At 37.0% G+C, this 144,179-nt stretch overlaps 9 protein-coding genes across 10 annotated transcripts; 5 read left to right on the forward strand and 4 right to left on the reverse strand.

The window, feature by feature from the left end:
* Positions 1-18,240: 18,240 nt before the first annotated feature.
* On the reverse strand, positions 18,241-20,299 carry LOC145165770 (pentatricopeptide repeat-containing protein At5g13770, chloroplastic-like). The gene has a single exon (XM_079084655.1). The coding sequence runs from the start codon at positions 20,230-20,232 to the stop codon at positions 18,373-18,375; it is 1,860 nt and encodes a 619-aa protein (XP_078940781.1). The 5' UTR covers positions 20,233-20,299; the 3' UTR covers positions 18,241-18,372.
* Positions 20,300-23,955: 3,656 nt separating this feature from the next.
* On the reverse strand, positions 23,956-25,295 carry LOC145165771 (Protein prenylyltransferase superfamily protein). The gene has a single exon (XM_079084656.1). The coding sequence runs from the start codon at positions 25,164-25,166 to the stop codon at positions 24,183-24,185; it is 984 nt and encodes a 327-aa protein (XP_078940782.1). The 5' UTR covers positions 25,167-25,295; the 3' UTR covers positions 23,956-24,182.
* Positions 25,296-39,507: 14,212 nt separating this feature from the next.
* EMB2794 (Tetratricopeptide repeat (TPR)-like superfamily protein) lies at positions 39,508-43,199 on the forward strand. 2 transcript variants are annotated; one of them, XM_079084657.1, is made up of 4 exons: positions 39,508-42,095; positions 42,239-42,291; positions 42,380-42,447; positions 42,749-43,199. In XM_079084657.1, the coding sequence occupies exon 1, from the start codon at positions 39,680-39,682 to the stop codon at positions 41,960-41,962; it is 2,283 nt and encodes a 760-aa protein (XP_078940783.1). In that variant the 5' UTR covers positions 39,508-39,679; the 3' UTR covers positions 41,963-42,095; positions 42,239-42,291; positions 42,380-42,447; positions 42,749-43,199. The 2 variants fall into 2 exon arrangements, with proteins under 2 accessions (XP_078940783.1, XP_078940785.1); XM_079084659.1 differs by having other exon boundaries at positions 42,408-42,447.
* Positions 43,200-57,156: 13,957 nt separating this feature from the next.
* Positions 57,157-61,081, forward strand: LOC145163557 (uncharacterized). Its single transcript, XM_079082387.1, has 7 exons — positions 57,157-57,340; positions 57,443-57,698; positions 57,801-58,017; positions 58,436-58,794; positions 58,886-59,338; positions 59,518-60,697; positions 60,800-61,081. The coding sequence occupies exons 1-7, from the start codon at positions 57,157-57,159 to the stop codon at positions 61,079-61,081; spliced, it is 2,931 nt and encodes a 976-aa protein (XP_078938513.1).
* Positions 61,082-72,483: 11,402 nt separating this feature from the next.
* LOC145165773 (PPR containing protein) lies at positions 72,484-75,381 on the forward strand. Its single transcript, XM_079084660.1, has 9 exons — positions 72,484-72,590; positions 72,743-73,236; positions 73,407-73,530; positions 73,613-73,954; positions 74,063-74,225; positions 74,320-74,443; positions 74,547-74,612; positions 74,715-74,945; positions 75,063-75,381. Exons 2-9 carry the CDS (start codon positions 73,054-73,056, stop codon positions 75,162-75,164), a joined length of 1,335 nt encoding a protein of 444 aa, XP_078940786.1. The 5' UTR covers positions 72,484-72,590; positions 72,743-73,053; the 3' UTR covers positions 75,165-75,381.
* Positions 75,382-76,911: 1,530 nt separating this feature from the next.
* On the forward strand, positions 76,912-79,278 carry LOC145162335 (protein TOM THREE HOMOLOG 1-like). Its single transcript, XM_079081511.1, has 11 exons — positions 76,912-77,204; positions 77,481-77,571; positions 77,674-77,726; positions 77,823-77,915; positions 77,996-78,067; positions 78,182-78,254; positions 78,339-78,384; positions 78,484-78,547; positions 78,655-78,708; positions 78,801-78,878; positions 78,963-79,278. Exons 1-11 carry the CDS (start codon positions 77,040-77,042, stop codon positions 79,053-79,055), a joined length of 882 nt encoding a protein of 293 aa, XP_078937637.1. The 5' UTR covers positions 76,912-77,039; the 3' UTR covers positions 79,056-79,278.
* A 4,659-nt stretch (positions 79,279-83,937) lies between these two features.
* LOC145165774 (NADPH-dependent aldo-keto reductase, chloroplastic-like) lies at positions 83,938-85,797 on the forward strand. Its single transcript, XM_079084661.1, has 3 exons — positions 83,938-84,911; positions 85,003-85,251; positions 85,367-85,797. Exons 1-3 carry the CDS (start codon positions 84,345-84,347, stop codon positions 85,613-85,615), a joined length of 1,065 nt encoding a protein of 354 aa, XP_078940787.1. The 5' UTR covers positions 83,938-84,344; the 3' UTR covers positions 85,616-85,797.
* Positions 85,798-123,447: 37,650 nt separating this feature from the next.
* LOC145163558 (secreted RxLR effector protein 78-like) lies at positions 123,448-123,861 on the reverse strand. Its single transcript, XM_079082388.1, has one exon. The coding sequence runs from the start codon at positions 123,859-123,861 to the stop codon at positions 123,448-123,450; it is 414 nt and encodes a 137-aa protein (XP_078938514.1).
* Positions 123,862-128,575: 4,714 nt separating this feature from the next.
* On the reverse strand, positions 128,576-132,162 carry PSKR1 (phytosulfokin receptor 1). Its single transcript, XM_079084662.1, has one exon. It carries the CDS (start codon positions 131,700-131,702, stop codon positions 128,646-128,648), a length of 3,057 nt encoding a protein of 1,018 aa, XP_078940788.1. The 5' UTR covers positions 131,703-132,162; the 3' UTR covers positions 128,576-128,645.
* Between the last annotated feature and the right edge of the window lie 12,017 nt (positions 132,163-144,179).

Raw genomic sequence — 144,179 nt, forward strand, 5'->3', positions numbered from 1 at the left:
AATTCCATCATCTTGAACCATAAAAGGATATAATTTAGTAATAAAAGGTGTTCCTAAAATTAAAGGAGAAGTAAGATTTTTTACTAAAATTAAATGAGTTTTATAACAATAATCTTGATTGTTACAAATATGAACATCGGAAACTTTATAATTTATTTTTAAACTGGTTCCTTCAGCTCCAGTAAGCCTAGAAGAAGTTTTTTCATAAAATTGAGTGGGAAATATACCTTCTTGTATACAGTTCATATCAGCACCACTATCAATTAGAGCAGTAATATCCATTTTAAAATTATTCTTTACTAAAGTTATTTGAGTATTCCATTTTTGAGAAATTTGATCATTTATAATTCTTTCGATAACCTTTTCATCTTTATTATCATTATTTTGTGAATTAATAATATTTTTTCCCTTTTCAAGAGTTATAATTTTGCCTTTAATTTCTTTTATGTCTTGTTTAACTGATTTTAATTCTTCTTGAAGTTCTTGCATGGAAATGGGTTTTGTTTCAGAAAATCTTTCATATATGTCTTTTAAATTAAAAAATTTTGTATTATCAGAATTTTCATTCTTATTAAGCATTTGTTTTATCAACAATTCTTGGATATTTTTATCTTTAATGGAATCTAAATTTTTTAAAAGATCTTTGTCATTGTTTGTAAGGACATTAATTGAATAATTACAATTACATTTTTCAACACATTCGCATGTATCAGAATCTTCCGAACTTGAACTATTTTGCTCTAAAATGTTTAAATCATTTTCTTGAAAATCGGAAAAACTAGAATCAGAATCAGAATCAGAATTTAACATAATTTTTCTAATTTGTTCTTTTAATTATTCCGAAATATTTAATTCATTAATTTTTGTTTTTGCATAACAATTATTAGCATTATGACCATTACGACCACATTTATGGCAAATAATAATGTCTTTTGATTTTCTTTTAGATTTTTTATTAGATTGTTTATAAGGGTTTTTTGATGTTGAAAATTTATTTTTCTTATAATTCTTATAATTTTCCGATTTATTATATTTCTTTTTCTTGAAATATTTTGAAGATTTTTTATTATATTTTTTGGTTTTTGAAGTAGACGGACCTGTTAATGGTTGATAACCATATTGTTGACAAAAATTTCCTAATTCATTTTTACTATTAATTCTATCCTTTTTAAGTTTTTCTTTAAATCTAAGGTCAGCACAAATAGCTAATCCTTCTTTATTAATATAATTAATTAAATCTCCATAAGTTAGGTTTTGATAAGGAATTGTATTATTAAAATTTTCTCTTAATTTTTGTCTAATTCTTTCGGCAAAAAGTTTTGGAAGTCCAGCAATAAAACGTTTTTTCCAATAAGATTCTTTACAATCAGGTCTTGAAAAAACTTTAACGAGATAATTATCTTTGTACCATCTGAAATCAGTTAATTTTCTACAATGTAAGTTCATTAGAATTTCAGAAGTTCTTTCTTGAAAAGTAGTAGGATCTCCTACAAAGTTTTTGATTATAGCAAAAATTAAAGTATTAACCATATCATCCTCTTGAGTTTGAATAGGTAAATTATTTTCTTGTTTTATAACAGTTTTCTTGGCAGTCATAATAAAATTCTTTTCTTCTGGTGTAATATAGAAATCCCACCAACCTTTAAGAGTACCAGTAAACCCGGAAATAATAATATTAACAATTTGAAGTTGAGTATTATTGTGAGACTTGTAAGCATTAGCTGCCATGGTCATTTCTTGAACAATATTAAGAATTTGATGTTCAGAGTTACCATCGATATTCCATTCGTAAACAGAGGTACCATCGTAAGCTGAACGATCATATTGAAAAGCTCTTTCTTCAATTTGAACATCAGGAAGAGAAGGTCTATTCCAGAAATTTTTAATAGTTGGTTTTGGATTATTACCAAAAGAATTAATCTTATTTAATCTTGAAAAATCATTTGTAAGCTGATTTATATCATCATTATCATTTATGAATTGTTGAGTAAGATTATCTAAATTTAATTCACTTTCATTATTACTTTCGTCAGATTCGTCAAAAGAGTCATTATTTGTTTTTAACATATTTATAGATACGTTTTTTTGAAATACGAAAATTAGTAAGTCTTTTTTCTAATTCATCAATTAAATCTTTATTTCCAAGATTAAAATTTCCATTTATTTGATGAGGAATAAAGCTGACATTACTAGAGCTTGCTATATTATTATAAAAAAATTTTGTTTCAATTTTATTTTCTTTTGATAACTGTAAATTTATAGTATTTTCTTCAATCCTATTTAGTTGATCTGAAATAGTTAAAAGAGTTTCATTCGAATAATTATTTTGATAAATAATATTTTGAAACCATTTTTCATTTGTTATCTGACTTGGAACTTTAACTAAAGGAGTTGCAATAAAATTATTATCAATAATGATTTCCTTTTTTCGCGGATATTCAGAAATAATTTCTTGATTAGTAATAACATCCTTGTATGTTTTTGAAGAAACAGGAAAAACAGTTTGCATTTTAAAAGGATAATCTATATTATGTTTAGGAACATAAATCAATTCGAACCATTGAAAAAACGGAGAGTGAATTTGATTTGATAAAACATAATCTTCCCAAAGTCCAAAATGTAAAAATCTTATATAATATGAAAAGTTTTCTTCATGCCAAATTCTTTTTGTATTATTATAATCTTTATAATATTCTTCTTCTTTTAAATAATCAAAATTAACATATGAAGGTATTTTAGAAATATCTATATTATTATTCATTTTAACAAGTTGATTGATTTAATCTGAAAGATATATTTTTAATAATACTAAGTTGAGCACTAATAACAATATATTTATTTTTAATCATTTTTGATAAACAATATATTATTTCCTTTTGAATATTATAATTATATGTGTCCTTTTCAATATTAGATAATTTAATTTCTTCGTCTTCTTTAAGTTGTTTAATTCTATTTATTTCTTTAGAAACGCTTGCAATAATTTGTCATCTAGTCTTTAATAAATTATTCCAAAAAGTATTATTATTACAACAACTAATCTATCTTTTAGAACTCATTAACACGTATATTTAGATAAATTTGTTAAATAATTATCAAGATGTATATTAAAGGTTTTTAATACTACTTTTATGTTATTTATTTCTTGTTCTAATTTTAATAGTTCCTTATCATTAATTATTAAATTTATATTTTTTAATTCTAATACCTTTTCTTGTAAGAGTTTTTTAAATATTTTTATTGAATTTCTTAATCTTTTAATAGCAGTAACTTTATTTCTGTTTAAAGAATTACAATTTATTTGAACTTTATTACTCATAATTGTTGTCTATAATTTTGAAGTTCATTAATAAAATCAGATTTAGTAGGACTTGGTAAACTTGTATCACTAGTTTGATCTTCTTGATAAAGAGGTTTAGGAATAGAACTAGAATAGTCAACAGTTTTTAAATTTAAAGACTTTGATTTTGAAAACGAAGATTTAGAAGTACCAATTTCAGGAATAGAATTAGTAGAAAATCTAGATGATGAAAAATTTATAGAAGAAAATTTTATATCAACTGAGCCATCATTATGCTCAATTATATTTGAAATTTGTTTTGAAGAATCTAAAGATTTTGGTTCAATAACATTTTGTAAATTCCAATTACACGATTGAGTAATTTCTGACCATTTAAGTCGTTTAGGCATATGAACTTTTGTATGATTAGTATTTGCTTCGTAAATAATTGTTTCATTTCTTGGACTTGACAAACGGGTTTTTGGTTCTAAAGTAGTTGTCATGGTTTTATAACAAACACGATAAATGATTGCTAAAGGTTTAGAGTTATTTTTAAATTCTAAATTCTTTGTTTCAATAGTTAAAACCAAAGTGTCTAAAATATTTTTGTCAAATAATCCTACAGAAAAATTTGGATAACAATTAAAATAAATTGGTCCATTTGCGATATTTGTTTCTGCCATAGCTAAAATAGAATTTTGAAAATCTGTATGTCTTTTATCTCTTAATATTAAGAGAACAGGAGCATCAACACCAATTCTAAAAAGAGGTTTGATAGCAATTTGAACAAGACCTAAATGAAGAAATTTATATTTTTGTCTATGTTCAAAAATAGATCTTGATGATAATAAATTTATATTTTGTTGGTCTTGACCAATGGATAGGGTTTGTTCAGTCATTTTAATTGAGTAACTTTGAAAATAATCAAAAGTCCCTATTCTATAAATTGTATTTATATTTGTTTTAGGTATAGTCCAATCATTTAAATTTTGTTCTATATTATCAATAGTTTCTTCAATAGAGTTTATATGGTTATCATCATAATCTTGTTCTTTATTCATGATATTTTTACAAGTATCATATTTTTTAGATAATATGCGTGAAAATCTACTCATATTTAATTAATTTTAGTTTAAAGATTTTATAAGAAAACTTACTTGTTCTATTTAGGAAGAACAGAGAGGGCATCGGCCCAACGATGATTGTGGTCCGGCTCCGCGACTTACCATACTTGCACGTCTTACGCTAATCCAACCAATCACTGGTCTGGTCTCTGTATCATTCTTAACAAAACTCATAATTTTCTTAAAATTCTTCAAACAAAAATTAATTAAATAACAAACAGAAATATCATACATAACTATCAAAAATAGAACACGGCTCTGATACCAATAGTGCGGAACAAATTAACAAGTAGTTTCAGATATATATATATATATATATATATATATATATATATATATATATATATATATATATATATATATATATATATATATAACACAGTCAGTCTTACCGTTAGTAGGCCTCATTCATGAAGTTGGTCTATAAGGGGGGTATAAGGAAATTGCCTATAAAATGACGATTGAATGGGTGTCCACTCTCACCCACCGCTTCCTTGACTAGTGAAGGGTTGTTAGCCGAACGGGTAGGATAGGACATTAATTCTCATTAATAAGTATAATGATAATTATAAAAAGTAACTAAATGCTTTTCTAAATTCCCAATCTTAGTTACTTTAGGAAAAATGTGAAAATGGTGCTATTCCATGAAATTGCACTTTGCACCTTGCCAAGTCGTTAGTGGAGCGTGTGTGGTTAACCAACACACTAATCTGGACTAACAAGGGTTGCAAAGGGTTGCTCGATGTTTGTCATAGATTAATGGAGCGTGTGTGATTCATCGGCACATTGAAACATGCCATTGAAAGGTTCAATGAATCTCAAAGATCTAGGAATTTCATAAAACTTAATTCTTTTAAATTTTGGTTTTGGGTGGTGAAAATTGGTAAATCGTCATTTACCTTCCTTCAAATAATTTGCAATTAGATTACGACATCCCTTTTCTAAGTTGTGAATTATAGTGTTTGGGTCCTAGCCTTAATATTTCATTTGGGTGTTATATTAAGGAATTTCTATCTAATGAAACTTGTCTTTCTTTTTCATATGTCTACCTCAAACAACGCTTCAAACTCAAACTCTTCCGGCTCTTTCTCCCGCACGAACTTATGTGGGAAGGTCATTTTCGATGGGTCGAATTTCAACGATTGGATTCGAAACATTCGCATGGCCATTCGATACGAGGAAAAGGAATATGTCCTCTACAAAGAGCTAAAGGAGATTAATGAAGAAACTACTACTCCTGAGCAACTGGCTGAGTATAGGGCTCATGAGAAGGACACGACAAAGGTGTCGTGCATCATGCTAGCCACTATGACTTCTGAGCTTCAGAAGTCCTACGAGGAATTTTGGCCTTTCGAGATGCACCAAGAATTAATGGGAAGGTACCATCAGAGTGCTCGACAAGAAAGTTATGAAATCATTGCCTCCATGATAACAACAAAAATGAAGGATGGAGAGTCCATCACGGCCTACTTGCAAAAGATGCAAAGATATGTGGACCGCTTGCTAAAGTTAAATGTCAATTTTGACGAAGAGTTGGCTATCGACATTATCCTACACTCTTTACCTCCTTGTTATGATCTGTTCAGGATGACGTACCATATGAACAAGGAGTAAGTCACTCTAAGCAAGCTTCAAGGCCTTCTGAGAACTATTGAAAGTAGTTTAAAAGGCAAGTCTGTTGTACCCACTCCTACTGCTGCTACCCCAGTCCTGGCAATTGGACATGGGAAAGGGAAGAAAAGGAAAGTTCCTTCAAAGAATCACAAGGGAAAGTCTCATGATGGATCCTCTTCAAGTGGGTCCAAAGGTGGTTCTGCTACTCCCTCATCCAATCCAAAGGAAGTAGAGTGCTTCTATTGTCATGAAAAAGGGAATTGGAAACGAAGTTGCCCTAAATACTTGCAGGACATTAAGGATGGGAAGATAAATCCCACCTTCACAGGTATTTACACTATTCAATCTAAAAACTCATCACATATTAGTTCTTGGGTCCTTGATACAGGATGTGGTTTTCACATTTGTTCTGAATTGCAGGGTCTAAGAAGAAGTAGGGATGTGGAGCACGGGAAGATGAACTTGATCATGGGGAAGAGGAAAGTGTCGCCTGTCACCAAGATTGGAGTTTATTATTTATTTCTTAGTAATGGGTTAGGGTTAGATTTGAACGATTGTTGCTACTCGTCAGATATGGCGAGAAACATTATTTCTTTTCATGGTTTGTATAAATAAGGTTTTAGATTTTCAATTAACAATGAAATTGGTTCTATAAATGCTTTTTATAATGATAAATTTTATTTTGAAGCATTGCCTTGTAATGGTATATATGAATTAGTGATGGTTGTAGACAACTTAGGAAATAATGCATTGCATATTGATTCGTCCAATGGTTTGGACAAGGCATGCTTGTCGCATTGTCGTCTTGGACATGTCAACAAGAAGCGCATAGCCCAACTCCAAAAGGATGGAGTGTTGGAGTCATTTGACTTAAAGTCGTATGACACGAGTGAATCTTGTTTGCTTGGAAAGATGACCAAGTCACCTTTCACTGGTACTTGTTAAAGAGGTGAGGCTTGTTGGATCTCATACACACCGATGTGTGTGGACCCTTCAAATCCGCCACAAGGGATGCTAACCGCTTCTATGTAACTTTTACCGACGATTATAGTAGATATGGATATATCTACTTAATCAAGCACAAGTCGGAAACCTTTGAAAAGTTCAAAGATTAAGCAAGAAGTGGAGAATCAATTGGGAAGGAAGATAAAGATGCTCTGATCCGATCGAGGTGGTGAGTATCTTAGTATTGAGTTCCACGACTATCTTAAAGAATGTGGAATTGTTTCACAATTGACGCCACCTAGGACACCGCAGCTTAATGGTGTGGTTGAGAGGCGCAATCGAACCTTGTTGGACATGGTTCATTCCATGATGAGTCGAGCTTTGTTACCTATCTCATTATGGGGGTATTCCTTAGAGACTGTCGCCCATATCCTTAATCTAGTCCCAACTAAGAAGGTTGCCAAAACACCTCACGAAATGTGGAAAGGGAAGGTTCCCTCGTTAGCGTATATCAAGGTTTGAGGTTGCGAGGCTTTCGTAAGATGAGATACTCACGAAAAGATCGAACCTCGTAGTGAGCGTTGTATTTTCATCGGCTACCCACAAAAATCATTTGAATATTTGTTCTATAGACCTAGTGAGAACGTGGTGTTCGTAGCGCGAAGGGGTGTCTTTCGTGAAAGAGAACTCATATGCCAAGAGGATAGTGGGAGGAAAATTGAACTTGAAGAGCTTCAATATTTAAGCGATGAAGGAACCTCTAACACTAGCGCTCAACGTGAGGATGAGAGTCTTGTTGAACCATTTGACGAGTCCTTACCTCTGAGACGTTCCAATAGAGTTAGTGTTCTACCTGTGTTGTAGGGTTTTCATATAACAAGTGAAGGTGATACGTTTATCAGTGATAGCACACTGATAAATTTGGATGAACCTAACAACTACAAGGAAGCCATGGCAGGCCAAGATTCTGCAAAGTGGAAAGAGGCAATGGACAGCGAGATTTAGTCCATGTATGACAATCAAGTTTGGAACTTGGTTGACAATGTACTAGGTCGTAAGACGGTCGGGTGCAAGTGGATCTTCAAGAAGAAGACCGACATGGATGGGAAAGTACACACATATAAGGCGCGATTGGTTGCGAAGGGCTTTACTCAAAATCCTGGAGTTGACTATGACGAGACCTTCTCACCAGTAGCAAAGATCAAATATATAAGGGTTATGCTAGCCATAGCTGCGTTTCATGATTATGAAATATGGCAGATGGATGTCAAAACCGCTTTCCTTAATGAGAAGTTGGCTGAGGATGTTTACATGTGTCAGCCAGAGGGTTTTGTAGATGCGGAGTACCCTAATAGAGTGTGTAATCTTGAAAAATCCATTTATGGATTAAAGCAAGCGTCTCGCTGATGGAATCTTTGTTTTGATGAGAAAGTCAAAGAGTTTGGTTTTTCGAGAAGCGAGGATGAGTCCAGCGTATATGTCAAGGCTAGTGGGTGTATAGTTAGCTTTCTGCTATTGTATGTGGATGACATATTACTCATAGGAAACGATGTTCCAACCTTGTAGGAAGTTAATTCCTGGCTTGGGAAGTGTTTCGCTATGAAGGACCTCGGGGAAGCTGATTACATTCTAGGGATAAGGATATTGAGAAATAGGAGTAAAAGAATAATAGGACTTAGTCAAAGTACCTACTTGGACATGGTGTTGAAACGTTTCAACATGGAGAATTCCAAGAAAGGAGAATTTGCCTATCCAGAGCAATACCAAACTGAGTAAGACTCAGAGTCCGAGTACCGATGCCGAAATAGCAGAAATGAGTCGAGTACCATATGCTTCTGCCGTTGGCTCGATCATGTATGATATGATATGTACTCGCCCTGATGTGGCTTTTGCTTTGAGCATGGTTAGTCGATATCAAGGGAATCGTGGTAGAACTCACTGGATAGCAGTAAAGAACATTCTTAAGTACCTACGGAAGACTAAGGACTGGGTCCTTACCCTCGGTGGGAGTGATGACTTGAGAGTGACATGGTATAGTGACGCCAACTTTCATACCGACAGAGATAATTTCTGTTCTCAGTCGGGCTGGATATTTACCCTAAATGGAGGAGCAGTAACATGGAAAAGTTCCAAACAGGAGACTGTAGCTGATTCAATGTGCGAATCGGAGTATATAGCAGCAAGCGAAGCGTCGAAGGAGGCAATATGGCTAAAGAACTTCATCGGAGAACATGGAGTTGTACCAGATGCAAAGGAGCCTATGGAGATTTCCTGTGACAACGAGGGTGTGGTCGCCTTAACCAAGGAACCAAGGGATCATGGCAGATCCAGACACATCGACAGAAAATATCACTTCATAAGACATCGAGTAGAAGAGGGACTCCTCGTAGTGAATAAGGTATCGTCATAGGATAACCCAGCAGATCCCCTTACGAAGGGACTGAGTAGGGTTAAGCATTTGCAGCATGCTAAGAGCATTGGCCTAAGGGACGATATTAGTTTTAGTGATTAGATAGGCAGTTAGAAAATTGTAATAAATAAATGTAATTGACATTTGATGATTAAATAATAAGGGTTTTATTTATAAGTAAAGTTTACTGTCTTTTGTCAATTGTTTGTTTTATGTTTCACTTTTTGCATGTTTTGACTTCCAGAATAATATGATTATCCGGACTATCCACAGTCAATCATACTTTGGAAGTAGGTTATGAAGGTAGACTGTCATGAATTGGTTTATAGATTGTCTAAGGTGTTTAGACATAGCAAAAGTTTGCTACAACGTTCATGAGTGCTCCTGAAATAAGATTTGAGTATTGGATTAAACTCACGCTCACATGAATCACTTCATGGAATTTATCACGACTGATTGTGAGACGATAATATCGTATAGTCTTCAAACCAAGATATATGAGTTGTTGATTACGAAGTGGTTGTGCATTGATAGTACGAAAAAGCATCAGTAACTTGATGTTATAAAACGTGTTGTTGTGTATAATTTAACAAGTAATTAGTACAAGCATATAAGTCGAAGTTTATATGTTCCTTTTATCCTAAGAGGATTAAAAGCGATATCATGGGCCCCTCGATGATTTTGTTTTGACTTATGTGTCGGGCCCGTACAGGACTCAATTGATGTGTTCAATTAAATTCTATGTCAAACAAGTCACAAATTGGGAAACAAACTGTTGGACAATGAGTATGACTTTATTCCATGTCTTTGTGCACAAGATATCTTAAAGAACAGAGGATTATATGATCACTTATCTAAAGGACGAGTCACTGACTAGATCAGAGTTGGAAAGTGGCTTTTGAGAGCTACGATTGCTAATCGGATTTTGAAATTACATTGGTAGTTATAGTTATTAGACTTATCCAAGTGGGAGACTGTTGGATTAGGTGTCTAAGCCCATAACTATAATTGGTATGTACTTGACCCGATAGTAGCATGATCCTTTTGGGTTGCCTTCACCGGAGCAATTTGATAGGATGGATATTTGAGAAAGAGGTTATTTGTGATTTATTAATATATTATAAGAATAATATATTAATTGAGAAATCATATTATTTAATTGGTATTGATCGGGAATTAATTTGGAATTAGTTTAATGATCAAAATAGACTAATTAAATTAACGGGGACTGATTAGGTAAATCAGTAATACATATAGTTTGGGCTAGTGATCCATGTTGATTAGGGATGGACTAAATCTATGTGAGAGTCCATGGAGATTTAGTCCAAAGGGCCTATTAAATGAGTTATTGGATTGCTTAAAGGCCTAAGTAAATGAATTAGGGTTTACAAGTTAAAACCCTAGGAATTCCACACTATAAATGTAACCCCTAGCACTCCCAAAATCAGCCAAGACTTCCAAGAAGAAACCCTAGCCGATTTTTGATGCCTCCTAGCCTCTCTCTCATAATCCTCCATTGTCCTTGGTGTTTGTGACCTATTTGAGGTACTAAGCTCTTGAAAGGCCAAGTTCTACAAGCTACAACAAAGAGGTATTCATCTAACTTGTTTTATGTTGTAAATCTCAAAATTGTATGCTAGTTAGGGTTCATGCTTTGGATAAAAGAAAATTGCATGTATAAGTTGAGAAACCTTAGATCCAAAGCATTAGGGTTGTATATGCACCATAGGATTGTTATAGTGCTCAAAACCCATCAGATTTTGCTTGTGTTTGATACTTGAAACCTATCATGTTTTAGTTTTAGTTTTTATTGCTTATTAATCAAGTCATGTGTGATAGTTGATCATTCTAATTGCATGAACTTGTAACGTAATTGTTTATGATCATTAAATAATTAGAGCTAGGATTAATCACATCTTAGATAAAGTAATTAAAGATAGTAACTTTAACTGTGTTAGAGAGCATAATTAGTCTTAATTTGTGCTTGGTTGCTTAACCTGATCATAGGAAAGTAACTTTTATCATTCACTGTTCAATTTAAGCTTATTATCGATTTTGTGTTTAACTTGTGCTTGATCATTGCATGATAATTCATATTTTGGTATGTCTAGATATTTGATCATAATAGCTAGTTAACAAATTGGTAATCAATATATTCCATCCACTAGAAATCAACCATAGGAGAAGGTAAAATCGGAACTGAACAGAGGTACTCTTTAATCTTGAAGTAAAAAGGTTTTTATTTGCTTGCTTAGTTATTAATTTGGTAGTAATTTGAATTAAGTTTTTCTTATCTTGCAAAATCAATTAAAACCCCCAGATAAACTTTGTTTTCCAGTTTAATTAGAAGTAGTTATATTAATTAATTAATTTTCGTTTTCTGTGTTCGACACCCGACTTACCCAAGTCATTTTATAATTCAACTAGGTACACTACCTATAGGTGCATAAATTAGTTAAGTTAGTTAGCTTATAAATTTAAAGCTAGTGGTACTTTTGTGCACATCAGTTTTATAAACACTTATGGTTTTGGATTCGTTTCAAAAATGAAAAATTTTACCTTGATTTTTGGGATGTTACAGTCTAAACTTTATTCACTTGAAGCACAGGTCCTTTACTTGATCGAATTATGGTCCTCTATCCCGAAATTAAAAATTTCTCGAAACCGAATGTTACAAGCTCTCATGTCCAACATCACCACCACCTTATTATTGGATTCCTTAGCAACATTGGGCCATCGGCTCCCCCCCCCCCTCTCTCTCTCTCCAATGTTAATAATTATTTTGCATTTAATTTGCCAATTGATGGTTTTAAATAAAAAAAAAACTAAGATTGTATTTAGTTACGGAAAAATGAGCAATTTTCCAGAAATTTTTTCCAAGAAAAAAAAAGGATTTTGAGAACGCGTTTAGCTTATCAATTTTTCTAAATTTTTCATGGAAAATGAAAACTCTCTATTTTCCAAAATTACAAAAAACTTAGAAAATTTTAAAAGATTGATAATTATTGTTTCCATGATCATTGTGTGAGATTAGCTTTTCTAATTACTTATACACCAATTGTAACACCCCAAAAATTCAAGCCAATTTAAAACTTTTTAAAACATTTAAAACCGTTAAGTCATTACAATTTGTTTTCAAAATAGTTTAGACATCAGAGTATCCCCAGAATCAATCATGAAAATATAAGGAGGTGAACAATCACGCCTTCGCCTTCCCGCGATCATCAGAAATACCTGAAATAAAATCAACAACTGTAAGCCCGAAGCTTAGTGAGTTTCCCCAAAATACCAACGCCATACAAACATAACCATATCATATAACCAATACAGAACAGCATGCATAATGAGTCATCAGCCTGACTGGACCGCCTCACAGGCCTTCAGTCTATCTGGACTGCTCTTCGAGCCCTCGACACGTCTGGACCGCCACGCAAGGCCTACAGCCTACCCGGACCGCTCGTCGGATATGTTGGCCTACAGCACAAAGCAGGTTCGCCTCAACCCAACCCCCAATCAAACAAACATGTGCACATAAATATCATACGCTACCTCATTTCATATAACAGTCAAACCGATCTAACAGATCACCAATCATAGCAACATCCCAATAACCGGGATACAGACCTAACCGGTCACTAACATAGCATCATCCTATAACCAGGACAATCATGTGCACATAGACATCATATAACACTAGCATGTATATATATAACAGTCAGACCGATCTAACAGATCACAAAGCATAACAACAATCCTATAACTAGGATATCGACCTAACAGGTCACTAACATAGCATCATCCTATATACCAGGATACCGACCCAACCGGGTCACTAAAGCATAGCATATAAATCAGTAAGCATAACATGCAATAATCTGAATACAATCCATAAAGGGCCGGCCTTGGTGCCTTAGACCCTGTTGATATAGTGAGGAGAACTCACCTGGCACTGCTGAAGTTCCGCCGACTCAACCCCAACTGCTGGATGACAGATTCCCGAACTGTCAGCACCAAAATAACACCCAATTAATAATTGGGTCCCAACACATAACCATAAATGCATCCTTGGGGTTTATTCAAGCCCAAGGCCCAATCCATAGGCCCAAAGTCAACTGGGAATCAAAGCCCAACATATGGCCCAATTTTCCAAATTGGGCCCAAACCTATACATGGTCTTATTCTAAGGCCCAACATCATATAATCAATAAGGCCCAGACTATGGCCCTTCTATGGCCCAATTTTCCAAATTGGGCCCAAACCGCATACATGGGCCTTACCCCAAAACCCATTAATTATTCTAGTCCATTTGCTTAATCTTGGATGGCCCATTTAATAACCCAATCATCAAGGCCCAATAGAAAGGCCCAATAATAAAACCCAAGTGATAATAGGGTTTTCACATAAAATGACGAGTATGGTTAAGTGTTTCTCACTTAACCCATTAAAGACTTGATCCATTAAGGACTTAATCCATTAAGTCCATCATTCTTCTAAATAAGTCATATGGTGTGATTGGGCTTAATTACACAATTCCATTCCAATGGCTCAAAAGTGGGTCCCAATAAGTCCAAGCCCATAAATCTAATATTAGAGTTTTCTAAACCCTAATTAGGGTTTCCAACCCCATCTTAGCCCAATAGGCCCAATAGCTAGGTCCTTAAGCCCATTAGGGTTTCCTAAGGTCAATTAGGGTTCATTAGACCCATTAGACACATGTTTGGGCTTTAATGTCAATTATGGCTTCATTAGGCCCAATAGGGTTTCACTAAGCCCATTAAGGCTTCTTTGAGCCCATTAGGGTTTTAGTCCCTTGTCCAAACATCCAAACCAAATCACAGCATCAACGAGGCACACCGCCACCCGACACGGCGGCTGGTGGTGACAGGAGGCGGCAGCCACCACCACACGGTGGTGGTTAGGGTTTTCTTTTCCATTATCCTTTATCGATTACACCATACAACACAAACCCCAATTAACACACACAATAAGCTAAGTACACACACACAGTGGTGTATGGTGGCAGCCACCACCTAACGATGGTGGTGGTGGCTATCCTTGATCTTCAAGCCACACAAACCTAAGCCTACATCAACAATCAACACATACGCACTCTCTATGCTCAAAACAGCAACACAGCCACCCACCTGGTGGCGTTTTGGCGGCGGTAGCACCATAAGAAGGCAGCAGCAGCGGTGGCCACCATGGCTGGCGGCCATGGTGGTTGTCTTCCTTGACTTCCGGCATCAAAACTCGTTTACAACAACCCGTGATCAATCAGCAACCTATATCCATACTCGACGCAAGGCCACTGCTCCAATCCATCAACTAGGCAGCAGGTGGCGCTGGAATGAGTTGAGGTGGCGACCAAAAGCCGTTGTCGGCAACACCAGAGATCCTGACGTCAAACCCGTAGGGGAGAACAAAGAAATGAGATGTGGTTGGCACATCGAGAGCTTCCTGATCGTTCCTGGCCCGCGCGACAACGTCTTCCGCTTCAAACTTCGGTTTCTGCCAGCTCCTCCGGTTGCGCACAGCGTCATCTGCAGCAGGGGCGGTTGTCAGTGGCTCCGACGGCTGGCTTCGGTGGCCTTCCGACTTCACAGGTGAGGATACGGTGGCATAAGCGAAGGGAGGCATAAGGAGGGTGGCGGCTGCTTCAACGTTTAGGGTTAGGGTAATGTAACAGGAAGAAGAAGCCATCGGGTTTAAATCCCGCTTCAATCAAACCTTTGCCCATTTTTACAAGTTCGGCCCCTCCCCATTGGGATCTTTTCAAATCAGCTCCAATAATTACCATTTAGCCCCTGAGTTCATAAAATCCTTCCAACTTTGATCCAATACTTACCAAATAACCCCCATCTCTCATAATTCATTACAAATTAGGTACAACATTTACCAAAGTCACCCTAACCTTTGAAATTCTTTTCAAACAAATCTGAAACTATGCTTTAACCCCCGAGACTCTAAATCACGACATTTGGCTTCCCGAAACCAACACTCCATTAATTATTATTTCGATTTTGGGTTATAATAATTTAAAATAATAATGAAATTACTTTTCGGAGTTCCGAGTTTATTATTTTAATTATTCTATTAAAACGGGATTTGCATTTGCAATAGCAAGACTCTTATATTAAAGTAAAGATATTGCTCCGCTTGAACAGAAAGCAGCAAGCTGCAAGCACTACTCCAAAAGCAGTGAGCTCCGCAACAAAAGCGTAGCGAGCCGCGGTAGCCTATTAAGTTTTTCAGCTGCATCGTACCGTACTATGGGAGGGGTCCGCAGAATCCTATTTTATTTAGTTTAGAAGAAGGCTGTCTCGTCCCTTCCCATATTACACCAATAACAATAATACCAACATTCTTTCAAAGATGCTCAAGTAATATATCAACAACTATTTTATATGATTTTAACAAATATCCTAGTTATTTGTAACTAATACATATTAAATAAATTAATATTATTATAATACTGTTAATTTGTATTGCATGCATGTAACGTTAGTTGAATAATTATTAATAACATATAAATTATATATATTCTTAACAAAATAAATATAGTTAAAAAATAATAATTTAACGTAACAAATAAATTTAAAAATAAATATAATAATAAATTGTTATTTATTAGTTAAAAATAAAATAATTTATAATATTTTTATATTTCATTAGTTAAATAAATTGATATTTAATTTAGTGATATGCCCAAATGATTATTTGGCAATTGGCATCACAACAGCACAACTGTTCTTGCAATATTTGTCAACCAATGCTCAGTTAATTTGTTGGCAAGTTGAAAGCCTTGCGAATGTGATAAACAATCACCCATAGTGTCAACGTGGCTTAAAATCATAAATATTATTTCGAAAGTTAATTAATCAAAAAATAATGAGTCATGACCGATTAATTATCATATAACAGACGTCTTGACTCGAACACTTGTCATTCATTACTTTGTCTTTATACCTAAATATATCCAAATTAACAAGAATGTTTACAATAAAAATCATATATGATCATGCAAGCCTCAAATATTTTTGTATAGCTAGTCCAATATATAGTCGATTTGAGAGCTAGTCTGGATCGCAAACATTACAGAAGCAACGCAAGGTTAAGATTTGGCAGTGACCTCCACCCGGAGCACCCTCAGCCTTGCAAATGATATCACAATTTCTGCTATAGAAACATAACCCTTTGTAGGTTTTGCTCGAATATCTGCATGATTTTGTCTCCACTCCCATACTTGAACTCATCTCTGCCATATATAGTAAATACACATAATTAACCAACATCGTATTGGAACTTTGGTGTTTTTAAATCTTTTTGTAAAAAAACGAGTGATGGTTTACGACGAAAATATTAAAACAACAATTTAAGAACTGTGTGTGTGTGTGTGTGTGTGTGTGAGAGAGAGAGAGAGAGAGAGAGAGAGAGAGAGAGAGAGAGAGACAGAGAGAGAGAGACCTGAGATTATAAGCATTGCCAGTAAAGAGAGGCAGGCTAGATTAGAATGTACAGATCGCTCCATCCCAATTGTACAAAGTTGCGATGTATCATATAGTCCAGAGGCAAAAGAGAGAATTCCTTCATGGAAAACGGCTAACTCTGCGTTTATGTAACTACTCCAAACCATGCATGCATATAGAATGATAGGCTTCACGTAGTAAACATTTACTAACTTCCTCTATTTTCTTACTGAATCTTGGCTTCCAATAAACCATCTGTCAATGTTCAGCGACAATAATTAAAATGACTAAATTAAAGAACCTCAACATGCCTATATATTAGTCACTGTTAACTGACTGAAATTTATATATATATAGTGCTTAATTAATGTGAACGAAATAGATTTCGATCTAATATATTATATCGATTTTATATTTCCAGTGAACCACATATTTTTATGAAGAAATGAAGAAAATGGTAAAAACGGAGTTTAACTTTCGAACAGATTGTGTTGATGACGATGAAAAATAAAAGTAGAAAATCAACATTTCTTTTTGAATTTTATTTAATGCATGAAATGGTATATACGTTTGAATGTTTAAAATTAAAATTAGAATGCATAAAAAATAAATTCATAATTTTTAACTTATCGACAATCAAACACAACAGCTTTCCTTAATATTTGTTTTTATGATTTTAGCTTCTGCCCCATCACAAGTTCACAACACATAGCATGTGAATAATAATATGGATCCACCTTTTGGGCCAAACTCATTTCTTTTAGCATCCAACGGTCCAACCCGGTCAACCCAAACACTGCGGTGTTAGCATATTTGAGATTTCATCTAAAAATTCATTATTAACTTATTGAGTTCTTGACAGATCAATAAATTTTAAAAAGTATTTGGCAAAAGAAAAAATGTTTTTTAAAGCAATTTCTACTTAAGCCTTTGAAAATGAGTTTTTAAAAAGTTAGGATATATAACTTTTGCAAACTCCATTTATTGACTTACTGACTTTGAAAATGAAGCTAAACACTTTTTAACTTTTTAATTTATTGATTTTTCCCACCATAAGTTAATCAAAACATTTTTTTAAAAACTCTTTTTAAAAAAGTCATAACGTAGTTCTTGCCAAAAGTCCTTTTAGAATTTAAAAGGAATCCAAACACCCTTTCCTTTATTTAGGATATTTTCTTAACCTTTGACTTTTACAAATTTGGTCAAAAAGACAAAAACCATGAAAATATTCCAATTTTTTACCTTTTAACCTAACATTTAGTTTTTTTTTTTTTATGAAATTGGCCCAAAATTTAAGAGGCTTTACCTTTGCTTCAGGCTCCAATTACCAAGATGTGAGATTGTGATTGCCGGAAGTCAACCCTCAATTTGAGGGTTTGGACGAAAATTGTTTTAATTACATTTAAACTAATATATACTAGTAACATTTAAATTAAAGTTATAATAAAATAATTATTAATTTGTCCACTATCATGTACATATTTATAAAATGTAGGAGGACGAACACTTTGCTACATGTAGTTTCATTCATCCTCATGGACCAAAGCTTTCTTCCAACCATTTCCCCTGAATTTGCACACCTGCATCCCGTAAAGCATGCAATGAAGATCGATAAAGCCTTGCATCTAACTTTGTACCTTCCATTTTCATATCCTGCAAAAGCTTCACAACTTCATCCACTCTGCTCATCTTCGAATACACCCCCACCATAATCCCACCCATTGCCCTATCAATCCCACCACCATTAAGCCTATACTCATTGTAATACTTGATACATGTCTCAAACTCCCTCGCCTTACTATACGCACTTATAACACTCGTATAACTCACTTTATCCGGCATAACTTTCCTTCTTTTCATCTCTTTCCATATCTTCTCTACTTGCCTTAAATTCAACACTTTCCCATGCATATCAAGGAGAGAATTGTAAATCCACACGTTTGGCTCGACCCCTTTTTCTTTCATTTTAGCAACAAGTCTCATCGCGTCCCGAATCCTGTTGGTTTTCCCGTACATTGCAATCATGCTAGAGTACGCCACCACACATTTATCGAACCCTTTTTTGTCCATTTCCGAAAATACCCCTTCGGCTTTTTCATAGAGACCGATGCGACAGTATATGTTCAAGATTGAAGCGTAGGTCACTTGCCCTGGTTCGTGCCCCTCCGAGACTAAATCTTGATACACTTTAATGGCAGAATTTGGTCCTCTTTTCTTGGAGAACCCATTCACAATGGCACAAAAGATACAATCAGAAACTCTAAGGTTCATTTTTTTCATAGACGAAACAATGTCGAGAGTTTTTTCCATTGAATCGGGTTGTTCAATGTACATTAACACAAGCTTTAAGAACACTGAAGGGTCTCTTAACATCTTTTTGGCCTCGGCTTCCTGTAAAAGCTCTTCTGCTGTTTTCACTTCTTGAATGCTTACAAATGAAGAGATTAACGAGGAGTAAAAAGATGGGTCCTGTGGGAAACCCTTTTTCGTCATTTCTCTGAAGAAATCTAGAGCTTCAAAGGGTTTTCCTAATCGGCCTAAAGATTCGCATAAAACTCTGTAAATTTGAGTGCAAAAGGATGTCTGTTCGATTTCACTGGATTCGAATTCTTTAAACAATGACACGACAGTTTCGTTCTTGCCCATTTTAAGATAAGCTTCCATTGCATGGCTGTAACTTTCTGCATCTAATTTGATACTCGAAGATTTCATTATTTCGAAGACGTTAACAGCGCTACTGTACATATGAAGCTTGTTGTAGGCTTTCATGGCGGAATTAAAGCTTACGCCGGCAACTTCTTTCTCGGATTGCAGAATTTGAAGCAAATTATTAGCAAGTTTAAATCTTCTATTTCTAATGCAACTACTGACTAATCTAGAACAGTTTGAAGCATCTGGGTAGACATTAAATTTCCTAAAATCTTCAGAAATTGACCACACCAAATTCCAGTTGTTCAAACGCATTGAGTACCTGATGAGATGATGCAAAGTTGACCTTTGGGGTACAAAGTCGGGATTTCTCGTAGCTTTCTGATAACATTCAAAACCCCTTTCTTCAGTTTTTGAATCCTTTAACAGATTGCGGATCAAGAGGTTAAGATCGTCCGAATCGGGTACAGAAGAATTTTGAGAATCCTGGAGTTGCAGGTCCAGTTCAAGCAGGGGGGAATCAGCGGAGTTATCTTCTAAGATGGGTGGTGGAAAATTGCTGCTGGAGGAATTGAGGATCAAGATTCTTGAGGAAGATGAAGAGAGAGGAAAGAGAAAGAGAAGAATTGGAGAGGTTTTTGAAGGATTGAAGTTGAGTTTTTTGGGGGTTTTGTTGATGCAGGCTAATCCGGAAGCCTGAAGAAAAGGTGGAAATAGCCATTGCTGTTGGAGGGGATAAGGCATGGAAATGAAATGGAAGGAGGAAGAAGAAGAAGAAAAAGAAAGGAGTGCGTGTTTATATACCTTTACATTATCATCCTTGTTGGATTTTTCTTTAGTAATTTAACACTCACTAAGAAAAAGTAGCTGGTTGGTTATGCACCACTGCCATGCACAACAAATATACTAAAGGATGTGTTTGACTTTTTAACTTATCAATTTGCTAATTAAAATGTTTGCTTAAGCTAATATTTTAATTAGCTAGAGATAACTTATTCATAAGTTAACTTTATAAACCAAAACATAATTTTTCAATTAAAACGTCAAAACACATTTTAGTATTTTACAAACTACGATAACTTATTTTTAGAATCTCAACAACCATATTACGATAAGCTTAAAAAATAAATTAGCTAACAAATACCAAACAAAATCTAAAATGACAAAATTAGATGAAAGTTGACTATTTAATATATGGCAAATACCATAAAAAGTTAAAAACCACAATAAATCATATTATTATTTTTTTGTTGGCTGACCACAAATTGGACTTAAAGTTATCACTCTAGCCATTTAATAAGTTTCATGGTTTACAAAATCAGTTATTTTTTTTTTTTTGCAAAATCAGTCTTAAAATTATGTTTAACAAATTTGGTCCTTATAGTTTACAAAAAATTACACCACATGTCCAAAACTCGGTTTTATGTTTTTTAACTTCTTTATTTTCATTTATTTTTTATTTTTTAGTCAAAACTAAACTTAGTTTTATATTTTTTTTTTCATTTTTTTAATATTTTTTGTATTTTTTTTTGGTTTTTTACGTTTTCATATTTTTTTAGTTTTTTTCGTATTATTTTTTATTTTTTTCGTATTTTTAATTTGTTCATTTTTTCGTTTTTTTTTTCATGAATTCGATAACTTTTTTCTTGAAAATAAAGAATTTAAAAAACATAAAACCGAAAAAAAAAACAAAAAACGTGATAAAAAAACAATAAAAATACAAAAAGAAAGAAAAAAAATACGAAAAAATATGAAAAAACGTAAAAAAAAATACAAAAAACGTAAAAAAAAATACGAAAAATATTAATCAAATGAAAAAAAATATAAAACCAAGTATAGTTTCGAATAAAAAATAAATAATAAATGAAAATAAAGAAGTTAAAAAACATAAAAACGAGTTTTGGACATGTGGTGTAATTTTTTGGATACTACAGGGACCAAATTTGAACTTTAAACTAACTTTTAGAACTGATTTTGCAAAAAATATAACAGAGTTAACCATGAAACCTATTAAATGGGCTAGAGTGATAACTCTACGTCCCATTTGTGGCCAGAGCCAACAAAAAAAAAATAGAACTTTTTCCCAATTACACGTGAAAATGTTGTGGCTTTTATGATATTTGCCTTTTAATTTATGTCAAACATGGTTGGATTTATTTAAATCAATACAATTTATATATATATATATATATATATATATATATATATATATATATATATATAATTAATTAATTAAATTACAAAATGGTCGATTTGGTTTGGCCAAATTTGCAATTTAGTTCAACCTACAAAAAGTTTGATACATTGTGTCTCCGTGGTTTCATTTCTTGCATAGTAGGTCATTTCACCGTTAAATCTAACTAGTTGGTTGTTATATTTTTAAATATCACAATTTTACCCTTAAACCAAATCAATAAAAACTATAGCTAAAGAGATCAAATAGCAAAAACTCGTACATAGACCAAATTAATAAAAAGGGCTAGCGTAATATATTTTCCTCCTACTGGTCGTTACCGATGACACCCCCCCCCCCCCTCCCTAATTTTCCAATCCCTATGAATCTCGTTTCTTTGCCTCCATCGCCATCGTCAACAAAGAACTCAATGGACTAGGTACTATTACTCCTACCCCATTATCGTCATATCCTCCATCACTGCCGACTCGAAGCCTTTGTGGTTTGTAATCATAGTACTAACGAGTGCATTATGATTACTAGTAAATTCAATTTAATTTCGTAGATGTAACAGTTCATCTTCTAACATGTTTTTGAGAATCTTTTGCAAATATAACTTCATCAGCTGTTAGTGATCATATATTTCTGAAATGTTGTTATTAAATAAATATCTAGTCATATATTAAATATAAAATATTTTTAAGCAAAATGTAACTCTTGGTAAAAATTATCTAGATGGTTATATCTCTTCTTACCAAAGAGTTTATAGTCTAGTGGCAGCAGATGTTGCATCTATATTTAAGGTTGAGGGTTCAAATCTCGTATGATACATATGTAGAATTAAGAGTAGCTTAGAAATATATTAGGTTTATCGGTTAGAAAAACTATATATTTAGCTATTTCTTTCGAAATTCCAAAGATTCATTAGGATTGAATGCCAAATTCTAAATGGTGGAGAACTTATTGAGAAGTTGCCACAACAATATACATTCGGCTTTAGTCTTTGCACTTTCTTATGTTCCACTGTTGGTTTGCTTCAAATCACTTGGTAGCATATTTCATCCAAGTATGCATTGTCAATGATAATTTTTTAGCTTAAATAAAAAAATGGTCAAAAAAATCAGGTCCTGGACAAAAAGGTTAGAATCCACGATTGGTCATCTACCATTATAAACCCAAGTTTTGTGGTCTTCGTGTATATGAGGAGCTTGGTTTATTTACCTTTGTCTGCCTTATATGACTAGTTATGTTGTGTTCTACAATATATCTCACCATAAGGCATGTGCAACAAGTGACCATGAGTTATGAAGTCTGATCAGTGGGTAAATTTTATATCAGATTCGTCTTCAAAATGTGTCATGAGCTAGATTTGTCGGTCTCTCTCACAGTTTGACCTTATTTGCAATTTTTAGGTCAATTTCTTTCTATAAATAGTTTCCCTATGAATTATTGTAAGGGGGTGTTTGGATAGGAAAAAAATAGGGTGCTTATTGTTTATTTCCACCGTAACAAGCTAAGTTTAAGTGTTTGGATAAAATCCTTAAAAAACAGCTTATTGTGTTAGAAATAAACTAATTTTAATAAACATCTCCCCTCTTGTTTATTGTTTATTCCTACCACAAATAAGCTATTATTGCTTATTCCTACCGCAAATAAGCTAATAAGCAATAAGCTAATAAACTAATCCAAACACCCGGGGTTCCTAAGCCAAATAGAAAAGTATAATTCAACACATATCAATAAAATCCTCTTTCGTTTGCCCATCTACATAGTTAGGTTTCATAAATCGAGTGAACCACGTAAATCATCGTGCATTCTGTACTTGTGGTGTGCTTGTGTTTTAAATTTTTAATATTTGCCTTATTTTTCATTGATATAGCGAGTAATTACAAAAAATTTACATGACAATTCTTTTTTTGTGATTTACAATGATCTTGCTTTTCTTTTGTTAGAAGAACGACTAATCAATAGATCCATCACTTGTAACTTGTAACCAACGAACTATTCCTCATAAATATTAATTAACTACTTAGGAGTTCAGTAATTTCTTCCAACAAACGATGGGTACCTAAATCATGCTGTTTATCAAGTGAATGAACAGATCCAAGATCCCACCATAACATGTTCAAGATTAAAAAAACGGACCAGAATTTTCCATCTAATTTCGAACTAATTGAAAGCTTTCATCTCAAGAAGCAGTGAAAGTGAACATGAGAGGAAGCTTAGCTAGATATTTATAGACAAACGATGCCCAAATGACCCAAAGCTAAAGATTCACGTTTGGAATCCAAAAATATTGTAAACATTAGTTGTTTCTTATTGGAACAAGTACTTGAAACAATCAAATTGAAACAAGGTATACTTCAACCATAAAAGGGCACCATAAAGTTCATAATGAAACCATCAAAAACCGTATTATCATGTTTATTTTGCAGTAAATCAATAACATACCGCCTGCTACATTGGTTAGGATCAAACCATATCGTCTCTCTGTTTCAAACTCTTGGAAAATACCCATGAATCAATTCTGGTCATCAGTCCCAAAAAGCTTCATTCTTGACAATGGTGATCGAATGTATCCTTCCACCTCAAACTTCTTGGGTGAAAGCTCACGATACTTGGCAAACTGAACTTTAGCTTCATCGTTCTTGTCCATCAAACTATATATCATTCCTTTACAAAAATATGGTCGAAAATCATTTGGGTCTTCACTAAGAAGCTCATCATAGCTCCTCAATGCTTCATCAATGTTTTTCTGCAAAAACTGAACTTGAGCTATGATCAAGCGTACATCCCTTGCTTCTTTCTCCTTATTTTCCTCCTCTGCAATCTCCAAAGCTTTTTCTAATCTCTTGATCACTGCATCACCCTCTCCACAACTGTCCATCAATAATGCGTTCTCAAATAATGCTTCGAAAGAAAGTGGATTTTGCGTCAGAATTTCTTCCAATGCAGCTCGAGCAGGTTCCACCTCGCCCATTTCATTCAACAATCTCGCCATCAGGAATTTCCAGTCGATGTTTTCGGGTTGGGCAGAAACGAGTTTTTTCAAGATTTTTAAGCTCTCTTCATCCTCCCCTGCTTCTAATTTCTGTTCGAGTAAAGTTTTCATGGCGGAAATCGCTTCGGAGTTCGACTCCAGAAACTCCGGTAAAAGGGTTTCTTGACTTTCTTCAGGTGTTGCGGGTTCTGTTGTTACGACACTCTGGATACTGGGTTCGGCCATGGCGGGGTATTGTTGAAATTTAGAGATAACGACAGCGGCAGTGGCGGAGAATACGATGGCGCGAGCGGCGAGCTTGAGGCTTTGTATGAAGGGGTTATTTGTGGGTTTAGTGGCATCGGAAGCGGCGGAGGCCTTGATTTTAACTGCGGATTGTCTAAATTGTTTTGATAGGGGGAAAGAGGGGTTTGAGTTGATAAGGTTTAAACTGGATGGATTAAAAAATGGATTTTTCCGGTGATGGAACGACGATTGTAATCTAGTTGAGAGAGCAGACTCCATTGTTGCACCTTGGAGCTTTTTCCGTGACTTCTAGGGTTTTGATAAGGGTTTGGGTTGAGAGAGAAGACGGGAGATATCACCAGAAAACAAAAAGGATAGTCAAATCAAGATACAATTATCTCCGCTTGTTTATTGTGTCTACTGGTACCCAACCACTTATAACTTTTTCCGGAAAAGTTAACAAACCTTAAATGATTTTTTTGGAAAATCTTACAAAAATTAGCAATTCTTTAATTTTTTTTTTTACAATAATATTTTTTTTTTGAACGGCAAATAATTATTTTTCTCTTTTCACTGGAATGTAACCCATGACCTCCTAGTTAGTATTAGGGGCTGTTTGATAGCCTCTTAATTGACAAATTAAGAGGCAACCTCTTAACTTTTCAGATTAAGAGTGTTTGGTAACATCTGAATTTTTACCTCTTAATTTATCATACCCCTCTTATTTTTTCAGATATGAAACCAAATCTGAATAAAAAATAGACATGCTTGCCCTTAATATTGCGTCCCCACTTTCCCTCTTCTCTTTCACAACACACGACGCTCCATCCCCATTGCATCTCCGATCTGTAAATCGGCCAGCCCATCCGCCACCGGGCGACCACCGCCTATGTCTCCCACTCCCCCAGCGATGTCGCATCCGACAGCGACGTCATCGCCGCCAACAGCGAAGCCCTCCAGGTTTGCTTGAAATCGCCTCCGATCTGCAATCATATGCTTTGCCCTAAGTTTTTTCTTTTGTTTTGCTTGAAAGGTGCAAGGTAATTTGATTAATGATTCATCCTGCTCAAGTTTAAATCACCTCCTAAACATTGTAGATATCATCCGAAAATACAAATCTACAGGAAGAATAAAATTAGTAATTGTCCAAATGTTTGCTAATTTCTTACTAGAACGAGAACAAGGATGCGTTTTTTCCCTCTGTATTGCTTTTGCCTCTGCTTTTTTTTTTCTTCATGTTTTCTGGTTTCAATCAAAGAAAATGATTTTTTTCATGTTATCTGTGTTTTTTTCTTCATTCCCTTGTGCTGCGTTTTCATGTTTTCTGGTCTCATGTTTTGTATATGTTGATGGTATCAGTTACATGGTGACTCAATACAAATGATTTGAAGATGTTTGATTATTGGTGGGGAAAGCAAATTGGTTAAACATATGTAAAAAATAGAGATGGGAAAGCAACATGCAATACTTGTACCTTATGCAGCACAAGGTCATGTAATGTGACATCCCCATTTTCACGGACAGAAAAGACCGATTTTGTTTATGCTTTATAAAAATCAGAGTACCTCTTTTAATAAAAACGTTGCGGAATTTGTTCCCAGAAAAACATGATAAATACGTTATCAAAGCATTTCCGAAGAAATGTATCTTTATCCATTTTAAAACATTTGGGATGTCATCGTCAATACAGAAACATAAGCATAAACAGATCTTACATTCATTTACACTAGTGATCTACATCTCTTTTAAATCCCCCAGTGTAAAGTAGCTTCATATCGACACCTGGTGAGTACATAGGGTTTCCAACCCACGATAATTTAATTATTATGTTTAAACATCAAACAATCAACCAAATTACCCATCCCCATTATCTTCCTTACTCGTAAGGATCTAACCTAAGAATCATCTATCTTGCATTCGTTCATTTCGAAGCCCATTGCTTCCAGGGTTTATATGATAGGCACTAAGTCCATAGCTGCCAACGCTTGTTCGTAAAGCATTAATTTCGTAGTTGCTAAAGTTCATTCATCGGGTACTAAATCCATAGCTACCAGTGTTCAGCTAATAGGTACTAAATCCATAGCTACCAAAGTTTATTTAACACGTACTAAGTCCATAGCTACCGACGTTTATCTAACAGGTACTAAGTCCATAGCTACCCATGTTTATTCGATAGGCACTAAGTCCATAGTTGCGATGTTATTTGTTAGACACTAAGTTTATAGCTGCCAATGTTCACTCATATCATCTTTCATCTCTCATCATTCATCTACCCATGTTTTACCCAACATATTCGTAGATATAAAATACATATACAATTTAAATTATTTAAAACATGTATAAAATCGTTCATCCAGCATAGAAGGCAAGTATTCAAATAATATGCACACATAGCACGTAATTTATATCAAATACTTCATATCTATGTGTAAGATGACCCTATCAGTGGCTAACTCAATAGGTTGGGAGAACCTAAAAGAGTTAATGCTGGAAGAATACTGCCCGATGGGCGAAGTTCAAAAGCTGGAACAAGAACTATGGGAGCTCACGATGGTTGGCTCAGACATAGTGGCCTACACTGACAGGTTTAACGACCTGGCAGCACTATGCCCCGGGATGGTTACCCCGGAGTGCAAGAAGATAGAAAGATACATCTGGGGTCTAACTGCCCCAATCCAAGGAGATGTGCTGTCTTCTAACCCAACCACATTCGATAGTGCCAAACGCCTGGCACAGCGACTCATTGACCATGGAGTCCGCCATGGCGTGGTGGTCCCCGTTCCCGAGCCATCTAAGGGAGGGGACAATAAACGAAAGTCGGGGAAAAAGAGGAAAGAGCGAACAACACAGGAAACCCCGCAGGAGCAACAAAAGGGTTCTATATACGCCGCCACAACACCTGCTACTCCAGCACCTGCCATTCGATATGCTGGAACCCTCCCGAAGTGTGGAAAATGCAACTATCACCACACCGGAGTATGTCGGGAAATGCAGTGTCTGAACTGCCACAGAAAGGGACACACAGTCCGTTTCTGCAGGGCACCGGGTCAACCGATCTCCCAAGTCCCCGGAGTTAAAGAAAACCAAGCCTGCTATGGATGTGGTGAGAATAGACACTATAGGAGGGATTGCCCGATAACAAAGAACTCAGGAGCGGATGGACGAATTCTGATGATCACCGCAAGAGAATCTACCCCGGTGTCGCCAGCGACCAGCGGCACGTCTTCGAATTAAAGAATTACTTTAAAAATTAATTTATATTTATATATAAGATTAAAACTTGGGGAAAACACTTAAAAGTAATTATAATAACTCATTTATTTAAACAAGTCACAGTATTCAAGAGAACTAAAAGATTCATTCAGAGAAGCTATGATGGCTTAGTATGTACATCAGGGTTATGCATAGCTAAGATTTTACAGACTTAGAGTGAGTGATTCCGCCTTAATTCCTGTTCCTTGTTTAGTTGTGGAATTGGGGCAGAGTTACTCAGTCGACCGTCCTATTCATCTTAATTATTCATAACTTGTATATGTTAGGCGATCATAGTGGTACCGAGAAGAATCTTAGTATAAAGTATCGACACAAGTTATCAAAGCACTTTCATTGTATGTACTCGCTCATCGCAGTATGATACGTAGAAGTGTTAACATCAAGGGGAAAACAGAAAGCACTAGAAAGTATACACAGGGTTCATTGTCGAGCACACTAGAGATACATCATCGTATAGCAAACATTTCTTTCAAATCGGCCAAACTTTTGTTCAGTAAAGAGTCCGTTGCTATCGTTCGTCATGAGTTGGCGTTGTCCTCACCATACTAAGTTCATATGTTTCTATCGCATCGACCGTCAAATTCATGGAACCCTCGTCATTCGTAATGACAGTCCAACCCAGACCTCGGAATCGTCTACCTCGTATTCTAAACCCCGAAGTACTCATGCGAAGAGTACTTTGCCCTCCGAAGCCTTGCCGCCGTATGTTCAACAGACCTTCCCGAAATACCACTCGTTCAGCAGATCAAGTTCAAGCACAGAGGCTAAGGATGAATACAGCCCACCTATCACTATTCAGTGTATACGCGAGGGTGGTATATGATTATGATTACGCATATTTAGTATGTGTGCTTCCGCCCTATCTCCTGTTCCTTGTTTGGTTGTGGACCTGGGGCAGAGTCACACATCCGACCGTCTAACTAATCTTAATTATATACGACTTGTATACACGAGGTAATAATAGATGGACCAGGTAGGAATCCTATCATGGACATTAGGGCAAAATTGCCCAGGTCTACGAGTGGGTATTCTGCCAATCAGAGAAGCGCAACCTCAGTAGTACTGCTAAGAAAGCTAATTTCGGGACGAAATTCCATCTAACGGGGGGGATGATGTGAGAACCCGAAATTTTTTTCCTTGTAAAGTCCAACCATTCAATTCAACTGAGTGTCAGACCCGTTTCTGCTATCAGTTAGCATTGTTTAGAGTCTGTTTAAGGGTTCTAAGCTCACTACTTTCAAGCATTGGGTATAGGATTGAGTTGCGTAAGTTCTTCGCGTGGAAATCGAGCCCAACACTCCATTAGAGGGAGTGTACGGCCGCACACTCGCACACCCATCATAATCGTACACCCTTGCCCATATTTAGAGTATCCTTCCATTTCTAAGTCATTTCTTCAGTTTCTAAGTCAAGAACTCGAGTTTTCTCTCAACTATCATCAAGCTTTTCACCCCGATCTTCAAGAATGTAAGCCTTTCTTCCGTTTTGATTTGTTGTTATCCTTCTTCACCTAGTAACACCCTTTGATTTCATCCATGCAAATCATCTTTTGGCTAGATCTTCAAATCTTCATCCATTTCACCAAGAACACCAAGAACACACACTTGTTCTTGGTGATTGTGAACCCTCTTGAGCCTCCAAATCGTATGTACTCTTTACCTATGCTTAGTTCATGTTAGGAACACTTATTTAACACCTTTAATTCGTCCATAACTCAAGAACATAAGGAGTGTACGACCGTACACTCATGTGTGTCCGTACACCCCTAAAGGGCCTTCAAAGTGTAAACCTAGCTTCAACACTTGATGAGCAATTGTCCCCAAAGCTTCCCTATCATTAAAAGACACTTTTGTGCACTTGTTACCAAGAGTGTGTGGCCGCACACTCCATGGCCGTACACCCATGGCCGCACACTCCTCATTGTGGCCGTACACTCCCCCTTTAGATGAATCACATGTGATTCTAACACTTGGTCCAAGTGTTTCCTAGTCCCTAAAGGTGTTTCCTTGCATGTGGTTGCTTCTAAACACTATATTCATGCCGATATATGTCATTATATGTCATTTAGGACTCGTATGTGTCTCGAGACTTCACTAGTGGAGCTTCTCATCCTTACACGTATATTAGTTTTAATCACCCACATAAGGTGAGTTTATACCCCTATAATCAATCTTTTAAATTGTTTTAAATGCTTTTAAGGGGGGAATACAAATTGAACACAATGATAATTGTGTAAATGTTTTGTTATAAACATAATTTCAATGGATTGCTTATGTATTTATAAGTGATCAAAACATTTCAAAAACTCTTTTAAAGTTATGTTACTTTATAGTTTATAAAACTCCGTTTTTAAAGTACAGTCATAACTTAGTAGATAAATGAGTCTTTTCTTCAAGTCAATAACTGTTCAAGGTAAATATACTAGTAAACTATAATAGGTATAGTTTAGGGGTTCAGTTCACACTAGTACATACTATAAAGAGAAACAGGGAGGTAGATACAATACACGATAACATAAAGAACATACTATAAAGAGAAACAAGGAGGTGCATACAATACACGATAACATAGAGAACATACTATAAAGAGAAACAGGGAGGAAGATACAATATACGATAACAGAAGGAACATACTAAGATACTATAATAGAAAGAACATACTAAATGCTATAGCAGAAGAACAATACAGGATCTAATTATACCAATAATCACTAACTCATTGTTCTAAACAAAAGGTGATAGTAAATTGGGTATACATGATCATATAACTTTAATGTGAATTTACACGGCCTAGCAATTTGTTTGCGGAAGTCGCGTTTGGTTCCCACAATCTCTTTCAGGGAGAGCGTATAGTATGGGTACTATTCATCACATTATGACCAAAATAAAACAAACTTGTTTTAAGGTAATCAGTACTTCAGTTTGTCAGTTCAAAAGACAACTGTATACTTACATTTTCCCATTACTTTCATATTGTGACAGTTCCACTTGAAAGTTAATGCAAACTATTTTCGAGTTAAGATAGTTATAAACTAGGGAAAACTTACATCTTTTCAAACTACAAGCAGAACAGTCGAGTCTAGTACATTCAATAGAAAGGGGCCTATAATGCTAACTTTATGATTCCTTAGTTTATACATCAGAGATATATATTAATCGGGTCCGACAGATAGTAGGATGTGTGTTTTACGCTTCATTTCATGTTCCTTGTTTGGTTGTGGGCTTAGAGCAGACCCATCCTACTATCTATTTGTTCTTAGCTATATATATATATATATATATATATATATATATATATATATATATATATATATATTCCGTATACACTAAGTAATCATAAGGAGTACCAGGTATGGGTCAGGTCATAGGACACTAATTCAATGCACCGTTTTCTAGTACAAAACATACTTTTCAAATAGAACATTTGGTATACAAAACTAGAAACTTACCAGTAAAGGTTTAATCCATTTTATTAACCAGTATAGCTTAAAGGACCTTAGGTGGTTAATTCTATAATACCTTAGTTTATACATCAGGGTTATATATAATTAATACCCGATAGGTAGCTGGATGTGTACTTTCCGCCTCATTTCCTGTTCCTTGTTTGGTTGTGGGCTTAGGACAGATTCACACAATTAACTATCTATTCGATATTAGATTATATATAGCTAGTATAAACTAAGTGATTATAGAAGGAACTATTGTGGTTACCATTTTTACTAAAATAAATAAGGGTTTTCTTAAAGAATCTTTTCATCTAATATAAAGGAACTATTACAGTTAACTCCTGTGAGTACCAAGTTAATACGCCAGGGTTATATACAACGATGATCTAACAAACAATGAGATGTGTACCTTCCGCCTCATTTCTTGTTCCTTGTTTGGTTATGGGCTTAAGGCAGATACACACAACCGATTGTTTGTTTACTCTGGGTTTTATATAACTTGTATCCATTTAGTACTCATAGAAAGGATTGTAGAGTCATTTTTACTTATCTTTCATCAAAGCAGGAAATATAGGATTTTCTGGAGGAACAGGCGAACTTTTCTAAAAGAACTTACAACTTACTACATCTTTCTTACAACTTACTTACATCACTAAAATCTTATGAACTCACCAGCTTAAATGTTGATATACTCTTTCAAAATAACTTGTATTCTCAGGAGACCAATAGACATGTACGCGCTCTGGGATTCAGAAGATGGAGCAGTATAGCTTCATGTCTTATTTTGTTATTTGCTTTGTAGACTACATTATGTGAACCACATACTTTGTAAACACTTTCTTTCTAATGAAATGGTTGTTTATTACTTTGATTACTATGATACATGTCTTGTGATACTAAACATGACGTCCTCCGCCCCCGAACGTTTCCGCCGTTCCGGTTTTGGGGTGTGACAATTTTGGCATATAGCACTTCTGAAATCCAACAACCCTATGCGGCTCTTTAAACCAGATTCCCCGTACTGCGAGTAGTTAAAAAGATATTATAACGACACTTATATAACCCATAATAATAGCTCAAATAATTATTATAAGGTCTTAATAACGTTAATATATTTAAATAAAAGCTATATTAAAAATTAGGTAGGCGTATCTTACCTACGAGGGGGTTTGGCTAGAAGTCGGGCTCTGCAGGGGCATGACTTCCGAGTCGAAAGCTCTTCTTCTCGGAGTCGTCGAGCGCTCCAAGGCTTTCTTCTAGCGCTAGAGGAGTTTTTGGGAGGTTTAGAGAGAGTGTAGAGAAAAGAAAGAATGGGAAAGGTGTGAAGAAAATGAGGGTGCGAGAGGTTCTATTTATAGGGTGAAATATGGTTGAACTTGGTGCCACATGTCACCATCTGCTGGCAAGACTTGGGGAGAAAGCAATGGCCAAGACTGTGCCACATCACCCATTTTCGCACAACACACTTCCGACTTCTAAAATCCGTAATTTTCGCATACGAGCTCCGTTTTTTACGTTCTTTATATCCCACGCGTAGGTAAAAATAAGATCTACAACTTTCCTTTTGACTCCGTTGGCTAATTCTCGACCGATCTTAAATTTAACAGTAGAAGGTGACTACACTGTTAAATGTCCGCGTAAAATTCATAACTTCTACATACGGACTCCGTTTTCGTCTGTCTTTTTGTCGTTGAGTTCCTATTAATGAGATCTTCAATTCTCATTTAGGTCGCGTTGGCCAAAAACGCTCGATCTAAAATTCGAGTTTCGGGTCGTGCACTGCTAGGCCAAATCTTAGAAAAATCATAACTTCCTCATACGAAGTCAGATTTGGGCGTTTTTTTATGCACGCTCTCGTTTTAATGTATACTACAACTTTTGTTTAGATCATTAAGGCCAAAAAGTACTCTATCGTAAATTCACTATTTACGTCGCGTAGTGCCGTGACGGTTTTGTCGCGAAACTTCGACGGGCCATAACTTCTTCGTTATAACTCGGATTTCGGCATTCTTTATATGTACGGACCCCTTGTGACATATTCTACAACTTGGTTAAGATTACTCCTTCTAAATAATCTTCAATCAAAAACTCATTTTTGATGCTCATTGTCTCTAAATTGACTAGTCCAAATCTGCGGACGTTACATGTAATCCCAATGATGTAGCTTATGTAACGATTAGTCAATCATGGTGTAAAAGTCACATTTGTTTATGTTTGATTTTGATTTTTGTTTATGTTAGATTTTGTATAGTGTTTATATTTATATTTTTTTGATTACTCAAGAAGTGGTCCGATTATTTTATAAACAGAAACATTGAATTCGGAAAAAAAATAATATAGAAGGGTAAAATGGTCATTTTTATAATTTAGACAACAATTCAGATGTTCCAACCAAACAATATGATAAAAATTCAGATCTTAAAAATTCAGACCCTCTTAGAAATTCAGACCTCTTAAAAATTCAGATTTTAATAATTCAGATCCCGCCAAACAACCCCTTAGTTTAGAACCTCCATGTTAGCCAAAAATAAAATAAAACTAGGTTATAACCCATGGAAACCACAGTTGTTATTTTTATAATCATTATACAGGCAAAAAATAAAATAAAATATCAACAAAAAAATAATGCGTAACTTTAATTGTAAGAAAACATGAAATAATATGAAGTTTTATAAATTACAATGTATTTTCAAAGTACATTGGTATAAGTTTTAAAACTATTTTAGTTAAAAAAAAGGACAACGATATAAATGACATTGCTGTTATTAGCCAAAATAAGTATAATTTTATTGAAACAATGAAAGGGGTAAAATGGTCATTTACTTTCTATATTTATAAAAAAAAGGAGTTTCATGGGCAAAACAGAAAGAGCATTGTACTTTCATACGCAAAACAAAAAATAGCCTTGTAGTTTCATGGACAAACCAAAAATAACATTATACTTTCTAAGGTTAAGACGTTATTTGTAAACTGAAACTCAACTATGGGATTGTACTTAAAAAGTACAATGCTTAAATAAGAATAATGAGAAAATAAGATATTGACACTTGTTACTTTGACAAATACATAAGTTCATAAGTTGAACACACTACAAAAACTAAGATATTTACAATAATGATTTTTTTTGGAACGACAAATAATTATTTTTCTCTTCTCACCCCGATTGAACCCATAACCACCTAATTAGTTGTTAGTTTAGAACCTCTATGTTAGCCAAAAATAAAATAAAATAAAGAAGATATAAAGGTGAAGGGAGTGGTTCATGTTGAAGCCGCCAGACCCAATATAGAGTGGTGTTCTTAATGAACCTTCTTAGTCGGTCTTCTCATTTTAATTATTTGCTTCCCGCCTTAAGTGGTTGTTGAACCCACCAAATATATCTTTTTTCGAGTGGAGTGGTGTACCTTCTGATACCAAAGTGCCACCTCAATCAACCCACTTCCCTCCCCTGCTAAACTCTTTTCACCTCAAATAGGGTTGTAAACGAACCGAACGAACACGAACAATGGTTTGTTCACGTTTGTTCGTTTAAGTTAGCCGAACAAACGAACGAACACGAACGAATAAAACGAATGAGTTTTCTTGTTCATGTTCGTTCGTTTATGTTCGTGAACATGTTAAACGAACGAACGCAGATAAATAAACATATATGAACATAAATGAACATATAATATAGTACTGTAATCAAATACAATTGAACATATATGAACATAAAAGGAACTTAAATGAACGAACATAAACAAACAACATAAACGAACGTTTATGAACATAATTGAACGAACAAGACTATTGTTCATGTTCGTTCGTTTAACTAAATGAACGAGAATTTGTGCTTATATTCGTTCATTTAATAAATAAACGAACATAAACAAACTTCCCGCTGAACGTTCAGTTCGTTTACAACCCTAACCTCAAGAGCTATTATAACATTAATTCCACTTTTGATGTAAATTTTAATCACCATTATTTTTCAATAGAATTTAGTTTTCAGACACATTTATTAAATGGATAACTACACAAAATCCACTATATTTTATCTATTTTTGTGGTTTAAACATTAGATTTTTTTTTCTGGTAAAGCCATCATAATCTGAAAAAAATTATCACTTCAATTATAGTAATCTCTTAATGCCGTTTTAGCATATCACCATTATGAGGTAACTTTTTTTTCACTAAAGTCATCGACTAGTTAACAATTTTTTTTTCTAATTTGACCACAATAACAAAGTTTTGTATTTTTTTTATTTCTTGTTCTAAAAGGTTGTTAAGACGGGTAGGTATATGCAACGCGAGTACGCGTTATTCCGACGTGGCAATCTAATAACGGCGGTATAACGCGCCGAACACCGCGCCCGGCTTGCGTTTTTAGCCGTTATGGTATAAGGCGTTACGATGGTAACGCTTGACAACGGGAGGATTTCTACGCAAATTAACTCCAACGGATATATTTTTGATTTTTCAACCATTGTAAAACGGTCAAAAATGTAAAAAAAAAAAGTTTAATAGATTTTCAATCTTTTTACAACTATATATATACATATACATCAACCTTTATCTTTTATACAAACCTTTTTACTTTCAAATCTTCAAAAAAAAATCTCTTTTCCCTACTATGGATCAAAACCCCAACACTCCTCCTCCAAACAAAAATACACCTCCGCCTCTTGGTTTTGCACAATACGAAATGTACGCGAACATTCTCAACACACAAGACAACTTTTTCAATCCCGCCTAACCACCACCACAATTCACTACAAACCTTCCACAAAACATTTTCAACCAATTTGCTACAATTCAACAAAATACCACACAACCACAACCCACTCAACAAACTGTACCCGAGACGCAAGCGGGGGGGGGGGGGGAGCGGAAAAAAAACGGCCCAAAAAGGGAGATCACGAAGGAAAGGGAAAGCGGTTGCGGTGGAGCAATCGGAAGACGAACCTCCAACATGGTGGACCGCAGACGAGGAGTACGCATTGGCGGTGGCTTGGTGCGGGACATCAAAAAATCCAACGCAAGGAAACGACATGCGAAGAGTTGCCTTTTGGGAAGCCGTGATCGGGAAATTTCGTAGCCTTTTGAATAAAGATGAAAATTACCGCAATCACGACATGTTGAGTAGCAAATGGACTCAAATAAGCAAGAAGTGTACCAAGTTCAATTCCACCTACAACAAGCTTTCCTCGCACAAGCAAAGTGGTGCGACCGATTTTGACGTTTATAGAGCGGCGATGGAGCAATATCATGTGGAGACCGGTCACGTTTTTTAGCACGAAAAAATTTGGGAGATTGTGAAGGAAGACCCAAAGTGGAATAAAACCGACACATTTACGGAACAACAATCGAAGAGGTCGCGCGGCTCGGGTTCGGTCGATGTTTCGGACGCACGCACGAACATCGACCTCAATGCGGACACGGATGAGATACCGGACGACTTGAACGACATTGAAGAGATCTCCCCTCCTCGACAACCAATAGGCCGCGACAAAGCGAAGCATGCTCAACGGCACGCGGATGAAACCGAAAGTAGACGACAAGAGCAAGCCGAAATGAAAAAAAAAATTGACGAGCACAACGAAATCGCGCGTAAAAGATATGATTTGCAATGGGAACATTTTGAGTTCTTGCGTCGTGAAGCCGAGGACGATCGTATTGCGAAAGATTTGGCAATTCTTCAAACTAGCGATGATAATTTGTCACCGAGACGGTTGGAGACACTCCGAAAAATGAAGACGAAGATTGAGCAGAAATATTTAGACGAAGATTAGTGTTTTTTTTCGTTGTAATGTTTTTTTTTTGTTTTTTTTTTTCGGTCTATTTTTTTTTTCGTTGGAATGTTGTTTTATGTTTTTTCGTTGTAATGTAGTTTTTAATTAGTATTTAATTTAATTATGTGTTATTTAATTTATATGTTTTTTTAAAAATTATTATGACATAAATTAAAAAAATAAAACAAAATAGAAAAATGGGAATTACAAACATAAAAAAAAAAATAAAAAATAAAATAGAAAATAAATGGTGTTATCACATGTTATTTGGTGTTGTCCATTTCCAACTTTGGTGTTATAACACCCATTTATGACTAGGATGATGATGTGACACCTTTTGGGTGTGATAACATGTAATAACATGTTGCCTACACCTAGCAGCCTAAAGGGGCTCACCGCACGCTCGGAAATTGCAATCAATACATTATTTTCCCACGACCAATAATAACTCCTCTAATTCTAATAACATCTTTAAGATGGTCCCCGCTCTTCCATAAACATGTTAATCTCCTGTATACTAAATCCATTTTTTCTAGCAACTTTAATTGTTTTTTTAGTATTATTATCCATTCCAACTTTTCTTTCACCCCTGCTAAGAAAACTTCTACATGTTTATTAAGTATTTGATTTTTTTTTCTGAGTTCTTTCGGTTGTCTTCTTTAGCACCTATCATCGCTTCTAATATATAATCATGCATATTATCTTATAGTGGGCCACCATGATAAAAGCTCAAATGATCTAGGTTGACGTCAGAAAATGAATTAAGACCAGAACAATAATAACAATCTTCCTTTTCAATGTCATATATCATCTTCAATTGAATTCATGTTTATATAAAAATGAATGAAAAACTTGCACATTTTTTATGACAACCAGTTGCGAGAATTTATTAGGGGTGACAATTTATGACATGACACGACAAAAATATACGACACGAAACGAAATTTGGACGAAACTAAAATTTGAATTCGTGTTCGTGTTAGCTGTAAAAAACACGATGTCGTGTCGTGTCGTGTTCGTGTTCAAAATTCGACACGAAATTGACACGATTTAGCAGTTCTTTATCGTGTTTTTCGTGTTTGTCGTGTTTATCGTGTTATATGTGATAATATATTCATTAAATAAACTAGTTTTTAGTATGTTATATTTGTCGTGTCGTGTCGTGTTTGTCATTTTTTAATTCGTTCGTTTTCGTGTTAGTTAAAAAAAACACGACATCGGGTCGTGTCGTGTTAAAAAAAAACATTGTCATGTCGTGTCGTGTCAGACAGAAACATGAAACGATAGCACGATTTACCACCCCTAGAATTTATGGCTTTCGCAAACACCATTCTCCAGTGTGTTGAGGTTGTTGTGAAAATAATGTTGTTTGAATGACTAGCAAGGCGTAGTGCTCTTTCGTGAATCACATTACAAAGACGAGGTTTGGTTGTTAGATAAAGTGAACACCTCGTTAATTCACAATCAAGATTCGTGATATTTGTAGTCTATATTCTTAATAATTGAAAAAATGGTCTTTAAGATATATTCGGTTATATTTTCGATAACTCTTTCAACTTTCTAATAAGTCATATATCATTTTAATAATTAAACGTAGTTTCCAATTATCATGATTCACCTTTTTCCCCTTAAGGCTTTAACCTTATTTCATGTGGCACTAAACGCCCTTTTCTGATTCTCGTGAAGGTTACCAATATCATGAACACCATTTATTTTCTGTGACGTGGTAGGTGGGAAGTATATATACTCGTACTCACTACACCATATATACATACCTATATCTTTTCTTTTACTGTATTTTATGGGTTTTACATAAAGAACATTCTACTTTATCTTTATGTAAGTTTCTTTCTATACTTATTTTATATTATTTAAATAAATAATTAACTTATAAAACCTAAAATGAATGTTGAAAATAATTTGAATACCATATTTTAATATTTGACTCAAACTTTACATTTCATAGTTCTCGTTCAGTCTTTAAAGTTACAAAACATTATTCTCCAATAAAATATTGGGCTCCCTTTAGCAAATAGCCCAAAATAAGCCCACCTATTAAAAAACGGGTCAAATCCGAACCGTATTTACAGTAATAGAATGGAATGAGAAAAACCTTTTGCCGCTTGTCTTCTTGAACCCCTGGTGGCTAAAACCCTAACTAGCTTCGTCGTCAACTGTTTCACCTCCATCTCCACCAGCACCACCTCAACTTAATCCCTACTCAATACAACACTGTCACTGTACAAATTCGTACGCTTAAAACAACAATGAATGGAAGTTCACTCTCCTAGTTTGCTCGGACGATGTTCGTCTTTCTTCGCAGCCTTGTCATCATGGGAAGAAAAACAAGATACCCTAATCATCGCGTAAGCCTTCTATTATCATCAACAAGAAATTTACCGTCTCCATTGAATCCTAATAAAATAATTTTCTGCAACTGTTCATCACCATCATCGTACACATTCTTATTCTGTGTCACCAGTTTTCTCTGCTTATTTCGGTACCCTTTTTCGAGTAAGGCTTTCTGTGACGAAATCGGAGACGAGCTTGGTCGGGAATCCATTTGTGAAATTGTTAAGAATGAGCGCTGGGACGATTATAGGATCATCAAATATTTTGATTCAAGTTTAGCCCCAATTTGGGTTTCGAAAATACTATTACAACTAAACGAAGAACCTACGTTAGCTTTGAAGTTCTTCAAATGGGCTGAAACCCGACCTAAGTTTTGTCATACGACTGAGGCCTATTGTATTCTTACCCATATTTTGTTTTTCCATAAGCTTTACAATGAAGCTCATGGTATTCTAAAATCTTTGCTTAGTTCGACCCTAATTTTGCCAGGTTTTGATGTGTTTGATGTAATGTGGTCGACCAGAAATGCTTGTCGTCCAGGGTGGGGGGTATTTGACACATTATTCAATGTATTAGTGGAATTAGGGAAATTTGAGGAAGCAAATGAGTGTTTTTCAAGGATGAAATCTCATAAAGTTCTCCCAAAAGCACGTTCTTGTAATTCATTTCTGGGTAGATTAACTAAGATTGATAAAGGAGACTTCTCACAGAAGTTCTTCAAGGAAATGATTGTGGCTGGTGTTAAGCCTTCTGTATTCACTTACAATATCATGATTGATTATTTGTGTAAAGTAGGAGACATGGAAGGTGCACAAAGATTTTACATGGAGATGAAAGCATTAGGGATTACACCAGATATTGTTACTTATAATTCACTTATTGATGGGTATGGTAAGCTCGGGAAGTTAACCGAATCAATCTGTATATATAATGATATGAAGAACATCGGTTGTTGCCCTGATGTGATCACATACAATGCATTGATAAACTGTTTGTGTAAGTTTGGGAGAATGCCACAAGCATTTGAGTTTCTTCATTACATGAAGAAAAGTGGATTGAAACCAAACGTGGTAACTTACAGCACCTTCATCGATGCTTTCTGTAAAGAAGGAATGATGCAAGAAGCAATTAAGTTTTTCATGGATATGAGACGTGTTGGTCTTATTCCCAATGAATTCACATATACTTCTTTAATCGATGCAAATTGTAAAGCAGGTTGTATTCAGGAGGCTGTGAAGTTAATCAAAGAGATGAATGAGGCAGGTGTTATGGTGAATACACTTACATGTACAGCTTTACTTGATGGGCTTACAAAAGAAGGTAAAATGAAAGAAGCTGATCTGTTTTTTCAAGAAATGCTTAAAACCGGTATATCACCTAACATAAAAAGCTATACAACTCTTCTTCATGGGCATATAAAATTGAATAATGTAAGTGAGGCTACGAATGTTTGGGAACAAATGGAAGCCAAAAGCTTCAAACCAGACTTATTGCTATATGGTACTTTGATCCTAAGACTCTGTAATGACAAAAAGATTGAAGATGCTAAGGCTGTTCTTCAAGAAATGAAGAAAAACGGTATAAATGCAAATTTTGTGATTTATACAACGATTATGGATGCGTATTTTAAATCAGGACACAAAAAAGAAGCTCTTGATTTGTTTCAAGAAATGAATGAAACAGGTTTGACCCCATCAGTTGTGACTTACAGTGTCTTAATTGATGGTTTGTGCAAACTTGGATATGTCCATGAGGGAATGGACCATTTCTGTAAGATGTCAGATGTTGGAATTGAGCCTAATGTTATTGTTTATACAGCTCTTATTGATGGTTATTGTAAAAATGATCAATTAGAATCGGGTGTGAAACTGTTTGATGAAATGGTGGGAAAGGGTTTGATTCCAGATGTAAATGCATACACGTGTTTGATTGATGGGAATTTAAAACACGGGAATGTTAAAGAGGCTTTGGAATTGAGGGACAAAATGGTGGAAAGTGGTGTAAAGTTTGATCTTCATGCATACACTTGTTTGATTTGTGGGCTGTGTAGATGTGGTAAAATGGTGGAAGCAAGAAAGTTTTATGATGAGATGATTGTGAATGGTGTTTGTCCAGATGATGTGATTTATGGGTGTCTTGTGAAAAAGTATTATGAGATTGGTGATACAAAAGAAGCTGAGGAATTGCAAAATGAGATGGTTGGAAAACAAATTATGAATGGTGTTAGTGATTAGGGTTTGAAGCAAAAAGTGAGAAATTCATTACTTGATTGCATCTTGTTGCACATGGATATATTGATTTGTGGATCAAGAACACATTGGAAGTCGTATAAATTTGGATCAAGACTTTTGCAATCCTCAAACTAAGGTAAAGTATACATCTTTATCATTTTCATATTTACATTAAAAGAATCAAATGTGGAAGGTAATTTTATGACCATTCATGAACTTATTAAAGTATCTTTGTTGATACTTACTGATAAGTGTTATTTGTATCTCTTTTTATCACAGATATGGGATTTATCCACTCAAAGAGGCGACATGAATCTCATTGATTACCAAGTGTGAGTTTTATGCAACTTATGTATGTTTTGTTAAGTTATTAATCTGAGGAAACCTTGATTACTAATTATCCCTCTTTAAATATTGAAGCTTCTAATCTATCCCACCTAATCATCAGGATTCCATCATCTTTCAGCATAACCCAGTTCTTGAATCTGGTATGTATTGGTTTGTTGTTTAGTTTCAGCATGTTATTTTGAAATTTCTTCATCTCTTAAAATTGCAACATGTTTGTTAATTTAAAAGATTCGATCATTCTAGTGTCAAAATTGCTTATTTGCCCATTGTCATAATTACACAAGTAAATAGATATTAGTTATTTTAGTACACAGTAGTTTCTTAGTTTTTCTTGAAGGGTATTTTAGATAGTTGAAAATAGTTAAAGATTTAAACCATGTGTTAAAGTTAAATTTTACTATTTTTCTTGAAAAAAAAATCATGAGTTGATTATGTTTGCAGGTAGCTTTGGAAGTCATGCTGGAAGCCTTTTGGCAGCAAAATGAAATTGTTGCTGTTGGGAAGAATAGGGGAGAGGCAGATGAGGTCAAGAATCTCTGAAAATTAGTTTTTTCTTCACAATTTTGAGGGAATTTTTCATTCATTGTAAGTAATTGTATATTCACATACAGTTATTATATTGTATTTTTTTTTTCAAATAGATAGATAGTGTACTGAAAGAGTATAAATGGGAAGGCCATAAAGATGAATTGAAGCTTGGGAAGGGAAGCATGTCTAAAACATAGAATGACTAAACTTCTTGCTAAATTTTTTTTAGACAAAATTGCAAGAATGGTACCTATTGTATGTGAAAATTGTCATTTTAAGCCAAACATGTTTGAACTAGCATCAGTGATCCAAAAGTTTTATTTTGATGCATGTTTGGTCTATTTTGTTTTGATTTTTTATAAAATTATGATTTTGCCCTTTGTATTTTCTTTTTTCAGTTTTTTTATTATAGAAAAAAAAATACTCTCTGTGTGTGTGTGTTAGTGTTTGATAAACACCTAAGAACATATTCATAGATTCAAGAACACTCAAGAACATCTTCTGCCACCACCATCGTTTGCCACCTTCATCTCCTCCTAAACTTTTCTGCCACTTCATCTCCGCTAAAAAATCATCCTAGAAACAAAAATCATATAGAAAATCAAATCTGATGAACACATACACACAAAATCAGATCACATGAACACACACACATATCAACACAAACATCCATTGATTTTTCAATAAATTCAACACACACAAAGATTATACACACACAAAACCCAAAAATTGATTCAATGATCTGAGGTGGAACGCCACTTAACTTGTTGGATTTGAAACTCTAACTCGTCGGATCTGAAACGTTATTTTTCTTCTTCTTCTTCTTCTTCTTCTTCTTCTTCTCTCTCTCTCTCTCTCTCTCTCTCTCTCTCTCTCACACACACACAGAGATGGAACGCCACCTCTCTTGCCATCTCTCTTACAAACCCGATAATAGGAAGTGGTCAGAGATGTTTGAAACTAGACTTGAAATGGTGGTGTTCGTCGACTGTGGTGCCAGAAACCACAAGTCGCCGTCTCTATTAGGGTTTGTAGAGCTGTTGCCGGTTAGCGACGCCAGAGGCTAGGGTTTTGCTAAGGGTTTCGTCGATGATGAGAGAGATACACATCATCTCCGACAGATTGCAGGTCCGATTATGGTGGGTTGAGGTCTAGTGGTTTCCGACGGAGGTCCGATTACGAGCCTACCTCCGACGAGAGAGAGAGAGAGAGAGAGAGGCTCTGATGAGGGTCTGGTGAGGGTGGCGGCTTCGGCGAGAGGCTCTGATGAGGGTGACGGTTCCGACAATACGATGGCTTCCAACGAGAGGTATCTAAAAATTGTTTCTTTTTTGTTGTAAGAGAAAGAGAGAGACGGGGAAGAATGAGGGGGGAGGGGGGGGGGGGGTATTTTAGGTTTTTTTTTAAAAATTGTTGTAGAGAGAGAGAGAGGGGGGGGGGTGGGTTTTTTTTAGATTTATATAATAAAAAAACTGAAAAAACAAAATACAAATGGTAAAATCGTCATTTTATAAAAAATCAAAACAAAATTGACCAAACTCGCATCAAAATGAAACTTTTGAACCATTTGTGCTAGTCCAAACATGTTTGACCCAAAGTGACAATTTTCAACATACCACAAGGATCATTCTTGCAATTTTGTCATTTTTTTATAAAGATGATTTGGAACGTTAGTATAAAATGTGTACAGTAAATTACAGTTTTTGTCCCTGTGTCTTTACACTAATCTGCATTTTTAGTCAAATTTGTCTTTTTCTTTTTCTTATTTTAATTATTAATGAAAAAACCACCATCACACCACCACCACCACCTACTGTAGCCTACCACCACCACCACCACATCACCAAACACCACCAACCTCGCCACCATCATTGACAACCTCGTCGCCAATCACCGCCATTGTTATTTCTCTCTTTCCTTACCGGTACTTCAAGAACTCTCTAGCTCAACCATGGTTTTCCACGAGTGCAATTGCAACTTGTCTCTGGCCACTCCAACAACAATGAATGTTTAAAGCATCACACTCTTCCCCCTTCCCTCATTCTTCATTGTTACAGACAAAGAACATCATTAAGAACATTAATCTTGTCCGCTTCCATTTTATTGCATCCAAATGCACATCAATTTTGGAAACCTGTATGCAAAATGATTTTGCAGAAATATAAAAAACCACATATTAGAAAGAGATGTGGCAAATTGCAAAATCGAAAAAGCTCTTGTTTGCAAATTCTCCATGATTTACATGTCAGCAGCAAGTCTATATCTCATGACAGTTATTATCGAAGTGATGAATGATAGAGATGATGATTTTGTATGTGTAGCTATGAGTCTAGGGTTTGTAATTGCAAAAAGAGAAGGGGGAAAAGAGTTGAGTTGATTCATAAAAATAGCAGTGATATATTTAGCAGCACCATCACAAATAGCAGTAACAATTTAAGCGAAAATAGTGGCGACACGGTATTAGCAATGCAAAATTAATACTACTAGCGGTGACAGTAAAAAATCGTTGGTGCGTTTTTTTAGGAGGATTAGCGGTGTCGAAGCTTTTCATGTTGCCCCGATTACCTTGATTGTAACTAAGCACCGCCTTTGGATTGCCTAAAAGATCAATCACTTAAGATCATATAGTAAGAAAGAACAAGATCAGAGAAATTAGAAATAGTGGTGACACCTATATAATAACATCCATTTTCTTATGGCTAACGAAGTTCACTTGATGGCTTGCTTTTGGGTTAAAGATTGAAAGAAAAAAAGGACTTCCTTTTTGTTGGATTGAATGGTGTCAAGGGCAGAGTCACATGATAGTCATGGTAAGCCCATGCCCACTCTCGATCCTACCTATCCGTCGATATAAAGACAGTCAAGAACGAAATTCATATGAGAGAGTTATGATTTTTATACGGGTTTTTACAGTCGAAGCTTGTTAAAAATATAGTTTTAAAAATAATGTGAAAATTAGCCGACAAAGTCTAAATGAAAGTTGCAGATCTCGTAGATAGCTATGCGTGGATATAAAATACGTCGAAAACCGAGCTCGTATGAAGAAGATATGAATTTTCAAAGAAAATAGGAATTCTCGCGCACAGCCACGCACATGGACAACATATGCGGCGCGCGCTGACACTTCAATAGAAACCCAACACGTGTCACCACCCATACGACGCGACGTCACCCACCCTGACCAAGTAGACCTGGCAAACGTGTCGTGTCGTGTCGGGTTCGTGTCGTGTCAAGACATTAAACGGGTTGAAAGGGCTTGACCCTAACCCGACCCGTTTAATTATCGTGTCGTGTCGTGTCAACCCGTTTATTTTTGTGTCGGTTTCGTGTCGAGTTTCGGGTTAAGGTTTAGACCTTGTAAATATGTTGTGTCATGTCTGCTTGAAACATTTTAAAGGTTGGAAAGTAGGAGTTATGGATGCAAAAATGAAAAAGTGAAACATTGGAGTTAGGAGATGGAATGACAAAAAAATTATTAAATTTAGAAGGCAAAATGAAAAGAGTTGAAGTTGGGGAGCGAAGGGGATAAGTGGTGAGGATGAGTAAAATTAAATAACTTTGAAAATTTAAATATTATTTCTAACTCTTGAGTTTGGCCCACTACAAGTCTATAACATATAATATATTTATAAAAATATGAAATTTATAATAAATAATATATAATTAAACGGGTCATATTCGAGTTGAAAGTCTTGACCCTAACCCTACCCGTTTATTTATCGTGTCGTGTCGTGTCAACCCGTTTACATAAACGTGTCAAAATCTCCGACCCTAACCCTCTAATTTCGTGTCGGGTTTTCGTGTCGTGTCATGTTTTGCAAGGTCTATGACCAAGTGAGCGACACGCACCGACTAAGCGGGCGACGCACACCCCTTTTTCCTAATATAAATAGACGACGAGTTCATTCATTTTCTTCATCCCTTTTCACCCAGATTCCTCTGGAATTCTCTTGTACTCTTAGTCCCTTTACTCCATAGTTTCCGACTACTTTAACGAGACCCTGCGATGTTAGAGGGCCAGAGAAATAGAAGCTCTCGGTAAGTTAGGCTATACTTACTATACTTTAAGTGTAATTTATATTTATATTCATAGTCGTTGTTATGAATGTATAAATAGGATTTATTAGTAATTCCAGTTATAATGTAACATCCGGACTTTCAGGTATATTATTTAATTGTTTATTTTTGAGGATTATTGAGCAACTCGACGAGTTGGTGCTACAACTCGTCGAGTAGGGTCGGGTGCGGCCACGTAGATTAATGACCTACTCGACGAGTCCGAGAGTCGACTCGCCGAGTAGGCGTTGTGAAATGAAACCGTAAATCCCCAAGTTTGGGGCCTATATAAGGACACTTGTAGCCTCCATTGCGGCTCCCTATCTGCTTATCTTCACTGAGAGAAACCCTAATTGCCCCCTTGAGCTTTTGAGAAAGTGTTGAGCTAATATTGGGAACTTTAGTGTATTTTTGGAAGAGAAGAGGAGGATTTCAAGCAAGGAACGAGAAGAGATTGATAGATCTGTTGCTAATCATCCAGAAGCTTCTGTTTAAGATATAAACTTCGTATCTTTCTCATTAGTTAGGGTAGATCTCATGTCATTAGAGTTTAGGGCTTATTTTCCATCTTATTTGGGACCTTGAAGGTTTTGAGCACCTTTAGGGATGTGGACATTAGATCTGGACCTTGTGAGGTCCCTAGAGTCTAAAGTTCTATGCTTTATTCAGCCATAATAGATCCTTGAATGAGAAACCCCAAATAAAGCATGATCTTGGCATTTCAAGCCCAAAGTGCCATGCATGAATGTAAAGATCGAAACTTTATGTGATAATAGAGTCTTGGGAACCTAGATCTAGGGTTTGGAGTGGTAGATCTGCCTTAAAACCTGTAAATAAGAAATCAAATCGAAGAGACTCGCCGAGTCCATGAGTTGACTTGACGAGTCGGTTAGGGTTTGTCCCGATGAGCTGGACGCTACGATGACTCGTCGAGTTAGGGGTTAACTCGACGAGCTGGACCTTCACGAGACTTCTGAGGAACGAGTGGACTCGACGAGTCACATGAGTGCACTCGGCGAGTCAGGTCAAGCTTGGACTGTTGACTCGGGTTTGACTTCTGTTGACTTTCAGGGTTTGGTCAACATGAGTAGTGGGAACCATGGAAGGGTAAAATGGCCTTTTACCCATTCCAAGAGTTAGAGAGAAAGAGAAAACAACCTTTGGTGTAATTGAGTATGAGTAGATTATTAATTAAAGATAATTATCTTATGTATTAGGCAGAGGCTAGTTCGAGATTCCCAAGTACAGGACTTTTACTTGCTAGCTACGAGGTGAGTCTTCTCACTATACTTACCATGAGTGGTATCTATGAGTGACCGGAGGGTCTTGTGTGTTTACTTGAGTTATGCATCTTGTCTGTGTGATATATGCTATATTATATGTTACTGAGATCGGACCGGAGGGTCTAACGAGCCGTGAGACCAGAGGGTCCACACTGAGACCGGACTGGAGGGTCCAACGAGCCGTGAGACCGGAGGGTCCACACCGAGACTGGACCGGAGGGTCCAACGAGCTATAGCCATGAGAGGCTTATTATCTGTGTATGTGGTATTTTGGGGAACTGACTAAGCTTCGTGCTTATCGTGTTATGTGTTATGTGTTTCAGGTACTTCTCAGGATCACGGGAAGGCGCCGACATGATTGTACACACACATCAGAGTTTGAGTTATGATTTAAAGGATCCTGGAGTTTATATATATATATATATATATATATATATATATATATATATATATATATATATATATATATATATATATATATATATGCAGTTCTGATTATGTGATTTGGTCTTTTGACATTGTGACATTTGAGATTTTGTTACTATGATAATTATGTTTTTTTTAATTGAAAATTTTGGTTCGAAAATTTACGTTGTTACATATAATACTGATTGATGTGACATCCCTATTTTTACGCCAGAAAAGACCGATTTCGTTTATGCTTTTATAATAAAACCAGAGTAATCTTTCAAAGAAAAGTGTTGCGGAATTTGTTCCGAAAACAAAATATGATAAAAATTTATCAAAGCATCTCTTAATGAAATGTATTTTAATTACATTACAAAACTCGGGATGTCATCGTCAATACAGATCAAAAGCATAAACAAAACATCATAGGCCACAAAACAAAATTGGCCTCAAAGCAATATAGGCCTTACAACATTCTATTTTTTTTATACTGGCATATAAATCCATAATCTCTCGTCAGATCATCCAACTATGTTTCTGCCACTACCTGTAATACAAGAAACTGAGTGGGTCAGGCTGGGGAGCCTGGTGAGCATATAGGGTTTTCAACCCACAATAAATAATTTTATTATTGTTTTCATCAAATCATTAACCCGATTACCCGTTCCCGTTATCCTCACTTTACGTCCCTAAAGCATCTATTAAAAAGGACTTAGCCTAAGGATTTTTTCTTCGGGGTGACAACACTGCTTAGGGGATTCCTCAGCAATACATGTCACAAAAGGCAACCATGGGGGGATGGAGTACATCTTAAAAAACACCTACAGGTTGCGAGCCTGCTAGCATTCCACTAGACTGCCTAGAAAAGTCCGTAGTCGTCATCTATACTCCGCTAGATGACTGGATCACCTTAAACATCGTAAACATCGAAGCCTCTCATCATTTTATCACACATCATCTATTTCATCTACCCATGTTCTACGCAACATATTTGTAGATATAAAATACATACACAGTCCAGATCTGAAAAACAAAGTTTACATCATTCATCCAGCATAACTTTCAAAACATAAAATACATATATAGTCTAGATCTGACAAAAAAAGTTTAGATCTGAGATGAGAAAGTGTAGATCTGAAGGAAAAAGTTTCAGATCTGAAAGAAAGAAGTATAGATCTCTCATCCAGCAAACATCTCAGGTAAACAGATAACATATATATATATATATATATATATATATATATATATATACATAACACGTAATTTATATAAAATACTTCATATCTATGTGTAAGATGAAAGTGACTATACACTCACCTGATAAGGGGTGATTCGGACAGCACTTCGCTTCTTAAAATTATCTTCTTTGATGAAACCAAGAGGTTTGCTTGAAAACCGAGCTCTGCGCGGGCAGAGTTTCAAACCGAAAAACTCTTTTTCTCGGAGACTCCAGGCTCTCCGAGGCTTTCTTCTAGAGCTAGAAAGGGTTCCTAGTCTTCGGGGGTGGGATAGGCTAGAGAGAGAGAGAGAGAGAGAGTAGAAAGAGAAAGAGAAGGTGAAATGGTGTGGAAAACCGGCTGCCCTCGCACCCTTATTTATAGGTGCGAGGCTTCGTACTACGCTGGGCGTAGTTCCGAAGTACGCTGGGCGTACACTGAAGTCGTACAACACGTGTCCGAAATGTGTAGGTGCGACGTGGAGGCTTCTGGACCGAGGAAAAAGTCAATCCGCGGGGCGTACCTCCTTCGTACGCAGGGCGTACTTCGGTACGCAAGGCGTACCCCTCGCACCAGGTTCGAGATTTCCCACTCCGACTTCAAAAACTCATATCTTTCACATACGAGCTCCGTTTTCGACGTTATTTATATCCACGCGTAGGTGAGACCGTAATCTACAACTTTTGTTTAGACTCCGTTGGCTAATTTTGACTCTATTTTTAAAGTTACATTTTTAACAGGCCGGGACAATAAAGTCCGTTAAAAATTCATAACTTCTTCATCCGATGTCCGTTTTCGTATGTGTTTTTACCGTTGAAATACTATTAACGAGACCCTCGATTCTCGTTTAGGTTGTGTCGGCCAAAAATGGATCGATATAACATTCGAACTCCGGGCTGTGCACTGCTGATCCGAAACTTAGAAAAATCATAACTTTCTCATACGAAGTCATATTTGGGTGTTCTTTTTATGCACGCTCTCGGTTGAACGTATTCTACGACTTTCTTTTAGATCACCAAGGCCAAAAATCATTCTATCATAAATTCACTATTTCCGTCACGCAGTGGCGTGCCGGTTCTGTCGCGAAACTTCGACAGACCATAACTTTTTCGCTATAACTCGAATTTCGGCGTTCTTTATATGTACGGAATCCTTGTCACGACCACTACAACTTCCTTCATCGAAATCGGGCTTATCTAACATTTTATTTTCGACGCTTATTTTATTATATCATTACAAACAAGTATATAATCACATAAAAGCACATAATTCACATAATATTCAAGTAATTCATCTTTATCACTTTAAAATAGGTTACAATGGTTGACCTAGACTATTACATCATCGCATCAATGCTTAGCCTCGAAACACAGACGTTACAATTCTCTCCCCCTTAGGATGATTCTGTCCCGGAATCATGCATCAGCAAACAAATGCGGATAGCGACTCATCATGTCACTCTCCGTTTCTCAGGTGAGATTTGACCCATTCGAATGTTTCCATCGCACAAGCACTAAGTCGACCATCTTGCATCGCAACTTCTTCATATTACGGTCAACGATCGCTTCCGGTTCTTCGATTAGCTTCTTATTTTCATCCATCCTTAACTCAGAAATTGGAATTATGTCGGGAACTTCTCCTGTGAACTTCCTCAAATAACACACATGGAAAGTGTTATGAATACCAATTAGTTCTTCAGGCAATTCCAGCTTGTAGGCTTGGTTCCCAATCCTCTAAAGAACTTTGAACGGTCCAATGAACCTTGGACTCAACTTCCCTCTTTTCCCAAATCTTATAAGTCCCTTCCACGGTGACACTTTAAGCAAAACCGAATCTCCAACTTCGAATGTCACCGGTCGTCTCTTCTTGTCAGCATAGCTCTTTTGACGATCCTGAGTTGCTAACATCCTTTCCCTAATCACCTTCAACTTTTCAGCAGTCTGATGAACTATTTCCGGGCCCATAAACTGCTTTTCTCCAGCTTCAAGCCATCAAGACGACGTACAACACTTTTGTCCATACAAAGCTTGATAAGGTGCCATATTGATGCTCGAATGGTAACTATTGTTGTAGGAAAATTCTACCAGAGGTAAGTACTCGTCCCAGTTACCTTGGAACTCCAGGGTACACGCTCTCAACATATCTTCAAGTGTTTGAATCGTTCTTTCGCTCTGACCATCGGTCTGCGGATGGTAAGCTGTACTTAAACACAATTTCATACCCAATTCCTCTTGTAGACTTCTCCAGTGTGCACTCTTAGTGAATCGATCAATGACCACCCAAATCATGTCGTGACCGTCCTTCGTTCTGGGCAGTTTAGAGACAAAATCCATGGTGATGTCTTCCCATTTACCCATGGGTACAGGTAAAGGTTCTAAACTCCCATATGGTTTCTGATGTTGCGCCTTAACTCTTGCACATGTTACACACTCGGCCACATACTTCGCAACATCGAGCTTCATCGTCGGCCACCAGTAGTAGGGTTTCAGATCCTTATACATTTTTATGCTGCCGCGATGAATCGAATACATGGTCTTGTGAGCTTCTTCCATCAGAAGATCTCTTATTCCTCCCGTATTAGGTACCGAAGTCCTATCTTGGAATACCTTCAATCCTTGATTGTTTGTACCAAACACCAGTGCTTTGCCCAATTGCTCTTCCTTTCGGTCATTTTTCTCTGAAGCTTCTTCCTGAGCTTTCTTGATGCTTTCCACAATCGTTGAGACAACTTCAATCCTTAATGCCCTTGGCCTTTTCTTTTCAAGGCTCACTTTTCGGCTTAAAGCATCAGCTACTACATTTGCTTTACCAGGGTGATAAAGTATCTCGCAATCGTAATCCTTAAGCAACTCTAGCCAACGTCGTTGTCTCATATTCAATTCCTTTTGGTTGAAGAGATACTGAAGACTTTTATGATCAGTGAAAAGCTTGCACTTCGTGCCATAAAGATAATGCCTCCATATCTTTAGTGCAAATACTACCGCTGCCAACTCCAGATCATGAGTGGGGTAGTTCTTTTCGTGTTCTTTCAATTGTCTCGATGCATATGCTATCACCTTATCCCTTTGGGTCAGAACGCAACCTAACCCAACTCCAGATGCATCGCTATAAACTGCGAAGTCTTCAACTCCCTCGGGCAGAGAAAGAATCGGTGCTTCACACAACTTCTTCTTTAGCTTCTCGAATGCTTCCTCGTGCTTCTCGCTCCAAGTATAAGTAGCTCCTTTATGGGTCAAAGCTGTCAATGGAGCAACTATTGAAGAAAAGCCTTGGATAAAGCTTCAGTAATATCCGGCTAATCCCAGAAAGCTTCGAATCTCGGTGGGACTTTTCGGTCGTTCCCACTTCATCACAGCTCCAATATTTGCTGGATCAACCATTATTCCTTCTTGGTTGACCACATGACCCAAGAATTGGACTTCCTGAATCCAAAAATCACATTTGGAGAACTTTGCATACAACTTCTCCTTCTTCAAAACTTCTAGCACCTCTCGTAGATGCTTGCCATGCTCCTGCTCACTTTTTGAGTAAACCAGAATGTCATCTATGAACACTATCACGGATTTATCGAGGAATGATTTACAAACTCTATTAATCAAATCCATGAATGTTGTTGGAGCATTGGTTAGTCCAGAAATACAAAACATTGAAACACATCACAATTTACGTCAAGATTTGATTGAACACATATGAAAACGACAATTCAAAAACCACAATGACGATGAGGAGAATGAGGACGCGAACGATGAGAACGAGGCCGGCGGTGAGGACAACGATGACGACGAGTAGTATTTTTTTTATTTCAATGTTTTATTAATGTTTTTTTATTAGTAAAATCTACGTTGAATTTTAAAAATATTATTTTTATTTAAGTTAATGTTTTTTTATTTATAAAATATTTATGTATGTTAAATGATTGTGTTTTTTATTTAATATAATGTCAAAAAAAGATAAATTAATATAGAGTGGTAACCATTTCCAATGGCTAGTGAACATGTAATGGAGGTGATGTTGCACATAGGTAACATTACTTTTCTAGTGAACATCTTGTGACTATAACCCTTGCCTCTAACAACTTAGGACCATCTCCAACCCATTTTCACCCCCCCCCCCCAAAAAAAAATGGAGTAAAAAATAGGATAAATAGTGTTTCATCTCTAACCCTACTTCATTTTTACCCCCCAAAAAGTATATTCTATTCTTTTAACTTATATAAATTGTCAAACACACCCCTTCTATTAATTTGATTTTAACAAATATATAATCTATATTTTTTCATTACAATAATATTAAATAAATAAGATTATATTTATAACACTTAATTATAAGTTTTTGTAAAATTCGTTTTCGTGTTTTAAAATTTCAATATGTATTTAAATTTTAATATGATCTTGATAAACAAAAAAAACTTTATATTTATATTTAATTAATATAATTTAATATATAACACAATATTATAAGTATTAAATATTACATTTAAATTATAATTAGTATATAAAAAAACCAGAAATATATAAATATATAAAAAGAGTGACTAAAATCGATAACTCAAAGTTCATCTCCATTTTGAGGGATATGATGTTATACTATTCATTTCCCCCAAAATGAGGAAATAAATGGGATAGGATTGGAGAGGAATGAGGAAAGAAATGGGGAAAATAATAAAACATGGGAGTGGTTTGAGATGCTATTAGCAACCATTCCTTAAAAAATTTGTAAAAAAAACAAACAGACACTCAACAAGCAATTAATAACTCAGAAATTTTGTAACACCCCAAGTTCAGAAGCAAGAGTTCAGGGATGTAAAATGTTATTAGAAGGATGGACTCGGCGAGTTGGAGCTATGACTCGTCGAGTCGGAGCATGTGAAGAGCACGTGATAAGTGGTCTGACTCGCCGAGTCGGCGGCTGGACTCGACGAGTCGGAAGAGGAAAACCCTAATCTTAGGGTTTTCACCCTATTTAAAGGACTTAATGTCCTCCCCTCAGCCCCCTTACTACCCTTTGAGATCCAGAAACCCTAAAATCGTGAGTGAGAGTCCTTGGAAGCAATTTGGAGCTTAGATAAGTGATTTTGTGAAGAGATCTTGAAGATCAAGGAGTTTGGATCAAGGAGATTTGTGGAGATTCGGCTTATTCTTCAGTGGGAAGTCGTTTTAGAGGTAATGAATCGTTATTCTTGGCCTTCTCCTTTCTAGATCCATCTTTCATGGAGTTTTAGGGTTTGTTTGGAGATAATATGATGAGATCTTGGTGCATGAGTTAGATCTGGAGCTGAAACTCCAGATCTGAGTTCTATTTGGATCAATTATGCAGAAAGCCCTTCTAATTGCTATGCAAAAGCCATTCCCCACGGGTTAAGTTCCTTTCTAGCTTGGTTTTTGGAATTATGGGACATGAAGCACGTAAAGGTAGCAACTTTTATGTTGCTAATGCACTCTAGGACCCAAATCTATTGTTTGGAGCAAAGGAGTAGCTCTGTATCTTTCGATTATGGGAATACCCGTATCAACTCGGCGAGTCTGGGAGATGACTCGGCGAGTTGGGCTAGGGCTTCAGGCATTGAGTCGCGTAGTGACTCGGCGAGTCGCATGGGTGAACTCGGCGAGTCATATGATGATGAGCTTGGACTCGACGAGTGGAAGAACAACTCGGAGAGTCTGATGAAGATTGTCGTGGACCCGACGGGTCTGTTCTTGGACTCGGCGAGTCAGAGTGCAAAACCCCCAACCTCTTCTGGTTAGATTCAGATCAGTGAGTTGAGTGGTGACTCGGTGAGTTGGACAGGATAGGACTCGGAGATTGTTGAACTCGACGAGTCATGGGGTGACTTGGCGAGTTGAGTCGTGTTATGAGAGTTTCCTGAGTTTAGGAACTCGGCGAGTCAATGGGTTGACTCGGCGAGTAGGGTCAATCAGGAAGGTGGACTTTGACCAGTTGACCTTCAGGGGTATTATGGTAATTTTTGGATATTTATGTCATTGGATCATTGATGATTATAGGTGTTGGAGTTGGAGGCAGTGCTTCGGGTTTGTGCTTTCGTGATTCGGTTCGGCAGTTGCAAGGTGAGTTATCCTCACTATATCAACAGGGTCTACGGCACCAAGGCCGACCCTTTATCGGATGGGAATCCGGGTATTTGTTTGATATGTTATTGAATTGCTAGACCTGTATCCTGGTATGTAGGATAAAGTATGTTAGTGACCTGGTTTAGGTCGGTACCCTGCTATATAGGGTAATGTTATGTTAGTAAACGGTTAGGTCGGTATCCTGGTTAGGATGTTGTTATGCTGCATGATCTGATAGATTCGTTTGTTGGCTGAGGATTGTTATGTGATTAACTGTTTTATGTGCACATGGTTGTTCGACTGGGGTTGGTTGAGGCGGGTACTGCTTTGTGCTGTAGGCCAACATACCCAGGGCGGACCAGATAGACCGAAGGCCCAGCGAGTGGTCCGGATAGGCTGAAGGCCCCAAGAGGGAGGTCCAGACGTGTCGAGGCTCGGAGAGTGGACCAGGTGGACTGAAGGCCCGGTGTGGGCGAACCAGTCATACTGTAGACTCGGAGAGTGGACCAGGTGGACTGAAGGCCCGATGCGGGCGGACCAGTCATACTATAGACTCAGAGAGTGGACCAGGTGGATTGAAGGCCCGGTGCGGGCGGACCAATCACACTGTAGACTCGATATACATGGCTAGACTCGGAGAGTGGACCAGGTGGACTGAAGGCCCGGTGCGGGCGGACCAATCACACTGTAGACTCGATATGCATGATTGTTCTGTATTGTGATATGATATGAGTATGGTTATATGTGGTTGGTATTTTGGGGGTAACTCACTAAGCTTTCGGGCTTACAGTTTCAGTGTTTTGTTTCAGGTGCTTCAGGAGATCGTGGCAAGGCGAAAGCGTGATCGTACCGCTCCTCATACTTCATGATTTTGTGATTTGGTTCTGGGGATACTCTGATGTTTAAACTCTTTTGAAAACAAGTCGTAATAACTTAATGGCTTTTGAATGAATTAAAATGTTTTAAATTGGTGCAATTCTTTTTGAGTGTTACAAATTTGTCATTCCCAACATGCAATTATTGAAGCCTATAAGATTGAAACCTGTCTAAATACGTTATAGGAGATGATTGCAAATTTCAAACCATAGAACGGTTCATTTATCTCTTAAGATGGAAGAGAAACAGACGCATGGTTTCATAGAGCAAAGCAACCGATGAGCTTCTTAATTTCTCTCCATCTAATCTACTTCGGCTACGTTCACTTAAATCTTTATTATTCGAAGTCACATTGAGAGAGATACCTTTGAATCATTAAGAAAGAAGTTTGTTTCAGTTTCGCGAGGGCAGAGATGGAATTATCTTCAAATTACAGAGTGAATGTTAGACGAAAATGCTATATTCCTGGTGCAATGTTTGGTCCATTTTCATTCATCAACATTTATTCTGGAAAAGAGGTTGTAGATGCTGAAAATGGCATGAAAAACATGGTTGAGGTTGCGGTTATCTGTCAGATACTGCAGTTAATCTATAAAGGTATGAAACTATGTATCCCATTTTCTAAAAATTTCAGAAGGCATGATAGAGAACACAGTTTCTTATAATAACAAGTTGTGAACTTGTGCCATCTTATTACAGAACGTGCATCATCAAAGCATAAGATTAGCATTGCCGTGTTATCACCATACCGTGCTCAAGTTCAATGTCTGCAACAGAAAGTTGAAATGCACTACGAAAACAATGAGCTTCTAAAGGTAAAAGTTGGGTTTCTTCATGATTATCAGGGTGCAGAAGATGTTACGATAATATCGACAGTGGGAACTCATGATGGAGATGAATGCAACGAGCTCGAGAGCAGTCGACTGAACACTAATGAATATTTGAAATCGGAAAGGTGTGGGATCTAATGAGAGCATGCATATTTATATATTTTTCTACCTTTTTTCTGATGACTTTTGGACTATAGTGATATATTGGCTTGCTGATGCTTTTGCAGACAGTGTCTATGGATTATAGGAGACGAAAGAGAGCTCCTGAAGAGAGGGTCTTACTGGGAACCGTTAATTCTGGATGCTAAGGCTCATCAATGTTTCGTTCAGGCAGATGAACACAAGGACCTCGCAAAGGTCATAGTCGAAGTCAAGAGAGATCTTCATCAGCTTGACGAGTTACTTATTGGGGAGACTTCGCTCTTCCGAAGTACCACATGGAAGGTAATTAAATCGCGCTTTCTTGTTACTTCAAGTGCTAAGCACCAAAGTGCTAATTTATATTATAATATATCATTCACAATCAAAGGATCGATAATTCCTCAAATTAGGGTTACTTTTCAGAAAATGGTAAAAACAGGCCGTCTCTTGTTTTCACATTCAAACTGATTTTTAAACTATTCATACTTTGGATTGTGATCATATGTGGAATAATTAATATCTTTGAGGCACTTACTGAATGCAGTTTTTAATCAAATAATCTACATATATTTCGCGTTGTAGATAGAATCCGAAAACCCTTAGACATAAAAATCATCCTAGTTTTTTACATAAAAATGGAAGTTTGGCTTTCAAATATCCCGTGCTGTTTTTGCGCGCATGCATTTAGTTCATCATGCATATTCATCTTTCTTTTTTCTAGGTTCTCTTTAGCAGCAAGTTTATAACCTCATTTTCAAAAATCGACTCATGGGAGACTAAGAAACTTGTACTTCTAATGCTGCTAAAGCTTTCTACGGGTTGGCGGCCGAAACGGAGTTCGACTGCAGTGTTTGTTAGTGAAAGCCCTTATTCTGAACTTATGAGAGAATTCATAGTCAGAGAACTGCACCTTATATGCACAATAGACATTGTTAAGGACTCACATTATGTCCAAGTGTTAAAACTGTGGGATATACTGCCCTTCCAGGAGATTGAAGAGTTGGTAAAAAGATTAGAAGGAACTATTAATATGTATACTCAGGACTATATTGATCGTTGCAAGGCAAGATGTGGTGAAAGGTATATGAATAATATCATCACTGTTACCTTCATGACATTGAGCTGTTATACAATCACACACTATCTTAATATATTTTTTTTTGAAATTCAGGGTTCTTGAGTTCCCACTGAAGTGGCCTGCAACGTGTGAAATTAATCCATATGGTGCTAATAGAAACGAAAGTGTTGAAAATGTGAAGGTGCGCGAAAGTTTGATACTAATGAAGTTTTATTCGTTTTCATCTGGAGCAGTAAATAGTATGATCTCTGGGTGTGATGGTTGTGCTCTTGGGCTTCCTATTGAGCTAACTGAACAAGAAAAGGATGTTGTTTCTTTTGATAAAAGCAGTTTCATTCTTGGAAGATCTGGGACAGGAAAAACAACTGCATTAATTACAAAATTATACCGAAATGAACAGCTTCACCATTTAGCATGTGAAGGGTTTCATGAGAATTTGGACAGAAGTGAGGAGGTTATTAAGGAAGATGTGCTACGTCAACTTTTTGTCACTCTCAATCCAAGACTTTGTTATGCTGTGAAACAGCAAGTAGATGAATTCAAAAGGTTTGTTGATAGCAACCTTATAAAAATAAATACACCTTTTTCGAATATAATGTTATTCGCTTTCAACTTTCAATCTGTGTTGATGGGTTATAATTTTGTTGTGTATTCTTTCATAAGGAATTGAGAATCTTGAAAAGTAATATTTTGCATTTCTGATGATGACTTGTTAATATTTTCAGATTGACATGTGGTGGGAGTTCCTCATCACAATGCAACTCTGTGCGTATTGATGATATTGATAAAGTGATGTTGTCTGAAGATATTCCAGATCATTTTATTCATCTCCCACACAACAAATATCCACTTATTATAACATTCCACAGATTCCTACTGATGCTTGATGGAACAGTTGGTACATCATACTTTGAGAGATTTCCTTGTGTTAGGCAGCTCCTTTGTGGCAATAAAACAAGTAATTCAAGACTCAGTGTCTTGGAACAATGTATTAGGCTAAAGGATGTTACTTTTGAGAGATTTTGTTCAATGTATTGGCCTCACTTAAACAACAAGCTCACAGCAAATCTTGAATCCTCCACAGTTTACACTGAAATCATGTCGGTTATAAAGGGTGGATTAACTGCAAGCGAGGTTGCTCCCAATGGAATCATCTCTAGAGAAGATTATGTTGCACTTTGTGATTCTACAACTTCAATTTTTGATGCAAAGAAGAGAGAAATCATCTATTCCATATTTCTGCAGTATGAGAAGATAAAAATGGAAAAAGGGAATTTTGATTTGGCTGATTTAGTGAATGATCTTCATCAAAGGCTTGAATTTGAAGGATATAATGGAGATTTTATGGATTATGTATATATTGATGAAGTTCAAGATCTTACAATGAGGCAGATTATGCTTTTTAAGTACCTGTGTGGAAATGTTCATGAGGGTTATGCTTTTTCTGGAGATACAGCCCAGGCCATAGCAAAGGGTATTGGATTCAGATTTGAAGATATACGGTGGCTGTTCTTCAGAAAGTTTCTTTTGGGTTCTGAAAAGGGAAAAATATCCAAGGTTTTCCAATTAAGTGAGAATTTTCGCACTCATACTGGAGTTCTGAATCTGGCTCAAAGTGTTGTCAACCTTCTTTGCCACTTTTTTCCCTTGTTTGTTGATGCTTTGAAGCCAGAAACTAGTCGAATCGATGGAGATCTACCTATTTTGCTTGAAACTGATACAAATGATAATGCTATCAAAACCATATTTGGAAGCAATGGGGTTGGCTGTCAGCAGTTTACTGGGTTTGGTGCTGAGCAAGTTGTTTTAGTTCGTGATGAACATCTAAAAGAGAAGGTAGTCAACATTGTTGGGAAAAATGCACTTGTTCTAACAATCATGGAGTCCAAAGGCTTAGAGTTTCAGGTAAAACACTAATCTTTTAATTGCCTTAAGTTTTATGAGAATTCTCGTTTGAGCTCAAAAGTTGAACATTGTAATGCATTTAACTTATTCCATGTTTTATAGGATGTATTGTTATATGACTTTTTTACTACATCCTCTTTCTCAAATGAATGGAGAGTCGTATATCAATATATGAAGGAAAAAGAATTCAAGTTCGATATGGAAAAGCACAATGTTTTATGTAGTGAACTGAAGCAGTTGTATGTGGCGATTACTCGAACAAGGCAGCGGTTGTGGATTTGTGAAACCACAGGTTTCTCTCAACCAATCTTTGATTACTGGAAAAAGTTAAGACTTGTTGAAGTCAAACATCTGAACGCCTCCTTTGTTAAAGATCATCACTAGCCCAATAGAACAAATATTATCTAGAAGACTTTAGCTTGTTCTAGAACGCTCTAGAAGATTCTAGAACATTATGGAAGACTATGGAAGACTCCGGAATATACCGGAAGAGTCTAGAATACTCTAGAACGACATGGAAGACCCTGGAAGGTTATGGATCATTCTAGAAGACACTGGAGCAACCTAGACCTCTCCAGAACATGGTAGAATATTCTAGAAACATATGGAAGCATATAGAGTATGTTAGATAGTTCTAGAGTTATCTAGTAGGTAGTAAGTGTATACTAGTATCTAGAACCTTCCTAAGAGGCCTATAAATAGGTGTGGAGCTCATTTGCTCCAAACCATCCAAGAAAGCCTCAAAGAGAGCAAAGTGTGTAGTAGTCTCACAAAGTGTAAGGTCTTCTTAAGTGTCTTAATAAAAGTCTTTTTGTTTCCCATACAAAGAGTCGTGTTCAACAATCTGGTATCAGAGCAAGGTTTCTTGATAGTGAGAACGAGTGATTCTCGTTGTATCGTGAGTAGTTTGTGACTCTGCAAGTTTAGTGTCGAAACTAGCTTGTTTGGTATTACCGAGGTACTGCCAACACGATGGGTGATCTCCAAGTCGTCGGAGGAATCAAGAAACTCAACAACAACAACTACAAAACATGGGAAACATGTATGAAGTCCTACTTACAAGGACAAGATCTATGGGAGGTCGTTGGCGGAAGCGAAACCACGCCTCCGGAGGAAGATGTTAATGGCGCTCTACGCAAATGGAAAATCAAAGCAGGCAAAGCAATGTTTGCCTTGAAGACCACAATCGAAGAAGAGATGTTGGAGCATATTCGGGACGAGAACACACCGAAAGAAGCTTGGGACACGTTTGTGACGCTTTTCTCAAAGAAGAATGATACAAGACTACAACTTTTGGAGAACGAGCTATTATCAATCTCACAACGTGACATGACGATTGCTCAATATTTCCACAAGGTCAAGTCGATATGTCGGGAGATTACTGAACTAGATCCGCAATCCGTCATTACAGAAGCTCGAATGAAGAGGATCATCATCCATGGACTGAGGCCGGAATATAAAAGCTTCGTTACTGTTGTACAAGGATGGCCCGTTCAACCATCACTTGTAGAGTTTGAGAATTTGTTGGCCAGCCAAGAAGCTATGGCTAAGCAAATGGGAGGCATCACGCTGAAGAGTGAAGAAGAAGCACTCTACACAAGTAAAAGTCGGAGAAATTTCAAGCCACCTTCTAAAGAAGGATACAAAAATGCTGACAAATGGAAGAGTCAGCCAGGAACCTCACAACCATGGAGATCTCAAAAGACCGACAATAAGAGTTCTCGGGGGAGGAGGTTCGAAGGCAACTGCAACAATTGTGGAAAGTGGGGCCACATGTCCAAAGATTGTTGGTCAAAGAAAAAGTCTGTGGAAAGCAATGTCGTAACTTCCAAAAAGGAAATAAAGGATGAATGGGATGCTGAGGCATTATGCGCCATAGAAGAAAACGAGTTGGCGCTCATGGCAATGATGGGAGAGCGTATCAACTATGAGAATGACTGGATCATTGATTCAGGATGCTCCAATCACATGACTGGTGATCAGAACAAACTACAAGACGTGAAGGAGTACAAAGGGAGTCGCATGGTACTTACAGCCAACAATGCACGACTTCCAATTGCTCAGATTGGCAAAACAACGATCATGCCTGGTAATAAATCTGACATGGTGTCACTACATAATGTCTATCACGTGCCAGGTATGAAGAAGAACTTGTTATCGGTATCGTAACTAACATCATCAGGAAACTACGTCTTGTTTGGCCCACAAGATGTGAAGGTCTATCGAGATCTTAAAATATCAGAAAAGCCAACAATGGAAGGACGGAGAGTGGAGTCCGTCTATGTTCTCTCCGCAGAGTCTGCCTATGTAGATAAGACTCGTAAGAACGAGACAGCAGATCTATGGCATGCACGGCTGGGACATGTTGGTTATCACAAGTTGAAGGTAATAATGGAGAAATCCATGCTCAGTGGCTTACCTCAACTTGAAGTTAAAACAAATGTTGTTTGTGCTGGATGTCAGTATGGTAAAGCTCATCAATTACCATACAAGGAGTCAAATTTTAGAGCAAAGAAGCCACTAAAGTTAATTCACTCGGATGTGTTCGGTCCAGTCAAGCAGACATCAATTAGCGGGATGCGGTACATGGTGACATTCATTGATGATTATTTGAGATATGTGTGGGTTTTCTTCATGAAAGAAAAATCTGAAACATTCTCAAAGTTTCTAGAATTCAAGACAACGGTCGAAGGAGAAGTGAGAAAGAAGATTCGGTGTCTACGCTCAGACAATGGAGGAGAATACACCTCGGAAGAATTCAATAGCTATCTAAAAGAATGTGGTATACGTCATCAATTCACATGTGCCAACACACCTCAACAAAATGGTGTAGCTGAGAGAAAGAATCGACATCTTGCAGAAATTTGTCGAAGCATGCTACACGCGAAGAATGTCCCAGGAAGATTTTGGGCTGAAGCAATGCGAACTGCTGCCCATGTGATCAATAAACTTCCCCAACCAAGGTTAGGTTTCATCTCACCATTTGAGACACTATGGAACATGAAACCTACTGTTAGCTACTTTCGAGTATTTGGTTGTGTCTGCTACGTATTTGTACCTAGTCATTTACGTAGCAAGTTTGACAAGAAAGCAGTCAGGTGTATATTTGTTGGATATGACAATCAAAGAAAAGGATGGAGGTGTTGTGATCCAACAAGCGGAAGATGCTACACTTCAAGAGATGTAGTGTTCGATGAAGCATCTTCATGGTGGTCCTTAGAGAAGAAAGTATTACCAGACTCGGAAAATATTGAAGAAGTTTTAAAACAAAAGATGGGGGAGCAAACTGCACACATTTGGTCAAGTGTTGATACACCTGAAGATCCGAGCGACACTGATGTCATTGAGCAAGAAGTAACTCAAACAAGTAATGCCGGTAAAAGGGAGACGCCGCCTCCACAACTTCGAAGGACGGAAAGAATCCGAAAGCCTAATCCCAAGTATACTAATGCGGCTATTTTAGAAGACGGTGTTAAAGAGCCGGAGACATATGAAGAAGCAATTAAGAATAAAGCTTGGCAGAAGGCAATGGAAGAAGAAGTTACAGCCTTAAAGCAGAATCAAACGTGGGAACTGGTACCAAGACCAAGAGATATAAAACCCATTTCCTGCAAGTGGGTTTATAAATTAAAGCGACGCACAGATGGATCAATTGAAAGATACAAGGCTCGTTTGGTGGCTCGAGGGTTCTCACAACAATATGGATTGGACTATGATGAAACATTTAGTCCAGTGGCGAAGATAACTACTGTACGAGTGCTGCTAGCTCTTGCAGCTAGTAAAGACTGGAAATTATGGCAGATGGATGTGAAGAATGCTTTCCTGCATGGAGAATTAGATCGGGAGATCTACATGAACCAACCAAAGGGATTTGAGGATGCAGTTAATCCCACTCATGTGTGCAAGCTGAGAAAAGCTCTTTACGGATTGAAGCAGGCACCAAGAGCCTGGTATGGTAAGATTGCTGAATTTCTTACCCGAAGTGGTTATTCAGTTGCACATGCAGACTCAAGCTTGTTCGTCAAAGAAAAAGAAGGGAAGTTGGCAATTGTGTTGGTTTATGTGGATGACTTGATCATCACCGGGGATGACGAAAGAGAAATCCATCAAACAAGAGAAAATCTATCGGTGCGATTCCAAATGAAAGAGCTGGGGGAGCTTAAACACTTCTTGGGGTTAGAAGTTGATCGTACAAAGGAAGGGTTGTTCCTCTGCCAACAAAAGTATACAAGAGATATACTTCAAAAGTTTGGCATGTTGGAGTGTAAGCCAGTATCAACACCAATAGAGCCAAATACCAAGATATGTGCTAATGAAGGAAAAGAGTTGGACGATGGAACGATGTATCGACAACTAGTAGGTAGTCTTATCTACCTAACTTTATCTCGGCCTGACATTGCTTATGCAGTTGGAGTTATGAGTCGATACATGCAAAATCCGAAGAAACCTCATTTGGATGCTGCCCGACGGATCTTAAGATATGTCAAAGGTACAATTGACTATGGTCTCTTGTATAAAAAAGGAGAAGACTGCAAGTTGGTTGGATATTGTGATGCTGACTATGCAGGAGACCATGATACCCGAAGATCAACCACTGGATATGTGTTCAAGCTTGGGTCGGGGCCAATATCATGGTGTAGTAAAAGACAACCAACCGTATCATTGTCAACCACAGAAGCGGAGTACAAAGCAGCGGCCGTAGCAGCTCAAGAAAGTACATGGTTGGTACTCCTAATGGAGGACTTACATCAAAAAGTTGACTATGCGGTACCACTTCACTGCGATAACCAATCTGCAATTCGGCTGGCAGAAAATCCAGTATTTCATGCTAGAACAAAGCATGTGGAAGTGCATTATCACTTTATCAGAGAGAAAGTCTTGATGGAAGAAATTGAGATGCGACAGATCAAGACCGATGACCAAATAGCAGACTTGTTCACCAAAGGACTGAGTATTGGAAAATATGAAGGTTTTCGTTGTCAGCTTAACATGGTACGAAGAATGAGGGCTAGTGCTGAGGGGGAGTGTTAAAGATCATCACTAGCCCAATAGAACAAATATTATCTAGAAGACTTTAGCTTGTTCTAGAACGCTCTAGAAGATTCTAGAACATTATGGAAGACTATGGAAGACTCCGGAATATACCGGAAGAGTCTAGAATACTCTAGAACGACATGGAAGACCCTGGAAGGTTATGGATCATTCTAGAAGACACTGGAGCAACCTAGACCTCTCCAGAACATGGTAGAATATTCTAGAAACATATGGAAGCATATAGAGTATGTTAGATATTTCTAGAGTTATCTAGTAGGTAGTAAGTGTATACTAGTATCTAGAACCTTCCTAAGAGGCCTATAAATAGGTGTGGAGCTCATTTGCTCCAAACCATCCAAGAAAGCCTCAAAGAGAGCAAAGTGTGTAGTAGTCTCACAAAGTGTAAGGTCTTCTTAAGTGTCTTAATAAAAGTCTTTTGTTTCCCATACAAAGAGTCGTGTTCAACATCCTTTGCTACTGACCAAATGCAAATTCCAAGCAGTAAAGACGAGTGGAGAACACGTGGCATAAAGGTCTGACATTACAATCTCTGGAAATTGAAAAGTCGGTCATGTGAAGAGATTTTTAACGATATCTATTTCATTTAATTGCAGCTATTTTATGAGAATAACTTTAGGATGGCACATATGTGCTTCTTGAAGTCTGGGGACAAGTATTATGAGAGATTGGCTGAGGCCCATCAACTTCGTGCAATTGCTGATACTACTCCAGTTTCAAGGAAAGAAAGGAAGAAGCTTTTCAAGGAAGCTGCTGAGCTATTTAGTTCTCTTGGCAAGCATGTCTTGTCTGCTGAGTGCTTCTATGAGATGGAGGATTATAAAATAGCTGGTAATCTTTTGCTTTCATTCTACACTACCTCCTTTTTTAAGTATCTGATAGTATTTGTTTTATCTCAAAATAACATTGAAAAATACTATGACTATGCAGCGGAAGAATATGAAAAGGCTGGAGCTTTTGCAAAGTGTCTTTCTTCTTGTGCTGATGGAAAATTGTTTAAAATGGGTATTGAATTAATAGGCCGTTGGGGAGGATGTGGGTATGCTGAGATAGAGTTTTTGCAAAAAGGTGCTCTTTACTATTATGATGTAAGGGATTTGAAAAGTATGATGACATTCGTTAGTTCCTTTCACTCTAAGGATGAGATGCGAAAGTTCTTAACCGAAAAGAGGTGTTTTGATAAACTTATATCGCTGGAAATAGAATGGGATAACTTTGAAGAAGCTGCAAAGGCTTCAAGGCTTAAACTAGATACTCAATCTGAGCTTCTGATCCATGTGGGTGACCTTCACAGGGAGTCATCATTGCTAATCTTGTGGCATGTGTTTATGAACTCTCTGGTTTTTCAAAGTGCAGAGGAACCTTTTCCACAGAAGGATTATTTACTAAGTAAGGCTGTGTCAATTGCCAAAAGTGGCTCTGACGTCTTCTATCAGTTTGTGTGCAAAGTGGCGAGAATTTTATCCCAAGGGAAAAGTGAAGAAGAATTATTAATAAAAGGCCTTGAATTCATAGATTGTTACAAAGATAATGCGTTGGCTATGAGTTTGGAACATGTGAAGACAACTCAGGAGATAGAAAAAGTTGAAAGAGATGCGATTCACCAAATGCATTCGTTTTTCAAGTCTGTAAACCGTGTCAATGATCTTCTCTTAGTGCTAGAGGTACATGGAAAGTTTGTTGAAGCAACAAAGATTGGTTATGAAGATGATTGTTCATTAGAAGCAGCATCGAGCAGACTCTGGTATGTCTTCTTCGGATCCCTTTGGGCTTGTGGGGAGAGATCTTGGCCGCTGAAGGACTTTAAGCAAAAAAACAAGCTCCTGTATGATGTAAAATCACATGTGAAAAAAAATCCTGATTCAGAGGATTCTAAATTGATGCGTACAGAGATTAGCATTTTATCAAGTGCAAAAATCAGCTTATGTGAGATGTGTAAGAATTTGAGTGAAATAACAAGAGACAGAAGCTTTAGGATACATTTTCTGATTTCCCGAATACTTTTGGATTTTCACCTTAGCTCAAAATGCAGTGTCTATGCTTGTATTGACACATGGGTTAAAGATGACAAGATTAAGCATTTAGAAAGCGAGTTATCAGAAAATAATGCCTCCATGGAAGGTTTGATTTACTTTTGGACTTACTGGAAGGAACTGATAACGGAACTGATCAACTGGAGCTCTACATGGGGTCACGGTGGCAAAGAGAGTAATATATATGAGGATTTCATTTGCAATTATTTTGGGTTGAGGAAGTATGGCTTGGATAAAAAGGGCAGCTATGTTGTGCTTGATGCTGAAGCCCATTGGGTGAAACAGATGAAGTACTCTTGTATTCTTAGAAACAGACATTTGCACATCATTCATGCTGTTGAATTTTCATCTGTGGCTTCACAATATTGGTGTTCGGAACTACTTTTTGTTGCTGGAAGAGTGTTGAGAAAGCCTCAATCTCTTCATACTTACTCAACTGTGAAAAACTATTCCATGCATCAACGCATGAAAATACTTACAAATTTGTTTGAAGTTACAAAGTCACTGCAGGAATGCAAGTTTCCAAAGAATGCTGGGCACCGTGCTTGTCGGATTGTCGATCAATCTTACCAATTTTGCGTGGATGAGTTCATGAAGAATGTCTTTCATCTCAACTCGAATATTGCACAGTCAAAGGAAATGATATCTCTTAGGGGAAATGAATCATTTGTGAGCATACTCAAAGAAGCAATCAACATATACAACAAATCGCCTAAAGGTCTAACATGTGGGCAGCTTGGGAGAATAGCAATCATCTTTCTAGCATACAGAATGACCGACTTCAATGGTGATACTATGAGAAAAGTTTCCCTGAAATGGCAAGCATTCTTTGATAAAGTCAACGGTGATAAATCAAGTTCGATAAATGTTGACTTAGCTATAAGTTTACACAATGTACTGAAAGAGACAACAGATTCTGCAGGTTGGCTGAAAGTCAATGACTGTATGTCACCTATTTGCTTCTTATATCTTATTGAGCGTCTTCTAATCTTGTCATTTTGCTTTCATGGTTACATTTTCATGACACGATCTTCATGTGTCGAATGGCTTAGTTATGAGGGATGGTGCGTGGGTTCAAATGTAGGCAGTGTTACATGTTTGGATACCATGAAGGATATCCATCATTCTTTAGTTTCAATGGTTACGCAAATGTTGAATTCCCATGATGATTTATTGGAATGGGTCACAAGATCAAAGGAGTCGTATGATGTTTTGGTTTTGAGATTAACTGTTCTTCTTTCCATGATCTGTGTAAACTCGGGACAACAGTACTACTGTCATCATCTGCTTGATCTTTTGGGATGCTCTCATCTTGCATCTGTACTGCCATTAACATTCGCTGAGGAGCTAATCAAGGGGATAAAGGAAGACTGTTTAGTTGATGCTCTTGTTGTTGCCTGTGAGAAGATAGATAATCTACTTGTCATTGTCAGTTTCACTAAAGATTCTTCAATGGCCCCAAGTGGAAAGGCCATATTTCTGAACATGGCAGAGCAGGATTTTACCCAGGAAATTCTCCTAAAAATGCTGTATTAAAGTCCTGGATATCAAAAACAAGCAAACTTTTTTTTTGTCTACTTGATGTATGGTGAATTGACATACGGTTTAGTTTGTACAAACATTATTTTGTATATAGAGACAATGATGTTGGGATGCCAATCTCATTCACAACTCGATTGGTTTGGATTTGATGTATTTGGGCACCTTTCATGACGTGTTCTCTTAATTTGTCGTTTTATTGTTGATTATCGTGCTAATTGGTAATTAAGCCATCATGTTCCAATTTCAAGTTTTTTCACTACCTTGACTTATTGGTAATATGTGGGGTTCAAGATTGTCTATCAAAAAAGCATTTATGGGGAGAATGAGGCTCCAACATATAAGACCCCATGTCGCACTATATTAAGTACATTAATGTGTCATTTCTTTTTGACTTAAAAGTCAAAATAGGGTTCAACGATATATAATTGCTTCTTCTTTCTTTAATGCTAACATAACATCACAGTATATCTCCCCCACTCTTTTTATTTCTTTTAAACCTAGTGAAACAATTTCTTTTTCAAGATTTAAATTTTGTTGTCATAGGGACTAAATCCTCAATGAAATACAAACTTAATCATTATCAAGTTTCCATAACTTTGTTACGTTTGGTCCAAATTTATTTTTTCTAGGCTTAAATTTCATTGTCGTAGGGACTAAATCCTCAATGAAATATGAAATTAATCGTTTATAATAAATTATGATAGTGTAATGAAAATGGATTAGACATTTAATTATCTAATTATTACGAATAAGGAAGTAAAAAAACTAACAGAATGATAGATAATTATAAGCCTCCTAGTCACCATCTCAATCTTTAAAGCTACTTTGAGTCACCATCGCCGTGTTTTGAACTCATGTATGGGTCAAATTCTTTACTGTTCCTAGGTTAGAATATTATTGGTGATTTTATCGTATCAAGTCACTTAGTATGATATGATCAGGGTCGTCCTATACATTTTTTAGGTCCGGGGCAAAAACAAAAAGGGGCCCTCATATTATCATAATAAATTATATTGCGAAAAACCAAGTTGAGAATTAGGCGTGCTAACTATATATCAAAACCAATACATTGCAAAGGTGTGCATAAAACCGATGAGGAACCAAAACAAAAAATTGGATCGTACTATTGTAGTGAAAAACAAACGGTTTGCTTTTTTGAGTCTTAAAAAAGATTGATTTTCAGCTTCATTTAGGTTTTTCTTTATATAGAAACTAGAAAAACTATAACAAAGGGGAATACTTATGCCCTTTCATGTATAACTTAAGTGATTAGGTTGGTGGTGGTTCTACAATGGGGCGGATCCATAAATATTTTTAGGTGGGGGCTAGAAAATATTTAAATGTGTTTATGTCTGAATATAAAAAAATGATTTAACAAAGTTTTAAAAAGACTCGTACCTTGTTTGTGGAGTAAGAAGCAAATATACGTATTGAATCAGAATAAATTTACGTCTTTAATATATTAAATTTTCTATATTCCTTTTTAGGTAAATTTACAAAAATGAGGGTGTTATATTTTAAAAAATGTTTCACATGGACTTGAACAAAAAATTATTTATCGACAGCTACCGATTCAAGTGCTAAAAAAACTTCAACTTTTGTGTAATTTAAATATGAAGACCTTATTAGTATTATATTCTTTTTAAAATTATATTTGTAGAAAAACAAATTTGATGTTTTTAGTCCAACTCTTTAGCTTGAAAGGAAATATCATTAAAACTATGGACATGTGCAATAAAACTTATTTTTCAATACACTACAAAAATATTTCTTACTTATGCATAATAAAATATCAAAAGTTCAACGAAAAAACAAGCCTCCATAATATCAAAATATATAGTGGGAAAGAAGGTTTTGAAATAGAACATAAATGAAATCTATGACTAATAATAAAAATATGCAAAAGAAAAAGAATAAAAACAACTAATAATGCTTTTGTATTGTGGGTAATAATGTGGTGTTGCATGTCGTTCAATGTAAACTTTTGTGCATCAGTTTTTGGTTAAAAAATTGAAAAAAAAAATTAAAAAAAATAGAAAGCCTACAAGAGGAGTCGAACCTGGCTCAATTCAAATAAGAGATCGCGTCGTAACCAGCTCCTCCAAAGATAGTTTGAATAACTGCAACGTAAATATTATATGTAATATACAACCAAACTAATTTTGGGGCCCCAACCATCATGAGGCTTAGGGCCGTCGCCCAACTTGTCCACCCTATTGGACCGAGCCTGATCATGATTAACTCGAGACAAACTGAATTCAATTTTAGCTATAACATACAAGCTTGAAGATGCAAAGTACACACAAGTATAAACTAAATTTGATCTCAAGACCATGACAGTCAAGGGCAACACCTCTGGTGGGGTTCCAAGGGGCACTGACCTGCCCCGATATATGATTCATATGTAAGGATATTATCCATCCATTAAATTTTTCCACAAAACTCAGCTAAAGCGTTTGCTCCTAACATACACGACTTCTCCTGATAAATAACCAAATTTAATTGTCATTATCTCATAAGTATATGAACCAGTTATACAAACTGATATATATTTCCCTAAACGTTTTTCTTCGAAGTCATTATTTTTGTAATCATAAAACAACAATGTATTTTTGTGTTGGTATCTCTGAATTTGCATGAAATCGGGATATTGTTTACTTGAATGACCCTAAATCTAATTTCGTGTAATTCCAACCATGATGTTTTCAATCAAGATAAGGTTATAATAGGTACTGCACAAACAAGATCCGTGCGAACAAATTTGGAGATTAATTTATTTTAGTAGAATCTTTTCATCCTGACTTGATCGGGATCACGTTCTATAAAAAGATTTTAGATAAGAATCTTAACAACCTTAGTATCCATCAACCAAGTATTCAAATGTCATCTTTGAATCTCAAAGCTAAAAACCATTTCAACAGCAAAATATAAAAACTTATTGGATGTATGTATTGCAATATCAAATCTTTTTACAACTCTCAAGTTAAATATGCATATATCGAACGGACAGGTTCTCTTTTTGGAAATTGTAAAGAAAACAACAAACAAGTGTCCTAAGGTTTTGGGTAAAATGTACATACGGCACAAAGTTGATGAGTGTTTTTATGCTCTACATATTCTAAAAGGCCAAATATGTAATTTTCATATTACTATTTACTAGTACCACTTCAGAACGCTTGAACTTGCCGGTTTGGGAGGTGGTACGGAAATCAGTCACAGGCTCGGGACCTGCTTTCTACTTCCCTGAAGCTCATCCTCAACCTCAGGTTTGGACTTCGCTCTTTCTCAATGTATATATAGCCGTTGAGATCTCCCTCCTTCAAACTCAAATGGCCAACAAATTTCCATCTTTCCTCGACTCTATCAACTCATCACTCCATAACACAATCTCTAATGCCTTTCCAATTTATCATCTCAGCTTTTCAGTTAAGTGTTTGACCTCGATGGAAAACAGAAGACGGGGAAGAATTAGAGAACATATACGTTTGTTTCTTCTGTGGGTCTAGGGTTTTGTTTGTGGGTTTTTTAATTATTGGGGATTTTGTTGGCGAAATTGTACATCAATCGATAGATGGGGTTAGGGTTCTGGGTCAACAGTGCAATTTGAGGTCAGCTGATGCTAAACAGAAGGCGGTGTAGAGTTAGATCACAGAGATGTATGTTTATTTTGTCGGTCTAGGGTTTTAATTATTGGGGTTTTTGTTAGTGAAATTGTACATGAACAGATAGATGGGTACTAGGGTTCCGGTTCAACAGTTTAATTTGAGATCGGCTGATTCATACATAGATGGGACTTCTTTGCATGATCTGAATACTGTGGATGGACGTTCTGGAGAGATCATTGAACCCATGGTTGACCGAAGTGCTGTTACAGATGAAAGCTTAGACAATGAAGACGACTCTGGTGCTGTTGTGAGTTCTAAATAGTCTCATATTATTTACCTTATTTGTTGTCTTTCTTCTAATGATTTTGCTAATATATTACTTTATGCATTTGATTTTCTGAAATTAGTGCTTAATTTCTTGTTCAGATCCATTTCAAAGAGCTATCCTGTTGTAAATGATTTTTCTTCGTAATGCAGGAATGCATGCATGAAAGTTACCAGAATACATTACCACTTCATAATGTAGGGGTAGATGGAGGTCATTCAAGCCTTGATTCGAACGGGTCTTCAAGGGACCCATATAATATATTATCAGCCAATGGTAATATGAAATTTCTCACCACATGTTTATCTTATGATTAAGATTAAATCACTTGACTAAAATTGAGTTTATTATATTGTAGATGTTTCACCAATAGAAACAGCAAGAGCAAGATTTCTGGATTTTGTGGTGGATAATTTCATTGGGTCACATATAGTTGAAGTAACAGATTCTGAGACAGAAAGTTTATCTCAATCTGTGGAAGAAAAAGTGAGCAAGAGGAAGGAAAGAGAGATCCAATATGAAGGTGATTCTCTTTATGCATTGCCATTGATGTATGTGGCAAATATGTATGAAAGTTTGGTTAATGAAGTAAACATGAGACTTTCTTCATTGGATGGCATGCGTGAAAAGACCATTGGAGTGGCACTTGAAGCTGCTGGTGGTTTATATAGGAAGCTTGCAAAGAAATTTCCTAAAAAAGGTATCCGTTTCCTTTATTTGAGTATTTGTTAATTTGATATTCTTTTGGTGCTTGTTCCCCATGGTTATTTATCCTCCAAAATAACTTTTATTCATGTATGATGACTAGGACCTTGCACATTTAAAAGAAGAGAACTAGCAACATCTTTTGAGACAAGATCAAGATTTCCTGAATTAGTAATACAAGAAGAGAAACGGGTTCGTTTTGTTGTAGTCAATGGTTTGGATATCATGGAGAAGCCAACTATTACACATATAGATGATGCAGAGTGGTAACAATATTCATTATCGTTTTAAAAATAAGTAATAATACATTTATATTATCAATTATTATAGATGATGATTCAATTTTTTTGATGTATGTAGGTTCAAAAGGTTGACTGGTAGAAGTGATGTGGCAGTTTCTCCTCGTGACTATAAGTTTTATGCTCCAAGACATAAGTATCGGCGTTCTTCATCCAATTCTGTTTCAAGCATTTCTGGTTTTTCTGTAAGTTTTATGCTGATTTTATTTATTTATATTAAATATTAATATTGAAGGTAATGAATAATGATGATATTATATTAATTATTGTTTTGAGTTTTGAGTTTAGACTTTTCCTGGTGCTGATAATTCTTCTCCAATGTCTGTTGCTCAAGGATACCGCTCTCTTACTGAAGTAACATTTTTTCCTTTAATCACAACGTACTTTTCACCATTTTATTGATTATATAATTTTTAATAGTTATGATAATAAGATTTGGTGAATAATTATTTTCAGCCACATCCACAAGATGATGAACATCAGCAGACATCATCAAAACAGCATATGCAAAGTCTTCCACACCAGGGTCAGTTTCATATTCAATCGCTGACTCATGGTCAACATGGTCAATATTCTCAATCATCACATCTTCCTGAAATTGGGCACACACAGCAGTCCTCTGCCATGTCTCAACAGTTGGCTTGTTTACAACCACTCACTCACCTTGGAGCCCGCTTGCATGTACTGGTAAACTTTCTCTATCTATATAATCTCAACCTTTTTAAAAAAAAAAAAAAAAAAAAACTCATTTTAGTTTGTTAATAATTGTTTATTTAATATATTTATTTATTATTATTATTATAGCCTACAAGCCCTGCAAAGTTTTGTGACGAATGTGGTGCTCCATATTTGCGAGAAACTTCCAAATTCTGCTCAGAATGTGGTGTCAAGAGGCTAGGGACATGATGTTTTTCCTTTTTTCTTTTGCTCTGGTAAAAGACGTGAATGCCCTCCTCATCAATGTAGGGCTGATGTGCGTCTGTTGTTGAAGTTTTTTGTGATGAAGGGGTAGGATTAGTTGTTGTATTGTGGATGTTTACTATGTATTGGAATAGTGAATGTGTCTTGTAAAAATTACAAATATTTATGTTAAATCAGCTAGAGGTGTTTGTGGTTTTGTTGACCTTAAATTTTTTATTAGACCTTCATATGACTTATAATGACACAAATGAGGAAGCTTACATATTATGTTGAAAAAAGGAAAATGGACTTCTCATAAAGGTTCACCTATATGTTGAATATTTTATTTACCCATATCTTTATGGGGTTTTGACTTAATTGACCATCGAATTTCAGAAGTGTCACCATTTAGCCATGTAAGTTTTAATCGTGCTAATTAAGCCACTAAACTCTCATTTTTTTTATTTTTATTTCTTTTCCATTTAGGGCTTTTGACCATTCAAATTATAGAAATGTCATCATTTAACCATCCAAGTCAAGGTGGATTTTTGGGATTTTTTTTTTTTTTTTTAAATTCTTCTTACTTCTTCTCATAAAGTTTAGATGCCACATTAGTGCCAAGTCAAGCCATGTGACAAGCGACAAGTAAGAAACCGGTTGAAACCTGCTCTAGCGGCTTAACGGTGACAATTTTAAAAGTTTAAGGTTAGTGGCCAGATGGTGATGTTTTTGTAACTTCGATACTCAATTTTGTTAATAGTCCAACTTAAAACACATCATCATATTAGGTTCTTAAGTAATCTCAATATGGTTTTCCACTAAAAGAGACCGACTTCAAATAGTTCATATTCAGTAAAAGCTACAATATAATGTTTGAAATTCAAATAAATTTTATTAATTTTTAACATGGATGATATATACTTAAAATCTATGTAGAATGGAAAACATACGGTTAATATTTATAGGTTGATGAATTATATATGCAAACAATTTACATGTTTCTTTTACCAAGTTTTTGCCACAAAATATATATTTTCATTAATACATGTAGGTGTGTTTTGAATTTTTAACTTGTAACATTTTTTTTTTGTAAATTTATGCAAAAAATCTTCCCTAATAAATAAAGAACTTTTTGCCACTTGTCAATTTCTTATGCATTTGGACACATGTAATTTTTTGGTTAATTCTTAGAAATTAATTTCCACTTGTCATTTTGTGGTAATTTTTTATTTTCTTAATTAACTATCTAATTTTTAGGTTATAGAAAGTAATTAATGTGTCATTAATTTGTTTCCTTATATTTTCAAATTTTAATATGTTTCCTTCAATACATATAATTCGAAATTGTCATGTTTCTTTTAAAGTTCATTATCATTTTAGGCAAAATGGTCTATATAAAAAAAAATAATCAAACTTTGTTGCTTTTTATTGACAAACTAAAAAAAATTATATAGTCAAAATATAATTATTTTTCTATTGTTTGTTTTATTAATATAAATTGAAGTATTTAGTTATTCATAATTTTGTTTGTATATATATTTTGAAATTTTATTTTAAAAAATACTTAATTTTTACACTTTGATATTTAATGTTTTCTTTAAAAAAAATATAAAAATTTTATATCTTCATATATAATTTTTTTTTAATCAACCTGTATAATACACGGGTTTCAAGTAAATAATAAATTAACTGAATTATGTCCGTTATATGCAATTTTTTTGAACGGCAGTTACTATATGCATTATCTGTTGAAGTCCGGTCCAATTTCGACTTCCAACGATAATTTAAAATTTTCCCAAATCTTTTGTTTCATCGTACAATTCACGTCGAGGAAGAAGACGATTTTTCTCCTCCGACCACCATCTAATCGGATCTCCGGCAATGTATAGGGCCTTGGTAGGCCCGTCTGATTCTCTGGTGATTATGATGTTCACCATTAAAGATGCTTCTAAATGGTGGCATATATTAAACGACTCCCCTATTTGGCAAGATCGAATATTCTACCTTCTCGCTCTTCTCTATGGCCTCGTGGCGATTGTCGCAATGGTGATTTCTCCTATTGATTTTGTTACAGTTTCCATGATTTGTTGAGTTTCATGTTTTTGTTTCTAGGGTTCGTTTTAGAGCGATATTTTTTTTTTGTTTTGTTTATCTTACTAATTTGATTCTGGTATCGGTTAATTGAGAAGTTAAGTCGGTAAACTGTTAACTCGATTGCTTCATAACAGATTCCGATCTCTATATTTACACTTGTATGAATGATTAAAACGAGTAGTGTGAAGAAGATCCCCCATATATTTCATGATTTTGTGACATTTGCAGATGCAATTGATTCGAATTCAGCAAAGAGTACCAGAGTATGGTTGGACCACCCAGAAAGTTTTCCATTTTCTCTGTTTCCAGGTTAACGCAGGTCTGTATAATGTATAAATCTACTTTTTTCTCTTATGAATCTTGTGAATTCTGATAGTTACGGATGATAGTTTATAAACATATTTCTCTATATTGATTGCAGTTAGATGTTTGATTTTTACATTTCGTCGTGATATTCAACACTTGAAACCAGAGGTTAGAAAGTTTTTGTAAGTTTTTCAATTATATGAATATGAATATGACCCCATTAATTAATTCAGATGATAATCATGTTAATATATAATTTGTCAGATTGTTCAACATATCTTGCTTGATGTCCCAAGCCTTGCGTTTTTCACCACCTTTGCTCTCTTGGTTTTATTCTGGGCAGAAATTTACTACCAGGTTCAGTTTAATTACTTAATTTCTCATATTTATTTATAATCTTTTTATTACTCTTGGTTCTGATTGGTGAATCTTTGTAGGCACGTGCTGTATCAACTGATGGCCTTCGGCCAACTTTCTATACAGTCAATGGAATAATCTATGCTATTCAGGTTTAAGAAAAGACGAAGTTATTTTGCAATAAAATATGTATTAAGTTTTTAATTACAGGTTAATAACTTATAAGTTAGAACCACTTAATCTAATATTCTGTTATCTCTTAATAGATATCTTTATGGGTAGTAATCTGGTATAAGCATGTCCCTTTTATGGTGATCCTCTCCAAGATGTTCTTTGCAGGTCCTGCATTCTTTGTAATACATTTTGAAAAATGATTTTTTTTTAATTAAAATTTAAAAGTTGTCTCACTCATCTTTTTTCCAGGGGTGTGTTTGTTTGCTGCCTTGGGATTTCTGCTATATGGAGGAAGGTAATAGATTTTTGTTGGAGAATATATGAAATTATTGTTTAGCATATACAGTATATATAAGAGGACTAATATATATCTTGCATATATGCATGCATGCAGGCTATTTTTAATGTTGCAACGGTTTCCCGTGGAATCAAAAGGAAGGCGAAAAAAGTTGCAGGAGGCATATATTAATTAATTTATTAAACCGATTATGAAATTCAACCCTTTTAATTATCTATCTATTTTTATATGCAAGTAATGTAGTTTTGATTTATTTTGTTGGTGTAGGTTGGATATGTGACTAGTATCTGTTTTACATGTTTCCTCATAAGATGTGTCATGGTGAGTCCTCTTCTCATCAAATTGGTAATTGTTAGTGATATTATTGAGCATATATTTAATAAAATATTCTTTCTTGTTATTTTGATGGTCAGATGTGCTTTAATGCATTCAATAAGGCTGCAAACCTGGATTTAATGGAGCATCCTGTTCTTAATTTCATATACTACTCGGTAAACTTCTTTACTAGCTTTATATAATTTGCTCCATATATATTTAATGTCTTACCAATTATGTACATATATATCTTTGAACAGTTGGTTGAGATACTACCATCAGCTTTAGTTCTGTTTATTTTGAAGAAGTTGCCACCTAAAAGAGGGATAAATCAGTATCACAATATTCGCTAAGGAGAATAATATAGGAAATGCATGAAAATACAAACATTTAATTGATGGAAAGAAAGGAGAAGGTGCTATATATGTCCATGGTGTCCAAAGATTTTGAAAGTCTTATGAAGTGGAAGTGGTCTCTGTGGTTAATTAGTGGAATATGATAGTGATTTGTATTGATGGTTATTTGACACAAAAATGTTAATGAATGTGCATTTTTTTTGTCGTGTCTTCAATACAAGTTTAGCCAACATATATAGTTCCATGCATCAAGTAAAGATCAAAGTATATGACGCCAAGATTCTTAACAGAATGTTAAATCTTATTAATAGAATTCATGGTAATATAGAGATTTGATGTAGTTCATAACTCATAAGTCTTTGATATCCTTGTGGACATAGAAGATGGGTCAAGATACCACTTAAAAAGTATGACCTTTCCAATAAAAATCGATCACCAAGAAACTATGAAAATCAGAAGCAACTAAATAATGAAATGCGAAGTCAAGAAGAAAATAAATATGTTGGAAAAGGTTAAGAGAACTAGAAATCTATAAAGATTAAGACTTCAGTGATTCAAGCAAGGAAATGAAAAGCTTTTACAAAAAGAGAAGAAAAAAACATAATGTGGTTAACACTACAAGAAATGTTGCCATTAGCGGCGACGCAGGGCATTAGCGGTGACATGTAAATCACGCGTTACATATCGCCTCTAATGTCATGCGTCGCCGCTAATGACAACCTAATATCGATCCGCGTCAAACGAGCCTCATCCGTCCGATTTGTTTTCAATGCAAGGGTCGTAGAGGAACGAAAAAACGCGCTCACTTTTCCCTCCATGGTGTCGCTGCTAATAGTCACCTGTCGCCGCTAATACCGCCGCTAAAGGCCTTTACATATAACCCCCAATCAGCTTCCTTTTCTGTGTCGTTCCTTTCTGTGTGTTCCTTTTCTGTGTCTCTCACTGTGAAAACCGGCGACGAAGGTAGAAACCGACGACGCAAGCTATAATCCGGTGACCATCTTCCCCAGCCGCTCCTACCGCCACAAGACCGCCACACCGCCCCCAATCCTCCATTACCGGCGACCTAGAGATCGATTACCGGCGACCTACAACTCCAATTCCGAAATTTTGACATTGAAGGTCGAATTCCTCCCTATTTTCTATTATTTTTCTGTTTTGGTGCTAATTTGGGTGATAAATTGGTAGTATTCTTCAATTTTGTAGAATGCTATAATGATATGTTGATTATGATTTGATATGTTGATATTTTGTAGTTTGGTAATTTTTGGAAAGTAGAATGTTATAATGATATGTTGGTTATGGTTTGATATGTTGATATTTTGTAGTTTGGTAATTTTTGGAAAGTAGAATGCTATAATGTTATGTTGGTTATAGTTAGATATGTTGGTATTTTTTTATTTTGGTAATTTTTGGAAAGTATAATACTATTATGATATGTTGGTAATATATTTTGTTTTTTTGTTGATGAAAATGCTGCAAACGATACTAAAGGACCCGGAATGTTCTGCGGCATTGGAAGAGTGGTTTCGCTCATTGCCACCACCAAATAATAATGAAGGAAATGATAAGAGTGGTGACGACGAGTAGGAATTTTAGGATTTTATGAAATGTTTTGTTTGGAAGAATACTTTAGGTTGTATGGATTAATATTTTGGACTGTGGATTAATATTTTATAAATGTTATATTGTTTTTGGTTGTGTATCGCTTAATATTTCTATAAAATTGTACTAGATTTTATAAATGATATAATGTTTTTTTTATAATTTTAATATTAAATAAAGAAAAAAAAAAACGAAAACAGTTTTTGCGGCGACAAAGAAGTATTAGCGGTGACAGGCCAATAGCGGCGACGACTTTGCATTAACGGCGACTAACTGACCATTAGCGACGAAGCATTAGCGGCGACCTTTTTGCAGCTACACGTCGCCGCTAGAGCCCGACTTTCTTGTAGTGACGTTATTGAGCAAATTAATATTAGCTAGATCGTAGTAAAATGTAATTTTAATAACAAACTTTATAAATTGCAAATAGCACTTACTTTTAAAAAAGATAACAAGATAAACCGAATCATATTCTTTTTCTTTATAAAGAGATTTTTTATTTTTTTTATTTTTTTATTATAAAGAGAGAAATATTAATATATTTTTTATATATATACAAAAGTTCAAAGTAAAAAAAAAGTCTTAGGTTTTTTAAATAAACAAACTATTTATACCTTTTTAATCTTAAAAATAATAAAAAAATGGTTATAAATAAATATAACTTTCAACAAAATCTTAGTTTTATTTTCAAATAAAATAAACTATTTATTGAGTAATGTGTCATTGGATTTAATCTAAAAAAAACATAACAAATAGTTAAAAAAAAATCATATTATCCACATTTTTATTTACAGTTTTACCTTTATTTCTTAGCCTGGAGGGTGTCATGTCATGGTTCTACCATGACAATGACTATCCACCTCAGTTTTCTCAACCTCCGCCTCACTTTACCATCGTGTTTGTCACATACCAGGAGTGGTGTACGAGAGAGAGAGAGAGAGAGAGAGAGAGAGAGAGAGAGAGAGAGAGAGAGAGAGAGAGAGAGAGAGAGAGTGTGTGTGTGTGTGTGTGTGTGTGCGGTAGTTTCTTGCCGATGAAAGAGGAACCACATACGGAACCACACACCCAACACAGTGTTTGCCATAGATGAGGAGGCGAACCACGTTAGGAACAACAACCACATCCAACAACCTTATGGACAGGGGAAGACGTAGAATTCATAGTAGGGGTGTCACGGGAAAGTCAGAGGTTGCACGATATAGTAGAAAAAAATTCGAAAGAATTGTATTGCATCCAGAAAAGTCAGAGGTTGCACGTGTCACTGCATGCCCTATACTAAAACCATCCCTGCTTATGGAATAGTTTTGTTTTGTAAGATTCCGTTGCCTTTAGATCTTGCAAACTGCATATATAACATAACTCTTCAATTTTAGAATCTACTTTGGAAACATTTTGATGACTATGTTAATATATAGAACAAACTGCAAAAGAAATATTAAAAAAAAAATATTTATTTATGAGCCTTAGATATCTAAGAGCAAATACCATAAAAGCCACAACATTTTCATAAACCCTATTATTTTTTTTGGTTGTTTATGACTATAAATGGGACGAAGAGTTATCAATCTAGCACATTTAATAATTTTTATGGTTAACTACGCTATTTTTTTTTTTTGCAAAATCAGTTCTAAAAGTTCAACTTTGGTACATGTAGTTTGCAAAAACTTACACCAAACTGTCCAAAACTCGGTTTTATGTTTTTTAACTTTTTTATTTTCATTTTTTTAGTCAAAACTAAACTTGTTTTTGTATATATATATATATATATATATATATATATATATATATATATATATATATTATTTTTTAACTTTTTTTTTGTTTTTTATATTCATTTATTTTTCATATTATATATATATATATATATATATATATATATATATATATATATATATATATATATATCATTTTTTTGTTTTTTCTTTATTTTCGTTTTTTCGCTTTTTTAGAAAACCAAAAAAAACTCAAACACCAAAAACGTAATATACTCTACTATATTTATACACTTTAAACTTTTAAAAAAATATCAAAAGAAATTATCAAATTGACGAAAAACAAATCGTACCAAAAATACGAAAAAAAAACAAAAAAAAATCTGAAGCAAATACGAAAAATATAAAAAAATATTCATACACTTTACATTTTTTGAAAAATATCAAAAGAAGTTATCAAATTGACGAAACACAAAACGCAAAAAAACAAAAAAAAAACAAAAAAAATTTAAAAATTTAAAAATATTAAAAAAACGATAAAAATATAGAAACAAGTTTAGTTTTGACAAAAAAGTAAAAAATAAATGAAAATAAAGAAGTTAAAAAACATATAACCGAGTTTTGGACATGTGGTGCAATTTTTTGCAAACTACAATGACAAAATTTAAACTTTTATGGATGATTTTGCAAAAAATTTAACAGAGTTAACAATGAAAATCATTAAATGTGCTAGAGTGATAACTCTACGTCTCATTTGTGACAAGAGCCAACAAAAAATAAATAATAAGCTTTTCTCAATTAAGCGTAAAATATTGTGAGACAATTAATTTAAAAAAATAATTACATCCTTTCTAATAAATAATTTTTTTTTGCCACATGTCATACTCTCATTGATTTGGCCGCATGTCATTTTATGGTTATTTTCAATTAAACCTTTTCCACATGATATTTTGTGGTTGTTTCCTATTTTATTAAATTCTACATAATATTTAAATATAATAATTGCAATAAATATAATAATAAATGCATATCAATTTCAATAATTGATTTTTTTTCTAATTTCAACATTTCTAAATTAAAACTTCATTAGTTTCCTTTATTTATTTATTTAAATTTAAAAGAGAAAAAAGAAATTAATTTTAATAATTCAATATTTTTTAATTTTTCTTATAAATTCAAATTTTTTCAAAATTTTAGAATTTTCATATATTTTTTTTAAATGAACTCCTGTAATACATTGGTATTACACCTAGTAATTTTAATAAATCACTTTTCAAAAGAAGAAAAAACCCTTTAGGCCTTTACTATATATACGATTGGATATCTTTCAATGATTTTGGTTGAAATATTATTTCTTGATTAGCAACCAATAAAACAGTCGCTGTAATACACGTCAGAATTGTCCTTCAATTCCCACGAGGGAGGCTCTGCATTTCATTAATTTAAAGCAAATAAACCCTTTTGTTTTGCATTACGTCGTCTTCTTCCTGTTTGTCGCCCATTCTTGTTGACCCAAATTTTCATTAGTTTATACACATAACGCCAGTTCTAGGTACATTTAGTTGACGATTCCCCTTTCTAAATCAGTTTTTCTATAGGCTCTGTTGGCCCACTTCGTTGCCTTCTTTCGTATTCTTGTTTCTGGGTTGCAGAGTGTAGACTCGATTCCTCATTAATTTCAATCCTTTCAGTTTCTTCATAAATAACTTCCAATCGAAGATCATTCGACTGTTATTTTTCATCACAACAATCGAACGTTCATACATCCTTTCAGGGTTTTCCTTACTTAAATCAAGTCTTCTTCTTGAATCTTGATAGACTTCTTGTTTTCTACTAATCTTGTTGATAACGGGTTTTCTCTTCTTTACTTCAAATTTCGTTATTTAATTGCTTTTCAGGTATTCATAGTTTCTTGGTTATTTGTAATTTAAGCGCTATCGTTCTTGATCTATATCTTCTCCAAGGGAGTATGAAAGGGAAATTTGCGATATCAGGAACCAGCTTCCCGTTAAATACAGGCGCCAAGATTCCGGCCATAGGCCTCGGGACATGGCAGAGCGGCGGCGGCCTCTGTGCGGAGGCCGTGAAAACGGCTATATCCGCTGGATACCGTCACATTGACTGTGCACACCTTTACGGGAACGAAGCTGAAGTTGGCGAAGCTTTATCTCACGTTTTCATGGGTTCAATAAAAAGAGAAGATCTTTTCTTGACATCAAAGCTATATTGCACCATGAATTCCATCAATAAGATCGAAAATTCTCTTAGAGTTTCTCTGAAGAATCTTGGAGTCTCTTACTTGGATCTTTACTTGATGCACTGGCCGGAAAGCCCGGAGTTTGGTGACGCCACTGATCCTCCGGCACATTCAAGTAGCGAATATAGACAGTTATGGAGTAAGTTGAAAACAACATGGAAATCAATGGAACGATTGGTGGATTTGGGTCTTGTTCGAGCTATTGGATTGAGTAACTTCAACATACAACAGATAAATGAGTTGCTTAAATTCGCCAGAATTATACCTGCAGTAAACCAGGTTTGATTCTTATACATGTTTATGTTTGACCATAACAGATTCTTGTTTGACCACGACATGTATATGATATATATGAGGTTATATTATGTAGGTGGAGTTGCATCCTTTTTGGAGGCAAGATGAGCTTGTCAAGTTTTGTCGATCAAAATCCATTCATGTATCTGCTCACACACCCTTAGGAGTACCAACGGGTCCTAAACAATCTGAAAACGGGTCAAGTGAGGAAGATCCTGAAACACATCGAATGTCGTTTAGAAGGTCAAGATCGGTTCATGGGCCGATGCTAAAGTTGTCGGTGGTGGCTGAAATAGCCGACAGACATAAAAAGACTCCCGAACAGGTATACTTACACTTCCTTTTTTTCACCACAAGCACAAAGTAGCTAGATGCATGGTAAATTGGTAATTATTATTAATTAACCACTGGCTTTGTTATTTGACTTTGTGCGTGTGTAGGTTATTTTGAGGTGGGGTCTTGAAAGAGGGACAAGTGTGTTGCCATGTAGTGTGAATCCTGACAGAATACATGAGAATATTGATATATTCAGCTGGGGCTTGTCGGACGATGAATATGAGAGGTTAAACCAGATAGAGCCGCAGGTATGTCTGTTTGGAAATGGGCCTTCGGATGCTGTCTCTGAGAATGAAGGGTCTGTGCTTGGGAGTGGTCCTCTTCAATCCGTTGATGAAGATGATGCTGAGTAAAAATGTTATTTTCTTGTGCATGATGGGATACTAATAGGTCGTATTTTCACTTGGAGTTGAATTTGTGAATGTTTTCTTGGGATGAAGTATGTATAAAAGATGGATGTTACCTTGTCCATTTATTCTTTGCTTGTTATTGTATAAATTGAGAATTCAAGTAATACATAAAAATCGTTCATGTACATGTATTAGAAATGAAACCATTGCACGAGTTTGTCTAGGGTGTTGCTCAAGGTTGTAGAACTTGCTGCTCGGTAGTTGGCCGGCCAACTGCCGAGTAACGAGTACTCAGGAGTACTCGGATTCGGTAATTCATGTAAAAATATTTTTAGGAAAATTATATATGTCAAAATAATAAGTTAAAATCATAATTTGATTGAAATATATAACAAAATTAGAAACATGTGAATACATAAAAGATGAAATACACACAATTGTCTCACTTCGTGAATAATTACTGAAAATTTAAGATATATATATATATATATATATATATATATATATATATATATATATATATATATATAGTAATAATTACATTTGTGTGTTAAATAATAAATCATTAAGTGTATCATACATATTAATATTGAAATTCTTGATTTTTTTCTCTTTTTATGACAATTGTGACCATTTGACCGATTTTGACCGAGTTGGCCGAGTTTGACTTTGTTGACCGAGTAGGCCCGAGTAGGACCGAGTAATACCGAGTAGGCCTGAGTTAGAGAGATGTTGACCGATTTTAGACCGAGTTTGACTTAATCTGAGTTTTTTTGCCAAGTTCACATAACTAGCCTCGGTGGAGGGCCAATTCCGAGTACTCGGCCAAGTAGGCCGAGTTTTGCAACACCGATGTTGCTTGCCATAAACCTGTGGGAGGTCCAACCATGCAGGTCCAACCATGCAGACAATTAGAATATATCCAATCGATGCAAGCATATCCGAAGATATTTTACACACATAGGTCCCGTTTGATAGTTGTTGTCTGGAAAAGTATTGTATGAGAAAGTGCTATCCGGGAAAGTTTTATGACTGAAAAACAAACCATGTTGTTTGATTGTACATTTGACTGACTGTGCTGAATGATGAAAAATGAACATATTACCCTGTTGTTCTATTCTGTGATGGATGAAGTTGTTGAATAATTATAAAAACATATAAATTATCATACAAAATCAAAATTACACAATAATCATTTAAAAATCCAATTATAAGTTGTCTTACAAAGTCATTAAACATAAATCAATTAAAATCCAAATAGAAACATACGAAAATTGAAAATAACATACTAATTTGCATACAACTCTAAAGTAAACCGGATGAAAGTAGTTGATTAGCAATTTGCTGACGCAAAGTAGCCCTCCATTCCTCCACCGTGCACATCAAGATTAACCATAATGTTCTCTTCAAAATTTGCAAATAACTCATCTTGGAAATTGTATTTCCTTATAAAATTATGGACCGCGACAAAAGCAATGACTATGTCTCTTTGTATCGGAAAAGGATAAGGAACCATTTGTTTTAAGATTGGGAATCTTGCCTTCAATACACCATAAGCATGCTCAATAACATTTTAAGTTGTGCATGAGCATGATTGAACCTTTCTTCTTTAGTTAAAGGTCGACATTCTCGAAAATCGGCTAACCATTACCTAGTGCCACAGTACGGAGCCATGAACCCACGAGTGTTGGTATATGCGACATCACAAAGGTAATATTTATCTATATGTGAGTGACATTTATTATATAAATAATATAGATAATAAAACTTATATACAAAATATAGATAAACTTATATAAAGATTAGGAACCTGGTGGAGGGAATGGAAATCCGGAAGTCGGATTGAATGCAACTTCTTTCAAAACTCTTGAATCATGTGCTATGCCCCCCCTCCCTTCTAGCCCATATAAAGGTAAATGTCATATCAAAATCACAAATTCCTAATACATTTTGATAACATTCACCTTTTCCTCTTCCCCTATACCGTGTTTGTTGATCAACGGACACAACTGCATTTACAAGAGTTCCATCTAGTGCACCTACTGCTCCGGAAATATAGCTTTTAACCGTATTTGTCGTTCTGAGGTATGTCTTGTTGGATTACGAGTTGTTGGTACTATAATTTCTTTTGCAAAGCACATCATTGCAGTTAGGACCTCGTGAAAACATTGATGAATGGTTTGTGTGGAGTGATGAAATCTTCCTTTAACCGCTCGAAAACGTTTATTATGTCCTATAACATGTAAAAACATAGCCATCTTCTCTTCAATGCTTATTGTCCTACTAGCTTGCAACCAAATTCTTTGCGTAAAATGATTACATAATAATACAAATGCCTCTTGTGTAAGACGCATCATGAAACATCCCAAATTTTTATAGAAAATTTCAACTTTTAATTTCATAAATATCAATCACAAGATGTCCAAAAATCACATAACATATCTGTATCATTTTTAAATTCAAAGTACGAAAACTAAATATGAAGACACCGGGGGAATGCATGCCACGCCATCAAGCCGGACCCTTTCCCTTATCAGAAGAAGTACCTGAAACCTGCAATAAAACTGTAAGCACAATCTTAGTGAGTTTCCTAAAACACTCGAATCATATAATCACATAATACCATGCACACACATAAACACATATAAGTTTACCATGGACTCCCTCCATGGTCTTCATTGGAACGCCATGCGCTACCCCCATGGTCTTATATCCATGAGCCAAGGGCTCCTCCCATGGTCTTGCCAAATGTCATGGGCTCCTCCCATGGTCTACACATATAAATCTAATAACAAACAATTACATATTCTCATACAAATCATTTTGTAACCATTAATGGGCCGACCTTGGTGCCTTCGACCCATGAGTGTGGTGTGAAGAGTCACCTCAAATACCGAACGATATCTGACTAGGTCCCGGCTCTGAATATCAGCTCTACTCAACCCCTAAACAAAAACAATTCCTTAAATACAACCCAAAATGCCCTAAAACCCCTTAAAAGTCAAACTTGGTCAAAGACTAAAGTCAAAGGTCAAAGTCAACGGTCCGAGTTGATCCAACTCGCCGAGTTGTCCTTTAACTCGTCGAGTTTCTTCGTTAACTGCAAAGATTGGGAAAACCCTCATCAACTCGCCGAGTTCACTAGTGAACTCACCGAGTTAGCCATAAATCCAACAACTTAATGCATTAAGCTGTTTCCATCGAATCAAGGAACTCCAATACTCAGATCTCCTTCAAAATGATGTCTAGAAGGGTATAGTTTCCAAGTTTACCCTTAGGAACCACCACAATGAGCCTAAACCCGAACCCTAGTCTCAAAAGAGTGAGACTTAACCCATTAAGCCCTTAAACCCTCAAAACCTAGTCTCAAAACACAGATCTAGCATCCCATGGTTGGAAAATCATGTAAAGTTTCCAACTTTACGCCCATGCATGCTAGAAAGGAACCCTAGGACTCAAAATGGCTTAATAAAGGACTTATTGCATGAATGGGACCTAGAACCTAGTAAAGCTTGCAACTTTAAGCCAAGAGAGGTCATGAAAGGGTCAGGTCTAACATAATAACCCCTGTAACCCTCAACTTCTTGGCACAACCCAAACATAAACCCAAAATCAAGATAAAACATCAATCCAAGAGATATAAATGATAACAAATCAAGATATCGACTTTATACCTCAAAAGGACTGCAACAAATGGAGAGTTTCTAGATCTAAAGCCCTCCTTCCAAACTAGGCACCTCCAACTTCAAAGCTCCTTCCAAAGAATACAAAAAACCAACTCTTCAAGCTCACCATAAGCTCATACACTCAACCTTGGAGGATAATGCACGAAATTAGAGTTTCTGGACAAGGAGGCTGGTAAGGAGGCCAACCAAGGGACTTAAGGTCTTTAAATAGGGCGCAACACCCTAAATATTAGGGTTTCTTCACAGCCGCCAACTCGCCGAGTTGGGACACCCCGACTCGTCGAGTTGGTCCACAAATATCCGCGGCCAAAATCCCTCTCGACACGACAAGTTGGAGCTTCCAACTTGTCGAGTCCCAATTGAAAAATACAATTAATTAGAGAATTAAGCTTATACTAAAATCGAGTGTTACACATCATATCGTAACATTCTATAGGGTCATTGTGTATCAAATCTTGTGTATACGCATACCCGCTCGAATCGTTATCTCTATTCTATGAATTTTTTTAGCCTTGGCCAGTTTAACCTCAACCAATTCAACACAAGTAAAATAAAAGCTAAAGCTTCACCATTAGAAATCATACTTGAACTGTAAAAAACAATTACATATAGCATGTCAAATATAAAATAAATAATAACCAAATATTTATAACATGTCAAATATAAAGTAAATAACAAGAAAAATATTTATCTAATAACATAAGTCATGCACCAAAAATTATCCAATAACAAAAGTCATGCATATAAAAGTCATCAAATGTAACATAACAAAAGTCATCAAACCTAACATCCAAAAGTCATGCAACAAAGAACTAGTAAAAGTAATCAAATGTAACATCTAAAAAGTCATCAAAGGTAACCAAACTTCATTCATACACTCCTCACCCACGAGTCACAAGTAGTAGGCGTAAGTCGTAACCAAACTTTCCTAACATTGGCACTTTCAGCAAATAGCAAAAGAGCGGTCTTGTGTCTTTCATCTTCTTCTCCCCATCCCATTTTTTCCAATTTCTCCATACATGCATCTATGTCCTTATCCATTTCACTTCTTTGAGTTTGGTTTGAGGGCACTACTCTCACGACCATTAGTGGTTACTTTATGGATACATGCATCAAGAAAAGTTCTGTCTAAACTTTGGTCCCAAATGAATCCAGATTTCCTTTGTGACATCTCTATAACAAAAAAACAACATATATATATATATATATATATATATATATATATATATATATATATATAAATCAGCATGTATGTATAAAAAACAACATATATAACCAAAAATCAACATGTATATACAAAAAACAACATATATAACCAAAATTCAGCATGTATATATAAAAAACATCATATATAACCAAAATTCAGCATGTATATACAACAAAACAACATATATAACCAAAACTCAGCATGCATATACAAAAAAAAACAACATATATAACCTATATTCAGCATGTAAATACAAAAAAACAACATATATAACCAAAATTCAGCATGTGTGTACAAAAAACAACATATATATAACCAAAATTCTTCATGTATATACAAAAAAACAACATATATGTTCATAAATTCAGCATGTATGTTCAAAAAACAACATATTTATAACAAAAATTATGCATGTATATACAAAAAACAACATTTATAACCAAAATTTTACATGTATATACAAAAAAACAACATATATGTTCATAATTCAGCATGTATATTCAAAAAACAACATATATGTTCTTAAATTCAACATGTATGTCCAAAAATCAGCATCTTTGAACAAAAATCAACATGTTTGAACAACCCACAACATGAATGTATGCTTCAATAACCACAAAAACATGTTTTGATTCTGAAAAACAAGAAATTCTGGAAAAAAGAACTTGTTCACAAAAACAAGTTTTGATTTTGACTTCTCTCATAATTTCGACAATCAGGAAAACAGAAAGTTGAATTGAAAACCCTTGCTGATGGATGAAAAAAAAAGATGATCAAACCTGTGGGGCGGCGTTGGGCTGCTTGGTGGGAGGAGGTTGGCCGAAGACGACAAGACGATGGAAGGTGGGTAGAGCCGATGATCGCTGATCGCAGATGGGAAGATGGAGGCGTGTACGCATTTTTTTTGTTAGGACACAAATGTCCAACGCGTCCTTTTTTTCATCCAGGGAACAACATGAGGAGCACCTTCAAGAGTTGTTGGGAGTTTTGAGGAGGGAGATGCTTAATTCCAAGTTCTTGAAGTGTGATTTTTGGCTACGGGAGGTCTATAGTTCTTGGGACACCTCGTTAACCAGAAAGAGATTTTGGTCGACTCGGCCAAGATTGAGGCCGTTATGCAGTAGGAGGTCCCGAAGGTTCCTTCGGAGATCAGGAGTTTTCTGGGTTTAGCAAGGTATTATTAGAGGTTTATTCATGATTTTTCCAATGTTGTTGTACCCCTCACTCGTTTAACGAGGAAGTGAATGAATTTTTGTTGCGGGCCTGAGCAGTTGGTTGCGTTCGAGAGGCTAAGACAGAAGTTATGTGAGGCCCCAGTGTTGACCTTTCTGGAGGGTGTGGAGGATTTTGTTATTTATTGTGATGCTTCTATCACCGGTTTGGGGGTAGTACTCATGTAGCGAGGGAGAGTTATTGCATATGCTTCTAGGCAACTGAAGCTGCATGAGGTTCGGTATCCTACTCATGATCTGGAGCTAGGGGCGGTGGTGTTTGCCTTCATGATTTGGTGACATTATCTATATAGGGTCCGGTGTACCGACTATATAAATCACAAGAGTTTTGAGATATCTTATAGATTAGCCGAATCTAAATATGAGGTAGTGTAGATGGCTTGACATAGTCAATGATTATGCTTACGATATTCTTTATCATCCGGGAAAGCAAACATGGTTGTTGATGTTTTAAGCTTCAAGTCGGCTAGTTCTTCTATTGGGAGCGTTTGTATGAGGATTTTGATTTATTCGCCACTTTTGGATTTGATTAGGGAGGCTCATGTCGGGGGAGTCAAGAAGGAGAATTAGAAACATAAGTGAATTAGGGGTGAGATTGACATGTTTTCTACCGATGGTCGTGTATTATTGACTCGGTGTAGCCGGGTTTGGGCACCAGATTTTGGTGGGATCAGGCAGACTATGTTGGAGGAAGCACATAAGTCCAGATTTTCGATACACCCTAGATACAACAAGATTTATAAGGATTTCAGACATAGTTATTGGTGGCCGTGTACGAAGAGGGAGATAGCATGGTATGTTGAGAGGCGTTTGGCCTATCAGATGGTCAAGTTTGATTTAGGGGAATTTTGGGTATTTTTGAGCTGTAAATTGAGTTTAGGTCACTGTTTGTTGTATATGTGACCTATAGAGTTGACATTTGGAGCAACGTTCTTTCTACTATTTTTTCAGACTGTGAGGTAAGTTTCCTCATTGTACTCGTGGGTCGAAGGCACCAATATCGGCCCATTCGGTTATGTATCCTAGTATATAGGATGTTGTTATGTTGTAGTTATCTGTTAGATCTGTATGATTATCTGTTTGTTGGTTATATGTTTATCTGTTGCATATGTCGACATAGTGTGGTTGGGTTAATGCAATGTTGCTTTGTGCGGAGGCCAACGACCCATTAGTTATGGGTCGGATAGGCATGCCAGAATCATGGTGTGGGCTCAGGGGCAATCCAACCCGATAATTGTGGGCCCAGTATGCATGCCGTTATATGTTTGTGTGGTGGTATTTTAGGGAACTCACTAAACTTTGGCTTACGGTTGAAGTGTTATTTTTCAGGTACATAGATGATCAGGGAAATGCAAATGTGTGATTGTACACATCATTCGGCGACATGTTTTAGAGATATTATGATACACTGATTTAGGAATATTTGTACTTGACATTGGTTTCTTATGACTTGGGTTTTGGTTGGAAACAATGATTTTTAATTTAATTGAAAATGAAAAAATATATTGTGAGTTTTGGGATGTAACAATTTAACTCTGCCTACGCAGCTTTCAAGGAGGAAATAGTGGTGAAGAGCTTAGAAACAAAAGCTTCCATGGCAACCCTATGACGGAGATGGGCGTCGTCCACCGAGTATTTGCTGAAATACTTGTGAGATTCGTTGCCATGGCCAGATTTCTTGAACTTGTTGTCGTGAGGTAAGTGTAGCCAGAAGCCATTGTTGGCGGGGAATTTTGTTGATTTCTTGAAGGGAAGAACTTTATGGAAGGTCTTGGAGAGCGTGCTTCAAGTTTTAATGGTGTCTATAGTTGTAGAAAAAATACGAAGGAATGTGTGGGGGAATTGAGTGAGTTAGATTAGAAAACAAAATGGTCCATTTAATTTTTAAATTAAAACTATATATGGACGTCGTGTGTGGCTTAATTTGCATATGTGTCGCTATTAACCGGCTAAAAGAAGTTGGGGTGACTAAAAATACAGGGAACTAACAACTTTATTCCTCCTTCATAAAGCACATAAAGAAGTTAAAAGACTGAATGAGTAAGTGTCTAATACATTATAGGGTTAATATACCATTTTTCATTAATTTAATAATAAAACTCCAACTAATAAAATAACACTAATATTAATCATTGTTCCGTTTAACCTATTTTTTATGGATCAAAACCCCAATTTTATCTATTTTTATTTTTATTTTGTTTTGCAAAGTTTGTCTTATATCCCGAAGGATCACAAATGCACATAAGAAGTGTAGCAGGTGGAGACACCATTTAGTTAGCATTTGGTGGATGAAGCATAACTAGACAAAATGATATAAGATGTTCAAAAGGATGTTTAATAGGGATGGAACAAGAATAAATGGTGTTATTGGCTAAGTCAAGAGACTAATTATTAAGATTTTAATCGTACCCAAAAGAATGAAACACACACGATAAGAAACATTGACAAAAAAAATCATATATAAAGCATCTCTTTTCTTTCCCGTTCATTATTTCTTCATCTTCATCCTTTATGCAACTTACAAGTCTATTTTATGAATGTACTAAAATGTCGTAAATCTGTTGAATTGATGTATAATTGTCCAAGAATGGCACTACTTTGATGAGTTGTTGAACTTCATATGCAGGTCAATATGTAGTACTAAAAGTGGGCGGAACCTGCAAGTAAAACGGATTGCTAAAGGAATGAAGAAATGTTTTTGGGAAAATTGACCATGTTTCAATGTTTTGGTCATATCTCAAGTTCTCGAGCTCCAATTGACATGAGTGAAGAAGTTCTGGAAACTAGACAAGATTTGCTACAACTTTCGTGTTTTGTGTTTCTGCTAGTTATGTCATGTTGATCACCAAAACTTGCACGGAAGGTGAAGGACGCCTCCTGGCGTCTAAGACGTCCCCTAGGACGTCAAAGTCAAACGGTCAACATCTGGGCGGATTTCAGAGCAGGGAAAACGAGGAAGGCCCGTCGACGTCCTACAAGGCGTCTAAGACATCCCCTAGGACGTCTCGGTGTTTTAGAGGCGTCTCGTGTTGGAACAGCGTGTTACGTAAGGAGCTCAGAATTTGTGAAGGACGTCCTCCAACACGTCAATGACGTCTCCTAGGAAGCCAGCCGTTTTAGGCCAATTTTTAGTGTATTTCAAGGACGACAGAAGGCATGCAAAGACGTACGAAGAACGCCTAGGCGTTATACATGACGTCTAAGACGTCTCCTAGGACGTCCAACGTCCCACATCTCCCGGTTTCTCTATTTTCTGCCAAATATTATAAATAAGGATCTATGCATTCGTTTTTAGGGTTCCACCTCCGATTTTCAGAGCTTTTTCCTGTGTTTTTGAGGCTTCTAAAACCCTTGGAAACACAAATCCATTCCATTTCAATCCGGATTCAAGGCAAGAATTCATCGATTTCATCATCAAGCTACAAGTGAAGATCATTTCATTGGTTAATCTTCATCAATTCTTTATTTTACAGAAATTGTTTCTTCTCCCCCAAGGTTTAATTGTTCTATACTTTGATAATCATTAGGCTACATTGTTTGATGATTCTAATTTTGTTTATGGAATTTATTAATCATTTCATTTATCTCATTCAAGTAATTTGTTTTATGAACTCAATGAAAGGCTAAACCATTAGGGTTATTTCCGGGGATGTTTAAGACTTTTGGATGAACACATTTGATTATTACTTGGTTCTAGTTTATTTCATTTGTTATTTAATGTTTTATGTGATGATAATTGGTAATGATAATTGAAATTGGGTTGTATGAATTGTTTGATGTCATAATTAAAATAGTTTATTGTCAATTCATCATTTGTTCCAAGTTCAGTTAGTTTAGGAATAAAGACAAATGATTGAATCAACATATATGATTCCAACTTATGATATAGAAAATTAATATGGTAATAGGTAGTTGTAAGACATTTTATTACTAGTTCACTAATTGTTCCTAATCCATTTAGACATAGGCAATAAGACAACTAGTTGAATGAAAATATCGTGTGCCCAACTGAATCGGGAGTACCTTGGTTTCTAATTAATTGAACTATGATTTTAGGGAAGAAAATGTGTAAATCTGAACTGTCCGACAATTGAATCGGGAGTACCTTGGTTTCTCATTCATAGTATTTGTTTTAACAACCAAATGCAAGTATTAGGTTTTTTTTTGGCTATTTTAACACAATGTTTAACCACGAACTCCTCGTGGATTCGACCCTTACTTACCCTAGCTATCTAGTGGTTTTTGATGTTATTTTTGATTGAGACAACGACTTCGATCACGTACTTATGTCTCTCCCCTTTCTATTTTACTTTTCCTATACAAGCTTATGCTCCCTACACTTAAATCTCATTGGCGATGACGGAGAATCAATGATTAATACATATAATCCATAGCAACTGCAAAAGCCAAAACTGATATTTTTAAACGACCAACACTACTGGTTCAAAATTTGAAAATTATAGGAGTTAAAATTGAATTAAGACTGGTTCTCAAAAACCAGTTTGAAAAACCGGTAGTAAACTAACTTTTGGGAACCTAGTTTTTATTATTATTCTAGTAATCCATATGAGCTACTATTTTTTTTCTTATTTGTATTTGACTTCTTATATTTGTGTTTATAATTTACTATAATACAAATAGATATTAGATTTTTTTTAGAACCGACAAATATTATTATAATAAAATTGAAAAAACAAAGACCGCCTAGCAAGATACTAGGCGGAACAAGAAGAGAAAACAGGAGAAGGATTACAATACATTGTTTATACTTTTACAAACATCGTAGTGGACATATAGTACATTCTACCCACCTATAATGACATTTAGCTCTCCTATGTATCACCCACGAGTATACTGAGGTCTTCACCTTGTCCACTACCAACATAGGATTGGAGTGAATGTTTTTGAACACCCGATCACATCGTGATTTCCATAACAGCCACATTATGCCATAGCAAACACTGATGAGGTTGTTTCTCCTTTTTGGGCATCGTCCCCAGTTCTTTGCAAAGCTGATAAGGTCGCCAATGTTGTCAAATTGTGGGTCAGGAATATCACACCACTTAAAGATCAATTCCCACACTGTCAGCGCCAAGGGGCACCGAATCATAAGATGTCCAATATCTTCATCATGTTGTAAGCATTGTGGGCATAATATATTTGGGATTTGAACTCCTCTTCTCCTCAGTGCAACATTGGTCGGAATACGCCCCAAATTTTCTCTCCAAATAAAAGTTATGACCTTTATTGGTACATCATGTATCCATGGTATGATTACTTCAGAATTCGCCGGTTCTAGCTGGTCAATTTTTGCTCTTAGGTTGTTCACATGGTAAACACCATCACTAGATAAGTTGCATTTCCATTTATATGCTTCCCTAGTTGGTTGAAACCCACCAATTGTAGAGAGCAATATTTGGAGACTGTGCATCTGATCAGCCAATATAGGAGGAGTTCTCCAATCCCATGTTTGGCTTACCAATTGTATTCTCTCATTAACTTTACAGGATTTATGTCGCTCCAATTGGTAAAGGTCTGGAAATTTATTTTTAAGGGGCTCACTGCCACACAATGTATCCATCCAAAACAGAGTATCATCTCCATTGTTGTGACATCCCCATTTTCACGGCCAAAAAAGACCGATTTTGTTTATGCTTTATAAAAATCAGAGTACCCTTTTTTATAAAAATGTTGTGGAATTTGTTCCCAGAAAATACATGATAAATACTTTATCAAAGCATTTCTGAAGAAATGTATTTTTTTCATTTAAAACATTTGGGATGTCGTCGTCAATACAGAAACATAAGCATAAACAGAACTTACATTCATTTACACTAGTTATCTACATCTCTTTTAAATCTCTCAGTGTAAAGTACCTTCATATCGATACCTGTGATACAAATAAACTGAGTGGGTCAGGCTTGGGAGCCTGGTGAGCATATAGGGTTTTCAACCCACAATAAATAAATTTATTATGTTTAAACATCAAACAATCAACCCCATTATCTTCTTTATTTCTTAAGGATTTACCCTAAGAATCATCTATCACTCATTCCTAAGGATTCCTCCTAAGGAATAGGCACGAAGTCACATCGTCGCCAGGGTTTATACAACAGGCACTAAGACCATAGCCGCCAGGGTTTTTAGATTACATCTGATGAACATATAGTTCACATACCTACAGGTTGCGAGCCTGCTAGTGTTGCATTGACCGTCTAGAATAGTCCATGGTTGTCATCCATACTCTACTGAATGACGGGGCCATCACTTGGATCATCGCTTGGCTCATCGCTTCTCACCATATTTTACCACTCATATATCATCTTTCATCTTTCATCGCTCATCATTTATCTCATCATTTTATCACACATCAACTTATTTCACCTACCCATGTTATACCCAACATATTTGTAGATATATATATATATATATATATATATATATATATATATATATATATTAAATCATTTTAAACATGTATAAAACATTCTTTCATCTACCCATGTTATACCCAACATATTTGTAGATATAAAATACATATACACTTTAAAACCTGTATAAAACAATCATTCAACATCTATCTCAAATAAACAAACAACATATATACACATAGCACGTATTTTATATAAAATACTTCATATCTATGTGTAAGGTGAAAGTGACTATACACTCACATGATTTAACGATAATCGGGCAACACTTCGTTTCCTAAAACGATCGTTTCCGATGAAACCGAGAGCTTTTAATGAAAAACCGGGCCTTGCGAAGGTTGAGCTTCAAAACCGAAAAGATAAATTTCTCAGGCTCTTCGGGCACTCTGGAACGTGTTTTCAGGCGTTGGGTATGATTCCGGGGCTTCGGGGGAAGTTGAAATGGTAAAAATATGAATTTAGGGGTGAAAGATGTGAATTTTCTAAAGTTACCCGGGAGGTCTCGCACCCCCTTTATATAGGTGCGAGGTTCGGAGCTCCGGTCGAAGGAAGGGACACGCGGCAGCAGCACCGAGGCTCGGATGCGAGGGGAGTCATCGACACGTGTCGGATGCGAGGGCGAGGCACGTGGCTCGCTTCGGACCTGCCACCGGTGCGAGGCGCGTCGAGTTCTTACTGGGCCGCACCTTCGGTCAAATAAGCAACGAGCACGTGGCAGACACGAGGCGGCCTCGCATGCGAGGTGACGTGGCCGAACCCCAGCCATGCGAAATTCCTCGGTTTTAGCATTTTTCTCGAATTTTGTGTCCTAAACTTCTAAAATCCATAACTTTCGCATACGAGCTCCGTTTTCGACGTTCTTTATATGCACGCGTAGGTAAAATTATGATCTACAACTTTCGTTTAGACTCCATTGGCTAATTTTGACCTTAATTTTAATATTATTATTTTTAACAGACCGGGACAGGAAAATCCGTTAAAAATTCATAACTTCTTCATCCGATGTCCGTTTTCGACTGTCTTTTTACCGTTGTAATACTAATGACGAGTCCTTCGATTCTCGTTTAGGTTGTGTCGGCTAAAAATCACTCGATCTAAAATTCGAGTTTTTAGCTGTCTACTGCTAAGCTGAAACTTCGAAAAATCATAACTTCCTCATACGAAGTCAGATTTGGGCGTTCTTTTTATGCACGCTCTCGGTTTAACGTATTCTACGATTTTTGTTTAGATCGCTAAGGACAAATATCGTTCTATCGTAAATTCACTATTTACGTCATGTTGTGTCGTGCTGGTGGTTGTCGAGGCCAACAAAATTAATACCCTAAATATTACACACTAAAATAGTGTATAGTGGTAAAGGGATCGTATCCACAGAGATTGGTCCAATTTAAATCTCTATGCAAATCACTTGTTCAAGTACTTGCAAAACAAAAGTAAAAGTAAAATGGGGGGGGATGTTTAATTCTTTTTGCTTGTTTGACAAAATTAAAACTAGCTAGAATGTAAATATGACAAGTAAACAAGTAAAGATTTGATTAAAATCAATGAAGTGAAATTGGTTGATTTTGGGATACACCACATGGATGACATAGTTGACTTATCATTAGACTAAATGGGGCACATCTTGTAAATTTGTTTAACTTGGTTATAGCAATTCATAAGCACAAATTGCCTCAATTCTTCTTAGATATTAGAATGGTTATAGGAGCTCTAACATATTCCCTTAGTTAAAGTCACAAGATCAATGAAGCATATAATCTTGTGAAAATCAATTAGCTTTAAGTTCTAAGAATTACCAAGTCCAAAAGATAATCAAATGCTTACATTATCATTATGGAGGAAACATTTCCATGGTCCAAATGAAATGAAAACAAACATATAAACCATTTGTTGCTTACTAATTTGAGGTTCCATTACTTAACCAAGAAATTAGTCAACAAAAATAAGCATTCATTCATCTAAGCTCATGATCAAAGATAAATAAACACAAAAAGATGTTTAACTAGAAAACATTTCCATAAACTTCAAACACAAGATAATAATAAGTCTTCAAAACAACTAATCATCCATGGGTTAAACCCTAAGCAACCAAATGAGAATTTAGCCAAGCATGGACAAAATAAAAGAAATACAATGTAGTTTAATGGTACCAAACATTGTTCTAGTTGTAAGATGGAAAGAAATTACACCAATCTTCTAAATCATCCAACTCTTCCAAAACCTTCTTGAGAGTCAAAAATAGAGTTGTTCTTCATAAGTTGATAATGAATCCCCCCCCCCCCCCGAATCTCCAGTAAAAATGGTCAAAATCGGATCCAAAAGTCCCCCAAAAGCATTCTACCAACCTTCCCAAAATAGAGTCAAAAAGTCAAAAATCCGGATTCTTCACAGTGCGATCCACGCGGACTATTTGTAAATCCACGCGGACCGCGTGGATTCTGGGCCATTTGGCCCATTTGATTGGCCTTCTAGTTTTTGCTCCTTTATTTCTTGGTCCAGCCCACATGTAAAGGTTCTTGATAGTTTGTGCATTCTTGACTCTCCCAAGATGGGCCATTGCTTCCTTGATCTTCTATAGCTCAAAATTCTCTTCACATCATCATCATTCTTCATATAAAATTAAGCTCAACTTGCTCCTTTGATTATGTTGACAACATGCCCAATCATACCACTTCAAGTCCACAAGCAAACTGCAAGCCTCCAAAAGTCCCGCACTCCTTCCATACCTCCAATGACAAATAGTCTTCGAAAAATCCTACAAATAAGCTCAAAGGACTGGAAAGCACCCGGTAAAGGAGAAAAATAACAAAAAGAGAAAATATGCATGAAGATTAACTAAAATGAGATGGATTGTGCTAAAATAAACTATAAAAAGAAGTAAATAAAATGAAACTATCAAATCACCCCAAGCTTAAACCTTACTTGTCCTCAAGTAAGACAAGACTAAAATGAACTCGGGATGAACTATCCTAAGAAAATAAAAAGAATGGATAGAACCACGGAACCTGATCACCGTTAGTCAACATGGTCAGAATTAATCTTGCTATTATCTCATGACTTTTTCATCCGATGACAATGGAACCATAAACCACAGCTAGGACAACTCCTTTAGGTGAGTAAGGAGGGATGGTCAGTCGCAGCCCCAATGGAACATGCATACAATGAAGAACATCTGTAGTAGGGAGAAAGCAGCTGGATGGGCATGTGTGGAGCTCTTCTTTAAGTGTACACTCTTATCACGAAAGTTGTGTGATCTCACGTCTGTCGGCCACTCTCAAGTGTGATTGGGTTTCATCGCTCGGGCACCTTTGTAGGAATCAGTTCACTTAGTGTTGGCCCAAACCTCCCGTAGTATCCGACTCGACAGTCTGCCTAACATCACCAATTTGTGAAAACAACTCGATCTATATACAATAAAACATTCCTAAATAAATAAATAATTATCAAACGCCGGGTGACCAAAATGTAGGAAAATTTGTTCAATAATTGAACCGGTCACCTATCTAAGATTATTACAGCCATGAACCTTTCTCTCTTTTTTTAACTAGAGTACTAGAATGTAATGCACTAACATATTGAATTTTTGCTTTTATCAAGAAAATTTTTTGACTCAAAATTTGGTTCCCAAAATTATGTAAGTGGAACCGAGGGGGGGGGGGGAATAATAATCCGAATGGTCTAAGTGTGAAAATGACCATGTGTGGAGCGTAAATATGCAAGCTCCTTTTCAAACTTTTGGTTTTTCATAAATAAAGAAAATGCCCTAATGTGGGCTATAAGACTCTCTAAAATCCTAAGTAAATCGCAAAAATAATATGGTGATGTAAAGAGACCGGATATGGATTCTACTCGGGGACAAGCACCAGTGCTTCATCCTAACGGTTCAAACATGATCAAGTGTGATCCTCTCGGCGGTAGTGACCGCAAGGCTAAGAACATCCATTGCTATAGTATATCCTACAGTTGTTAGTATTGCATGCATAATTCTTCATGAAAGCTACCTGGCCATGATCACTTATCCCTTCAAGCTTCCAGCATCTGATCCCAAGTATGAAGTCCCAAACTACAGCTAGTGGTCCCAATTTGATGGGTGAGATAGCAACAAGATCTTGGACCAATAATGATACAATAATTGTGAACCTGTTCCATGGCATCCAAGGGGGTGAGAATAAACAGATAACAAAAATGCATGAATGCTAATGCCCTAAGCTAAATGTAATGTAAAAATAAAAAGTGAAAAAGAAGAAAATAAAATCTTTTTGGAGTTTTATAAAAAAAAAGAATGCAAATTAAGGCTAAAATGATATGCAACCTAAGTTAGAATGCATGAGAAAGCAAAAAGAAAAAGTAAATACCCCACCCCAAGCTTAGAAATAAGCATTGTCCTCAATGCTTGGGGCGAAGCGAAAGTACCTAAACCGGGGGATCGGGAGGAGGATATGGGTATTGGGGGTAAGGGTAGGGGTAAGGTGGAGGTGGATAAGGGTGAGTGGGTGGAGGGTTTGGGTTAATGGTTTCTTGAGGGAGAAAGAATGCATAGAGAGAGGGAAACAACTGGTGCGCTAATGAAGAAGAAAGGTGGCATGTCACTTAAGTTATTTGGTCAACAAGTCAATGGAAGTCAAAGATGGTCAAAGCTGGTCAAGGAATCCACGCGGACAGTTTCTGTAGTACACGCGGACCATTTGTTTATTCACGCGGACGGTCCCTTGAGTACACGCGGTCCTCGTGAAAAGTTCTGTAATGATGCTAAATTCAAATAATGACGCGGACGACTTGGGCGAGTGCACGCGGACCATTTGTTTATTCACGCGGATGGTCCCTTGAGTACACGCGGACCATTTGTTAACCGGTGAAAAATCTCAAATCTTCGCTCTTGACTTAAACGAACATCGTGGGCTTAAAATTCAACACTCTTTCACTGCAAGAATGAAGAAGAAATGTGAAATGCAAAAAGGGTTTATCTAAAAATATTTATTCGGAATTAGAAAAGATGAAAACACAATGTTTTTCCAAAAATGCCCTTCTTTAACGTCTTTGGCGAGACATACTTCCCTCTCAATTTCAGTATACCGGGGCATCCAAATGGATGACATCTAGGACATTTGCATTAAAACCTTCATCGAAAGGTTTCAAAACATAGCCCATTGACTTTGAAGATTTTCCCCGTGTCGACATTTTTTTAATTCCCACACCTCCATTATGACTCTTTTCTTCTTTTTGACTTTCTTTTTACGGGAGAACCATATCGGACTTAGACCTTTGATGATAGCAATCATCCAACCATATTCTTTCTTGTATTTGTTCAATAAGGTGACTAACTCTTCCCTCTTTGACATGGTGGTTCAGTAGGTGACCGGTGGGATGTCTTCTTTCTCGGGATACGTATCCTTTGAAGGGTCCGACAGATTTATCGTTTCCAGATCTTGTGGTTGTTCTACCACTGGAGTTAGTTTCTCAATGGTAGTGGGTGGCTCAATCTCTCTTTCGTTAACCCCCAACACTTCCTCTATAGTTTCATTGTCAACTTTCTCAATGTCTTCTTATTCCTCTTTGTTAGCCTCTTCCACTTCTACTCCTTCTTCCACTTCTTCATATAACACTCTTAGGCCATCAAAACTTTTCTCATCTTTTAAAGGAATAACACATGTGCTACGCCATGGGCTCTCTTCAGAAGGTAGTTTGTCTTGAGCTTCCATTATACTTATTGTTTGAGCAAGTTGTGTTATTTGTTTATCTAAGCTTTTGAGGCTAGCTTGCATTGTTTCCTGGAAATGTTGGGTAGAAGTGGCAATGCTTTTAACAATGTCCTCTAAGGACATGCTTGGCGTTTCTGTTTGTTGAGGAGGGTAAGGATAGGGTTGTTGGAACTGTGGAGTTGGCTGGTATTGGTTATTCCCCAAGCTTGGTATGGGTTTTGGTATTGGTTATTTTCCCAAGCTTCGTTGTTTTCCCACCATTGAACATGTTGAGGCTGGTCATAACTCCATTGGTTTGAAAAGCAGTAGCTTCCCTTTTCTTGTACTTCTTCCCATTCTCTTTGTAAATATGGACACATATTGGAATGATGTCCATTTTGGGTGCAATTATCGCAAGGAATAGTTGTGGGTTGCACACTTTGGTCACTTCCAATCATCATAACTAACTGAGCTAGATCAGAAAGATGGTCTTTAATGCAAGGATTGTTCATTTCCAAACCATACTTTTTTTTTCAATTTTTGAGTTTTAAACTAGAGTACCTGCACAATGAGATCTAGGCATAGAGAAACAAACTGATTCAATATAAACCAATCCCCGGCAACGGTGCCAAAATTTGGTGGTTGTCGAGGCCAACAAAATTAATACCCTAAATATTACACACTAAAATAGTGGATAGTGGTAAAGGGATCGTATCCACGGAGATTGTTCCAATTTAAATCTCTATGCAAATCACTTATTCAAGTACTTGCAAAACAAAAGTAAAAGTAAAATGGGGGGGGGGGATGTTTAATTCTTTTTGCTTGTTTGAAAAAATTAAAACTAGCTAGAATGTAAATATGACAAGTAAACAAGTAAAGATTTGATTAAAATCAATGAAGTGAAATTGGTTGATTTTGGGATACACCACATGGATGACATAGTTGACTTATCATTAGACTAAATGGGGCACATCTTGTAAATTTGATTAACTTGGTTATAGCAATTCATAAGCACAAATTGCCTCAATTCTTCTTAGATATTAGAATGGTTAGAGGAGCTCTAACACATTCCCTTAATTAAAGTCACAAGATCAATGAAGCATATAATCTTGTGAAAATCAATTAGCTTTAAGTTCTAAGAATTACGAAGTCCAAAAGATAATCAAATTCTTACATTATCATTATGGAGGAAACATTTCCATGGTCCAAATGAAATGAAAACAAACATATAAACCATTTGTTGCTTACTAATTTGAGGGTTCATTACTTAACCAAGAAATTAGTCAACAAAAATAAGCATTCATTCATCTAAGCTCATGATCAAAGATAAATAAACACAAAAAGATGTTTAACTAGAAAACATTTCCATAAACTTCAAACACAAGATAATAATAAGTCTTCAAAACAACTAATAATCCATGGGTTAAACCCTAATCAACCAAATGAGAATTTAGCCAAGCATGGCCAAAATAAAAGAAATACAAGGTAGTTTAATGGTACCAAACATTGTTCTAGTTGTAAGATGGAAAGAAATTACACCAATCTTCTAAATCATCCAACTCTTCCAAAACCTTCTTGAGAGTCAAAAATAGAGTTGTTCTTCATGAGTTGATAATGAATCCCCCCCCCCCGAATCTCCAGTAAAAGTGGTTAAAATCGGATCCAAAAGTCCTCTAAAAGCATTCCACCAACCTTCCCAACATAGAGTCAAAAAGTCCAAAATCCGGATTCTTCACAGTGCGATCCACGCAGATCATTTGTAAATCCACGCGGACCACGTGGATTCTGGGCCATTTGGCCCATTTGATTGGCCTTCTAGATTTTGCTCCTTTATTTCTTGGTCCAGCCCACATGTAAAGGTTCTTGATAGTTTGTGTCTTCTTGACTCTCCCAAGATGGGTCATTGCTTCCTTGATCTTCTATAGCTCAAAATTCTCTTCACATCATCATCATTCTTCATATAAAATTAAGCCCAACTTGCTCCTTTGATTATGTTGACAACATGCCCAATCACACCACTTCAAGTCCACAAGCAAACTACAAGCCTCCAAAAGTCCCGCACTCCTTCCATACCTCCAATGACAAACAGTCTTCGATAAATCCTGCAAATAAGCTCAAAAGACTAGAAAGCACCCGGTAAAGGAGAAAAATAACAAAAAGAGAAAATATGCATGAAGATTAACTAAAATGAGATGGAATGTGCTAAAATAAACTATAAAAAGAAGTAAATTTTAAAACAAATTTTCATTTTTCAAACATAATAAAACTCATATAATATTCTCAAAATCTCATGTATCAAATGTCATCACAAAATAATATTTCCCAGAATCTCAAAACATAACCCTCTTCCAGTGTGTACAAATCATGTCGGCGCCTTCCCGCGATCCTTATTGGTACCTGAAACACATATCACATAACACGGTAAGCATAAACGCTTAGTGAGTTCCCCAAAATACCACATACAACACATAAGCCACTCGAGGCTATAACTCGGTATGACCCTCCGGTCAATGTGTCTCAGCGGGACCCTCCAGTCCCGTAGCTCGTTGGACCCTCCAGTCCGGTCTAGCTCGTTGGACCCTCTGGTCCGGTCTAAATCGTTGGACCCTCTGGTCCGATCTAAATCGTAGGACCCTCCGGTCCGGTCTATATAACACATAGCATACATATATCACAATGCACATAAACTCAACATACAGATAACACATAAGACCCTCCGGTCTGCACATAGTTACCGCTCTAGGTAATGTATAGTGAGAAGACTCACCTCGGGTAATCTCGGAAAGTCTCGAACTCGAATATCTGATCTAGCCTCCGCCTAATCACATAAAGTAATTATCTCTAATTAATACGGCTCTCAAACGCTAGACTAGTCCGTCCCTATATTCTCTCAGAAGGGGAAAAGACCATTTTACCCCTCCAATGATCCAATGTCCAAATGTTAACCAAACCCTAAAAGTCAACCCCAGTCAACGGTACAACTTTGACCAGACTCGTCGAGTGCACTCGGGTGACTCGGCGAGTCCATGCGTGTCCTCTGAATCCTCCTAAGGCCTCACTCGACTCGTCGAGTTAACCTTTCTCTCGATGGGTTACCACTGATCACGAATCGTGGTGCAACACGATCCGACTCGTCGAGTCCGCTCATGGACTCGGCGAGTTTCTTCCATGAGAATGCTCAAACGACCTTCTGAGGTCAGATCTATTTCTCTAATCTATAGATCTGACCTTCTAACACCCTAAAGTCACGTAAAGGTCTGAACTTTACGTCCATGCATCTCACATATAGCTCTATTTGATGAAATAGCTCTAAAAATGGAGTCCTAGGCTCAATACCCTCATGTAACATCATAAAGCTTGGTTGTTGGGATACTCTGGACCTCTCAAGGTCCAGATCTAAAGTCTATTCCTCAATGGGACTTCACATGCTCCATAATCCAACTAAAGAAAGGGTAAAGAAACCCTAGATCCCATAAATCTACTAATTACACGAAAATAGGCATGGATTCATACTTCAGACAGAATCCCTTGATGAAATAGAAGAAGTTCTGAGCCCCCTCTAAGCAGCCTAGCTTGAATCTTCCTTCCTTCCTTGCAAGAATGCACTATGGTGGTGAAATTAGCCCTCTCTCTCTCTCTAAGCTCTCTGGCTCGCTAGGGTTTCTCCAGGGTATGAGTGGCCGCAAATGAAGGCCATAAGGACCCTTAAATAGGGAACAGGCCTAAAAATTTAGGGTTTCTGTCCACAGCGCGGACTCGTCGAGTCGACTCACCGACTCGTCGAGTCCATTCATTAATCCTAGTCAGCAGTCGCGATCCTACTCGACGAGTCTAGACGTCAACTCGTCGAGTCCCTCTCCTTGACTCAAAAATAAATACTCAAATTATGATTCCTGGAAATCCGGATGTTACAATTCTCCCCCACTAGAATCAGACTTCGCCCTCGAAATCTCACTCTGCAAACAACTCTGGATGCTACTCCCGCATCTCCATCTCCGGCTCCCAAGTCAGCTCGGACCCTCTCCGATGTTGCCACTGGACCTGAACCAGGGGCACCTCCTTGTTCCTCAGAATCTTGATCTTCCGATCCAAGATCACGATCGGCCTCTCAATGTAATTCAAACTCGCGTCCACCTGAAAATCATCTAGTGGCACAACCGCCGTCTCATCGGCTATACACTTCCTCAACTGGGATACATGGAAGGTATCATGGATCTGACTCAACTCCTCGGGTAGCTCCAGACGGTATGCTACCTTACCCACCCTCGCGGTCACCCTAAACGGACCAATGTATCGGGGCCCCAGTTTGCCCCTCTTCCTGAATCGGATCACTCCTTTCCAAGGAGATACCTTAAGGAGTACAAAATCTCTAACCTGGAACTCGAGCTCGGATCGCCGCCTATCCGCATAACTCTTCTGACGGCTCTGGGCTGTCAGTAACCTCTGTCTGACCTGCTGTATATGCTCAGTCGTCTTAAGCACTATCTCAGTGCTACCCATCACTCGCTTCCCTACCTCTCCCCAACAGATGGGAGTTCGATACCTCCTCCCATAAAGAAGCTCAAAGGGAGGCATACCAATACTCGAATGGTGGCTGTTGTTGTAAGAAAACTCAGCCAAAGGTAGGTATGTGTCCTAACTTCCACCGAAGTCCATAAAACATGCTCGAAGCATGTCCTCAAGCGTCTGAATCGTCCGCTCACTCTGTCCATCCGTCTGGGGGTGGTAAGCAGTGCTGAAGTGCAATCTCGTACCCAACTCCTCATGGAACTTCTTCCAGAACCTAGAAGTGAAACGTACATCTCGGTCAGACACAATCGAGATCGGCACTCCATGCCGCGACACCACCTCCCTCACATATATCTCTGCCAGCCTCTCTGCAGAAGAGCTCTCACTGATAGCAAGGAAGTGAGCGCTCTTCGTCAGCCGATCCACAATCACCCAAATTGCATCAACACCTCTCGCGGTCCTCGGCAATTTGGTGATAAAATCCATAGAAATTTGTTCCCACTTCCACTGGGGAACCTCTAATGGCTGCAATTTGCCATGCGGACGTTGGTGCTCGGCCTTAACCCAGTGACAGGTCAAGCACCTCTCTACTACCCATGCAACATCCCTCTTCATACAGGGCCACCAGTAGTCTCTCTTCAGGTCCAAATACATCTTAGTGGCCCCGGGATGGATCGAGAATCTAGATCTATGCGCCTCCTCCATCAGAGTGCTACGTGCCTCGCCCGTATATGACACCCAAATCCGACCTCGAAAGGTCATGAGCCCTCGGCTATCCGTCACAAACTCGGACACCTATCCAATCACCCGCTCCCTTTTGCAGTTCTTCGGTCTCACAGCCTCTGCCTGGGCCTCTCGAATAGTATCCAACACCGGAGTCATCACCATCATCCTCATACATATGTCTCGAATCGTGGCACTCTCTGCCCTACGGATTAGAGCATCGGCTACCACGTTAGCCTTGCCCGGGTGGTACAGGATCTCACAGTCGTAATCCTTTACCACATCCAACCATCTCCTCTGGCGCATATTCAGGTTGGGCTGATCCATCAGATACTTCAAACTCTTGTGGTCCGTGTATATGGTACACCGAACCCCATACAAATAACGGCGCCATATCTTGAGGGCGAACACCACTGCCCCCAACTCCAAATCATGGGTGGGATACCTCGTCTCATGAGGCTTCAGCTGCCTCGATACGTATGTTATCACGTGGCCTCTCTGCATAAGCACCGCACCCAACCCTGATATAGACGCATCACAGTAAACCACAAAATCCTCCATTCCCTCCGGAAGGGCTAACACTGGGGCTTCGCATTGTCTCTGGCGAAGGGTCTCAAACGAGGTCTGCTGCTCTGAACCCCAAGAAAAAGCAACGCCCTTACGGGTCAATCTGGTGAGGGGAACGATAATCTTGGAGAAATCCCGGATAAATCTCTGATAGTAGTCGGCCAACCCCAGAAAACTCCTGATCTCGGTGGGGGATCTTGGCACCTCCCAACTCATGACAGCCTCAATCTTGGCCGGATCGACCAATATCCCATTCTGATTAATGATATGTCCCAAGAACTGGACCTCTCGTAACCAGAAATCACACTTGGAGAATTTGGCATAAAGCCTCTCCGATCTCAATACTCCAAGGATCTCCCTCAGGTGCTCCTCATGCTGCTCTCTGGTCCTCGAATACACTAGAATGTCGTCGATGAACACAATCACCGATCGATCCAACATTGGCCTGCATACTCGGTTCATAAGGTCCATGAACGCCGCTGGTGCATTGGTGAGCCCAAAAGGCATCACCACGAACTCGTAATGCCCATAACGAGTCCTGAACGCCATCTTCTGGATATCCTCGTCACACACCCTCATCTGGTGATATCCAGACCTCAAATCTATCTTGGAAAACCAAGACACACCCTGCAACTGATCGAACAGATCGTCGATCCTCGGCAATGGATAACAGTTCTTGACCGTTAGCTTGTTCAACTCCCGGTAATCGATGCACATCCGGTGTGAACCATCCTTTTTCTTGACAAAAAGGATCGGCGCTCCCCACGGCGAGCTACTCGGTCAGATGAATCCCTTCCCCAACAGCTCTTGAAGCTGTGAGGATAACTCCTGCATCTCCGGTGGCGCAAGGCGATAGGGTGCCTTGGCAATAGGTGCTGCCCCCGGAACCAAATCGATGCGAAACTCCACATGTCTCTCGGGAGGCACACCCGGCAACTCCTCGGGGAAAACATCCGGAAACTCTCGCACTATCGGTACCTCACCGGCAGAACTCGTCCTCTCTGCGGCAACTCGTGTATCCATCACATAGACTACAAACCCTCTACAGCCCTGCTGTAGACTCTGTCTCGCTCTGGCAGCCGAACAAAATGCTGACCCAGACCGGGTACCCTCGCCATACACCGTAAGTACTCCCCCACTAGGGTCTCGTATGGTTACCAACTGCCGCTCGCAGTCTATAACAGCTCCAAATCGGCTCAACCAGTCCATGCCCATGATGACACAAACATCACCCATCACAATCGGTACCAGATCTATCGGGAACTCAACACCGAAAATCTCGAGTACACATCCTCGAATCACATCAGTAGCATAAACCGCTCGCTCGTCAGCTATGGAAACTCGTAGAGGTTGACTCAACGCCTCTCGCCGGGTACTGATGTGCTGGATAAACGCTAATGACACGAAAGATCGACTCGCACCCGAGTCAAATAACACCAAAACAGGTACATAACTCACAAGAAAAGTACCTAAGCATACCACAGAATAAGCAAAATATCTCAAACTCAGTATAAGTAAAGAAAAGAATACATACCAGCCACGACATCGGGCGCTGCGCGGACCTCCTCCGCTGTCAACTGAAAGGCTCTCCCGCGAGCCTTCGGTGCCTCGGCCTTCGCTGGCCGGACCTCGGTAGCTCTAGCAGCAGGTGCAGATCCCTGTGCTGATCCCTGAAGTAGCTGTGGGCACTCGGCCTTCTGATGGCCTGTCTGGTTGCAGTGAAAGCAAACCGAAAATCCCTTGGGGCAATCCCTCGCGATATTCCCCTCCTTCCCACACTTGTAACACACACCCGCTCTGCACATCCCATCATGGCTCTTGCCGCACTTCCCGCAAGTGCGGCCCTTCGGACCTCCAGATCTCGAATCAGCAGGCTTTACCCGCTTGGCTGCCGGCTGAGACTGTACCGGCCACCTATCCCTCCTCTGAGACTTGGCCTCCTCCCTGGCCTGAGTCTCTAGCTCAATCTCCCTCTTCCGGGCATTCGCCTGGAGCTCGGCAAATGTCCGGTATGTCGAGTTCGCCACGAACTCACGAATGTCCCTCCTCAGTATGATCAGATATCGGCTCATACGAGCCTGCTCGGTAGACATGTGCTCAGGGAAAAACTGTTGGATAAGGTGTCTAAGTCCATAACTTATTTGGTATATATACTTGACCCGACCCGACATGGTCCATTTGGGTTGCACTTCACCCGAACTTGTTATGGATAATTTTATGAGAGTTGTATACTTACGATTTATTAATATATTATAAGTTATAATATATTAATATAAAGTCATGTTACTTAATTAGTTTTAATCTTGAATTAATTATGAATTAATTTAGTGATTAAAAGGAAGACTAATTAAATCATGGGCTATTATATTTATATGGTGTGGGCTAACACTCATTTGGAATGGGCTAAGCTTATATGGAAGTCCATGGATGATCCATGGAGCTTTTACCCATGGATCCTTGGAAGAGGAAAAGACATGGGTTATTAGGGTTTCACCCTAACCATGTACACTATATAAACAAGCTTATGTTGCATGAAAAAGACACTAAGTGTGTGTAAGTGTGGTGGCCAAAATCAAGAGTTAGTATACTCTCTCATACATTTTCCAAGTTTGTGGTGATTTGTGATTTCCATTTGAGGCATTCACATTATTGGTGCTTGGCTCTCAAACTCCAAGGAATCAACAATCAACAAAAGGTATGTAATTCATCTAGTTCTTTTATGGTTAAAAGTACCCCATGCCATGCTAGATAGGTTATAAACCTTGGAAAATAATATTTTGCATGTATCTTAGACAAACATAGATCCAAGGTTTAATAGGGTTGCATGTACACTTAGGAAGTGTTAGAATGCTCAAAACCCAACAGTGGTATCAGAGCCTAGGCTTGTTTGTTTGATACTTGATGCAAAATAGTGAAAAAAAGTCGAATTTTTGCTGTCTGCCTGATGAACTCGCCGAGTCCATGGGGGGACTCGCCGAGTCCATGGGGGGACTCGCCGAGTTCATGTGTAAACTCATCCTACTCGGCGAGTAGGTTCGTGCACTCGGCGAGTAGGAGCCTCAGAATGCAGATTTTCGACTTTTGCTGCTGGAAATGGACTAGAAACATCACCCTAAACTGTTTTGGTGTTTTAAAACTTGTTTTAGTTGGTGTAATGGTTGTTCTAATCCATTTACAATAGCTTATATCAAAATTTCATGCTTTGTATATGTTCATATAATTCTTGAAACTTTGATGATCATGTTCATGTTCTTATGAATTTAGAAGATGATAGGAATTATTTGCTGAATTGTTTAGGATTAATTCTTGATCATTTATGTGTTTTAATGGAGTCCATAATTTGTCCTCAAGTTATGGATATCCAAAGGTCACTTCTTTTAAACACACACTTAAAACACATAAGTTACATGGAAATGAAGAGTCTTCATTTTTATGAACCTTTAATTCATAAGTTATGAAATGAAAAGTTTTGAATAGTTTCAAAACTTGTCCTCAAGTTTTGGAATTTGTAAAGTTACACACACTTTAATATACTTTAATTCCAAACCCTTAGAGTTTTAAAAGTTAAAATTCAACCTTATACTATTTATAACATTAATGGTTAATTATTATATATATGTATAAGATCAAAGTCGTCTTACCGCTAGTACGCCTCATTCACGAAGCCAGTCTATAAGGTGGGTATAAGGTTGTTGCCTATAAAATGGCAACTTAATGGGTGTCCACTCTCACCCACCGCTTGCTTGACTGGTGGAGGGTTGTTAGCCGAACGGGTAGGACAAGGACTTATAAATTCTCATTAAAAGTATGATGAATATTATAAAGTAACTAAACCTTATATAAATTCCCAATCTTAGTTACTTTAGGAAAATGTGAATATGGTGCTAACCCATGAAATTCACACTTTGTACCTTACCAAGTCGTTGGTGGAGCGTGTGTGGTTAACCGGCACACTAACTTGGACTAGTAAGGATCACGAAGGGTGACTTAATGTTTATCATAGATCGGTGGAGCGTGTGTGGTTAACCGGCACATTGATTAGGTGATAATATTAAGGGTACCAAGTGAATTTGCATGGTTATTCACACCTTGTTTTGTGATCCTCGGCATCCCAGTCACAAAACTTGAAGGGCACAATCGAGATTGAAACATGCCATTGAAAAGTTCAATGAATCTCAAAGGAATCTAGGAATTTCAAAACCAATTAAACCTAATAATTCATTTCGTTTTCATGGTGGAAATTGGTGAATCGTGATTCACTTACCTTCAAGTATATTATAGCTTAGATTACGGCATCCCTCTTCTAAGTTATAATATATTGTGTTGGATCCTAGCCTTAATATTACATTTGGGTGTATTATTAAGGATTCGATATATCTAATCTAAACTTGTTTTCTTCTTTTCAGATGTCTTCCGACAACAAAGCTTCGGGCTCTAACCCTACTGGCTCCTTTTCCCTCATGAACCTTTGTGGGAGGGTCATCTTTGATGGTTCCACCTTTATGGATTGGATCCGGAACATCAGGATGGTTACTCGTTACGAGGACAAGGAATATGTCCTCGATAAGGAGCTAAAGGAGCTTGATGAGTCCACTGCTACTCCTGAGGAGGTCGCTGAGTATCAGGCACATGAAAGAGATGCCACCAAGGTGGCATGCATCATGATGGCCACCATGACAGCTGAACTCCAAAAGTCCTATGAGGACTATTACCCTTTTGAGATGCATCAGGATCTGATGGAAAGGTACCATCAGAGTGCTCGTCAAGAGCGGTATGAAATAATCTCCTCCATGATTACTACCCGTATGAAGGATAGCGAACCAATCACGAGCCACATGCAGAAAATGCAAAGGTATGTGGACCGTCTAATGAAACTAAATGTGAACTTCCCTGAGGAGTTGGCAATTGATATCATTTTGCACTCCTTGCCATCGTGTTATGATCAATTTCGTATGACATACCACATGAACAAGGAGGAAGTCACACTCAGTAAGCTTCAAGGACTTCTGAAGACTGCCGAAAGTGGTCTTAAGAGTAAGTCGGTTGCTACTCCTACTCCTACTACTACCCCTGTTTTGGCTATCGGGCAAGGCAAAGGGAAAAAAAGGAAGCACCCTTCGAAGGGTACCAAGGGAAAGTCCCTTGAAGGCTCCTCATCTGGAACCAAAGGTGGTTCTATCACTCCTTCTGCCATCCCTAAGGATGCTGAATGCTTCTACTGTCAAAATAAGGGGCACTGGAAGCGAAACTGCCCAAAGTACTTGCAAGATGTCAAGGATGGGAAAGTGAAACCATCACATGCAGGTATTTACACTATATTGTCTAATAACTCACCATATTCTAATTCTTGGGTTCTTGATACAGGTTGTGGTATTCACATCTGTTGTGACTTGCAGGGCCTAAGAAGAAGTGAGGATGTGGAGCACGGAAAGATAAACTTAATCATGGGGAACAAGAAGGTTGCACCTGTTACCAAGATTGGAGTTTATACTTTGTTGCTAGATAGTGGGTTAAAGTTAGATTTGAATAAATGTGTGTACTTGTCTGAAATGGCGAGGAATATTATTTCCTTTCATGCTTTGTACAAACAAGGTTTTACCTTTTCTTTTGATAATGAAGTTGGTAGTATTAATGCTTTCTTTAATAATATTCTTTATTTTAAAGCATTACCTTGTAATGGTGTGTATGAAGCTGTATCGGTTGTAGATAATTTAGGGAATAATGTATTGTGTATTGATTCTTCTACTAGCTTGGATAAAGCATCTTTGTGGCATTGTCGTCTTGGACATGTAAGCAAGAAACGCATAGGCCAGCTCCAAAAGGATGGAGTCTTGGAGTCGTTCGACCTCAAGTCGGATGATAGTTGTGAGTCTTGTCTACTTGGAAAAATGACAAAATCACCCTTCACTGGTACTTGTGCAAGGGGTGAGGGTTTGTTGGACCTTATACATACTGATGTATGTGGACCATTCAAAACCGCCACAAGGGACGCTAATCGCTATTATGTGACTTTTATTGATGATTTTAGTAGATATGGTTATGTCTACTTAATCAAACATAAGTCAGAAACTTTTGAAAGGTTTAAAGAGTTTAAACAGGAAGTAGAAAATCAATTGGGCAGGAACATTAAGATGCTTCGATCCGATCGAGGTGGTGAGTATCTTAGTACTGAGTTCCTCGACTATCTTAAGGAGTGTGGGATTGTCTCACAATTGACACCTCCCAGGACACCACAGCTGAATGGTGTAGCTGAGAGGCGCAATCGAACTTTGTTGGACATGGTTCGCTCTATGATGAGTCGAGCTTCGCTACCAATCTCTTTTTGGGGGTATGCCTTAGAGACTGCCGCCCACATCCTTAATCTAGTCCCTACAAAGAAGGTTGCCAAAACGCCTCATGAAATGTGGACTGGGAAAGTTCCCAATCTAGACCATATCAAGATTTGGGGTTGCGAGGCTTTCGTGAGGCGCGAAACTCATGACAAGCTCGAACCTCGAAGTGAAAGGTGTATTTTCATCGGCTACCCACAAAAATCCTTTGGTTACCTCTTCTACAGACCCAGTGAGAATGTGGTCTTTGTGGCTAGGAGAGGGGTCTTTCGAGAGAGAGAATTTATAAGCCAAGGAGACAGTGGGAGGCAAATTGACCTTGAAGAAATTCAAGACTCAATTGGTGAAGGAACCTCAAACACTAGCAATCAACTTGAGGAGGAAATTCCTGTTGATCCAGCTGACGAGTCTGTACTTCCGAGGCGTTCCACAAGGGTTAGGAACACACCTGAGTTTTATTATGGATTTCATATTACTACGGAAGGTGATACATTTATCAGTGACAGTACACTGGTAAATCTGGATGAACCTAACAGTGTTAAGGAAGCCATGGCAGGCCCAGAGTCTGCTAAATGGAAGGAGGCTATGGACAGCGAGATACAGTCCATGTATGACAATCAAGTTTGGAACTTGGTTGACAATGTACCAGGCCGTAAGACAGTCGGGTGCAAATGGATCTTCAAGAAGGAGACCGACATGGATGGGAAGGTGCACACTTATAAGGCTCGACTGGTTGCGAAGGGGTTTACTCAGACTCAGGGTATTGATTATGATGAAACCTTTTCACCAGTAGCAAAGATTAAGTCTATTAGGGTTATGCTAGCCATTGCTGCATTTCATGATTATGAAATATGGCAAATGGATGTCAAAACCGCTTTCCTTAACAGAAAGTTGGCTGAGGATGTTTACATGAATCAGCCAGAAGGTTTTGTCAGTGCAGAGTACCCTAATAGAGTGTGCAAGCTTGAGAAATCCATTTATGGATTGAAACAAGCATCTCGAAGTTGGAATCTTTGTTTCGATGAGAAGGTCAAAGAGTTTGGTTTCTCAAGAAGTGAAGATGAGTCCTGCGTGTATGTCAGAGCTAGTGGAAGTATAGTTAGTTTTTTGGTACTGTATGTGGATGACATACTACTCATAGGAAATGACATCCCAACCTTGCAGGAGGTTAAGTCCTGGCTTGGGAAGTGCTTTGCTATGAAGGACCTTGGAGAAGCTACCTATATCCTAGGGATAAGGATATTAAGAGAAAGGAGTAAAAGACTAATTGGACTTAGTCAGAGTATCTACTTGGATAAGGTGTTGAAAAGGTTCAACATGCAGAATTCCAAGAAAGGAGAATTACCGATCCAAAGCAATGCCAAACTGAGCAAGGCTCAGAGCCCGAGTACAGAATATGAGATAGCTGAGATGAGTCGATTACCTTATGCTTCCGCTGTTGGTTCGATCATGTATGCTATGACTTGTACCCGTCCTGATGTGGCCTTCGCTTTGAGCATGGTCAGCAGATATCAGGGGAACCCTGGCAGGGCTCATTGGACTGCGGTAAAGAATATTCTCAAGTACCTGCGGAGGACTAAGGATTGGATCCTTACCCTTGGTGGGAGTGATGACTTGAGAGTAGTAGGGTATAGTGATGCTAGCTTTCAGACTGACAGGGATAACTTCCGCTCACAGTCGGGCTGGGTCTTTACCTTAAATGGAGGGGCAATCACTTGGAAGAGTTCCAAACAGGAGACTGTAGCTGATTCGACTTGTGAATCAGAGTACATAGCAGCGAGTGAAGCGGCAAAGGAGGCGATATGGCTGAGGAACTTCATCGGAGACCTTGGAGTTGTACCAGCTATTAAGGAGCCTATGGAGATTTTCTGTGACAGCAATAGTGCGGTTGCCTTAGCCAAGGAACCAAGAGATCATGGCAGATCCCGACACATTGACAGAAAATATCACTTCATAAGACACAAGATAGAAGAGGGACTCCTCGTGGCAAAGAGGGTATCGTCAGATGAGAACCCTGCGGATCCCCTTACGAAGGGACTGACGAGGGTTAAGCATTTGCAGCATGCAAGGCGTATCGGGCTGAGGGACGATATTAGTTTTACAGATTATATAGCCTTTTCTGAAACTTGTAAAATGTAATCGACGTTTGATGATGAATAAAATGTGTGATTTATTTATGAGTAAAGTGTTACTATCATTGTCAATTATTTACTATTGTTTCAGTTTTGCATGTTTTGACTTCCAGAATAATCAATTTATTCAAACCTCCACAATCGGTCATACGTCGGAAGTAGGTATGAATCAAGATTGTCATGAATTGGGTTTGTAGATGGCTAAAGGTGTTTAGACATAGCAATGGTTGCTACAACGTTCATGAGTGCTCATAAGTTATGAGTATTGGAATAAACCCACACTCACTTGTATCACTTTATGGAATTTATCTCGAGTGATCGTGAGACGGTAATATCATATAAGTCTTCAAACCTAGAGATATGAGTTGTTACCTATGAGTTGGTTGTGCATTGATTGCACGTAAACGCATCAGTTACTTGATGTTATAAAACGTGCCTTTGTGTGCAATTCAATAAGTAGTAGAACAAGCATATGAGTCGAATTTTATCTGTTCCTTCTAGAAATAGAAGCGATATCTGGGCCCCTCGATGATTTTGTGTTGACCCATGTACCGGGCCCGGTCAGAACTAAATTGATGTGTTCAGTTAAGTTCTTTGTCAAACAAATCGGAAATCGAGAAACAACTGCTAGACAATAAGTAAGACATTGTTCCATGTATTTGTCCGGCTGATATCATGAGAGCAGAGGATTATATGATCACTTATCTAAAATGGCACTTCATAGTTCACAAGAGTTTTCGAGAGCTACGATTGCCGGTTGGTTCCTGAAGTAATATAGGCAAATACATTTATTAGACTTATCCAAGTGGGAGTCTGTTGGATAAGGTGTCTAAGTCCATAACTTATTTTGTATATATATTTGACCCGACCCGGCATGGTCCATTTGGGTTGCACTTCACCCGAACTTGTTATGGATAATTTTATGAGAGTTGTATACTTACGATTTATTAATATATTATAAGTTATAATATATTAATATAAAGTCATGTTACTTAATTAGTTTTAATCTTGAATTAATTATGAATTAATTTAGTGATTAAAAGGAAGACTAATTAAATCATGGGCTATTATATTTATATGGTGTGGGCTAACACTCATTTGGAATGGGCTAAGCTTATATGGAAGTCCATGGATGATCCATGGAGCTTTTACCCATGGATCCTTGGAAGAGGAAAAGACATGGATTATTAGGGTTTCACCCTAACCATGTACACTATATAAACAAGCTTATGTTGCATGAAAAAGACACTAAGTGTGTGTGTAAGTGTGGTGGCCAAAATCAAGAGTTAGTATACTCTCTCATACATTTTCCAAGTTTGTGGTGATTTGTGATTTCCATTTGAGGCATTCACATTATTGGTGCTTGGCTCTCAAACTCCAAGGAATCAACAATCAACAAAATGTATGTAATTCATCTAGTTCTTTTATGGTTAAAAGTACCCCATGCCATGCTAGATAGGTTATAAACCTTGGAAAATAATATTTTGCATGTATCTTAGACAAACATAGATCCAAGGTTTAATAGGGTTGCATGTACACTTAGGAAGTGTTAGAATGCTCAAAACCCAACAAAAACAACGCCCTCTCATGAAACATCCGTGTAATCACAGTCACAGACTCCGTTCCCTGGTTGAGGGACAAGAACTCATGCGCCAATCGTTCCCTCTCCACCGGGGGAACATACTCATCTCGGAACATGGTGGTGAACCTCTCCCAGGTCACCGCGGTAATCTCTGCAGGAGTGAAGTCTGCCGTAACAAACTTCCACCAGTCCTTCGCTCCCAAGCGAAGCTGGTTCAGCGCGAACCGTACTCTCAGATGCTCCGGACAAGAACAGGTGTAGAAGCATCCCTCAATGTCAGAGATCCACCTCATCGCGACTATCGGATCCTGAGTCCCATCAAAATCTGGTGGCTTCGTGTTGCTGAACTCTCGGTACAACAATGAGTCACCCCCCTGTGGCCTGGCAGCGGCGATGGCTGCGGTGGCTGCAGCAACAACAGCCTCGGTAAGAGAAGCATACCGCTCGTCAAACGTCTCAATCAAAGTGGTCTTGATAGACCCAAACATCTCAGGAATCTCCGCTCGTATGGCTGCGGCCACCTCCTCGTGAATCAACCTACGGATCTCCTCATCACTGGTACCACTGGTACCACTGCCTCCTAGGTGGTGGCGCGTCCCAACCATGATGTCACTGAAATACAATACAAAAAAAAAAATCAGAGACTCGCTCGAGTATACTCGCACTCGATACTCAACCCTACTTGTTCTTTAGTACCCTAAGGATTCTTACTTGAACTGCTCACCGATTCGATGTTTCCAGTAGTACGGGCCCTATACTACCTTCCACAACGCATCGGTATTCACCCCAAGTCCTCCTCCTAGGATCCCAGATCACAAGTACTCTATATCTCACTAAACTCAGGCTACCCTCCGGTAGACCACTCATAAGCTCCTCGCTGCTACCTACTCACTCTCGAAGTATCACATAGTAGCAGTAAATCCTAGGCTAAGGCATCACAAATCAGGCCCACTCTAGTCCTAACTATGAATACCTAGCCTACTCTAGCATGCATAGCATATCACATAATATCTCATAACATATAATGTAAGGGTATTTTGGGAAATCACCGTTCGGGCGTTGGCTGATCGTACACACTGCTCCGTTCTGCGTTTCTCAAAAATATTTTTCTCTTTTTAGAAAAATTGTTTCTTTTATGAAAATTTTTCTCAAATCCTCAGCTTGAGTTCAGATACGCCCGAAGGTGCATACGAATCCCTCAAACCAAGGCTCTGATACCAACTTGTAACGACGTAAATTTTAAAACAAATTTTCATTTTTCAAACATAATAAAACTCATATAATATTCTCAAAATCTCATGTATCAAATGTCATCACAAAATAACATATCCCAGAATCTCAAAACATAATCCTCTGCCAGTGTGTACAAATCATGCCGGCGCCTTCCCGCGATCCTCGCTGGTACCTGAAACACATATCACATAACACGGTAAGCATAAAGGCTTAGTGAGTTCCCCAAAATACAACATACAACACATAAGCCACTCGAGGCTATAACTCGGTATGACCCTCCGGTCAATGTGTCTCAGCGGGACCCTCCAGTCCCGTAGCTCGTTGGACCCTCCAGTCCGGTCTAGCTCGTTGGACCCTCTGGTCCGGTCTAAATCGTTGGACCCTCTGGTCCGGTCTAAATCGTAGGACCCTCCGGTCCCGTCTATATAACACATAGCATACATATATCACAATGCACATAAACTCAACATACACATAACACATAAGACCCTTCGGTCTGCACATAGTTACCACTCTAGGTAATGTATAGTGAGAAGACTCACCTCGGGTAATCTCGGAAAGTCTCGAACTCGAATATCTGATCTAGCCTCCGCCTAATCACATAAAGTAATTATCTCTAATTAATACGGCTCTCAAAGGCTAGACTAGTCCCTCCCTATATTCTCTCAGAATGGGAAAAGACCATTTTACCCCTCCAATGATCCAATGTCCAAATGTTGACCAAACCCTAAAAGTCAACCCCAGTCAATGGTCCAACTTTGACCAGACTCGTCGAGTGCACTCGGGTGACTCGGCGAGTCCATGCGTGTCCTCTGAATCCTCCTAAGGCCTCACTCAACTCGTCGAGTTAACCTTTCTCTCGATGGGTTACCACTGATCACGAATCGTGGTGCAACACGATCTGACTCGTCGAGTCCGCTCATGGACTTGGCGAGTTTCTTCCATGAGAATGCTCAAACGACCTTCTGAGGTCAGATCTGTTTCTCTAATCTATAGATCTGACCTTCTAACACCCTAAAGTCACGTAAAGGTCTGAGCTTTACGTCCATGCATCTCACATATAGCTCTATTTGATGAAATAGCTCTAAAAATGGAGTCCTAGGCTCAATACCCTCATGTAACATCATAAAGCTTGGTTGTTGGGACACTCTGGACCTCTCAAGGTCCAGATGTAAAGTCTATTCCTCAATGGGACTTCACATGCTCCATAATCCAACTAAAGAAAGGGTAAAGAAACCCTAGATCCCATAAATCTACTAATTACATGAAAATAGGCATGGATTCATATCTCAAACAGAAGCCCTTGATGAAATAGAAGAAGTTCTGAGCCCCTTCTAAGCAGCCTAGCTTGGATCTTCCTTTCTTCCTTGCAAGAATGCACTATGGTGGTGAAATTAGCCCTCTCTCTCTAAGCTCTCTGGCTCGCTAGGGTTTCTCCAGGATATGAGTGGCCGCAAATGAAGGCCATAAGGACCCTTAAATAGGGCACAGGCCCAAAAATTTAGGGTTTCTGTCCACAGCGCGAACTCGTCGAGTCGACTCACCGCCTCGTCGAGTCCATTCATTAATCCTAGTCAGCAGTCGCGATCCTACTCGACGAGTCTAGACGTCAACTCGTCGAGTCCCTCTCCTTGACTCAAAAATAAATACTCAAATTATGATACCTGGAAATCCGGATGTTACAATTTTTGACGCTCATTGTCCTTAAATTGACTAGCCTGAATCTGCGGGCGTTACAATTGTTCACCTGTTTTTTCAAAATATCGTGGAAGTTTATTCCAAACTTTTGTAATTCATTCTTTGCTCCAGCCACATTGTTCCACACTCCGGGGATCGATTTCTTAGATAATCGATCTTTAGTCTTGTTTTTAAGATTGTGGATGCCCATAATAACTTGTCTCCATAGTGCCAAATTATTTGTTTTTATTCCCCACCACCATTTAACTATCATTGATAGGTTAAAGGCTCTAAGTGAGCCCAAACCCAAACCACCTTTATCCTTTGGTGCCACGATTTTCTCCCAAGCAACCCAGCTAATTTTATGCTTATTATCACTGCCACCCCAGATAAATTGTCTTCTAATTTTCTCCAAGACTTCAATGACTCCAGATGGTGCAACAAATAAAGAAAATAAGTAAGATGGTAAACTTCCAAGTACCGCCTTAGCGAGGGTTGTCTACCACCAAAAGAGAGGGTCTTTGCTTTCCATGGGGAAAGTTTCACATAGAATCGCTCTATTATGGGTTTCCAATGTCTCTTTAACTTCATGTTTGCTCCCACCAGGACTCCTAGATATGTGAATGGCAATGAGGCGGGTTCGCACCCTCGTAGGGATGCCCACCGAGTAACTTCCTGCATATCAACTTCGATGCCAAAAACCTTTGACTTATTGAAGTTGACTTTCAATCCTGATGCAATATGAAAACATCTTAACACCCTTGCTAGGTTCTTTATGTTATCTTCACTCCATTCTCCAATGAATAAGGCATCATCAGCATAGAATAAATGCGAGATAATGGTCCCCGATTATGGTATTTTGACTCCCTTGAATATACTTTTATCACGTGCCGCCTTCATGGCAATGTTGAGACCTTCCATTGCTAGTATGAATAGGAAAGGTGATAGTGGATCACCCTGCCTCACACCCTTTTGCATTTCAAACTCTTCTGTTGGAGAGCCATTTACAGGCACCGATAGTCTTGCTGATTGAAGGCATCCTCTAATCCACATGCACCACTTATCTCCATATCCTAGCTTTAGAAGTATTGATTCAAGATATTCCCAGTTTACCGAGTCAAAGGATTTGTCGAAATCTACCTTGAACAATAGGATTTGTTTCATCACTTTCTTCGCCCAAGAGCATAATTCATTGACTATGAGTGGTCTGTCAAGAATGTTACGTCCTTCCACGTACGTCGATTGGACTTCTCCTATATTCATGCTAATCACCCCTTTGAGCCTGTTAGCAAGAATCTTTAAGATTATTTTGTATAGACTGTTGGATTAGGTGTCTAAGCCCATAACTATAATTGGTATGTACTTGAATTGATAGCAGCACAGTCCTTTTGGGTTGCCCTCAACCTAGCAACTGGACAAGGAAATTATGAAAGGAGAGATATTAATTTATAAGATTAATGAATTAATATAAATGATTTATTAATATGTTAAAAGATTAATATATTAATAAGAAATCATTATGTTTAATTAATTGTTAGCCAGAAATTAATCAGAATTGATTTTGGGGTTAAAAGAATTAATTATAAGGTGCAGGGACTAGTTTGCAATTATCTAATAGTTGAGTGGAAGGCTCTAGAACCCCCTTGGAAGAGGGTGGACGAAATCTTTAGGGGAAACCCTAATAATTTCGTCCATAGGGGCTTGGATAAGGCCCTTGGGTTTGCTTAGGCCCTAAGCAAAGGATAACTAGGGTTTCCCTTAAACCCTAGATCCCTCAACTATTTAAGGAGCCTCCTGGCTCACATTTTGTGTACTCTTTCTTTAGAAGAAACCCTAAGGCCGAGATTTTGCATACTCCCTCTCCCCTCTCTCTTCTACTTTCCTTCTTGCTAGTCATTGGGTGTGATTCCATTAGAGGCATTACACTTGTGGTGCTAAAGCTTCCAAGAAGATCAAGATCAAGATCAAGGGAATATCAATTGTTTGCTATAACAATTGAAAGGTATGTAAACCCTAAACCCTAGTTTGTTAATTTCGAAATTAGCCTCTCTCCTCTAGGGTTCTTGTTTTGCAATTCAAAGTTGTATGTTCAATAGTTAAAACATAGATCCAAAGTAGGTTGCATGTGAACTTAGGAATTGTTTTCTAGTTTATTTGTTGTACCTAAAACCCATCATAGACAACCAATTAGACTGATTGGTCTATAATCACCAAGATGTAGTGGGTCTTTGATCTTTGGCACTAGGGTAATGAACGAGGCATTACATGTCTCTCGAAATGTTTCACAAACTTTAAGATATCTTCCTACAGTACATCCCAATATTTCTTAATGAAATTAAAAGTAAAGCCATCCGGTCCTAGTGCCTTATCATTTCCACATGCCCAGATTGCACATTTGACTTCTTCCGGTGTAAAAGGTGCCTCAATTCTAGAGCTAGAGATGGAGTCAAGTCTTCTAAAGTTGCTGCTAATGATTTTTGGCCGGGATGGCCACCTTTCCTGGAACTTCTTCTGGTAGAATTCGAACACCTCCTTTTTAATTGATGATGTATTGGTGTTCCGGGATCCATCAATAAGCAGACCATGGATACGATTCTTGCACTTCTTATTGTTGGCATAACCATGAAAGAAACGGGTGTTCTCATCTCCATCTATAATCCACTTTATTCTAGCCTTTTGTTTTAGATCAATCATCATCATCTTTTCCAGTTCAGTGATACGCTGAAGTCCAACTCTCATTTCACTAATTTCATAATTTGATAGTGTTCGATGTTCAGCCACTACATCCAGTTCATGTGCCCTGTGCTTGAGCTTTCTTAATTCCTCAACCTCACGTGGGTGGTCTTTTGCTCTCCATGCTTTGATTTCATTTTTCAAGAATCGAAGCTTTGCAGCCAGATAAGCATCAGGGGTCCCGTATCCCTTAAATTTTTTCCATGAGTCTCGAATAATTTGCTCAAAGCCATCTCTATTCATCCAAGAGTTAAAGAATCGGAAAGGAGCTTTTCCAAAGTCATCAATGGCTGTTTGTAGGGTAATAGGACAGTGGTCTAAGGTTTCTCTTGGTAAGGTAGTAACCGAAGCTGAAGGGAATTGATTCAGGAAGTTAGAGCAAACTAAAAATCGATCTAGTTTACTCATCTTGACATCAACCTGACAGAAGAAGGTGTATCTGTGACCTCCCATCTTCAAATCATGTAGATCTTCTTGTTCAATAAACCGGTTGAACCAAAAAGCTTCCGATTTATTAAATTGAGAATTGTATCTTTCGCCAGCTCTTCTCACTGTGTTGAAATCTCCAAAAATCACCCACATACCAATTTTTTCGGATTTAATCCGCCTCAGGTCTTCCCAGAGCTTCCTTTTGTCTTGTGGATTGTGGGGGCCATAAACGTTTGCAAAGATCATTTACCCTTGCACACCATGCCATCTACCAATCGTGATTAGGAGATGCCTTGTTGTAATGATTTCATCCACCTGGTATAGACGGGAGTCCTATATGCTGAGTAATCCACCTGATTTCCCAGTTGATGGCGTTGCTGCATACCCAAATTCGTCATCATCCCAACATCCTCCAACATCAATGTCATGGATGTTAGATAATTGTGTTTCCTGTATCCCCATAAACGTTGTGCGATTTTTGGATTTTAATCGCCTAACCCATTGAACCTTATAGTTTTCGCCTATTCCCCGTTTATCTCTCCAGTTTTACCCATTACATCCAACAAAATCGGGTCCCTTGAATCAATTGCAAAACCCAATTGTTTTCCGATATCTGCTGTTTTGACCACTTCCATAGAGGAGGAGTTGTGAGTACTCGTATCTGGGCAGTTGGAAGCGACATTAGGATTTGCATTTAGATCGATTACATTTGGGGTGAGATTAATCTCTTTAGTTTGCATCTGATGGAGTAGTGGAGCTGTGACGTGATCGGTATCTAGTTCAATGAGGCTCACCATCGGGAGGATTGTATTCAGTGGGAATAATGATCCAGCCATTTCATATCGTTTTCTTTTACCTAAGGATCCATTTGCTGCTTGGGATAATTGGGCCGAATTTCTGGGAAGTCCATCACCAATGAATGATGGAAAAGGCCCAAAGCATCCGTGGGGTAGCCTATTAAGTTTACTAGGGTATCTCGGAGTGGATTGACCTGACTCGGTTGGATTGACCTCCACATGATCACCTATATTTTGGGGAGAGAGAATGTTGGGAGAGAGAATATTACCGTTACCAGTTATTGACTCAGATTTTCTATGCGACGATTATCCTTCCTCTGACACGTTGGGGATTTCCAAAGCACCTTTTCCACTTCCAGGCAACTTTTGAACTTTCTTCACCGTCGCCGGCATCCCCTCCGGAGATAAAGCGATCTTATTCATTTCCGGTTCATTGTTCATCTCCGACGATCTCCCATCATTGTCCACCACATCCATGACCATCATGTTATCATCAACACAGTTACCTTCGGGATCAATTTCACATTCCTCCCTTTCCTGTTCCCCATGTTCAATCCATGTATCTGCTTGTTGCAAATTATTCTACTCAATCACGTCTAGTATGATCAAACAAGCGGCTGTAAAAAAAGGGGGAAATCGATGGACAAGATGATATCTTGTTGTGTAGTTCGTCATAATTATAATATAGTTTAAACAAATTTTTAATTTAATTTAATAAATACACTGTAATTATAAATATAAATATATTAATTTATAAATGAATGGAGTAGATATAGGAAAATCACTATTTCCATAAATAGACAAAACAAAATAATCTACCTTTCTTACAAACTTCGTAAATAATTAAAAAAAATCAGAATTTAACTAGTTTTAAATTCATCTTTTGAATTTTGATTTTTTGACAGAAAAAAAAGTTTCAAAACTATATCTTTTGATAAAAGATTCTTCAAAATCTAAAAGTTTGAACTACGATGAGTTCAAATGTGTTCATGAGTTACGAAATTGTTATTCGTAATCAATTTTGAACTTATTGTCCGTGTTATATCCATTAAAATGATATAAATTTATATATTTTTTTTTCAACTGACAAAGAAAAAGAACCATAAAAAGGAAAAAGAAATGGTTAATATGTAGCAAGAAAGGAGAGAATGATGACAAGTGATTTAGGGAAGAAAATAAGAGAGAAATAGAAAAACAAATGTGTTGTTTGTTTTGGAAGTGGTTAAATGTCTTTTGTCTTTTTTCTAGTTTGCGGAAGAAGACGTGCACTTGAGAAACGTCTACCCGCCAGAAGGGAAAAGTGCTCAAAAAGTACTTTTGTAGAAAAACAAACAAGGCCAAAGACAAAGTTGAAAACACATGAAAGTCAAAACTTCCTTATAGTTTGAAATTTTCAAAATTACAAATGTGTAGCAAGAAAGAAGATTGATGATAAGTGACCTTAGGTAAGAAAATAAGAGAAATAGAAAAACAAAACAAAGTTGAAAACAATGAAAGTCAAAACTTCCTTATAGATTTGAAATTTTCAAAATTACAAAGATGATGTTCTACTAAACAAAATTGAAAACAATGAAAGTCAAAACTTCCTTAAAGATTTGAAAATTTCAAAATTATAAAGATGATGTTCTACTTTTGCATCTTGTTAAAAAGTAACTATATTATAATAGCTATTTATCCAAATTTAGTCATATCGGATAGCCTTGCAAGTTGACATTCAATCAATGGAGATGGCCTAAATCGGTGGTATTTTTATGGACGATATAAAACCATTAATATTGTACTTTAGTCGTGTGGATGAAGGTATACATTTGAAAGATGCATGTGACTTTTTTGGTGAAAAGTTTGACTTTAGTGTCCGCCAAACCAGGGTTTAACGTTGACCCGCCACCTTTGGAATCACATTTGCAAGAAAAATCGTACCTTTTAAATGGCCCCGCCGCCACTAGAGATCAAATTCCACAACCCAAAAACATAAATCGACACCATCACACCAATAACAAACTAATAATACTCAATAATGAAAATAAAATCTTTAAAACTTTACTCGAATTAAAATGTATGATATTTACACCCCAACATATTATGTTATTACTGTGTTTTGAGTTGAAGATTATCGAGCCAAGAAAGCAGCTCCTGAGTCGAAGGCCTTAACTTTGGCGATTCATTTAAACAAACACATGCAATCTCAAGAGCCAATAACATCTCCTTATCTTGATCTTTATTAAAAATAAACGAATCAATCACTTCACTCTCCCTTTTTTCCATCTTCATTTGCATCACCCATGAAATCAAATCTCTACTCCCTTTAGGCTTACACATATCCATCGGTCTCTTCCCTGTCAAAAGCTCCAAAAGAACAACCCCAAAACTATAAACATCTCCTTTGTAAGACGCAACAGAAGCTTGACCATATTCAGGTGGAATGTATCCCAATGTCCCAACAAGATCAGTCGTTACATGAGTATCATAAGGTAGAATCAATCTTGCAAGACCAAAATCAGCTAAATGGGCTTCAAAATCTTCATCTAGTAGAATGTTGCTTGATTTAATATCACGATGAAGGATATGGGGATCACAAGATTGGTGGAGATACGCCAGACCTCTAATGGCTCCCTGAGCTATTTTCCGGCGAGTGTTCCAGTCAAGAATTGACCGGCCATCTGGTTTTTCATGTAACCAATAGTCTAAGCTTCCGTTTTCCATGAATGAGTATATAAGAAGTCTTTCGTTTTTGTGTTTGCAATAGCCTTGAAGGAGGACAAGATTTGGGTGTTGTGCTCTCGAGAGGGTTTCCACTTCCGCCTGAAACTCCCGATCAACTTGACCACAGTCACCGGAGAGACGTTTAATGGCGACTTTCCTGTCATCTGGAAGTGTGGCTTTGAATACGAGACCGAAACCACCACATCCGATTATGTTTGATTGATCAAAAGAGTTGGTCGATTTCAGAAGATCATCGATTGACATTGATTTGTTGTTGTGGAAAAGAACTAGTTTTGATTCTTCAAGGTTTTTGTTTCCATCATCATCTTCATCTTCTTCGTCTCTTTCTGGGTCAACTTCTTGTCGACTGGTTACACGAACAACCACCATGAACATCAGAGCAAGAAGAAATAATGTCCCGAAACAAATCCCAATAGCCATTCCAACAATTTTTCCTATATTTTTCCTTGATTTTTTAATCGATGATACAGGGATTGTTCTGGTTTCACAACTGTAAACTGCACGCCCATCACCACATAAACCGGGATTTCCCTCGAAGCTTGAGTTTGTAAATGTTAAAAATTGGCCTCCATTAGGGACAAAACCCCTGAGATTATTGTGAGCGACACTGAATTTGGATAAAAAACTTAGATTCACCAAAGATGGAGGGATTGTTCCGGTAAGATTATTGTATGACAAATCAAGCGTCTCCACCATTCTCATCCCTGATAAGGAACTCGGAATCGTACCTGATAAGTTGTTGTGCTTCAGATCCAAAACGTGTAGTTTTTTCAAGTTGCCAAATTCCGGCGGGATTTCGCCGGAGAGGAGATTGTTGCTTAGGTCAATTGACGGTGGAAAGCTCATGATCTGATTGTACTGCACCGCTGATCCTCTAGAGCTCATGTTTCTTCTTTTGAAGAACGGGAAATCCGGTGAGGGTTCTTCTAATGAAATATCTCGTGAAATCAGGCTCTGTAATTGCGTCAGACTTTTGGGAATCTCTCCCGACAAGGAATTGTTTGATAAATCCAAGTAAAAAAGAGACCTAAAATCACCCAAGGAAGCCGGAATTGAACCGGTCAAGTGGTTCCATGACAAATCCAATAACTGCAACTGTGATAAACCGTTCAGCCATGGCGGAATGCTACCTGTGAGCCTGCAATTGGCGATTACAAGAGCCTTGAGTGCTTTGAACTGGAGATGATCATCAGGCGGGAGCTCTTCCGTATGGAAGTTCATGGTGAGAACCAACACGGTTAGATTTCGGAGGTGTTGGAGGACTTTGAGAGAGTTTGAGAGGTTATTGAGACTACAATTAGAAAGTGAAAGGTAAGAAAGAGAAGGAAAATTCTTGAAAGTTTCTGGGACTTGGCCTATGAGTCTGTTCCTGGCGAGATTTAAAGCTTTTAACTTTTGGCAAGATGCAAGATTATCAGGTATTGTACCCGAAAAGTGATTTGTGCCCAGATCAAGTGAGGTAAGATTAACCATCAACAAACAGTTGAAATCGATTAAACCATTTAAAGAATTGTTTCTTAAACTGAGGGAAGAAATTGACTGTGAATTTGACAACGATGGAGGAATTCCTCCAGATAGATTGTTGGAATGGGCTGAGAAATAACTTAAATTCGGAAAGCTATGGAAGAAATCGGGTATATTTCCTGAGAGCCTGTTGGATGAAATATCCAAACGAACCAGATGACTGGAGGAATTACCGATTCCGTTGATGGCGATGAACCTGTTATCCTGAAGAGCTAATTCCCGCAATCTTGGTAATCTGAGTAAGAACTCCGGTATATCCCCTGAAAGAAGATTGGAAGCCACGCATAGATGTTCAAGGAAAGTGCAATTCTCGAATTCAGGCGGAATAGTTCCGTTGAAGTAATTCACAGCAAATCTAAGAACACGAATTCCGGCGGAGTTGACACATAAACCGGAAGGGAGGAAACCTCTGAAGGTATTATCAGAGATGTCTAATTCTTCAAGTGCAGGCAGACTGATGTTAACCGGTAAAACCCCATTGAATCGATTACAACTCAAATCAAGCACTTTCAAATGGGCGAGATGAAAAAGGGAAATTGGAAGAGGGCCTTTAAGGAAATTGCGTGAAAGATTAAGGGTTTGAAGCTGATCTAAATTAGATAGAGAATCGGAGAAACTACCGGTTAATCTTTTCTTTTGGAGTTCTAATGCAACAATCCTACCAGAAGAAGAATTGCAAGTGATGCCTACCCAGTTGCAGCAATTAAAAGAGGATAAAGATGACGAATTTGTAGGCCACCACCCGACAATTGGCGATTCCAATCCGCTCATGAAACCCCGTAAGCCTCTCAGGTCATCGGAATTGCATGTCACATTCTGTGAAATCACAAGAACCTGACTTTGAAGAGAAAACACAAGTATAATCACAACTACCCATACCTCCGATACAGCAACCATCTCCGATTATAAATAAACTGAAATACACAAACACCGGAGAAGAACACGAAAAAGGTGTACAATTTGGTAAAATTTCAGGGCTTATCGAGAAATCCCATTTGAGAAATGGAGATTTCTTGATCTGAGTTCCAAATTCATTCTTTTTCTCACTCCGGATTGCGTCACATACCAAGTAAGACGGAAAGAGGCAGCAGAAATGAAGAAATTGTGAACAAGGGTTTCAATCTGGCACCGTTTTTGAAATTTGAAGAGTAAGAAAAAGGAGATAACATTAACAGGCAACACAGATCGAGAGAAGTATTAAATTGACTTTGAGAAATGGGTTGTTTGGTATTGAAAGAGGTGAGTTTGTTTTCATTCTTTTCTAGTGGGCTAGCTCGATGATGGTGGCTCTTTTCTAGAGAGAGAAACCAGTCAAGGTTTAATGCAGAGAGAGAGAGAGAGAGAGAGAGAGGAACCGCTGGTGGAAATGAGAATGCATTAAATAATAATTCCCCATCTGTATTTACAATTTATTTTTTCGGCTTTCTACAAAAAGATTTACCCTTTTCTTTAACTTTATTTTAAAGTTATCAACTAATTGTTATGCTTATATTATATTACTGAAAAAGTTTCTAGCTCGTAAAGTCTTTGTAGTTACTTCCAAACATAACTCTTAATAAGTGTTTTGTAACCAATGTTATAGCTCTTTTGTATGACCTTAATCTAAATTTAATATTGGGTGTGTTACTAAAATCCTAGATACTACAATAAAAATAAAGTCTGCAACAACCTGTGTATAGAAAATGACCCTTCATTAATGAAGGATGTACGTTTAAAGTCAAACAGACAGATATTTTTTGCACTTTGTAATTATTATATAGTCATTTGAAATATTTTATTAGTTAATGTTCTAAAATAATATTAATAAATAATAATGTAAGCATTTATTTATAGATACTCGATCAAAATAAAAAATGAAAATTGGAAAGTATTTAAATGAAAGGAGGAGGAAATTAATGGAGAACCGGAGATCTTGTTGGATATTTGACAAAATTAAAAGAAATATTTAAAAAAAATAAAAAAAGGGAAAAGGAAAGACTAAAGTCAAAGATTTGGGTTGAAAAACAACAAAAATATAATGACAAATCACGTAGAAGACTTGAAAATACAGCTCATGCTTTTACTTTCATATTTTAAAAAGAAAAGTCTAATCCTAAACCTTTATCTGTCTATATATATATCTATATATTTAATAAATATTTGATAAAAGTTATATTTTTTATTTATATATGAGTATTTTTTTTTAAAAAATAGTTGTTAGTTTTAAAGACGTAAAACTATATAAAAATTATAAACTAAAAATTCTTAAAAGCATAGAAACTTACTTTTTCAAATATTTTTAAACATCTAAAATTTTAAATTTTAAAAGCTTTGTATTGAACACGTTCAATGATCTTAATAAAAATGCATTGATATATTTTGAGGTTGCTATTATTTATTTAAAAAGAGATAATAACATAAAAGTCCTTAAGTTTGATAGAAATATATAAATTTATCTTTTACTGGATTTTAGGTTCATTGATATCGGATATTCGTAACTTTTTTTCAACTTTATCATTTTTGCAGATTTTACTCGGTAAAATCGAATATTTCTATCAAACTTAAGGGTTTAATGAATCAAAAAACCAAAATTAAGGGCTTTTTTAAACAGGACAAAAAAAAAATCAAAAATTTTGGCAAAGCGTAAGGCCTTTAATACAACAGACTGCACAAAAGGGTAAAATATAAAAAAATGCAAATATCCGGTATTAATGAACCTAAAATCTACAAATGGGTAAAGTCGTACATTTCTGCCAAATTTAAGGGCTTATGTCATTATCCCTTTAAAAATATGTAAGAAATTTAAGATATCGTTTGAGTTATTGTAGTAATCCTGCTATAATTTTTGAATGAATTAAAATTTAAAAGTTAAAAAATTGCTAACATAAGAGATTACAAAGGAATAAACAAAATCGAAATTTTCGTCGCATCAACTCATTTGATAGTTGTTTTCCTATGCCTATTGACAAACCATAAGTAAGAAATATCTACCAACATATCCTATAAAGAATCCTTCTAACATCTTGATTATTAAACACTATAGCGTTTTTAAAAAGACATATAATGACAACCTCTTAAAAGACATAACTTTTGGTATATCTCCTTCATAGTTTCCAAAACCCTAAACGTAATAGTCTGAACATAAAGCAAATCAACGCGCAAACGCAAAGTAGTCGAGTCAAAACTCCAAACTCGCGATGTAGGATCATTAAATTGGAGGAGTTCAAGGGTACATAAATAAGTGAGAAGAGCAAGGGAATTGTGTAAAGAGGAGGAAATCACTTCTTAGCATATTCTATGGCACTCTATGGTGGATTTGGAAATTAAGGTGTGATCGATTGTTTAAGAATCATCGTATTGCTCCAACTAAGGTGGCAGACAACATAAAATCACTTGTCTTTTCCGGATTAAGCATAGGAGAGTTGGGTGTACATTTAAACGGATAAAATGGAGTATTGATCCATTCATATGCTTGTAATTGCATAGTGTTGCTTTAAAACTTGTATGTATTGTTTTTATGCCGCTCTTCTAGTTCCTTGTTAGGCGAGGGTTGCAGTATTTTAATATAATCATTTGCTGGTTCAAAAAAAAAATATGTTTTCCTTCGATTTTTGTTTATATTGTTACAACTTTTTTTTAATGGTCAATTTTTCAGATTTTTTTTAAATCAATTAACTTATCTTTTATCTTTTATACATGTTACCTAACTCTCTTAATATGTTTTTTTTTCTTATTTTAAGTTTAAATTATACTTTTGAAAAAATAACTTTAGTTGTTACTAAAATTTTAATAAATAAAAAAATGATAAAATAGTATACTAGGACAAACCTTTTAATCTTAGTTATTTGTATATTATGAAATTTTTTAAGATTACTATTTTAAATTTCTATAAAGTGTATTAAATCTATTTTTATATTTAACTAAATAATAAATGGTTAATAGTTAAATACATCTGCGATTTAAAATAAAGTGTTATGAAATTAAAATGGGTTTCTCCGTTTTCCAAAATACTTAGATGATTTCCTTAAGTGATTAGTTTGATTTGAAGTTTCATGTTATTTATGGGGATTACTTTGCATTATATTTTCCTTTTCCTTGTCGTGCATGATATGTCAGATTCTTGTGTACTCATATGGTAAGTTTTTTGAGCAAAGATTTGGCTCTAAATTGGGGTAGGTGAAATAAATTAGGGACAAAAATGTCAAAAAGGAAAATTGGGTTCCGCGCGACAGCGACGTCGTGCGCGCCTTCGCCAATTCGATGATAAAACGTGCGTTTGGGTCTCATTTGACGTCATGCGCTCCTCAAACGTCCATTTCTTTCTCAGCTGGTCCCAACATGCAACAAGCACGTGACGTTTTCGGAGTTTTTCTCTTTATTTTCTCGATCCTCTACTTCTAAGGTATGCAACCCTCCTATCTTCAATGTATTTCATCCACAATGTTTCAAAGATTCGTGGTTTTAAGGTTTTGAAGCCTTTTTTAGGGTTTTGTTGATTTAGCTAGAAATACTTGAAATTAACTAGTTAAATCTTCCTTGTATGACTCGATTAATGGTTTTGGTGGTTTTGTCATGTCGATATTGAGGGATTGAGTTTTAAATATAACCATCTCCTTAATAAAATTAGTTTATCTCGGTTAAGTGCATTTAAAACTATCATTTTGCTGATGTTTTTATATTATTAATTACAGTTATATCAAATCTTGATAACCATTACATCAAATCTTGATAATCATTACGAACCATAACCTTTGAATAAAATCAATCAAATAAAAAAGGCGTGTAATCGTTTTCGATACTTTTCGTACCCACCGTCGTAAGCCCCGTCCATCTCTCTTAGGCTAAGAGGAGTGGTCACACCCAACTCACTCAAAAAGTGATGTCAACTCAACGTCATGTCAACTCCACTACAAACTCACTACCAAACCATTAGTATTTGGAAATGGTTATCACTCCACAATAACTTTTTTTTTAATATTATTAGATTAAATTAAAATCATAATTCAAATAAAAACACAAATTACATTAAATTAAAAGCACATTACATTAATTTAAAACAAACAAATTTAAATCCTAAAATACTTAAAAAAACATAAAAAAAAAAGAACAAATTACTGAAATCGTCCTTGGTGGTTTGGTCAAAATTGCGTGTTTGGTCCCTAACTTTTTTTTGCACTTGGACCGTCCTTGTAATATGATTTTGTTACGTTTTCGTCCCTAACACATTTAAAAAGACTATATTACCCTTTGTTTTTTTATTTTTAAGTTTTTTTAATTATTTATATTATTAAAAAAACTGATAAAACATATGGGGCCCACTAAACTCTTTCATCTCCTCTAAGTTCCTACCCTAGATCCGTCATTCCCTTTCACTGAAACTCATCTCTCGTTCCTCTCCATAACCGGAGCTTTCGCCGGAACCCTAAATCTACACCACCGCTGCCATCATCTGGGATACATCAAACACAGGAAGCACCTCCCTTTGTCGAACCTAAATCTCTCAACCATCGTTGCCTTGGCGAGTGTTTTGTTCCACTATCGCAGGTGGAGCACTGTGTCAAAGAGCCACCCGCCGCCTGCCAGAACCCACTGAAAACCCATGGACCACCATCTACTTCGTCTCTCTCATCTCTCTCTCTCTCTTTACTCCGCTCTCTCTACTCCGGATTCTCAAAGATCATTGGATTCCCCTGAAAGACCATCACCTCTCCTTCCTCTTCTCCTCTCCTTGATAATCTGGAACCGTAGCCGAGACCATCGCCTTCGTTCGATTTTCCCACCGACGTTTAGTTTCAGATCTATTATCGAACATTGATGTGTGGTTTTGGTTTAGTGTTAATTGTAGGCTTTGATTTTGTATACATTGATTCCTGATTTTGTTTGGTTTTGATTTTGTAAAGTGTGGTGGGTGTGGTAGTTGATCTGGTGCTTGATTTTGGTTTAATTTCTTTTGATTTTGTGTAAACTGTGGTGGTTGTCGGAGATGAACCATGTTTGAATGTAGGTGCTGCCGGAATGGTTGTCGGAGGTGGAAGGCACCTGTGGATGGGAAGGGAGACGAGGGGGGGGGGAGGTGGAGTAGGTGGACCCACTTATTTATAAATTACTTATAATTCATTTACTTTAATTAATCAATAAAAATAAGTAACAAAAAACTGAAAAAGAAAATACAAAGGGCAATATAGTCTTTTTATCTTTACAAGAGACGAAAAACGTAAAAATATGATATGTGAGGGACCATCCGAGTGCAAAAAAAAAACGTTAAGGACCTAACGCGTAATTATACCCAAACCACAGGGACAATTTCAGTAACTTGTTCAAAAAAAAATACTAAATTACTTATTTATCCTAAATTACTTAAAAACATAAAACATACCAACTAAAACATAAATATTAGAACCTATTTTCCATTTTTTTGCTAGATTTTCCGGGTCGAGATTCGATTGAGGCTTTATATTTATGATTTGAAGATCGGTAAGAGCGATTTTTCGGCGATGAGCTTCCTCCGTTGATTGGTATTTTTTTCTATAAAACTTAGAGTTTTATCTATGGATTCCACAAGCTCGTCTTCGCTAGTTGCGGTTGCTTTTCCACTTGAAGACGCTGCCCGTTTCGCTTTGTCCCTTCCCGGTGGTCGACGAAGTTCGACTTCCGGTGGACCCTCCACCTCGGTAACGTCGAATTCATCATTGATGTCGTGGCCAAAACCCGCGTCCGATTTGGAAGTTCTTGGTCTTTTGTTGGAGTTGGTGGTCGAGTCTGAATGCGACGTCTCTGGATTAAGGACCCATTTTGACCTTGACGACAAACTCCCCACGCTTTTTGGTGGCCGGATGGTTTACCACTGTTGGTAACTTTGAATTGGTAGCATGCGGTTGATAAAATGTTGAAGTCGTTGCAACCACTTTTCTGCATATTTTTAAGATCCTCAAACATGCAATTAAACTTTGTGCAAGCCGCTCGTAGATCACGCCATTTTTCGTTGATCGCGTCGTACGACCGATCCGTTTGCCTTCCTAGTAGCACGTGAAAGTGATCCAAAACACGATTCCAAAAACTTTCTCCGGATTGTGCGTTGCCTCTTCTCGAGTCACATGATATGCAAATCCAAGCTTTCGCTAAAGCTTCCCTCTCTTCTTCATTCCAAGCCACTACTTTTTTTCCTTTTCCTTTTGGTTGTCTTCTTCGAGATGGTTGTGGTGTTTCTTGGACCCGTTCGTCGTCGTTGTCGAGGTTTATAGTTTGGGATTGAGATAATGGTACTTGAGATGATTGTGTTTGGAATTGTTATGGTTGAAATTGTTGAGAATATAGAGATATATTGATATGCTGTGAATTCTTGATTGTATTCAATAATGTACACTCCATTTATAGGCAGATTACAAAGGTTGTGGAGATCCACTTTTACAGGAGTAAGTATAGGAACTAAACTAAATGTAGAAGACTAAGTAATTACAACGTGATTATAATGATATAATGAATTAAGATGGGCTAATGGACTCGGTGGGTCAATTATCCTTGATACACCCCCGCAAGATGGAGGATCCATCAGATACTCAAATCTTGTATCGATTGCGCAAAAACGGAGCTCTAGATAATGGCTTGGTGAGCATATCAGCTAGCTGGTCTTGAGAGTGAATGTGAAGAACTCGTAGATGACCACTTGAAACTTGTTCTCGTACAAAATGATAATCAAGAGCTACATGTTTCATGCGTGAATGATACACATGATTTTCACAAACGTAAGTAGCACCAGTGTTGTCACAAAATAAAGTAGGTGTTGTTTTGACTGTGATACCTAACTCGTGTAGTAGATTCTTTAACCAAGAGAGTTATGTCGCTGCATTTGCTAAGGCTTTATATTCCGCTTCGGTGGAAGATAGGGATACCGACTTTTGACGTGTAGATCGCCATGAAACAATGTTAGATCCAAGATAAAGAATATAAGCAGTTGTTGACCTACTTGCATCGTTAACACCACCCCAATAGGAATCGGAGAAGGTCGTGAGTGTAAGAAGAGAGTTACGGTTTAGGAAAAGGCCATAGTGAATTGTGCCTTTGAGATAACGAAGAAGTATTTTGAGAGCTTGCCAGTGAGATTGGCGTGGAGCATGCATGTACTGCGAGAGTTTGTTTATGGAATAGGAGATGTCCGGGCGAGTAAAGGCTAGATATTGGAGAGATCCAACGAGTTTGTGGTATGGGGTAGCATCAATGGTAGGAGTATAGTCAATTGCGACAAGTGTTTGAGTGGCACTGAGTGGAGTAGTAACATCTTTAGCTCCATCCATATGAAACTGTGTAAGAATGTCATGAATATGACAATGCTGAGATAGAAAAATACCTGAGGTGGTAGGAATGACCTCAACATCGAGAAAGTGGTGAAGCGGACCAAGATCTTTTAAGGAGAATTTGTTGCTTAGAGCGGAAATGAAGTGAGTTAGAAAGGTGGAGTCATTGCTAGTGAGGACTATATCGTCCACATAGACTAGGAAGTAGAAGATGGTATTGTGATTGTTGTAAATGAACAGAGAGGCATCGACTAAAGATTTGGTGAACCCGAACTGAGTGAGAAAGGTTGTGAGCTCAGTGTACCATGCTCTGGGAGCTTGCTTAAGACCGTAGATGGATTTTTTTAGTTTACAGATGTGATGTGGGAATTGGGAATCAATGTAACCAGGGGGTTGAGTCATGTAAGCCTCTTCATGGAGAGTTCCCTGAAGAAAGGCGTCGTTGACATCGCGTTGTCGTAGGGGCCAGTTGTTTGATAGGGCAATAGAGAGAACAGTTCGGATGGTGACAGGTTTTGTGACTGGGCTGAATGTGTCCAAGTAGTCTTTGCCATATTGTTGGTGAAAACCTTTGGCAACCAAGCGGGCTTTGTACTTGGCAATGGAACCATTAGGATTTCGTTTGATTCGGAAGACCCACTTACAGCCAATTGGAGTGTGAGATGTGGGCGGAACTAGCTCCCAAGTTTGATTGTGTAAGAGAGCATTAAATTCAGAATCTATAGCATTGCGCCATTTAGAGTCTTTGAAGGCTTGAGTGTGAGTTGTGGGTTCTATGGTTGATAGAAGTGGGTGGAGTGTAGTGGAGTTGATAATATTAGGGTTAAAGTATTTAGAGTTTGGTTTGCAATTTCGAGGAGGTGGGAAGGGGCTGGTACGATCATTGCGAGGATGTGAGTCTAGGATTTGAGGTGATGGAGGAGGTGAGGGGGCTGTTGGTGGTGTAATAAGAGGAGATGTAGTGGTGAGTAGTAATGGGTTTTATACATAACAAACAATCCTATGTGTGCATGCAACCCTAATTTGAGGATCTATGTTTTCACTATTAGACATACAAGCATTGAACTCAAAAACTAGAAACCCTAGGAGGCACATGTAATTTTCGAAATTAATATATAATTAGGGTTAGAATACATACCTTGATTGTTATATTGTAATAACAATCAAATCCTTAAAGATCTTGAACTTTGGTAGCAAGCGCCACAATTGTCGCGCCTCTAATGGCTTACAAACAAACCTAGCAACCAAGGATTACTATGGAGAGATAAGGGAAGTGGAAAATTCGACTCTAGCCTCTCTTGGAGTGCCCTTAGACGAAATCCAACCCTATAAGGGTTTATATATGTGATAAGGAAGGTTTAGGGTAAGGCAGGTGTATCTTAGATAACCCTAATCCCTTAACTTCCTCCCTAAGGCTTCCAAGGCACCCTTAGAGCCCAAGGAAACCCTAGGACACTCTAGATTTCGTTCCATCCCTCTAAGGGAGGTTCTAGAATGCTCAATGCTCAACTTTTGAACATTGTCACCTTTAGTCCCCGCAGTTTCAATTAATTCATTTAATCCCAAAATTAATTCCAAATTAATTTCTGATTAAATATTAATTAAACAATATGATTTCTAATTAATATATTATATCCATAATACATTAATAAATTAATTTATTAACCAAGTAATAAATTAATAAATCATTCTTCTCTCTCCAATAATAATCCTATTCAATTGCCAGGTTTGAAGGCAACCCAAAAGGACATTGCTACTATCAATTCAAGTACATACCAATTATAGTTATGGGCTTAGACACCTAATCCAACAGCCTCCGACTTGGATAAGTCTAAAAACTATAGTTGTAAGTATAACTTCAAAATTGACTAGCAAATTTTAGCTACCAAAAGCTACTGTCGAACTCTGATCTTATCAGTGACGTGTCCTTAAGATAAGGAATCATATATTCCTCCATTCTAGATATCGTATAGACTGAGACATGGATTTTAATCATTCTCTCTGTCTATGTGTTGTTTCCCGATTTCCGATTTATGACGACTGACAACAGACTACAATTGAACACATCAACTTAGTCCCGGCTTGACCAAGCGCTTAGGGTGTCATCACTAAATCATCGAGGGGCCCACAGATATCGCTTTTATCCACTTTGGGTAAAAGGAACGGATAAACTTCGACTCCAATGCTCGTTTGTATCTACTCATCAAATCACACACAACAATATGTTTTATAACACCAAGTTACTGGTGCGTTTACATATTGTCAATGTGCAACCGACTTGCAGAATACAACTCACACGTCTCGGTTTCAAGAATATAAGATATTATCGTCTCACCAATCACTCGTGATAAAATCCATGAAGCGATCCAAGTGAGCGTGGGTTTAATCCAATACTCTAATCTTATAGCAGCACTCATGAACTCTGCAGCAAACTTGTGCTATGTCTAAACACTTTAGACAATCTACAGATGGATTCATGACAGTCTTCATTCATACCTACTTCCAAAGTATGAGCGACTGTGAAAGATTTGAATAATCTTATTATTCGGGAAGTCAAAACATGCAAAGTGAAACACAAGAATAATACTAATCCTATATGGCCCCAAACCTTTGAGTATAAATAAAACATTTTTTATTTAATCACCATATTGATTACTCATTATTTGTTGTTTCGGGTAATCAACTTCTTACTTGAATTATAACAACAGTTGTCCCATGTACCAAGCATGCACACTATGTTTACCTATGGTCCTTACTTCGTGAAATAGATCAAATGAACACATTTCCAATGATGCTCATTTCACAATTCCTAATCCTAATCATTAGTGTAAGAATACAAAGTTCTCGCCACTACTAGAATATGTTAGATTCTAACATTTTATGCAACAGTCTTTTCGTAATGTCACGGCACAAAAGTCACCAAGACTCGGCCAATGAAATTACAAAGTGCTCTATTGGAGATTGTTACACGACAATCCCATAAATGTGAAGTCTCACACTCAAAGTACATTCATTTGAACATCCTTCTTACATAAAATTTTCTAATCTAGACATAAATTCTTAACGTTCAACTCCCAATATGGAAACATTTCCATATTTGTCATATGACAACTCATTCTAAATAGAATCTTGTCTATTCATAATAATGTTAATATGGTCCATCCATTAGTATACTTCCAACTGCTCACAAACGACCAATCCTTGGAGAACCTTAGATTGTCCTTGACAGTTGTTTAATTATTTTAGTCAAATCCGGTTCTAGTCCCTTTTTCCCTCTTAATGCCCTAGACATTTGGAAAATTTTAGAATGGTCAAATATTACAGCATATGCAATCAATCCTATACGAGAAGCGTATGGGACACGATTCCTAATGTCTTACATAAAAGCATGATACTTTATCAGCCATTTGCCATAATATTTCTATTTGCCACGTTCTCACAATTCGAACTATGAAGAGGGATGCCGTAATCATAATCGAATTTTGAGAATGCAGTTAATATATCCTTGACTAAATTTGATTAAAATTTCTCGATCTAAGCTTTTAGATTTGAAACGAAGTATAACATTCTCTACCTTAATTATAGCAAAACAACTTTTCAACCCCTGCAACTTTGCAAAGTGAAACTTTTGTTTTCTATAATTAATATTTCCAACCTGCAACACTAAAAAAATAATAATTATGCTCCCACTATCATGATGATTATATCCATTCCCGCATAACATTTATGCTCCCACTAGCTTTGACACGTATTCAGAAAACAGTTGGACCTCTAGAAAGCAATACTTATTGACTTCCAAAGTTCATCTTTTCTAATACGATATGCTTCGATAAGCCTTTATCTAAGCTTCTCAAACTCATATACCTTTCCTTAGATAGCTCACATGTGTGTCTAAACTAATTCAGAACTTATATTACTAAGTCCCAAACGTTCAGACTAATCACCAAATCTCACAATTCGAACTATAAAGAGGGATGCTGTAATCATAATCGAATTTGAGAATTCAATTTACATAATCGCTATCTCCTTAAAATCCCTCTTAGTGAAAGAGTTTCCTACACAATCATTTTCATGAAGGAGAGAAACCTTATGACACTTAGATTTTATGGTGTATGTGTTCCTATCCATGTGAATTTGTCATAACTATCATCGTAAGATAATGTTCGTGACAAATCCAAACTCATATGGACATAATTTGTTCATACTTGATTTTTTTGTCATCAAGGGTCCCACCATTGCTTCCAAGTTATTTAGCAGTTCACCTATACTTGTCAATGTTCTTTCATTGAACAAGGTGCTTGCCTTTATGCAGTCTATTGAGAACTCGTAGAAGTCATATGCATAGTTTACTAAACTGGAATGGCACATAAACAAGGATATGTCAACACGATAGGTTACAAACCTCAAGTCGTGCGCTAGTGTTTAATAATAGGTTTACTCTTTATTAGTTCTTGAAACTTTTCAAGATCATTTAGACTCCTACTGACCTCTTGACATATAAGATTCTACTGTCAAGAAACATTTCTTGACAAACAAATATTCAATAGTTAGTGTGGATTGTTATCAAGACAAACACTACACACAATTGGTATTAGTTGGTCTTTGTCTTATCCAAGACATCACAATTTACCAATTTCAAACATGCAAGAGTAAGAAAAACAATTTTCTACTTCACATTTGAAGAGTGTGTTAGAACTTCTTAAGATGTGTTGAGAGAAAAACTTTGAGACACACTTGAACAAACGTTAGAACAAGTATATTGCGGAATAGTTAATCTCGAAGGATCTAAAAGCTCACCAATAATATTAATAAGTTAGAGTTAGATAGTTAGAGAGTTAGTTGCGGAAAAGTAAAGAAATGGAAATGACAACAATTGTTATATCAAGTATACACATAAGTTGATTCATAACGAGGAATGCATTCAAGCCAAGTTAATAAGTGAGATCAAACTTAGTGATTAAGTCACAAGAGACTTGCTCCGAAGAGAGATTGTAATCAGTTATATTCTAGTAAAGTTTGAGAGTAAGGAGAGATGCGTAATCAGATAGAGAGATAGAAAATATAGCTTCAGAGTTGTATTGAATAAGTGAGAATGAGCTCTATT

Source organism: Lactuca virosa, chromosome 3 (genome assembly GCF_052849685.1).
Source record: "Lactuca virosa cultivar CGN04683 chromosome 3, Lactuca_virosa_CGN04683_v6, whole genome shotgun sequence".
NCBI lineage: Eukaryota > Viridiplantae > Streptophyta > Magnoliopsida > Asterales > Asteraceae > Lactuca > Lactuca virosa.

Coding starts and splice junctions, on each gene's coding strand:
- LOC145165770 (XM_079084655.1), bottom strand. CDS start 20,232: ATGCCTTATCCCCTCCAACAGCAATGGCTATTTCCACCTTTTCTTCAG.
- PSKR1 (XM_079084662.1), bottom strand. CDS start 131,702: ATGGTTGCTGTATCGGAGGTATGGGTAGTTGTGATTATACTTGTGTTT.
- LOC145165771 (XM_079084656.1), bottom strand. CDS start 25,166: ATGGAGTCTGCTCTCTCAACTAGATTACAATCGTCGTTCCATCACCGG.
- LOC145162335 (XM_079081511.1), top strand. CDS start 77,040: ATGTATAGGGCCTTGGTAGGCCCGTCTGATTCTCTGGTGATTATGATG. Junction 77,727..77,822: donor TTCAACACTTGAAACCAGAG/GTTAGAAAGTTT, acceptor ATAATTTGTCAG/ATTGTTCAACATATCTTGCT. Junction 78,548..78,654: donor GGCGAAAAAAGTTGCAGGAG/GCATATATTAAT, acceptor TTGTTGGTGTAG/GTTGGATATGTGACTAGTAT.
- EMB2794 (XM_079084657.1), top strand. CDS start 39,680: ATGTTCGTCTTTCTTCGCAGCCTTGTCATCATGGGAAGAAAAACAAGA.
- LOC145165773 (XM_079084660.1), top strand. CDS start 73,054: ATGGGTACTAGGGTTCCGGTTCAACAGTTTAATTTGAGATCGGCTGAT. Junction 73,237..73,406: donor AAGACGACTCTGGTGCTGTT/GTGAGTTCTAAA, acceptor TTCGTAATGCAG/GAATGCATGCATGAAAGTTA. Junction 74,444..74,546: donor CAAGCATTTCTGGTTTTTCT/GTAAGTTTTATG, acceptor TTTTGAGTTTAG/ACTTTTCCTGGTGCTGATAA.
- LOC145163558 (XM_079082388.1), bottom strand. CDS start 123,861: ATGAATATAGGAGAAGTCCAATCGACGTACGTGGAAGGACGTAACATT.
- LOC145163557 (XM_079082387.1), top strand. CDS start 57,157: ATGGAATTATCTTCAAATTACAGAGTGAATGTTAGACGAAAATGCTAT. Junction 57,699..57,800: donor GAATATTTGAAATCGGAAAG/GTGTGGGATCTA, acceptor ATGCTTTTGCAG/ACAGTGTCTATGGATTATAG. Junction 58,018..58,435: donor TCCGAAGTACCACATGGAAG/GTAATTAAATCG, acceptor TCTTTTTTCTAG/GTTCTCTTTAGCAGCAAGTT.
- LOC145165774 (XM_079084661.1), top strand. CDS start 84,345: ATGAAAGGGAAATTTGCGATATCAGGAACCAGCTTCCCGTTAAATACA. Junction 84,912..85,002: donor TTATACCTGCAGTAAACCAG/GTTTGATTCTTA, acceptor TATATTATGTAG/GTGGAGTTGCATCCTTTTTG. Junction 85,252..85,366: donor ATAAAAAGACTCCCGAACAG/GTATACTTACAC, acceptor GTGCGTGTGTAG/GTTATTTTGAGGTGGGGTCT.